This window comes from Chiloscyllium punctatum, chromosome 6 (genome assembly GCF_047496795.1).
Source record: "Chiloscyllium punctatum isolate Juve2018m chromosome 6, sChiPun1.3, whole genome shotgun sequence".
Classification (NCBI taxonomy): Eukaryota; Metazoa; Chordata; class Chondrichthyes; order Orectolobiformes; family Hemiscylliidae; genus Chiloscyllium; species Chiloscyllium punctatum.
Genome location: NC_092744.1, coordinates 29,544,827 through 29,660,611, shown reverse-complemented (window position 1 = coordinate 29,660,611; position 115,785 = coordinate 29,544,827). Strand labels below are relative to the sequence as shown.

General features: G+C 40.6%; 2 protein-coding genes across 3 annotated transcripts; one reads left to right on the top strand and one right to left on the bottom strand.

The window, feature by feature from the left end:
* Nucleotides 1–21,391: 21,391 nt before the first annotated feature.
* On the bottom strand, nucleotides 21,392–25,985 carry LOC140478820 (uncharacterized). 2 transcript variants are annotated; one of them, XM_072572232.1, is made up of 2 exons: nucleotides 25,812–25,985; nucleotides 21,392–22,495 (listed from the first exon to the last, which is right to left on the bottom strand). In XM_072572232.1, the coding sequence occupies exon 2, from the start codon at nucleotides 22,488–22,490 to the stop codon at nucleotides 21,474–21,476; it is 1,017 nt and encodes a 338-aa protein (XP_072428333.1). In that variant the 5' UTR covers nucleotides 22,491–22,495; nucleotides 25,812–25,985; the 3' UTR covers nucleotides 21,392–21,473. The 2 variants fall into 2 exon arrangements, with proteins under 2 accessions (XP_072428333.1, XP_072428331.1); XM_072572230.1 differs by having other exon boundaries at nucleotides 21,392–22,500; nucleotides 25,812–25,984.
* A 4,442-nt stretch (nucleotides 25,986–30,427) lies between these two features.
* On the top strand, nucleotides 30,428–104,205 carry LOC140478819 (very long-chain specific acyl-CoA dehydrogenase, mitochondrial-like). Its single transcript, XM_072572229.1, has 19 exons — nucleotides 30,428–30,846; nucleotides 32,465–32,531; nucleotides 35,697–35,769; nucleotides 52,604–52,668; nucleotides 53,366–53,500; nucleotides 60,124–60,268; nucleotides 65,135–65,258; nucleotides 66,451–66,576; nucleotides 69,719–69,917; nucleotides 73,830–73,934; nucleotides 77,790–77,876; nucleotides 82,777–82,839; nucleotides 83,183–83,284; nucleotides 85,127–85,224; nucleotides 87,458–87,530; nucleotides 89,122–89,194; nucleotides 97,939–98,011; nucleotides 101,328–101,403; nucleotides 103,897–104,205. The coding sequence occupies exons 1-19, from the start codon at nucleotides 30,764–30,766 to the stop codon at nucleotides 104,032–104,034; spliced, it is 1,905 nt and encodes a 634-aa protein (XP_072428330.1). The 5' UTR covers nucleotides 30,428–30,763; the 3' UTR covers nucleotides 104,035–104,205.
* Nucleotides 104,206–115,785: the final 11,580 nt, after the last annotated feature.

Sequence of the window (115,785 nt, the reverse complement as noted above, 5' to 3'; positions counted from 1 at the left end):
GAGAATTAACCATTTAGATTCAGAACTGGTTTGACAGTTCATGGTGGTAGAGGTTTGCTTTTTAGACTGGAGGCTTACTACCAGCGATGTGCCACAAGGATTGGTGCTGGATCCATGGCTTTTCATCATTTATATAAATGATTTGGATATGAACATAGTAAGTTTGCAGATGACATCAAAATTGGAAGTGTAGTGGACAGCAAAAAAGGTTACCTCAGAGTACAACAGGATCTTGATCAGATGGGACAATGGGCCAAGGAGTGACAGATGGAGTTTAATTTAAATGAATGTAAGGTGCTGCATTTGGAAAGGCAAATCAAGGCAGGACTTATACACTTAATGGTAAGGTCCTGGGGAGTGTTGCTGAGCAAAGAGACTTTGGAGTACAGGTTCATAGTTCCTTGAAAGTGGAGTCACAGGTAGACAGGATAGTGAAGAAAGCATTTGATATGCTTGCCTTTATTGGTCAGTATATTGAGTATAGGAGTTGAGAGGTCATGTTGCGGCTGTACAGGGAATTGACTAGGTCACCTTTGGAACATTGCATGCAGTTCTGGTCTCCCTGCTATAGAAAAGATGTTGTGAAACTTGGAAGGGTTCAGAAAAGATTTCCAAGGATGTTGCCGGGTTTGGAGGATTTGAGTTATAGGGAGCAGCTGAATAGGCTAGGGCCATTTTCCATGGAGTCTCAGAGGCTGAGTGGTGATCTAATAGAGGTTTATAAAATCATGAGGGGCATGAATAGGCTAAATAGCCAAGGTCCTTTCCCTGGGATGGGGGAATCCAAAACTAGGGGGCATAGGTTTAGGGTGAGAAGGGAAAAATTTTAAAAAGACCTAAGGGGCAACTTTTTCGTGCAGAAGGTGATGCTGTTATGAAATAAGCTGCCAGATGAAGTTGTAGAGGCTGGTACAATTACAATATTTAAAAGGCATCTGAATGAATATATGAATATGAAGGGTTTAGAGGGATATGGTGGCTAATGGGACTAGGTTAATTCAGGATATCTAGTTGACATGGATGAGTTGGACTGAAGGGTCTGTTTCCATGCTGTACATCTCTATGATTCTATAAAAGCGGGCATCTGGTGGAAATGTATAAAGTTCTAACAAGACCAAAAAGACAAGATGCAAAGAGGATGTTTTTCCTCTTGGGGACTCTAGAATCAGCAGACGCAGTCTCAAGATACAGTATCGACCACTTAGGGCTGAGATGACAAAATAGTTCTTCACTCAATGGAAGAACATTGAGATCTCATTGTACCCTGAGATAGCCTTTTACACTGTCCACTACACTTCCAATTTTGGTATCATCTACAAAATACCCATTTTCTGGATTAGTGGTGCTGGAAGAGCACAGCAGTTCAGGCAGCATCCAAGTAGCTTCGAAATCGACGTTTCAGGCAAAAGCCCTTCATCAGGAATAAAGGCAGTGAGCCTGAAGCGTGGAGAGATAAGCTAGAGGAGGGTGGGGGTGGGGAGAAAGTAGCATAGAGTACAATGGGTGAGTGGGGGAGGGGATGAAGGTGATAGGTCAGGGAGGAGAGGGTGGAGTGGATAGGTGGAAAAGGAGATAGGCAGGTAGGACAAGTCCGGAGAAGTCATGGGGACAGTGCTGAGCTGGAAGGTTAGAATTAGGGTGAGGTGGGGCAAGGGGAAATGAGGAAACTGTTGAAGTCCATATTGATGCCCTGGGGTTGAAGTGTTCCAAGGCGGAAGAGGAGGCGTTCTTCCTCCAGGCATCTGGTGGTGAGGGAGCGGCGGTGAAGGAGGCCCAGGACTTCCATGTCCTCGGCAGAGTGGGAGGGGGAGTTGAAATGTTGGGCCACGGGGCGGTGTGGTTGATTGGTGCGGGTGTCCCGGAGATGTTCCCTAAAGCGCTCTGCTAGGAGGCGCCCAGTCTCCCCAATGTAGAGGAGACCGCATCAGGAGCAACGGGTACAATAAATGATATTAGTGGATGTGCAAGTAAAACTTTGATGGATGTGGAATGCTCCTTTAGGGCCTTGGATAGAGGTGAGGGAGGAGGTGTGGGCGCAGGTTTTACAGTTCCTGCGGTGGCAGGGGAAAGTGCCAGGATTGGAGGGTGGGTTGTAGGGGGGCGTGGACCTGACCAGGTAGTCACGGAGGGAACGGTCTTTGCGGAAGGCGGAAAGGGATGGGGAGGGAACACAAAACTACCCATACCTCCTATGATCATCCCAAATCATATGGTGAACCCATGGAATTCCCGATCACAGAAGGCTGTAGAAACCAAGTTGCTGAATGTAGTCAAAAAGGAGATAGTTTATCATGTTTAAAATGACATTAAGAGGTATGAGAGAAAATGAGAATTTGGCATTGAGATATAGGATCAACCATGATCATGCTGAATGGTAGGGCAGGCTGAGGGGCTGAGTGGCCTATTTCTACTCCTAGATTCTGTGTTTTTATTTTTCTATCGATGAGCCTTTTTGGGACATGTATGCTGTAGTAGAGATTGAGTGAGTATGAGGAAGCAGAAAGAATATGATGGCACTTAACCTGGCACAACAGAAACCCCATTGGCCTTCTTCCTGCATGATTGGGTGTTCCTTTGGATGAATGAAACCACACTGATGTGAATGGCATCCTGAGACTAGGCTTTGAGGGTTTAGGGTCAAGATTAGAGTGATGCTGGAAAAATACAGCAGCTCAGGCAGCATCCAAGGAGCAGGAAATATCGATGCTTCAGGCAAAAGTCCTTCATCAGAAATGTGAGGGTCTAGTGTCATGGGCTTTTCTGCTAATCCGTTGGAAAAGGATATGTCTGCACCAGCCCATCCACCATTTCTAAGTCCCTACCCTCAAAGAAGGGCACTAATATCACCTAATCTGCTATATCTGGGGCAAGTGTCACTGACCATGCAATGCAGCTCTTCACTGTCAGTGCTTGACCAAGGGTATGCAATGGCCTATTATAACGCTAGAAGGGATTCTATAATAAACCAAAATATCTTGGCAATAGTGAATATTTCTGGCTACAGCTAGTGGGTGAATGAGGCTAATGTTTGATGAGAGTTGCACTAGAGGGGCCTGGTAGGTAGTTAGAGTTTGGGAGTGTGAGAAAACTCGCTAGTCATAGCAGACAGAAACCTTTTATAAATCTTGATGAAAATGACACTTTCCTAAAATATGGAAAGATTCAGGTCTATTCCACCCTATTTCTCTGTAAAGTGTCTAACAGGAAATGCTGCCTGGTCTTCAAACTGTGGAGTATGTTATTGGAGATGTAACTATAATATTATATTGCCCAAAGCTGCTTCCCTTAAGAAGGTTTATCCTTAGTTAAATTAGTGTGAAGAAGATGGAAAAAAGTATTTGCAAATTTTTGTATTGAGATTAAAAAAAAACAGCAGGGCAATTTACCTTGACAGTCAATGTGACAGAGACTGAATGGACTTTCTTGATAAAGTCAGCGTAGCTGCTTCTCCAACAGTCATTGTTAAAACAGTAAAACTACTACTTTTATTTAATTTTAATCCAAGTTGAAGTGTGTTCTAGGTGTAAATTGGCTTCAAGCAAGTGATCCCCTACTTCCAATAGTATGAGAGTGTTAATAAATTGCAAAAACAGCATTGTTTGATTGGAGTGGGGGTGGTGGGGCTGTTTCTGCTTACTGAACAAATGTTATGTCCTCGGTCAAGGTTACCTTCCACTTCAAATCTTATCTGAACTTGTTTTGGTACTGTGGCCCTGAACAGGATAAACATAAATTCAACCAATTTGCCAAACTTGAGTATCATATGTTTGCTGACTTTAGATCAAAGTTAATAGTGAAGTTCACGATGGTATGTGTCAAGGTCTGGTGGTTTACACAAACAAACTAACAAGTAACATAATTTTTTCATGATGATATATCAAAAAATCAAGTATTTTATTTTGTGTTAATGAAATGGTTCATTTCTGCCGTATGTTGGGACTAGTTTTAACTAAATTTATTAAGTCATTTTCTAATGTACTCCCTTAAGTTGACTTATCAATGCTGAGAAAGTAGAATGCAATCAGCTTTCAGAGAATTACAGAGTTTCCTCCATATTCCCAAGTGAAAACAAGCAACGCACATGTGGAGGATTGAGGATGAATAAATAGAAGGCCCCCTGCCTAAATTATTTTCCTAAAGTTCATGAATCAAAGTTTCTTCTCCTCCTTGAATTGTAAAAGGTTAGTGTGCAGGTACACAAGTAACTAGGAAAGTGAACAGAATTTTGTAGTGTTTTGCAAAGGGAATTGAATGCAAGAATAAGAAGGTTATGTTTCAGTTATACAGGACATAAATGATATCATTTATTATTTAATGAAGCGAGTGGTGTTGGATCTGCCATGATCCCATTGATGAGTGGAGCAGGCTTTAGGGGCTGAAGGGCCTACTTCTGTTCCTATTTCTAATGTAAGGGGTGGGTTGTTCTTATGAGGAAATAATGAGCTTTCTCCAAACTTCCAAAAGAAAAGAAATTCTCATTCTGAGATCCTTTACATTTAAACAGTATCCCCTAGGTATAGTCTCTCTCAAAAGGGGAAACATTCTTTCAGCATCCACTCTATCAAATCTCCTCAGGATCATAGAAACATGGAACATAGGAGCAGGAGTAAGCCATTTGGCCCTTCAAGCCTGCTTCACCATTCTGTATGATCATCACTGATCATCTAACTCAATACCTTGTTCCTACTTCTTTCCACATCCTTTGACCTCTTTTAGCCATAAGAACTTTAATCAAATCTTTCCTGAAAGCATTTCATATTTTGGCCTTAACCACTTTCTGTGGCAGAGAATTCCACAGGTTTAACATTCTCTGAGTGAAGAAATTTCTCACAATTTCAGTCCTAAATGGTCTATCCCATATCATTAGACTATGACCCCTGGTTCTGGCCTCCTTAGTCACTATGAACTTCCTTTCTGTGTTTACACTGTCTAGTCCTGTTAGAATTTTATTACTTTGTTTTGTAAACACCAATGCACATAATCCTAAACAATTCACTTTCTTTTCGTATGTCAGTCCTGTAAACCCTGGAACCAGCCTGACGAACTCCCTCCATAACAAAAACATCCTTCCTCAGACCAAAACTGCACACAATACTCCAAGTGCAGTCTCACAAAGGCTCTGTACAATTTTAGCAAGACATCTCTGCTCCTACTCCAAACCTCTTGCAATGAGAACCAACGTACTAACTACCTTTTACTGCATACTGCACCTGCATGATCACTTTCAGCAACTGATGTACAAAGACACACAGGTCTTGTTGCCCGCCCCCTTTCCCAATCTATCTCCATTCAAGTAATAATCTGTCTTTCCGTTTTTGCTACCAAACTGGATAGCTTCACATTTTTAAATAATATATTTTTATTGAGAAAAAATAGATATTTTAATATTACAACATGTACAAAACAATGCAATTCAAAACAGTACAAAAAAATCCCCAAATAATAAAAAAAATCCCCAACCCACCTGCATATACAAATGTATAAACATATATAGAAAAATATAGAATTTAAAAAAACCCAAACTAGCTACTTAACTAAATAAATAACCAACAACAAACAAATGAATAGTAATAACTCAGACCAGCCAAACAAAATGCTCATACATTCACAGCTCCTCCTCCTTGGATATTGGACTCGTGAAACACAATCGTTATGGCTATATAAAAGCCCTTGTTAACGTGGAAGATAAATCTGTGTCAAAGTATTCCAAAAAGGGCTGCTATGTCTTATAAAAATTCTCAGTTTTGTGGTGTAGTATATTTGTGAGAAAATCCAGGGGAATATGCTCCATAGCAATCTTCCGCCAACCCAACAGGCCTGGGGTTTTTTCGGATATCCAACCTAGCAAGATATTCTTTCTCACAGAATGTGAGAATATTGAAAAGTTTTTTCTTATGCACATCTGCAGGAAATGCAGTGGGTAGGCCCAAAAAGAGAGATATAGGGTCCTTCCCCATCCTTACACCCAAAATCCTCTCCATTGCTCCCGTCACAGCACTCCAATATGTTTGAAGCCTATTGCAAGACCAAAGACAACGGGTAAGAATGCCTGTGCAGACCTTGTACTTGGGACATGCCGAAGATACCCCTGGTTTAAATTTTGACAAACGGCCTGGAGTCAAGTGGACTCTGGGGAGAATCTTCAACTGTAAAGCATGGGTCCTATTGCAAATTGATATCTTCCTTGTATTCTCCCAAATATCCTCCCATGCCTCTGAGGAAACTTTAATATCCAGCTCTCTTTCCCACAACTTGCAGGGTTGATCAGACTCATTTGAGGGGGCACCCCCCAATTGATGATATAAAGTACTGACAGAGAGTGTACTCTTAGCCCTTAGCACCCTCCTCACTATGTTGGATTTGTAGAGATCAATCAAAAGTGTGGTCTTTTTTGGAATAAAATCCCTAACTTGAAAAAAACGATACAGGTCTGTATTAGATAACTCATACTTCTGTACTAACTGAACAAAGGACATCATTACATCTCCCTCAAATAAATCGCCCATGCAAGACACACCTCCAGCTGCCCAACATTTAAATCCTGAATCTATCATAGCCGGTTGAAAATTCGACATACCCACTAAAGGTGTAAACAAAGATGTTTTGCCAATATTGCCTTCCCTCTGCCGAATTGCCCTGCATGCTTTAACAGTATTGATGACTATTGGGTTATGGCAATATTCCCTAACTGTCCTCATCTTGTCCAAAAACAGCAAACTTGTAAGGGGGCACCTTGCCTGGGAGACTTCGATATCTAGCCATATCTAATCACTCACATAGGTCAAAAGCGAGCTTAATTGGTAATTTTTAATGTCTGGAAGGTCCAGTCCTCCCTAGTCTGTGAGGCAACTGCAGTTTGGCTGATTTAATGAGGGGCCGCTTATGATGCCAAATAAAGGAACTGAACCAGCCGTTCAGCCTCTTGAGAGTTTGTTTATTGAAAATCAGGGGGAGCATCCGTATAGGGTATCGCAAATGAAGGAGAATATTCATCTTAATAAGCGCTATCCGACCCAACCACGAGACTGGAAGTGCTTCCCATCTTTGAAGATCTTGTTTAATTTTTTCAAATAATTGAGTAAAATTGGCTTTAAACAGCCAATCCAGAACTGGAGTAATGAATATGCCCAAATATACAAAACCCCCCTGTGACCACCTAAATGGGAATCTATCGTCGCCCTCAAGAGCTAGCTCCCTCGTAAGACTACCCTTATGCTTAGCCTCTGATTTTGCAAAATTAATCTTGTACCCCGAAAAAGCGCCAAACGTGTGAATGCATTGTATCAGATGAGGCACTGAAGCTGCTGAATTTGTCAAAACAATTAGGACATTGTCTGCGTACAACGATATCTTATGTAATTTTGACTCCACTTCTGGAGCTGATATATCGGGATCCCCACGAATGGCCTCCGTCAATGGTTCAATCACCAACATAAAAAGCAATGCTGAAAGGCAACAGCTCTGTCGGCTACCCCTAAAAATACTAAAATTGCTTGATCGTATCCTGTTGGTAATGACCGCCACAAGAGGGCCACCATAGAGAACCTTTACCCATCTAATGAAGACTTCATCCAAACCAAACCGCTCCAAGGTATAGAAAAGGTACAGCCACTGAACTCGGTCAAATGCCTTCTCTGCCTCTAAAGAAATCACCAATCCCTGTATTGACTGCTGTTGGCATTCTTGAATTACATTAAGCAGCCTCCTAACGTTATTGGAGGATCTGCGACCCTTTATGAAGCCCGTCTGATCCTCTTTAATAATAGCGGGTAACACAGTCTCCAGCCTTAACGCGAGAGTTTAGAGAGGATTTTAAAGTCCACATTTAAGAGCGAGATGGGCCTGTGTGAAGCACAGTCTTCCAGGTCCTTCCCTTTTTAAGGATAAGTGAAATATTGGCCTCTCTCAGAGATGGCGGGAGACAATCGTGACTGTATGAATCATTAAACATATTGAGCATTGGGCCTGACAGTATACGTATAAATTCCTTATAGAATTCACTGGGAAGTCCATCAGGACCGGGCGCCTTTCCACTCTGAAGCTGCCTCACAGCTTCCTGCACTTCTTGCTCTGATAATGGGGCATTGAGAAAGGGCTGTTGTTCGGGAGTCACACCTGGGAGTTTCAGATCTCTAAAAAAGGATTCCATTTTGGCCTGTGCCTCCTCACAATCTTCAGATTAGTATAATTTAGAGTAAAATCTCTGGAATGCCACACTAATCTTTTTAGAATCACATGTTAGGTTCCCAGACCCCTCCCTAATTGCCATAATGGTTTGTGGGGCACTCCTCTTTCTGACAAGATGTGCTAACTATTTGTCTGGCTTGTCATCATGCTCGCATAACCTTTGCTTTGCAAAAGCCAGCTCCTTCTTTGCCATCTGCGTGAGCATGGAATTTAATGCAGACTGCAGTGCCGTAATCCTCTGTAGTTTGACCAACGAAGGTCTGTCAAAAAAGGCCTTCTCAGCTGCCTTCAACCGTGCCTCAAGGAGACGTTGCTGCTCACCCTTCTGCCGCTTCCTACTGGTGGAATATGAGATAACTAACCCCCTAGCATAGGCTTTGGCAGTTTCCCAGAGAATGGATAAGCTATCAACCGAGCCTATGTTGATGCCTAGGAAAGCCTGAAATTCCCTAGAGAAATATTCCACAAACTTACTATCCATGCGGATAAAGGGATCCATTCGCCAATACCTTGAACCCACCATAACGTCCTTAATCTTAACCATAAGGTACACTGGAGCATGATCAGAGATGGTAATATTACCAATCGTACAAGATGTCACCAGAACCAGGGTTACCACAAGGGTCAGAAAAAAATCAATCATCCTGTGACATCTGTGCGGATTGGAGAAAAACGTAAAATCCCTACCTGTAGGGTGGAGATGTCTCTAGACGTCCACAAACCCTAACTCCCCACACAGACCCACTACCTGTTTAGTTTATACAGAGGGTATCAAGGGACCTTTGGGAAACCTGTCTACTGTGGGATCCATGAGACTGTTAAAATCTCCCCCTATAATGAAGTGCCAGGACTCAAGACTTATCAGTTTAGAAAAAGCATCTACCAAAGATTTACGGGAATGAGCTGGGGGGACAATAAACATTTAAAACACCATATTCTTCCCCATTTATCAAAGCTTTAAGAATTACAGACCTCCTGTGTGTGTCTTTAACACATTCCAACAATTTAAATGGGAGATTTTTCCGAACCAATATAGCCACTCCCCTACTTCTGGTATTAAATGATGAAAAATAAACTAGGTCAAAGCCAGTCTGCTGTAATTTCAAATGCTCCTTGTCATCCAAATGTGTCTCCTGTAACAAAGCAATATCCACCTTCTCCTTTCTAAGACTCAAGAGTACCTTCTTCCTCTTAATTGGTGAGTGACTTCCCTTGATATTCCAGGTACACCACTGAATCAAATCATTAGCCATAATCTTCTGCAATAACATTTAAATTCCAGAGAGGAGGAACCCGAACCACAAACTGCTGAGCCTTAGTGTCATATGATCCACCAAATATAAAAACTACATAAACTAAAACCACTACATTTAAGAAATCTACAAAATTATTAAGAATAAAAAACAACAAAAATCAACATATAAAGTGCCAACAGGGCAACTACCAGAGGGGGCAACTACCCATCCCAAATTGCCCATAAATAGGCATCTAACCATCCCAACCACCCTCACTTCTCCCACCTAGAGCCGCACCGCAAACACAAGCTGAAAAGAATAAACACCCCATAGAATATCAATATGAATAAAAAACATTCCTTTAAAAAAAGGGGAAATAAATACCCCACCCATCCTTTGGTATATCCTAACTTATAAATTGAAAATGTACATCTTAACCACTGCCAGACATAGTTTAAACCAAATTATTATCAATAGAGGAAAAGAAAAGAAAAATAAAGCTCCAACCGGATTTCCTCCGTCTCTTTTACAGAATGATAAACACAAACGCAAGCAACACTATTTATACATACTACAATTGTTCAAATTCGGTTAGTTTGTCCACAAGGTCTCTTGGCTTCTTCGATGAGTCAAAGAGATGTATAGATCCATCTAAGTTGAACAGAAGCATTGCTGGATATCTCAGGGAATACTGAATTCCAAGCTCCCTCAGTCTCCTCTTGACACCGTCGTAAGATTTTCGTTTCTGGATCAACGCCGCTGAGATGTCCTGAAAAAGCATCATTTTAGAGCCCTCGTAAATTAGGGCCTTTGGATCCTCTGGTAAAAACAATGACTGCAGAACCTTTGGATCCTCTGGAAGCCTCCATGACTCTCTCCTTATCCCGGTAATAATGGAACCATACCAGGAGAGGTTGAGGACATTGACCCAGACCCGATCTCCGCACTGTGACCCGGTGAGTCCTCTCTATCTTCAATGCTCTCATGCCAGCCTCCAAGTCAAGGAATTTCGGAAGCCAATCCTCAACAAATTCCGCAGGCCGCTCACCTTCTTTCCCCTCAGGCAGACCGATGATCCGAATGTTTTTTCTCCTGCCCCTGTTCTCAAGATCATCGAATTGGTCGTGCAAATTACGAACCTGCGTCTTCAGGGCTTGGATCTCTTCCTTGGATGAACTGGCATCAGCTTCCACCACAGTGACTCTATGCTCCACCTCATCCACCCTCTTCTCCAGGTCTCCCAGCTGTTGCTCATGCTTCTGCAGCATGAGAGAGATTTGAGCCAGCTTCTCTTCAATCTGTTTCCCCAGCATCTCATGAGATTTTGAGAGCAGGTTCACCACGTGCTGAAGAGTAATCGACTCCAAGGCTGTTGCAGGCTGAACTGCGGACCAGCCCTCGAATGCTCCTCCTCTCTTTTTTTGGCAACTCTGGACAGTTGAAAACACAGGTAAGTTAATTTTTAGAAGTTTCTTGGGACTCCAAGATCTTTCTGGAGTCCCAAGAAATCACAATGACCTGGGTTGGTTGGGTTAAAGGATCATCCTGCTTGTGCTGTGATGCGAAGCTCTGCAGTGCGATCTTCTCAGATCGCTGCCATCTTAGGTCCCCTGGATAACTTCACATTTATTAACATGAAATTAATCTGCCATGCATTTGAACACTTACTCAACTTGTCCAAATCACACTGAAGCTTCTCTGCATCCTTCGCACAGATTACTCTCCCATTTAGCTTTGTATCATCTACCAACTTGAAGATGTTACATTTATTTCCCTCATCTAAATAGTTAATACATATTGTGAATAGCTGTGTTCCAAGCACTGATCCCATAGTACTCTACTAGTCACTGCTTGATCCTTGGAAGAAGGTTTCTTTATTCCTATGGTTTGCTTCCTGCCTTCCACTAGCTCTCTAATCATGCCAGTATATTACCCCCAATCCCATATGCTTTAATTTTACGTACTCATCTCTTCCATGGGACCTGATTGAAAACCATCTGAAAGACCAAGTAAATCACATTCAGTGACCCACCCTTATTAACTCTTATTTACATCTTGAAAACTCTCAAGAGATTTGTCAAGTATAATTTTCCTCTCATAAATCCATGTGGACTGTAGGATCCTGGCACTGTTTTCCTCGCATCTTGTATATTTCACTACGAGCAACTCTTATTCTTCTAATCTCCAATAGAGTTGATAAAGCTCAATGTCTAACCTTTCCTCATATGATCATCTCCTCATCCCCAGCAATCGAGTAAACATTCTCAAGATTATGCCCTTCCTTGAACAAGGCAACCAAAACTGCGCTCAATACTCAAGACATGGTTTCGCCAATGCCCTGTAGCAAAACATCCCTATTTTTATAGAGTTATGGGGACATACAACATGGAAACAGACTCTTTCATCCAGCAAGCTAAACTAGTCCCACCTGCCTGCTCCTGGCCCATATCAGTTCAAATCTTTCCTATCCTTGTATCTATCCAAATGTCTTTTACACATTGTAATTGTACCTGCATTCACCACTTCTTTATTTTATGTTCCACTTGAAATAAATAACAACATTCTGTTTGCCTTCCTTATAACTTGGGACCTCCTATTTATGAGATCTGTGTACAACGATACCCAGATTTCTCTGAACTTTAGAGTTCTTCAATATCTCTCCATTTGAATAATATGCTGCTTTTCCATTCTCCCTGCCAAAGTAGACAAGTTCACATTTTCCTATGTTAAACTCCATCTGTTAAGTTTTTGCCTGCTCACTTAACCTCACCATATCCATTTGCAGACTCCTCGTGGTCTCTTTAAAATGTACTTTTCCATTTATCTTTGTGTCATCAGCAAATTCTGCAAACATATATTAGGCTCCTTCATCCAAAAGATTGATATAGATGGATGTCTGAGGTCAAGTTTCTGAAAGATCCACTTTGGTTGTCCCCAGCTCAGTAAGTATATGCAATATGTGCTGATTCACTGGCATGACAAAGGTAAGTAGGTAAGTGTGAATACATCTCATTCAGCAGGTCCAGTTAGTTCGGAATGGATGATTAGGCATAACGGATCAATGCTAGATTTGTAACGAATTTGTATATGGGCTCATTATTTAATAGCAGTGGGCTCTCTTCAGCTAATGTTGTTCTAAAGGGATAGGATACATTAGAACTGATCGTCAAATGAACTGCTGTGGCACAATAGAAGTGGACACTAGAGGGCCATGGTTAATATGTGTTAATATCCTAGACGGGATACTCTTTGATCTTGTTTCTTTGATCCCAACAGGCATCACTTGACTCTGCAAACAAAGACTGCCTTCTAGCTCTGGGACCTTTGATTCCTCTCAAAAAAAAGTTTTTTTTAACTATTTGGTTATATTGTGTTTTCAAATTGCATTATTTTATACATGTCCTGGTCTGCAAACTGTACATATTGCTCATGCTTATCCTTAATTTAAATACAATGTAGCACAGTGGTTGCAAAAGTTGCCAAACAAGTTGCAGTCAATGAATCATACGGTTGAGAAAACAGAATCCGATTCATAAAGTCCTCTCTTCTAATCAGAGTTTGTAGCATCCCTAATGGCGTAAACAGTTGTGCCACTTTAACCAGATTATCATCCAGTGAATATTGTCCAGAAATGGAAACACTGGGTATAAATAACACACTGCATGTATGACAACTCTGGTTTTGATGTCACAGATTTTCCAGAATGTTGACAGGCATGGGAAAAAAAAAATCCAAAACTAAATTAAAAAAAACTCTTGGAAGTTACTAATCTTGATCATTTTCATCCCATCAAATGGACAGATGCATTTCATTGAAGAAGCAAATTACTGCAGACCCGGGAATCTGTGCTGAAAACAACAAGTGCTAGAGATCACAGTGGGTCAGGCAGCATCCATAGAAAGAAAGCAAGCTAACGTTTCCAGAAATTGTTGAATGGAAGTGATTTGCATTGTATCTGGCAGAGTGTACTAAAGGTGCAATAGAAATCAAAAATGCAATATATTTAATTTACATAATCAAAGTGGTAACACAGATCCATGGAATGAAACTCTTCAGTGTCAAGTGTCACACTTGGGCCAACTGAAGATGATGCAGTGTCAAGTCCCAACAATTGTTTTCAATCCTCCAGGCCTGGGATATTTAAATACTTTGAAGGTATTGGAGTTCGCTCTGTGCACATGAACAAAGAAAGATGAGACCAATAGACAATTGCCCATCCAAAATAAAAAAGCCAGAGACTGCTTATGTTAAAGGTCAACTTTTGCAAACCACCAGTGGAAAAATGGGGAAAGAAGACATTTGCAAAGCTTTCAAGAAGAAGGTAGATGTTGCTGTTGTGGCTAAGGGGATCAACAAGTATGGGGAAAGAGTAGGATTAGCATATTGAGCTCGATGATAAGCCATGATCATATTGAATGGCAGAGCAGGCTTGAGGGATCAAATCGCCTACTCCTGGTCCTGTCTTCTATGTTTCTATGCACTGTTCACTTTCACCAGAATTGTTGTCAAAATATCAGGTAGAGGCCAGAAAGAAAGCTATCATACATGTAGCAAACTTTGTTTCATGATGTTGAAGTTCCAGCAGCCATTAACCAAAATAGCAATTCAATTAAATTAAAAACAAGTTATAATTTGCTCGCTAAGCACAGACTGATGTACATATCAAATCATTTCACATAGATCGCATCATCAACAAAATTAGTTCTGGTTTCAGTCATAGACCTTGTAAAACGTATTGTTAATATGTATTTTCTGTTTAAAGAGTGAACTAAAATGCACATTACTTGAAAGATTATGGATGCTTTTGCTATTGTCTTGAAGGTTAACTGCACTATTAAAACTGTATTATTTAAGCTGGTGACTTTTTTGCTTTAATTCTTATCACATGTATGAATGCCACAAAGAATTGGTGTTGAGTTAAAAAGTAGTTCCAAGTAACTTCACAGAGCAGAGATTAGACCAGACAGTAGATGATTTCAGAGAATTGGTCTAAGGTCCATGCAAAAAATAAGATTTAGAGAACATTTTTAAAAAAAGGAAGCAAGCAAAGTAGCAAGGTGAAAAGTGTTATGAAGGAAGTTCCAGTGAGCAAAGTCAAGGCAACAGAAAGCAATATCAAAACCAAATAAGGCCAACAAAAAAGCCCAGCAAATCAGTGAAACAGGAGGAGGTTGTGGATTTTGGGAATATTATTTTAGAAGAATCCATTGGGTAAATTCTGTAAATTTCTGTATGACGGCAGCATCCGAACGCAATCAGTGATAGTTGATCTTGTATAAAAATCAATTTCATGATATTTTGCCTTATAATGTCATAACAATACATCTGGCCTTTGTAAAAGGTGACCCTGTTGTCTCAGGGATCAAAGCCCAAAAATAAAAGAACAAAAGCAAAATCTTGAAGTCGTTAACGATAGGACAGAGGCACTGTTTTGAATAATTTCAGGACAAATAATAGATAACTTTTACTTCTCAAAGGGTTCTAAAATTTGAAACTCTGCTTCAGAAGACAGTGGAGATGTGATCATTGACTGTTTTTATGAGAGAGTAGGTAGATCCTTGTTAGGCAGGAAAAACAATGGTTAGCAGGGCTAGATGGGAATGTGGAATTTGAAACACAAACTGATCAACCATGATCTTATTGAATGGTAGAGCAGGCTTGAGGAATTGTATGACCTACTGTTCTTTCTTCAAATGTTAAGAAATATAATTAGTATTTAAAAAGGGAACTAGTAAATAAGCTAATAAATGTTAAATGATTATCAATGGACAGAATGTAATTAAGACATAGAACATAGAACATAGAACATAGAACAATACAGCGCAGTACAGGCCCTTCGGCCCTCGATGTTGCGCCGATCAAAGCCCACCTAACCTACACTAACCCACTATCCTCCATATACCTATCCAAAGCCCGCTTAAATACCCATAAAGAGGGAGAGTCCACTACTGCTACTGGTAGGGCATTCCATGATCCTACGACTCGCTGAGTGAAGAACCTACCCCTAACATCAGTCCTATATCTACCCCCCCTTAATTTAAAGCTATGCCCCCTTGTAATAGCTGACTCCATATGTGGAAAAAGGTTCTCACTGTCAACCCTATCTAACCCCCTAATCATCTTGTACACCTCTATCAAATCACCCCTAAACCTTCATTTCTCCAAAGAAAACAACCCCAAGTGCCTCAGCCTTTCCTCATAGGATCTTCCTACCATACCAGGCAACATCCTGGTAAACTTCCTCTGCACCCGTTCCAGTGCCTCCACATCCTTCCTATAGTATGGCGACCAAAACTGCACATAATATTCCAGATGCGGCCGCACCAGAGTCTTATACAACTGCAGCATGACCTCAGGACTCCGGAACTCAATTCCTCTACCAATAAAAGCCAGTACGCTATAAGCCTTCTTCACTGCACTATTTACCTGGGTGGCAACTTTCAGAGATCTGTGTACATGGACACCAAGATCCCTCTGCTCTTCCACACTACCAAGTAGTCTACCATTAGCCCAGTAATCCATCTTTTTATTACTCTTACCAAAGTGAATCACTTCACACTTAGCTACATTGAACTCCATTTGCCACCTTTCTGCCCAGCTCTGCAGCTTCTCTATATCCCGCTGTAACCTGTCATATCCTTCCTCACTGTCTACAACTCCTCCGACTTTCGTATCATCCGCAAACTTGCTCACCCAACCTTCTAACCCTTCCTCCAGGTCATTTATAAAAATGACAAACAGCAATGGTCCCAAAACAGATCCTTGCGGAACACGACTAGTGACAGCACTCCAAGATGAACCTTTGCCATCAACTACTACCCTCTGTCTTCTTCCAGAGAGCAAATTCCTAATCCAAACCTCCAACTCACCCTCAATGCCATATCTCTGTATTTTCTGCAGTAGCCTACCATGGGGGACCTTATCAAACGCCTTACTAAAATCCATATATACCACATCTACCGCTTTCCCCTCATCTACCTCCTTCGTCACCTTCTCAAAGAATTCAATAAGGTTTGTGAGGCACGACCTGCCCTTCACAAAACCATGCTGACTATCCTTGATCACATCATTCTTATCCAGATGTGCATAAATCCTATCCCTTACAATTCTCTCTAAGACTTTGCCCACAACAGAAGTGAGACTCACTGGCCTATAGTTACTAGGATTATCCCTACTCCCCTTCTTGAACAAGGGAACCACGTTTGCTAGCCTCCAGTCCTCTGGCACTACTCCTGAAGACAAAGAGGACACAAAAATCAAGGCCAATGGCTCTGCAATCTCCTCCCTTGCTTCCCAGAGAATCCTAGGATAAATGCAATCAGGCCCAGGGGACTTATCTATTTTCACCCTTGCCAGAATTTCCAACACCTCTTCTCTACATATCTCAAAGCCATCCATTCTACTTATTCGTGCCTCAGTATTCATATCGACAACAATGTCCTGTTCCTGAGTGAATACTGACGAAAAGTATTCATTCAGCGCCTCCCCAATCTCTTCAGCCTCCACACGCAACTTCCCATTACTATCCTTGATTGGACCTATTCCTTCCCTAGTCATTCTTTTATTCCTAACATACCTATAGAAAGCCTTAGGGTTTTCCCTAATCCTACCAACTAAGGACCTTTCATGTCCCCTCCTTGCTGCTCTTAGCTCTCTCTTCAGGTCCTTCCGGGCTACCTTATAACTCTCAACCGCCCCTATTGAACCTTCACGCCTCATCTTTACAAAGGCCGCCCTCTTCCATTTAACAAGGGATTCCAACTCCTTATTAAACCACGGCTCCCTCACACGACCCTTTCCTCCCTGCCTGATAGGTACGTACTTATCAAGGACACTCAATAGTTGCTCCTTGAACAAGTTCCACATATCAATTACGCTCTTGCCTTGGAATCTACTTTTCCAATCCACACATCCTAAGTCATGCCTCAACGCATCATAATTTCCCTGCCCCCAGCTATAACTCTTGCCCTGTAGTACACACTCATCCCTCTCCATCACTAGACTAAAAATCACCGAATTGTGGTCACTGTCCCCAAAGTGCTCACCTACCTCTAGTTCTAATACCTGGCCTGGTTCGTTACCCAGAACCAAATCCAGTATGGCCTCACCTCTTGTTGGCTTATCTACATATTGTGTCAGGAAACTCTCCTGCACACATTGCACAAACACTGACCCATCTAACGAACTTGAGCTATAGCTTTCCCAATCAATATCAGGAAAGTTAAAGTCTCCCATAACAATCACCCTATTACTGTCACTCTTCTCCTGAATCATCTTCGCAATCCTTTCTTCAACGATTCTAGGACTATTCGGAGGCCTGTAAAAGACTCCTAACAGGGTGACCTCACCTCTCCTATTCCTAACCTCAACCCAAACTACCTCAGATGGCAAATCTTCATCCATCTTCCTTTCCACCGCTGTAATACTATCTTTGACAAGCAAAGCCACACCCCCCCCTCTTTTACCCCCACCTCTGACCCTACTAAAACATTTAAACCCTGGAACCTGCAACAGCCAATCCTGTCCCTGATCTAGCCATGTCTCCGTAATAGCCACAACATCGAAGTCCCAGGTACCAACCCACGCTGCGAGTTCAATAGATATCAAACCTGAAGTAAACCATTGGCTCATTGAGTCTGCTTCACTTTTAATGAGGACATGGCAGATCTCATAATGCTCAATTTCGCTTCATTTCTGTCTTAACTGGTTTTACCCTTTTCCTAAGATTATGTCCCCTGGTCTTAGAAACTCCCACAAAGGGAATCAACCTCGCAGAATTTATTCTGTCAACCTCCCTAATAATCTTATATCTTTGAATATGTTTGCCTTTCAAACTTCAAAAGTCTAATGATTCCAAACCCAGCCAACTCAATTTCTTCTGAAGAAAATCCCTCCATACTAAGGATCAACCAAGTGAACCATATCTCAATTGCTGACAGCTGGTTTGTGACACAGAGTCATGTCAACAATGTGGGTTCAATTCCAGCACCAGCTGAGGTTACCATGAAAGATTCTACTTCCCAACCTTTGGGTGATCCAAGGTGGAGGATGCAAAAAATTGTGGCTGTAAGAGCTGTTCCTTTTTTAAGGTATTTTAGGTTTTGGAGGTGATTTCCTTGAATTCTCGGAGGTGCAATTACTGTTTTATAAGCTGTTGCATTGTATTGACTCTTTGGGAGAGCAAAGATCAAAACAACGGCAGTTTAAAACGGATGAAGACAGACAAAGTACAATGACCACATGGTCAGAGAAAGAAAATGACACTGCTGTCTGACACAGAAGTGAATCTGCACAGTTACTGCATTTGCTGTTTGAGTTCAAGTATATCTGGAGAGTGGAGTGAGTCCAGGAAAAATGAACAAACAGCAAAATTCACAGCTGACCATGCATGAACCTGTTTGGGAGAGTTCACAGCACAGGAGCAGAAAGGTGTATAGTTTTTAAGTGTAATCTTACTGTAAATCTATAATATTGAATAGAGTAGGTTCTTTCTTGATTATATGTTTTATTGAGATCTGTCTCTTGATTAAATTTTTAAAATATGAAGCATAAGTTCTACGTTAGCCTAGAGCAGTATTTTTTAGAGCAATAAGATGTGCTATTTTGTGGGTCTATAAATTGTGAAGGAACAAAGATGGCGTTTAGTAAAGTGATGTCCTCTTCCTGTCAGATTGGGAGTTTAAGGAGTGTTTCCATGTTACTGATGATTATGCCTGCAGGAAGTGTCTTTGGTTGCGAATCTTGTCATATCGCACGGATCAGTTGGAATGGCAGTTACAGGCAAAAAAGAACTTGCAGGACTTAGGAGGTGTGGTGGATTGCAGTTATAGGAAGGGAGAAAAGCCCCAGATACAATCAGGTAAATGGGTTAACTCCAGGAAAGTTAGCAAAGGGAGGCAGGAGTCGCATGTGGCTATCCCCATCTCAAACATATGTGCTGATTTGGAAAATATAGGGGGTGATGGACTCTGAGGGGAATGTAATACTTACAGCCACATTTCTGTTACAGAAACAGGCTGTAATGTAATGAGTGGTACATCAAGTTCCAAGTGATCGATCAAAGGAGGTGTGGTGACCCTCTTGAATGGGAGAGCAGCCCTTTGGTCTAGTAAGATTGTGGTAGCTTTACCTTTTAGTTTTATCTTTTCTTAGATACAAGAACCAAACCAGTTCACAGAATTCTACTTGTTTTCCAACATGTGGTTTGTATAGTTTGGTCTTTTTGTATACCATTCCTTTTGAAATAAAGGCCAGCATTCCAAAGGCCTTTCGTAATAGCTGCTGAACTTGGATGCAAGCTTTTTACGGTTTATGCATGAGAACTCCCAAATTCCTCTGTTTTGCAGTTTCCTGCAGTCTCTTTGCATTTAAATAATTTTTAACACTTCCTGCCAACGTGCACAAACATACATTTTCTCACTTTATACTCTATTTGCAATGTTCTTTCTTCCTGCTCTCTTAATCTGTCTACCTCCCACTCTTTATGTCATCCTGACCACTTGCTGTCCATTTAATATTTATTGCTAGTTTACCCTTGAAGATTCATTTTCTCCCTTTCTTTTGGTCACCTCTAGTTTTTTAAAAAAATAAGTCTCAATCTTCCTACGACTGATCTTGGCAGGTTGTATTTTTTCCTTTCAATTTGCTGCACTCGCTGGTTAACCATAGTTGGTTTATTGCCCTCCTAGAATCCTTTTTCCTCACTGGGATATATCATTGTTGTGAATAATGAAGTATTTTTCTTAAATGTTTGCCTTGTTCCTCGACTGTCATTTCTGCAGGATTCCAGGGCACCCCATCTAAATCGACATTCACTCCTTTGTAACTATTCTTATTTAATTTTAATACAGTTGTTTCTGATTCAAGTTTCTCACTTTAGTCTATATAGTATATCATATCTCAAGTCAATAGCCAATCCTGTTATAAAATAAATACATGTTAGATAATTAGCATGAATTATTTTGTGTTGTTTTTGTTTTATTCCATTGTGATGATCCATTATTCATTTCATTCAGGCCCAAATGAAGCACACACCAAAATCCCTTGAAAACATGGCCCACTTAACAGGTACGCCTGTGATTTTTTGTCTAGTAAAAGTCGCATGAATTTAAGTTTTACACATTACTTCTCCTCACCCATTGTCTTGTTCTCAATTATATTGGTGATGCATACATGTGATAGATATTTAGTTAGGATGGATTAGTTCTTCTACATTCACATTGGCTTCCAACATAGTAATTCATTTTGTTTTGTTTAATTCATTCAAGGCCATACCAGGTAAGAATGGCAATTTTGTTCCTTAAAATGCATCAGGGAATCAGATAGTTTTTCCAACTATCACCAATGATTGTCAGATTTTTATTGGATTCAAATGTCACCATCTTCCATTACAGGATTTGAATCCAAGTCTCCAGAATATTACCAGGTCTCTGGATTTGTCGTGCAGCAATAATACAACTAGGTCATCACCTCCTCTATAGTCCAACTCTCAACGGATATTAATGTCACCATTTAGCCCACTTGAAGAATTTTAAGTATCCGTTCTGATTTTCTAAGTGGCATGGGAGAAACATTTGAGTAGTGTGCATAGTTTTATAACGATGGGGTTCACCATTTCCACATACATTATGAATAGAGAGAACCTTCCCCAATTATAAATGCCAATACTTTATTAAACTCTTGCCATGTCATCCAACTTTATATACCACCTGGATAAAGAGCCAGTAGATGTGCAACTTATAGGGTTTCAATAATGCTGTAATGTTGCAGACCCACTGGTAGAGCGCATATGTTGGTCAAGTGACCTGCTCCCTCTCAATCCAAATCCTATGCATAATGCTTTAACGAAAAAGATTATGTGTACATTAGTTGTGTAATCATCAAACATGGAACTTATTGGCCTAGAATTTGTCAGCTGCCACCAGCTCATTTATAAACATATTATTCTAAAATTTGATGCCACAGCAAAATGGGAAGAAAAGTCTTTATTTTTATTTATTTGAAATGATTCATACAAGCACCAAGTACAACGTGACTCAGAAGGCAATTACTTTAACACATTAACTCCACTTCAGTCAGTGCTGTGATCTGTTTCTCCCTGACTATTTCAGGTTTTGCACATACTGTTGAATCAAGTGAGAACATTTTTTCAGAATTCATTGTTAGCCAGTTCCACAGATACATCAGCTCACAGTTACAAACCCATGGATTCAGTGAGACATCTAAACCTTGTTGCCATTTGGTCCCGATGTGCAAAAGTTTATCAAACACTCCTGGAGGAAGTGACTCTAATTTGTTGTTTGAAAGATCCATTGTATCTAGCTTCAGTAGTTTATTAAACAGCCCTACTGGGATCTTTCCAATTTGATTAGCATTAAGAAACAAATATTCCAAATTGAGCAAATGGTCAAAGGTACCAGGAAGAACACTGCGCAACTGGTTATCACCCAGATTTAACCTCTTCAGTTTAGACATTTTGTTAAATAAATCAATGGATAAATGTTCAAGTTTATTACTGGAAAGATCAAGTGTTATCAGATTAGTCAGGTTTTGAAATGAATTGGGAGGTAATGATTTCAACATATTGTTCGATAAATCCAATGATTCAAGACTATGAAGATGATAAAACCATAATGGATTTACAGTTTGCAATTTGTTTCCAAGTAATACCAATGTGGTTAAATTAAAAGAGGTGCTAAATAATTCTGGTGCAATTGTAGTCAGCAAATTGTTGGTTAAATCCAAGATTCTCAGCTGATGAAGGCCTTTTAGTGCACCTGAAGAGATGTTTGTCAATCTGTTGTTTGAGAGATGAAGCTCTTCAAGTTGGTGAAATCCAAGAAAATCCTTTTCTTCTATGATGCCAACGTTGGTGAATTCTAGCGATATTCTTGTTGCATTGGGCGGAATGTTTTCTGGTACTTCATAAAGAGATTCAATTGAGACACAAATCACAGCTGTGGTATTGTTAGAGAAATAGCAAGTACATTGATTAGGGCAAATGGCCATAGATGATGAAAAGCAAATGTAGCTCAGGAATAGCGCTGCAGTAATCTTCATGGCATCCATTTGATCTAAACTTTGTGAGAAGCATGAAAATAACAATATTACTTGTGGCTAAGTTACAACAGTTACATCAACAACAAATTTATATTTTTAAATATGGGAAGGTTCTAATGAGTGTCTTAAAATAAAGTTTGACACCATGCCACACAAGGAAATATTAGCTCAGATAACCAGAATTTGATGAGCACAGTTTCCCCATAGTTCTGCGCAGGTGGAAGAGCTTTCAGAGATAGGGAGATATAAAGTACTAGACAGATTTATGACTGAAATGAAAAATTATAAATTAAGATATTACTTGACTGGAACGTAGAAGATACGAGCAGGGCCACCCTTTGAGCCTGTTCCACCATTCAGTATGATCATGGTTGATCATCGAGTTCAATAAACTATTCCACTCCCCTCATATTTCTTAGTTATAAGAGCTATATTTACCTCCTTTTTGAAAACATATAATGTTTTGGCTTTGACCAATTTCTGTGGTAGTGAATTCAACAAGATCACTATACTCTGGATAAATATCTCCTCATCTCAGTCCTAAAAGGTTTACCCCTTGTCCTCAAACAATGTCCCCTTGTTCTCGTGTCTCTCACCATCAGGAACACCTTTCCTTCATCTAACCTGTCTGGCCTTGTCAGAATTTTATATGTTTCTATGAGAATCTCCTTGCCCCACCCCCATTTATCTAAACTTCAGTGAATACAATCCTAACCAACTCAATCTTCCCTATGTCACTCCTGCCATCCCAGGAACCAATTTGGTAAACTTCCAGTGCACTCCTTCAGTAGCAAGAACATCCTTCCTCAGAAAAGGAGACCAAAATGGAGCACAACATTCCAGGTGTGGCCTCACCAATCCCCCGTCTAATTGCAACAAAACATGCTTGTTCCTGCACTCAAATCCTCATGGTACAAAGGCCAACAAATAGTTTGCCTTCTTTATTGCCGGTTGCACCTGCATGCTTACTTTCAGTGACTGGTGCACAAAGTCATCAAGGTCACATTGTAGTTCAGAGATCACAGGGCTGATAGAAGAATGGGTGAAAGTGAGGACTGCAGATGCTGGAGATTAGAGTAGAAAGTGTGGTGCTGGAAAAGCACAGCAGCTCAGGCAGCATCTGAGGAGCAGGAAAATTGACATTGCGGGCAAAAGCACTTAATCAGGAGTGAGGCTGGGAGTCTCGGAGGTGGAGAGATAAATGAGAGGAGGTTGGGGCTGGGGAAAGGTAGCTGAGAGAGAAGTGGGACTACCTGTGAGTTAAGGGCTTTTGATGGCATTGATCACATTATGGGTGATAATGGAACAGGAAAATCTGATGTACAAAGTGTATCAATAAGGGTTTCAGAGCAAATAAATTTAGACATCGGTATGGTCAGTGCTGTTACAGAGGTGACTTGGAGGTGCCAGTGTTGGATTGGGATGGACAAAGTGGAAAATCACACAACACCAGGTTATAGTCCAACAGGTTTATTTGGAAGCACTAGCTTTTGGAGTGTTGCTCCTTCATCAGGTGGTTGTGAGCGGTACTCTGAAAGTTAGTGCTTCCAAACAAACCTGTTGGACTATAACCTGGTGTTGTGTGACTTTTAACTTTGTTATAAAGGTGAAAATAAATGCAATTAGTGTTGGACAATTTGAGATTGAAAGGCTTATCTTGAGATCAGACATGACAGCTAGCTTGTGAACGGACTCGTTTCATTTCAGACTGTTGCGATGGAGTCAGTTGTTAAGAAACAGCACTTAGAATTGGATTGAAAACAATGACTTCAGTCTTTTCAATATTCAATTGAAAGAAACTTTGATTCAACCACCATAGAGCTGATAGTATAATTAAACATGATGGCAAAGGATTTTCACATTTAAGTTCATTTTCTCCACAAAATGTCTCTGTTGAAACAAAACGTACAAATAATATGATTAGTGGAAAATGGTTGAAAAATGCATTGATCTTGCTGTTATTCCTGTATTGGAATTCAGACATTGTGATGCTCTAGGACCCTTTCAATTAGTTGTTTAATCACGTGAAGTCCCATTCTGGGGAGGTCACTTGGCATATATACACTGAGCATAATTGGATAAGTAAGAATCAAGGCTAGAGTGTTTGGGTCAAAATAGCTTGCATAGAAAATCAGGATTATTGTGAAATGTGCAAACTGATCTTTGTGTCCAGATTTCTGATCTGTGTTCTTGTGCGTTGCACCTTGTTGTTAGGAATGGAACATTTAAAAGTAACACATTACAGCATTTTACTTAAGCTTAGCCATATAGCATTTTACACACAAATCAGTGTGTAGTTTGTTCCCAATAAAGTATCAATTTCAGTGTTCTATCTAATCTGTTATCAGATCATAATGTTTAGTTGTTTGTTCAGATTTCCATGATTGTTTGTAGAACTGAACCCTTCCATAGGATCCTAACATCTGTGACAGTGAGCTGAATGATCAATGGAAACATTACCTTTGCATAAATAGCAATGTTGCAAAAATCTTAGAGAGAAGGAGAGTGAAAAAATAAATTTGCTTGGCAAGGAGAACACCCAGAACAGGCCCGCAGTAGGAAAGAGGGACAAATGGTTACCACAAGACTCTAGAAATCAGTCTCAGCAGTCTAATAACTGGGCTCAGTATACTCCACTAAACAGAAGGAACAACTTACATTACTTCAGACTAATCATGGTCAGAAACTAGGACATTAAACAGAGGTTTACTAAATGGTGTATAACCTTGTACATTATAATATTTGATGTGTTAATTATAAGATATCACACCTCTGCTATTTCTGCATGTTAATATAGTTATTTTACCGAGAAAATGTCCAATGTTTGTGTTAACTGTTACAAAAACCCATAAGCACAATTTCCAGTTTTTGCATTCGGAAGCCAGTTCATTCATAATAACAGAATGATAGTTCTCTACAGTAGACCACCCAGCAAAATGTTGCTTAACAAAAACATAGAATTTTCTCAGCACTCAAGCTGCTGTGTTTGACTCAGGGAGGAAGCGAGCAGTTGGTCTTTTTAACAGTTACACTCCAACAGAATGTGGCAGCTGTAATTTATTGCTTTGGTACCGTACATTTAAGAAGTAACATTTCAGCAAAGATCAATCACTGTTTCCACTTAGTATTAAATATCTGGTGATTAATTTGAATCTTTATAAGATGCTTCAGTAACTGGATGGGATAAAAACATATTGCGAGATAAAGCAAAACCTATTTGTACAGATGGCAAAATAACTATTCATCCAAACATCTGAGTAGATTGCCTGGAAGTAAAGAGAAAGCAAGGCTGGTGAAAACATAAACATAAAACTCTTAGCATATTCCTACCTTATTGTTGATCTGATTCTGAAGTAAATTTGTTCTGTCAGCTTTGTGAGAGGCAATTAACTTGGAGAAGTATTTTATCAGGTTCTATAGCCAGTCTTTTTTTTGCCAAAACAAGCAACCGTCCTCCTGTTCCTGTCAAAAGGATGTGGGGGTGGAATGCTGGAACTGGCGAACTTTGAAGAGATGTTACACAATCATTGGAACAAAGGAATTTCGTTGAGGTCTGTGCCATTTTGGTCAATGGCACTTTCATGCAATATTAGTTAGCCGAGAAATAACTACTTTGTACAGAACATGCAGAACTCTTCTGAAGTGTGTGCTATTTCTTCATTTTAATTCTGTTGATCTGATAAAATGATATTGCATCAAGAACTCTAAAACTTAAAGGAACTGGCAGCAATATCTAAAAGTTAGTAAACCTGTAACCTGGCCTGCTGATAAGACTGTAATTATCACTGATCATTACGTTAGAATTTCAATATGTCTATTTCTTTCTCAGTTAAGACAAGGTCGCTTTGTCACAGAAATTTGAGGGTGCATACATGAGGATCAGTGGTCGGCACAACATCGTGGGCTGAAGGGCCTGTTCTGTGCTGTACTGTTCTATGTTCTATGACTCAGTGAGAATTGTGGAGAATACAGGAACAATTTTTTGAAATATTCTAACAATAATCTGTGAATATTGATAAAGAAACAGAGGCTAGTGCATTGGTAATTGGCTTAATGGTTAGCACTACTACCTCACAGCACCACGGACTCGGGTTTGATTCTACCTTAAGGCGGAAGTCTGTGTGGAGTTTGTGCATTTTCCCCATTTTCTCTGGTTTCCTCCCACAGCCCAAAGATGTGCAGGTGAGGTGGATGGGCCATGCTAAATTGCCCAAAGTGTCCAGGAATGTGCAGGCTAGTTGACTGAGTCTTGGGAAATGCAGGGCTATAGGGTCTGGATGGGGTGCTCTTCAGAGAGTCAATGTGGACTCGATGGGCTGAATAGCCTGCTTCATAGGAATTCTATGAATATGAACATGAGTTACTTATTCAGACTTGCACCTCCCAAATAGGTGCAATCTCACAACAGCACAGAATTTTGTTTTTAATAGACAAACATTTTGGTTTCTAACTTAGAAAGTGATACTGCTTAATTATCTTAGAATCTTGCTTTAGTTAGAAGCTAAATTGGTTTTAATTAATTTTGTTTTCTCGTGACACTGCTGATTTATAGATAATTAAGAGCTATGACTTCCATCTTAAGATCTCCTTTTTCCCAATGAATCTTGAAAATCTCTCTTCGGTTTGCCGGACATTCTTTGCACAGTTCAAAACACAAAAATGCAGGATAACATACCAAAAGCCCTCGCAGACATCCAAACCTGTCCCAGCTCCCAGGGGATCATCTGTCAGGAATTGCACATTTTTATATCTTTCACAGAAGTTGGTGTCACCAGTTGGCTCAGCATTTATTGTCCATCCCTAACTGCACTGGAGAAGATGGTAGTAAGCTGGCTTCTTGAACTGCTGCAGTCCATTTGATGCAGTAATAGTGGTTGCCAATAGTCTGAGAGGACTGTAAGACTGCTCTCTCATTAGAGACAGAGAGATAGCTGGTTGTACGTTTAACCTGAGAATCACCATGCCTCGGGGCAGGGTGAGTTTGAAAAGACAGATTCCTTATGGTGACCTCAGCTGGTGTAAGAATTGAACCCGCACTATTGGTGTCACTCTGTATTGTTAACCTGCTGTCCAGCCAATCTCGCCTGCATTTTGTGTTTATGCATCCAGAGTACTGCTAGAGAGGCAAGTCCAGGATTTTGACTCATTGACACTGAAAAAAAAGTGATATCATTTTAAGTCAGAATGATATGAGGTTTGGAGGGAAACTTACTGGTAGTGATCTTCCCATATAACTGCTGCCCTAGGTTTGGAGAGGTCAGGGGTTAAGACCTCAAATATCAACCTCCACCAACATGTAGCGTAAAGCGTTTGCTAATATCTTTAAGAATAATTACTGAGCATATGTCAAAGGTGTTATGACATAGTGATGTCAGATCACATTGAATTGGAACCTCAGTCTTAGGTCACCATGCCTTCTGTACAGTTATATTAAATAAAGTCTGAAAATATTCACTTACCTTTGAGTAGAACTGATCTTACAACATGGTAGAAAAAGAACTGGAGGCAAGCACCAAGGAGTGTCGGAAGTGAGACCCAGTGACAGTACAGTGCTAATGGTGAAAGCTGAGGCCAGCCCGGCCATAGGACCATAGAAGTGGCGATAAACTTGAAGAGTGAGCCCAGTGGAAGTGAACTGCTGTGTGTAAAGGAATTCAAGATCCATCTAAGCACTAAACTGTAGAGAAAGGAAGCCTGAACAAGGCTGACGAAATGTGAGAAATGCCACAGCAGGGAATATGACATGCCGCAAAAAAATCAGTTGGTCACAGTGTATAGTAAGTTACCGCAGACTGGGAATCTTTTCAGTGAGGGGAAGCCATACAAGAGAGGAAATCTATGCAACACCAAAAAAGGGTAGGAATACAAAAAAGGGGTTTTGATAACCATAGCCCACATAGCAAAGATAAATGATCATGGATAAAACTTTAAATTTATCATTCTTTCCATGCACAGGCTCCTGACGATTCTGTGTATTCAATAAACTGATGCCGACAGTTTAACATATATTACATTGTTTCAGGCTTCAATCTAAAAATCCCAGGCTAAGATTGGGTCATTGTATTACTGTATGTGACTGGTAGCATTGCTAATACCCTTTTCATCAGCCAAGGTATAAAAGAAGAAACTGTACGTATGATGATTTAACATATGCTTTGGCTCCTATTTTAGTTTAAGAAGTATCCTGATTATATGTCAAAGTTTAATTGTTTAACCAGTACAATTATTAATTCCACTTCTGACATGCAGGAGTTTCTTCAACAGTTTTTTGTTTTCATTTCAGCTTTCCATTATCTGGGTTTTTCTAAGCTAAAATCAACCTCTGACGTTTCTAAACCCAAAAGCAGGCTCATATCTTTCAATGTTTTCTCTCTCTTGTTGTACATGCCCAAAATTCCTATAGGAAGGATGCTACAACATACACAGAAACAAAAAAAACTCCAGAACGTTGGCATTAAATCAAAGTGGAGAAACACAGATTTAGGGTTTTTGTCAGAAAATCCTTTTCTAAATCAATATTATTCAGATGGACTTCATCTTAGAGTTTTGAAAGACATGGCTGGTAAGTTAGTAGATGAATTGGTGTTGAATAGATATCCTGGATTTGGCAAAGGTTCCTGTTCAATGAAAAATTTTAAAAAAAGGACTCCTTACATGAATGGAGTGAGCAGAAACAGAAAACTATCAACCTTGATATTTGTCATGGGGAAGGTATTACAATCGATTATTAAAGAGGTTTAGCTGCATACTTAGGGAAAACTCAAAGTAATTGGAAAAAGTTTTTAAAAAGGAAATAATTTAAAAACCAATTTATGAGACTTAATTCAAGAAGTAACATGTAATGTGGTTAACAGGATAGATATATTTGGATTTCCAGAGGGCATTTGATGAGTCATAAAACCTTAAATACACAGGTACGTCACATTTTCAAGAAAGTTAATGGGATGCTCTCCTTTAGAATAGATATCCATTATTGTCACGTGTCCTCCAGTACAGAAGTATAGGTGTATAGTCAAAAGTTTTTACAATGGCTGCCTCTAGTGGCAGGTAAAGAATTTAAGATCGACATTACATTGCAGCAGCATAGTAAGCATGTGGTCTAACCACCTGCATCAGGCCTCAGTCCAACTACAGTTCCATACTGTTCTAAGCCTTCAGTCCACTCCGCCAGACACTCAGCTGCATCAAGGTAAGCTGCGTTGCTCCAGAACTTGTTTTTCCTCTCACGGATCTTCAGGACATGTTTCCCCTCATGTTGCTCTGGGACACACGTCCCCTTGTGCTGCTCCAACTCCAACGTAAAAGTAGAAGGGTTATTCTCCAGATATATGGTTCACTGGTAAGATTACATTTCCGTAACTGTATGGCTCTGGTGTTATATAAGGAAGAAGGTAAGTGCATTGGAAGTGGTTCAAAGGAAGTTTACTAGAATGATAGCTGGATTGATGCCTTATGAGGATGAATTGGATTGGACAGGCTGGTTTTGTTTCCATTTGAGTTTAGAAGAAGGACAAGTGACTTGATTGAACTGTATGAAATCCTGAATGACCTTGTCAAGGGGTTGTGGAAAGAATTTCCTTGTGATCCAGAACAAGGAAACATTTTTAAAATTAAAATTAGGAATGGCTCTGTTGGGACAGAGACACAGAGAAATGTTTTCTCTCAGAAGTTTGTGCAACTTCAGAACTCTCTGTCTCAAAGTTGAGTCATTGAATATTTTAGAAGTGGATAGATTCATATTATACAGGAAGGCCAAAGGTTATCAGGGTAGGTCAGAATGTGAAATTCTAAACACAAACAAATTAGCAATGATCTTATTGAATGGTAGAACAGTCTGGAGGGGTAGAATGCTGTTCCTATTTCATATTTTCATTAGTTGATTGGGCTTCAAATGAGGGCATGGCAGACAGAAATCTGTGAAGAATTAACGAACTAAATGAACTGAGGGTTGAGGAGCTGGAAGCATTTCAACACCAGCCTGCCCGGGAATCAAGGACAGCAAATCCTCAAATGTTCCACTGGCAAACTTGAATCACTTTTCACCCAAAATTGTCACGGCTGGCGTCACAGAACAGTTGCCCTGGAGACGAGGCTCCCTCGCCGTTTAAAAGAGGGTGCGGAGAACAGCAGCGGCCTGCACCGTCTCTCCGATGAGACGAGGCTAACTTGGGGCCGTGAGGCTGCATTGCAGAGGCGCCGTGCTGCGGATGGCGGTGTTGGGCAGCGAGGGCTGAACGCGTTGCCTCCTTCTAAGTTTCTGGTTTCAGAGACCAGACCTTACGATGCTCTTCCGCCTGGTGCTGCGGAGTTGCGCCCGCCGAACGCCCATCATGCACTCGCGGGCTCCTAATCCCATTGCCAAGAGGTGAGCATTGCTCAATCCGAGGATATACAGGCCTCCCACCCACCGGTATCACTGAGACTCATTCATGGACTTCAAATTGTCCAGAGGGAACCAATCCCGCCCAGTCATTTTCAGATTGCAATCAAGTGGTGGATCATAAGATGTTGTTGATGGGACAGAACCACATATACAAGTTTGTTGATGGCACAAAGATCAAAAGCATTGTAAGCAAGGTAGATGGAAGTCTAACATTACAAGGGAGTTAGATGAGGGGCTTCTCCTGATCTCCCAACATAACTAATCAAAAGACAGACAGAAGATTTACCCCAGCCTTTATTCACGGGAGATCCACCTTCTCTTCCCTTTGTTACTTTTACTGGTTAATATAAGCCAAGTCAGCTCGTTCCGCTTCCCAGCATTTACCCAGCTGCGGTTTTTATACTTTTCAATAATCTAACTCCCTTCTGAAATGTTCAATTGATTTTGCTTCCACCGCAATCTGGGACAGTGCATTGCAGATCCGAACTCACTCTGTCTGAACCAAGTTTCTTCTTCCCAATATCCCAATTCCAATTGCCTCAAATAAGCGCCCGCTGCTCCTTAAATCTTCCAATAGTGGAAGCAGCTTCTCTCAAGCCACTTTGCCCCTTCATGATTTTGAATAGTTCTACCATCTTTAGGGAGTACAGTCCAAACTTCTTCATTCTATGCACATAATTGCAGTTTCTCACCAAGTAAATGAATCATCATATTAGTGATTTTTTTTAGACTCTGTCTAATGTTTTCACATTCCTGCCAAAATGTAGTGCCCGGAACTGGACACTGTTCCAGGAGAGGGCAAACAATTGTTTTTATCTGAAGGGAGGGAAAGCCTTCAAATAGCAGAGATGCATTTAAGAGCAAGCTAGATCAGATTTGAGGGAGCAGGGAATAGAAAATTATAATGAAAGCATGAAGCGAAGTAGGGTAGGGGTGCTTTTGTGGAGTAGATCAGATGGACTGATAGCATCATTATTGAAATTGGCTTATATTAACCAGTAAAAGTAACAAAGGGAAGAGAAGGTGGATCTCCCGTGAATAAAGGCTGGGGTAAATCTTCTGTCTGTCTTTTGATTAGTTATGTTGGGAGATCAGGAGAAGCCCCTCATCTAACTCCCTTGTAATGTTAGACTTCCATCTACCTTGCTTACAATGCTTTTGATCTTTGTGCCATCAACAAACTTGTATATGTGGTTCTGTCCCATCAACAACATCATACATATACACAATATAGAGTTGAGGATCCAACATGGATCGATGAGAGATACTATTAATTCAATCCACCTACTTAAAGTATCCACTATCATTCTGTTTGTCTCCTGTTGCTCAGCCAGCTTCCTAAACAGGTCAAAAAATTCACCTCAATTTCATAAGCTTCAATCTAAGATGGATTCATCTAAAACAAGTTGATTTTACAAACCCAATTCATAGGGATGTTATTCACAGGCTGCTTTAAAATCAGTTCATATTTGGTATTGAAATGTTAAAATATGCCTGTAAAAATGATATAGCACATTATTTTCTGAGTTGTCTGACACTGTTTAAGTAATACTAATGGTTTTCTAATATTCTGTACATGTCACATTCCTATCTCCAATAGATGTTTACTAGGAGTATTTATTCCCACTTTGCAGTTTAATGCCCACTTTGCAAGTAAAGGAAAAAAGGTGAGCCAAACTGTTGAAATGCTTTTGTATGATACTCATATTATTTTTAAAGTAAGAATTTAAATAATAGCTGAAGTACCACTTTTGAGCTTTTGAGCCTGCAAGCCTGCTCCACAATTCAACAAGATCGCATATGAACTTCTGTCTCACCTCCATCTGCCTTTATTTTCCTTTGTGCCCCAAATTCTATCAGCTTCTGTCTTGGATTTGATGAATGACTGACCATTCTGAATACTCTGGGTCAGAGAATTCCAAAAATTTGAATTCTTTGAATGAAGATTTTTTTTTTCCTGGCCTCAATCAAGAATCATAGAATCCCTACAATGTGGAAACAGGCCATTTGGCCCATCAAGTCCACACTGACCCTCCAAAGAGCATCCCACCCAGACCCACCCTCTACCCTATCCCTCTAGTCCTGCATTTCTCATGGCTAATCCACCTAACCTACACATTCCTGGACACAAGGACAATTTAGCATGGCCAATCTGTCTAATGTCATATCTTTAGACTATGAGAGGAAACCGGAGGAATCCCATGCAGGCACAGGGAGCATGTGTAAATTTCACACAGACAGTCAGTCGAGATGGAATCAACTTGGGTCCCTGGCACTGTGAGACAGAAGTGCTAACTACTGAGCCACCATGCTGCCCACCATGTGGTTAGCACTCATACCTACATTGTGATTTCTCATTTTGTCTTAAAAGCCTCTTCAAAACTATGCATTTGGCCATTCAAATTTTTAGTCCTCCACAGCATTTGGTTTTAATTGGCCATTTAAAATGTTAAATGAACTACCTAAATGTAAGTTGTTGAATGCCAGTAATAATGCAAGAATTCAAATGGATTATATATTTCCAGCGAAAATGTATTAACCATTACTTGTGTGTAACTCTTGTATGTCACCAGTGATATTAAAAATAGCCTTCTGTACAAGATGGTGTGTATTTTTTAAATTGCTATAACCTTTGGCAAGTTGTATTCTGAATCAGCAGGATCCCCTCGTTTTTATGGTAGTATTGATGACTGCAGAATATTCCCAATTTTTGCAAAGAGAATCAGCAGTTAGTCAAATATGATGCTATATTGAAAAAATGTTTCAGCTAATCCACAACTGTGTCATTTTGAATGTTTTTATTCCTGACACCAGCTATTAATATTGCATTTGAGAGAGATTTCCAATTGTTGCTATTTCAGAAGCAAGCTGTTTTCATTGGGAATACTTTGAGAGCAACCAAAATCTATTTTATTTGCTTCTGTTCTTGCCAGGTCAAAGAGGAGACATTGGTCACAGCTGAAATTGAAATGTCTGATCTGCAATAAAATAGGGAATGTTCCATCTTAGAGTCACAGAGTCATAGAGGTGTCTAGCACAGAAACAGACCCTTCAGTCCAACTCATCTATGCTGACCAGCTATCCTAAATTAATGTAGTCCCATTTGCCAACACTTGGCCAGTATCCCTCCAAACCCTTCCTATTCATACACCCTTCCAGATGCTTTTTAAATGTTGTAATTGTACCAGCCTCCACCTTATTGCACTGTCTAGGCTACTTCTGAATGTGCCAAGGATGGCACAGTTGTGATTGGCAAATTGATGTGCAGAGTCACAAGTGTGACCTCGGCTGACAGCAGTGGCTACTGGAACCATCAATGTATCACATACAGGAGCCAGGTGCTGCACCAGCCCTAGCCCCAGCCCTCCCAGTACATGCTCACAGCTGCCATGCCAAGCACAGATGCACCTTCTTGGCTGTCGACAATAACAGACTGGGACCTTTACAGGTCTCGGCCCCAATTATTGAATTCAGATGTACTTTGTTGTCTCCTGGGCCGTAATTGAATGGCTGCAGTGCACCATATTGTCTTTACCACGCCTCCCTACTCTGTATCATCCATGGGAAGTTCTCAATGTGGAAGTTTTTTTGGAGTGTTAACTGTTTCCATTGAAACTGCTTCTGTGTGAAATACTAAAATGAATAATTTGGTGGCTCATCAGATGCTGCTGTATTTTATTAAATGCATATTGTAGAAGTTTATTACAGTTAACTCTGATCCTGATTACTTCAGCACATCTGAAGTACAGTTGTCTGAAAAAATTGCAGTCTTATCCCCCATCTGATCTGGAGCAGTAATGTTATCTCCCATTTGATTGGTATTAGTAACCCTGACACATAATTAGCTTTATTCATAATCTTTGTGTCCATCCATCATCTATTCCATTTTTTTCTCAATTCACAGAATTAGATATGCAAGTCTGATAATGGGAGAATGGCATTGTAAATTATTTCATGTGTTTAATACTGAAGATAAAGTTGATGAACTTAACTATTTTTGTTTTAATTCATATTTATCTTTTATTATATTCAATTACATTTTCCTTTCAAAAGCATAAATTAATTTCTCTGAAAAATAGTAACAAATAATAAGCTTTTTGTGCAAAATGTTGGGAACTGAAATCTTTCCACTTAGACCATTGGGAAGACAATTCTCTGGATGTGAGCTTCCCAAAATGGGGGTCGGGACCCAAAATAGGATTGAAAGTTGAAATTTGGAACAGGTGTGCTCCCAAGGCAGCAGTGGACTATGTGACACTCTGTGCCTCCCCACCCCTGCCACCCCAGCTTTCTTGCTTCCATCTTTGCTCACATAGGTCTGCTTCCTGCCTACTCTCACAGCTATACAGTAACTTGGGATCACAGTGGGAAAACTTTGGGAAGCATTGCTGTAAGATGCTTTGAGGGAGAACTGCTGTGAGATGCCAATTGAGGCCTAATTCAGAGCAATCCTTGTGTGTTTTTCTTATAAAAACTGAGTTGAGACTAGCAGATCGCATTTTATATGAGACCTCTGGAGCCCATAATCAAAGCCCAAAATCACATCCTTTCAGCAAAGTTTTAAATGGAACCCTGGTTCCAAAAGTGAAAATGTTTAACATACTTCAGTTTGCCCTCAGAACTGCAAAGTATGAAATAGTAAACCGTAATGATAATTCACAAATTGTAGTGCAAATAAAATCATTGGAATCACATTGAAATGATTCTAGGTCTGAAAAATAATGCAGTTCTATATTTAATTTTCTATATACTGTACTGATGTTTTTGTGAAGTGCTGTGTGAGCTCTGGGAATTTTAATTAAATAACATGGTTTTGTTTGTTCCATTTGTAGGAATCAGTTTCTTTTGGTGTGAACATTTTCCAGGGCAGAATCAGCACTGAACAAGTTTTTCCCTATCCATCAGGTGAACAGGTTTAGTGTAATGGAAAAGAGAGTGTGCTAATTAATTCTTTTTTATAAGTTTAAAATGTATGGCTCATATGTATGCTCTGAAAATCACCACTTCAGTAGTTTGAAATGCAAGGAGGCAGAGATGATGGAAGAAGTGCTAAACCGAGCATTGTTCCAAGTTTGAAATTCATTAAGGTAGAATGTGAGGGGATGAAGCTGAGGGCTTTTCTAAGGACAAAGCATTCACAGTCAAAGAGGAGAAAGTCAGAAGATATTGTAAAAATATGGGGAGGGGTGAGACTCAAGGAAAAGAGTTGGTAAAACTTGCAAATCTTCACAATGCAGCTGAAAGTCTTTGAGGTAAGGTGTGCCACTTTTGCTAATGAAAAAGACTGAGAGTGTTTATGTGACAGCAAATGGCACTGAGAGTATTTTTATAGGTGAGGTGAGAACAATGGTCAGAGAGGTCTGGATATTTTGGGATTGCTGGTAGATTGCTAGTACCATGGTAGTTAGCACTGCTGCTTCATAGTGGAGGAGACCAAAGTTCAATTTCAGCCTTGGCCAACTGTCAGTATGGAGTTTACTTGTTCTCCTTGTGTCAGTGTGGGTTTTCTCTGAGTGCTCTGGTTTCCTCGTACAGTCCAAAGGTGTACAGATAAGGTGGATTGGCCATGCTAAATTGCCCATAGTGTCCAGGCATATGCAGTCTAAGTGGAATAGCCATGGGAAATTAAGGGTGATGGGGTGGGTCTGGATGGGATGCTTTTCAGAGAGTTGGTGTAGACTCAGTGGGCCACTTGGCCTGCTTCCACACTGTAAAAATGATCCATCACTTAATGTTTGACTCTTTCTTTTGACTTAGCTTATTTATTTGAAAATGATAGTTTAAAAATCTTTCCATTCGTTTTATGAGGCAGTTGACTTTGGCAGAAAAAGCAGCAAAGCAGAGTATTAGTTCAGGCAAACTGCTGAATGATATTGTACAAAAGGACCTGGGTGTCCTTCTACATGAATCACAAAATGTCAGCATGCAACACCAAAAAGTAATTAGCAAGGGAACTGGAATGTTATTATTGCAAAGTGAATGAAAGAGAAAAGTAGGGGCATTTTGGTAACACCACACATGGAGTACTGTACATAGCTTTGGTTAGTGAAAGGATATAAATGCATTTGAAACAATTGAAAGAAGATTCATATGACTTGTATCTATGATGGTGGGGAGGGTTTCTTATGAGGAAAGGTTGGACAGGCTGAGCATTGGAGTTTAGAAGAATAACAGGTGATTTTCTTGAAATGTATGTGATCCTGAGGAGCTTGACAAGGCGGATGCCAAGACAGTCCTTGCGGATTCCTCTCATAGTTAAAATCTAGAACTAGGAGGTGCAGTTTACAAGTAAAGGACCTCATTAAAGCTGGAGGTGAGGAGAAATTTCATCTGCTCAGAAGATCATTAGTAATTGGAAATTTGGAACTTAACATTTGCAGGTTGCTTCATTCAACATACTAAACTGACTAAGATTTTTGATCAAGAAGGGAGTTATGGAGGTTAGGTTGGGAAATGACATTATGGTCATATTAGATCAGTTACAATCTTAGTGACTAGTTGGGTAGTTTTGAGAGCCTGAATAACCTACCCCTGTTCATTTATTTTTTATGTTGTTTTGTTCCTTCTGCTTTCAAATAGCCCTGTTATATTCTGATCGATAGAAGTAGATAGAACTGGTAGTCAAAGCTCTTCCAATCATTTTTTTTCTCCAAAAATTTACTTCATTCATAAAAAAATTGTAAAAATACATTCCTGGAAGATCAACAAAGTTTCGGATAGAACAACCAGCATCTCTTGCCAGGTTGATGATCCTCCAGCAGTAGTTAATGTTTGTCTTTGAATGTCTCCCTGGGAACAGCTTGTGAATCCCAGACTCTAGAACACAGAGTCATGCATCAAGATGCTGCTTAGGCTGAACCTCAACAAAAAGCACTCTACCACTTTCCAGACCTTCTTTGTAAAGGCACATTCTAGAAAGAGGCAGGAGACTGTCTCTTCATCACCACAGGCACCTCGAGGGCAGATCTTTTCTGATGAAACTCTAAATTTGATCATGTGTATATGTACATATAAAAGTTATAGAGTACTCAGCTATGCCAAGCTTTTGTAGCAACATGCAGTTAGAGTCATGCAGTCATACTGCACGGAAATAGATCATTCGGTCCAACTTGTCCATGCTGACCAGATATTCTAAATTAATCTCCTCCCATTTTCCAGCATTTGGCCCATATCCTTCTAAATCCTTCCTATTCATGTACCTATCCAAATGTCTTTTAAATGTTGTAATTGTACCAATTTCCAGCACCTCTGGTAACTTATTCCATACACACACCACCCTCTGCGTGAAAAAGTAGTCTCTCAGGTCCCTTTTAAATCTTGCCCCTCTCACCTTAAACCTATGCACTCTAGTTTGGATTCCCTGACCTTGGGAAAAAGGCATTGGCTATTCACTCTAACCATACACCTCATAATTTTATCAACCTCTATAAGTTAGGAATTTCTATTAGGGAGATTGACCATGCTAAATTGCCCTTAGTGTCCGGGGCTTTTGCATGCATTTTGTAGTGTGGAGCTTTAGATAGTGATGATAGTAGAAGCTTAAAACGTCTTTCCACACAAACCTGATAAGGAATCTCTCTAGCTCTTAGTGCTTGACATTCACTTCAGGCAGCATCATGATATATAACTGTGTGTTCAAGATTTTGTGTTTTACAGGGAGACATTCAAAGACAAACATTAACTACTGCTGGTGGACCATCACCTTGGTGAAAGATGTTGTTTAATCTGACTGAAACCATGTTGATCTTCCAGAAATGTAATTTTACAACATGGTGATAGCTTTGGCAAGGCGATAAATCAACTGATTTAGCTGCAATATGCATGCACTTTCTTTGTCCATCTTGTCCTGGAGTGGGTCTTAAACTCTGAGCTTCTGCTCCAGGGGCAGAGGAACTACCCACTGTGCCATAAAACCTGCTTCTTTATGTCAGCAGCCTACAATAACCTGTCACCTGTGTTTTTGAATGCTTTCACTCTCACTCACTTTTATAATTGCTTGTTTGCTCAGTAGCTCCAGTAGTTTTGAACCTGAGGTCTGTAAGAGAGTGACAGGAAGACATAGTTATGTGATTTCTGTGGAGTACAGCCAGCTTTTTGCAGCTGTCAATAGTGATCTGTGAGACAGAAACCACTACTCTGCATAAGTTGCTGTGCAAAGAAAAGCTTGATGGCTGCAGATTTCACAAACACTAACAACTTGCACTGTAGGCATTTTATGTGCAATGGTTGTTCTGATATACTGTTATCACAAAAGGGCAATATCCTAATGTCTTGCAAGGCACCAACAACTCAGCTTTCTCCTGCAAACATGATTTTTCTTCCGCTTATTTAAAGGTTTTAGTTTTTCAAAAAAGGGATACTTACTCTGAACTTTGTAGAAATATTACAGTTGTGTCAAAAAATCTTTGTTACAGCAGGTATAAAATTGAGGACTATCTGCAAGAATAAATAAATGCAAGGGAATCAAGATTCATGGGGAAAGGGAGGGAAAATGAACGTGAGAAATGTTGACTCAGCCATGATCCTATTGAATGGTGGAGCAGACTTGAAGAGCTGAATGGCCTATGCCTGTTCTGATTTCCAATGGTATTATGGTCTTATGCCTGTGGCATTGTCAAACACTCTCATGATAAGCAATACTGCCTCTGTATCAAAGCTCTGTCGGAACTTATTCTTGTTCGTATTTATAATATTGCTAATTTAGGTGTTTTTAATTCTCTTGTTCATCCTTTTCACCTCAGTTATATTACCCTTTAGTTTTTCAATCTAGCACTTAAGCTGCACTATTGGACAGAAAATGCCTAAAGATGTATAAAGTTTCTCGTACTCAGACTGAGGTCCAATCTATACACCACGGACTTTTGGTACATCTTTCCCTGTGTAAAATAAGTGATCTCCTCCAACCTTAATAAAAGCAAAACCCAGCAGATCTGAAGAAAAAAAACCTGAAGTGCTAGAAATATTCAGCAGATCTGGCAGGTCTGCTTTGAAGAAGATGTAAAACCTCAACTCACTTCCTCAGTCCCCAGATGTGGTCAGACCAGTATTTCAGTTTGTTAGATTAAAGTGCAGTCTGAACATAACCCTCTGCATGTGCTGCTTTCTGAGACTTACTGCAGATGTCTTCAACTTCTACAGGTTCCTGAAATAGATGATTGTTGAACAGAATTGAATTTGGTAGTTTTTTTTTCTATTCCTTAGTAACTTGTAATTAAGCCTGGCAGTCATAGCATTCTGATGTTGCACTCAATTTATTATGGAACAAACATCCCCTTTGTTAAATATAAAATAAAACCAGGAAGTGCTGGGAAAACCCAGCAGGTCTGGCAGCAACTGTGGAGAGAGGAACAGAACTAAAGTTTTGAGTCTGATATGACTCATTTCATTTCAAATATATGCTTCAAGAATTTGCATTGTAAAGTGAACTTTGTTGATGCATCAGATTTTGTTTGTATTTTAGAAGTTAAATCAGGTACATTTATCCCTTTTCTCAAATTACAACTAAATGGTTCAGAGTTTGCATCCTACTGATAAATACAGGGGCATTGATCTCTATGCTGCAGCTAATTCTACTTTTTTTTAAACTTGATTTTTGATGAACTTTGATCAGTGGTGCATGTTCCAGAGGTCCAAGAGTTTAAACACAGAGAGATCATATTTTATGAGCCATTGAAGATTTGTACAATTGACTTGTTGCGAGGCAAGTCAACAGCACCTCAAAGCAGATCAAGTGCAGCTAAAATGAAAGCTATTACTTTGGCCTCTGGGGATCTGAAACAAACACAGAAAATTCTGGTGAAATCAATAGGTCTGGCATTATCTGTGGAGAGAAAAACAGAGTTAACGTTCGAGTCCAACAACCCTTTTTCAGTTTTAAATTAAGAAGAAACATATCGGATTTGATACCTCTGTTTCTCTCTCCACAGATGCTGCCAAATGCAACTAGTTTGGAACTAAGTGATTCAAACAGCCAAATTTCTAATTAAGTCCATCTGTAATATTTCATTTGTTGATAAGATGATTAACTGACCTTGCACACATTGTACAAAATATCAATGACTGTGTTTCCACTGCTTAACATTCAGTGCTTTATTTTTAAAGTTTAATAATTAAATCTGCAATAATGTTTTTGAACGGATTGGTTAAATATGTACGGATGACGGAGGAGGAATTCCATCAGTAAACACTAGCAAAGAGGTTTGGTTTTTTTTTGCTCTTATTCTGTAACTGCATCGTCTGTCATTAGGAAAAGAAGTTAGTGTGAAAATGCCATTTTTAAAGATACAACTATTGACTGTGTCCGTATCTGAAATATCAATTCCTATGTTTCATGAAACATCTTTGACTATGATATATCATATTGTTCATGGTCTCTGCCTTCACTTCCAATGTTTCTAACACATCTATCCACTTGTAAATTTATTGAAATTCATTCACATAGAACAGCTAAATAATGCCATGGGCTGCTACCTGCCTGGCCCTTGTGGGATTCTTCATTGGTATAATTGAAGATCACTGTGGGCCAGTGATCATAGCACATGGGGGTGCTGCCTAACCCCCTGAAATTGTATTACACAAACAAATTTATCCCTAAAATTCTCCAATACTCTCCTTATCAGCCTGCCATCCTTCACTCTGCTTCAACCTCAACTCATCCACAACACAACACTCAAATCATTTCCCTCACTGAATTTTGCTGTCATCCCCATTTCACTGATTTAGATAGATAAATAGATAATTGGTCAATTGAAATATCATCCCAGCAATATAATTGTAATATATGACTCAGTTACTGACCATTACTAAAATAAAATTAAGAATAACATATTGTATGTATTCTTAATTTAAAAAATAAGTGGCAAGATGGTTCAGTGGTTAGCAGTGCTACATCACAGTAGCAGAAACCTGGGTTTGATTCCATCCTCAGGTGACTGTCTGTGTGGAGTTGCATGTTCTCCCTGTACTTAGGTGGGTTTCCTCCAGGTACTCCATTTTCCTCCCATAGTCCAAAGATGTGCAGGTTCGGTGGATTGGCCATGGGAAGTGTAGGGTCACAGGGATACAATTGGGTCTGGGTGGGATTGCTTTTCAGAGGGTTAGTATGGACTTGATGAGCCAAATAGCCTGTTTCTACACTGTAGCAATTCTATGATTCTATATAGCACAGTAAAAGGATTCACAATTATGATTATTTTAGCATATTGTTACTTACTGTTAATAATTGCTGAATGCAGGTGATCTTCCTTTAAAGAATAAACATTAAAGATCATCTGCAATCTGCATTTTGCATTTACGTTCAAAGATGAAACTATTCCTGAGGAGGGATGTACTTGAAATAGGGGGGGATGTTATGAAGGTTCACCAGATTGAGCCCTGTGATGGCAGGACTGTCTTGTGAGGCGAGCTTGAGGATTATAGGCCTGTACTATGTAGCCTTTAGAAGAATGAGAGGTGTTCTCTTTAATTTGGAGATGCCTGTGTTGGACTGGGGTGTACAAAGTTAAAAATCACACAACACCAGGTGATAGTCCAACAGGTTTATTTGGAAATACTAGCTTTCGGAGCTCTGCTCCTTCATCAGGTGGTGATTTTTAACATTGTTCTCCTTAAAGCAGACAAATTCTTAAAGGATTCAACATGGTGGATTCAGGGAGGATGGGTGGAATCCTGCTTTTTCTTTCAGACTAGGTGTGGAGGCAGTAAAGTTGGCGATCTTTCCCCTCGGGGAGGAAGATTTGCTTATGTGATTATATTCTTCTCAGTATTTTGCATTTTAGTGGTCTGGTCAAACAGCAACTTTTATGGGCAGGAAGTTCTGGTCTCCCTACTCCCACCCCATTCTCCTGGAACTTCTGGGCTTCAACTTCCGGGCACCATATTTAAAAAACAATTGGACAACACTTCAATGTTTGCAACTCAGGAGAATCACTCAACCTTTGCTGATCATCCCAATGTATCACTGGAGATGCCAGGAACTAGACAAAAAGCAGAACCATGCCTCTGCATAGGTTCTGCTCAAGACTGTTCAGGAGGGAAGGGATGGCAACAGGAGGCAATATTGATTGACAAAATGTAACCTGGGCAGAGGCGGCTGCAGAGGTAAGCGTTTGTAAGTGGCTCGAGAAAGCCTGACTCCAGTGTTGGAAGAGGATAAGTGATCTGCTGCCGACCAGCAGGGTAAGTACAACTCTGTACTCAATGCCTCTTACCTCTATGGGTATATAAGATAGCATTGTAAACTTGTCACTGCAGAGGATTGTCACAGATTGTGTGCCAGGCATTTCTATCAGATGCTCCATGTGCAATCAATTCCTATCCCTTTATTGTAGCCACCAATGTTGCACTGCATGAACTGCAGTGACACTGCCTCTCACACATCTGTCTCGGTACACATTTAAGTGCAAAAGGAGCTCTAACACTTAGAAGCCCACACATCACCAGCTTATTGAGTTTTCCTTATAACTAACAGAATCATTTTCTTTACAAGGTGGTAGCGGAGTAGGTGGCTGAGTCTGGGGCTTATCTGCTTCTATCTGCTTTTTTTCTCTTTTTCTTCTTCTTTAGCACTTTTCCTATTCTTTTTCATACTTTATCTCTCTTTGTTTCCTTTCCTTTTATGTCTGCAGAGTGGTGGGTGAAGGCGGAGACTTCTGGTGGCAGCAACAGCTACAGCATTACCAGAACAAGCCTGATACAGTTCCGGCCCTGCCCAGGATCTCCCATCAATCGAGGAGCAGGTCCTGGGCTGACTCCCCTGGCCATGACCTGCAGGCTAGGTCAAGGCTCCAGGTCTGCAGCTAGGCCGGGATGCCTGAAGGAGGAGAAGTGGCAGTCTCAGCACAGTGTGACAGTCTCCCAGTGTGGCAATGTTGTCCCATCATGGAGTCTTATCCCAGTGTAGAGAGAGGTCTCATCACTGTGTGTAGATCTATTTCACCTTCGGCTTCCAGGCATTCCAGAGGCATGGCAGACGGTTTCATCCAGGAGTGGGATGTCGGCCTGGCACTGACGTCTCCTTCAGCAGAGGCTTCCGGTCAATATTCCAGTGACCTGGTGGTACTGTCCCGGAATGGTGGTCTTGTCCCAGCTGTGTCTTCAAGACATTCCATTGCTCCTTGATTGGTTTCTCTGAGCCTAGAAGCCATTAACTGAACTATGATGAACTTTGTCTTAATTTTACTTTTTAAAAATTATTATATGACTTCTATCATCGATGTAGGTGCTGTGGTGGGGCGATTTATAAAATCTTTCACTGTATTTTTCATGTAAAAGTACATGTGGCAATAAATTTCTCTTCTCTTCTATATACGTAATGTGCCAGTGTTGGACTAGAGTGGACAATGTTAAAAAACACACATCATCTGGTTATAGTCCAACAGGTTTGTTTGGAAGCACTAGCTTTCAAAGCGCTGCTCCTTCATCAGGGAGCTTTGGAAGAGAGTCATAAGACACTGAATGTATAGCAAAATGTTACAGTGTCATGCAACTGAAATAATACGTTGAATAAACCTAGCTTGCTGTTAAGTCTTTCATTTTTTAGAATGGTTTGCAGTTTTTGGGATTAGATGACCCTGTAATCTTTTGCTATAAATTCTGTATCTTATGATCCTCATCCAAAGCTGCCTGATGAAGAATCAGTGCTCTGAAAGGTAATACTTCTAAATAAACCTGTTGAATTATAACCTGGTGTTGTGTGATTTTTAATTCTATAGACACAACTAATAACATTTTACAAAAGGTTTACATGGCACAAGGCTACCTCCACCACAAAATTTGGGTTCAGGATGTATATCTCAAAGTAATCTTAAGCACACATATCAGATACTGCTTTATTGATTTGTAGTAACTATAGTTCTCTGGTGACCTTGAAGCCCTTTTCAATGAAAATCTCTTAGCTCCTAACTTTCTCTACACCTCATTTCTCTTCCAAGCGACAAATATAGACCCTCACAGTCTAGGAGCATGATACATATCAATTCAGGCATAGCATTCATAAACAAAACACATCCCAGGAATAGCTGTAAACCAGGGAGTGGAAGGTGCAAGGAATTTCATGAAATTTCAATCACTAGGGAAATGAAATGTAACAAACTGATGGAGTTGCAGGCTGACAAGTTTTGGATGTAGATGGAGTGACATGATAAAGGAGAATCTGTGAATTGTAGAATCCCTACAGTGTGGATGGAAGTCATTTGGCCCATTGAATCTACACTGACCCTCTGAAGAGCATCTGACACCCCCCAAGCCTGTCACTGTAACCCCACATTTACATGGCTAACACATTTAGCCTATATATACGTGGACACTATGGGGCAATTTAGTAAGGCCAGTCCACCTAACATGCATGTCTTTGGTCTGTGGGAAGAATCTGGAGCAGCCAGCGGAAACCCATGCAGACACATGAAGAATGTGCAAACTCGACACGGGACAGTCACGCAAGGCTGGAACCAAACCTGGGTGCCTGATGCTGTAACACAGCAATGCTAATCAGGGACCCACTATGCCACCCCAAATGAGTTATCTCAGCTCGCCACTTTACATATGTCGCTGTGAATGTGCTTGGATTTCCAGAAGGCATTTGGTAAGGTACCATTTCAAAATTTATTTTGGAAAACCATAGCTCATGATTACAGAGCAGCATGGATTTAAATTGGCAGGCTGGCAGATAAAAGAGAGTACCTGTCAATGGGTCTTTCCCAGATTGGTAGGATGTGATGAACAAAGTCCATCTGTGCTCAGGCCTCAACATTTTACAATTTACGTCAATGACTTAGGTAAAGAGAATGAAAAGATGATAGCTAAATTTGCAAATAACACAATGATAGGGAGGGAAGTATGTTGTGAAGAAGGCATAAGGTGTTTGCAGATGGATATAGCTAGATTAAGTGAAAGGGCAAAAATCTGGCAGATGGAGTGACGTGTGAATTTAACATGTGAAATTATTCACTTTGGCAGGAAGAATAAAAAAAAGCAGAGCATTACTTAAACAGAGAATGACTGGAATTCTGAGGCACAGAGCAAGTTCGGTGTTTTAGCCTGACAGCGTGAGTCACATAATGTTAGAATCCAGATACATCACATAATCAAGAAGGTTAATGATGCTATCCTTTAAAATGAGAGGAAATTAATATAAAACTAAAGATGTTGTGCTTCAGTTATAAAAGACATGGCAAGGCCACGTCCAGAATACTTTATGCAGTTTTGGTCTCATAAAGAAGGATCTAAATGTTTTGGAGAATATATTGTAGAATCCCTACAGTGTGGATGGAAGTCATTTGGCCCATTGAGTCTACACTGACCCTCTGAAAAGCATCCGACACCCCCCAAGCCTGTCCCTGTAACCCCCATTTACATGGCTAACCCATTTAGCCGACATATACCTGGACACTATGGGGCAATGTAGTATACTAGATAGATAGTTAATCTGCCAGTTTTCTTATGAAGATAGGTTGAACAGGCTGCAGTTGTTTCTACTTGAGTACAAAAGAGTGTATGGTGACTTGATTGAAATATAAGAAGATCCTGAATAGCCTTGAAGATGTGGATGTGAAAAGGACGTTTCCTCTGGCTTCTTAGTCTGAAACCAAGGGCATTGTTAGAGGTGGCCCTGTTAGAACAGTGATGGAGATAATTCTTTCCCTTAGCTTCACACAGTTATACAGTACAGAAACAGACCCTTTGGTCCAACTCATCCATGCCAACCAGATACCCTAAATTAATGTAGTCCCATTTGCCAATGTTTGGCCCATAACCCTGTAAACCTTTTCTATTCATGTAACCATCCAGACATTTTTGAAACGTTGTAATGTACCAGTTCCAGAGATTTGTGTGACTTTGGAACCTCCTGCCTCAGAATGCAGAAGAAGGAGATCATGGATCATTTTAAGGTCGACATTGATAGATTCCTGTAAGGCAGGGGGATCGAATCAAAGGTTATTGGGAGTTGACGTGAAGGTGGAATTTGAGAAGCAAAGAGGTCAGCCATGATCTTATTGAATGGTGGAGCAGGTTCCAGGAGTCAATTGACTTCTATCTGCTCTATTTAAAAAAAAAGATTTTCTTTGCAAAATTCGAAAGTTGCAGAAACATTAAAATATAGCATTATAACATCAAAAACAACAATAAACCAACTACTATACTACTCCACAAAAGAAATCAAAACTACACGTATTACAAATCAATAAATAAATAAATAATGTCACTCAGTGTAACAAGACCATAGCTCTCAACCTTCAAGAGCATCAATTATTAAACCCACATTCATTCGAAATTCTTCAATTAGTGGCTTTAGGTTTATCAGACTAAGCCATCATACCAAGACAAAAAGCCCTAATCAAAGTGGCAGACAGATCTGCTTCCAAGTAATTCAGAAAGGGCTGCCACGTCTTGTAAAAGTTGTCCGTTTTCTGGTGCACCATATTTGTAAGGAAGTCTAAAGGAATGTATTCTATAATTAATTTATGCCACTTCGATAGACCCAGGGGGTTCTCAGACACCGAACACATCAGAATGTTCTCCCTCGCACAAAAAGTGGGAATGTTAAAAAGCTTTTTCCCATGAACATCTACGTGAGGTAAATTTGGCAGACCCAGGAGCAAAGAGACTGGGTCCACCTTGACTTTGGTCACCAAGACTCTCTCTATTACTCCTATCACAGCGCTCCAATACATACGCGAGCCTGTGGCAGGGCCACAGAAAATGGGTAGTCATATTTACTTTATATTTGGGACATATTGAAGATGCTCCCTGCTTAAATTTCACAAGATGATCTGTGGCCAGGTGAGCGCTATGAAGAATATTTAACTGCATAGCATGGGTCCTATTAAATATTGAAATCCTCTTCACATCACAAATGTCCTTCCATGTTTGTGAAGTAATCTCAACTCCTAACTCTCTCTCCCAGACCTCACCCAAGGAACCTCCCTCCCACAAATAATAAAGAGTAATCACTGAAAGAGTGCTCCTAGCCTGAAGCACCCTCTTTTCCATATCAGATCTACAACACTCAGTCAAAAGCGCAGTCTCCTTTCAGATAAAATCTCTAATCTGAAAGAAACGGAAGAGGTCTTGACTTGACAATTCATATTTCCAAGTTATTTGATCAAACAACATTATTGTTTCATCCCCAAACAGATAACCCAAACAAGAGACTCCCCTATCCGCCCAAAGTTTAAACCCAGTAACCATTGTCCTTGGCTGGAAACCCGGCATGCCAACTATGGGTGTAAGAAAAGATGTTTTAGACACAATACCCTCCATCTGCCTCATTGATCTCCGTGCTTTGACAATGTTAGTACCTACTGGATTACGGCAATGATTTGCAACTGTCCTCATTTTGTCTAAAAGCAACAGGTTGATAAGAGGACACTTGGTCTGGGAGGCTTCAATGTCCAACCATGTCAACGCTGAGTCCCCACAAGCCCGGTCACTTAGAAAAGATAGGTGGGAGCTCAGTTGATAACCGACTAATGTCCAGGAGGCCCATTCCCTACAATCCCTGAGGCAGTTGCAATTTTGCAAGCTTAATAAGGGACCACTTATAACGCCAGAAAAAAGAACTGAACCAGCCATTCAATTTCCAAAATGTTTTCCTAGGAAAGAACAAAGGGAGTATCTGTAAAGGGTATAATAAACAAGGAAGAACATTCATTTTGATAAGAACGACTCGACCCCAACCAAGATATTGGAACCCCCCCCCCACTCCCCCCAATCCATGAAGGTCTTGTTTAATCTTGTCAAACAAATGAACAAAGTTAGCCTTGAATAACTGATCAAAGCTAGGGGTAACAGAGAGACCCAAGTAAAGAAAACCTCCCTGCGCCCACTTAAAGGGAAACCCACCTTCCACGCCAGGTATTCCCCTAAGAACCCCCATAGGCATAGCCACTAACTTTGAAAAATTGATCTTGCAACCTGAGAAAGAACCAAATGAATTAGTACACTGTATCAAACAGGGCACTGAGACTACTGGGTTCGAGAGAAAAATGAGAATATCATCCGAATATAGTATAATCTTATGCACCTTCGACCCCACCTTTGGGGCAGCTATATTAGTGTCCCCATGAATGGCCTCCGCCAACGGCTCAATCACCAATGTGAAAAGCAAAGGTGAAAGGGGACAGCCTTGCTGATTGCCCTGGCCAATGTTAAAATGATCAGATCTTATACCATTGGTGAGAACCGCCGCCAGAGGATCACTATAAAGAAATCTGCTCCTATTTAATGTGTTTTTATGTTGTATAAACTTCTGCAAAAATCTTCAACGCAGGCTAATAATTCAAGGCAGAGGAAATGGCTGAGATCTCTGGAACTCAGAGGACCTCTGTAGATCAGCCCCCTGCTGACTCTAGTGCAGGTGATGAGGCTCTGGATTGGTCATTAAGGAGCTGACAGAGATGCACAGGCAAGCAGGGGAATATCAGGCAGAGGTGTCAGAGATCATGTGCAGATTAGAACCAAGCATTGTGGAGTCTTCCTAAATCCCAGGAGTTAACAAAATGAGCATTGATGCTGCAGGAAATGAAACTGGAGTGTTAATAATATGAAGTGATCAGATGGCATAATAATTAAACAGGTATTTAGCATTGATCTTAACAATAGAGAATACAAACAACATTCCAGATTTAGCAACAAATCAAGAACTGGAAGGGAGTCAGGAACTCCTGAAGATCACAATCATGAAGAAAGTGTGCAGAGCAAATTGTTGGAGCTGTGGGCTGACTCTATTGGATTTGTGGATGGTAGTGGGCAATTAAACAACTCATTAGAGGGTCAGGTTCCCCAACTATCCCCATCCTCAGTGAGGTGTTCCAAACCGTTACAACACTGACATCGACCTGACAATGGGAAAATTGCCCAGGTATGTCCTATCCACAAAAAACAGGTCAAATCCAATCCGGCCAATTACTGGCCCATCAGTCTACTCTCAATTGTCTGTAAACTGAAGGAGTGTGTCATCAACCATTACAATTAAGCAGCACCTGCTCAGCTATAGTCCGTTCAGTGATGCCCAGTTTGGGTTCTGCCAGGACCACTGAGCTTCTGACCTTATTACAAACATGGACAAAAGAGCTGAAATCCAGAGGTGAGGTGAGAGTGACAGCCCTTGACATCATGGCTGCATTCGACTAAGTGTGGTATCAAGGAACCCTGGCAAAATGGAATCAATGGGTTTCAGGGAAAACTTTCCACTGGTTTGAGTCATACCTGGCACATAGGAAGATAGTTTTAGTTGTTGGAGGTCTGTCATCTCAGCTCCAGGACATCTCCGCAGGTGTTCCTCGGGATAGTGTCATAGGACCAATCATGTTTAGCAGCTCTATCAATTACTTTCCCTCCATCATAAGATGAGAAATGTAAATGTTCACTGATGATTGCATGATGTTCAGAACCATTCATGACTTCTCAGATACTGAAGCAGTCCATGTTCAAATACAACAAGATCTGGACAATATCCAGGCTTGGGCTGACAAGCGGCAAGTAATATTTACACAACACAAATGCAATGCAATGACCATCTCAAATAAGAGATAATTTGTCCCTTGACATTAATGATGACATTAACATCATTGATTCTCCCACGATCAACATCCTTGGGTTACCATTGACCGGAAACTCAACTGGACTTGTCATGTAAACACAGTGGCTACAAGAGCAGGTCAAAGGCTTGGAAAACTGCGGCAAATAACTCACCTCCCTACTCCCCAAAGCCTGTCCACCACCAACAAGACACAAGTTAGGAGTGTAACAGAATACTTTCCATCTACCCAGATAGATGCAGCTCCAACAAGACTCAAGAATCTTGACACCATTCAGGACAAAGCAGTCTGCTTGATTAGCACAACATCTATAAGCATCCATCACTCTATCACTGACTCTCAGTAGCAGCAGTGTGTATTATTTGCAAGATGTACTGCAGAAATTCATCAAAATCCTTGGACAGCATCTCCTTACCCACGACCACTTCCATCTAGAAGGACAAGGGCAGCAGATATTTGGGAACACCATCACCTGGAAGTACCCCTCCAAGTCCTGACTTGGAAGTATTATCACTGTGTAAAAGTCCTGACATTCCCTCCTTAAAGGTATTGTGGGTTAACCTACAGCATGTAGACTGCAGCTGTTTAAGACGGCAGCGAACACCATCTTCTCAAGGGCAACAAGGGATGGACAATAAAAATGCTGGTCAGTAACAATGTTTATGTCCCAAAAGTGCCACAAGGATCGGTGCTGGGTCCTCTACTTTTTGTCGTTTACCTAATTGATTTGGATGTGAGCATAAGAGGTACAGTTAGTAAGTTTGCAAAAGACACCAAAATTGGAGGTGTAGTGGACAGTGATGAAGGTTACCTCAGATTACAACAGGATCTTGATCAGATGGGCCAGTGGGCCGAGAAGTGGCAGATGGAGTTTCATTCAGATAAATGCGAGGTGCTGCATTTTGGGAAAGCAAATCTTAGCAGGACTTATATACTTAATGGTAAGGTCCTAGGGAATGTTGCTGAACAAAGAGACCTTGGAGTGCAGGTTCATAGCTCCTTGAAAGTGGAGTCACAGGTAGGTAGGATAGTGAAGAAGGCGTTTGGTATGCTTTCTTTTATTGGTCAGAGTATTGATTAATTCCAGGAGCTGGGAGGTCATGTTGCGGCTGTACAGGACATTGGTTAGGCTACTGTTGGAATATTGTGTGCAATTCTGGTCTCCTTCCTATTGGAAAGATGTTGTGAAACTTGAAGGGTTCAGAAAAGATTTACAAAAATGTTGCCAGGGTTGGAGGATTTGAGCTATAGGGAGAGGCTGAACAGGCTGGGGTGTTTTCCCTGAAGCATCAGAGGCTGAGGGGTGACCTTATGGAGGTTTACAAAATTATGAGGGGCATGGATAGGATAAATAGACAAAGTCTTTTCCCTGAAATCAGGGAGTACAGAATTAGAGGGCATAGGTTTAGGTTTAGAGGGGATATGGGCCGGGTGCTGGCAGATAGGACTAGATCGAGTTGGGATATCTGGTCGGCATGGACAGGTTGGACCAAAGGGTCTGTTTCCATGCTGTACATCTCTATGACTCTATGACTCTATGTTTTCCATTTGAGGTCAACCTACCCTCTGGCCACATTTCAAGCCACTCATGTCTTGGGTGAAGGCCTGCCCAACAGCCAACTTCATATGGCAAGGTCCATTAAGCATGACTGATTTTCCATTTCTATTTGCTTCCATGTGCATGATATTTTCAGGCTTAATCTTTTACTATGCATATGGCAATTATCACAATGTAACTCTTGGTGGCCTTCATTATTTCTTGCAATCCAACTGCACAAACTTGGAAACTACAGCTGTATAATCCCCATGTCTTTAAATTTCACACGCAAAAGTTTCATGGCTGAATAATCCCACCTAAACTCCAGAGAGAGAAGAGAGCTGAAGGTGACATTTTTCTGGGATGCAAGAAGTAATGGTGCAAGAAAACAATACATAGAAAAGGCAAAGCACAGAAAGAGACCATTCAGCCCTTCCTGTATTCAATGACTGTACAAAACAAACTGGAAGCCACTGCTAAAAATGATCTGTTGGTGGTCAGTAATACAAACAATTATAGAATTAGTGCAGTTTAAGAAAACTTCTACATGTTCCAGCTTTTTGAGATGTAGAGAAAATGTGAATATAAGAGGTGTAATTTTGAAATGTGATCTTTATTTGAGAACTCAATTTAAATATGGGTTCAATGTTGTTCTTTCCTGCAGTTCTAAATAGTGAGCAGTCACAGTTTCTAAAGGAGCTAGTGGACCCAGTCTCCAAGTTCTTCCAGGTAAGTAATGTCATGCTGTCTTCCTTCTTTTATCTCAGTTTTGTTACTGTGTACATTAGGATGACTGTTCTGAAGGTTTGTTATAAATGACACTGAGTTCAGATAAAATATTCCGCTTAATTTCACTCATGTTCAGGAATTTCAATGATCACATTTTATTTGATCCTGCTTTAAAGTCTATGAGAAGATTTGTAGCTCGGGTGCTCGTTGTTGCGGTTCTGTTCACTGAGCTGGGAATTTGTGTTGTAGACGTTTCGCCCCCTGTCTCGGTGACATCCTCAGTGCTTGGGAGCTTCCTGTGAAGCGCTTTTGTGTTGTTTCCTCCGGCATTTGTCATGCTGGAGGAAAGATCACAGAAGCGCTTCACAGGAGGCTCCCAAGCACTGAGGATGTCACCTAGACAGGGGACGAAACGTCTGCAACACAAATTCCCAGCTGATCCTGCTTTGTTGCTGTTTGGTTAGGAAAGTAAAACTACATTTTCATTCTTAATCTTATTCTCAAAACTTCTTTTGGAAGTGCACATCTGTAACGGTGGGTAAGGGGATCAGCACTACTGTCCCATTTCCTTAATCGAAAGCCGGTTCACACTTGTTGTCAAGATTCACGCATTTCCCACAGAAAGTATGTCATGAGAAACTGAACAGGAAATTGAGTTTCCTGATGTTGAGTTCTAATTACTGCATTTTTATTCTAGGAGGTCAACAACGCTGCTGAAAATGATAGACTGGAGAAGGTAGAGGATAAGACCATGGAAGGTTTAAAGGAAATGGGAGCTTTTGGTTTGCAGGTTCCTGTTGATCTTGGGGGTTTGGGACTTAAAAATTCTCAGGTAAGGGCCTCAGCTATTTCTGCTCTTCTCTGACGACTAGATTTCAGCAGGAGTTTCTATACCAACATCTAGTTAGAATGTGAGGGATGCTCAAATTAAATCCTTCAATCTCTTATCTTTAACAGGATCAAAGTAAATAAGAATAATGTTGTATTGATCATATGCAATTAACACGCTGTTAATGCATAACTTGAAATTTAGGCTACAAGGATGCATTTTTAAAATTGATTTTGAATTACATTGTCTTTCCATGTTATTGTCAAAGCCTTGAATTTCCTTGTTTGTTCTGGTATGACAGGATGAGGTGTGGGGACCTGTTGTTTTCAGGGTCATTATTTATGGGGCAAGGTCCATTTCACTCCATCATGTGTCAGCTGAGAGGTTCCTGGTCCTGTAACAGGGCTGTTTTCTCCATGCACCCTTCCAATTTAAGTGGGCAAATCAGACGAACATGTTAGGATGGTTTTAAGGTATCAGGATTTGTGTGAGATATTGGGACCCCTCCCTACCCTTCAACTGTGCTCAGTGTAACCTATGGTCAGAAAAATTAGTCATTTCAGCCTGGTTCAGTTGTTGCTCATAAAGGCATCACAATTTTGAAAATCCTTGCTCATATCTCAGATCCACATCCATTTTCTCAAGTGTTTATTTTTGCTTTGGTCAGCTAATGACTTGGATCTTAAATTAATGGAGAGGGGTGCTCTGCACTGCTCTATGTTGGCTCTTAACCTCTGTAAAGATTACAATAGAGTCGCGTGGGTTTATCCCCATGACAGCTTCTCTATATTCTGCCTGGGCTGGGGCAGGAAGAGGGGAAAAAGAAAGCATAAGGGAAAGTAGAAGATTACCTCAAGTGAAGGGATGTGCATCAGTGATCGAGCGACTGAAACTCATCAGGAGGGCTGTCAGTTGAGGAGTTACTAAGGCTGATAGAGCAGGATCACTATCTTCCAGAAGCCCATGTATCTTTTTTTGTTTCTCATTGTTTTCATCATCATATTACTGTTTGCTTGCCCCTAATAACTGTAATGAGTCTGTTAAAAGAAAGTCAAAGAAAAGGAATGTGTATGCATTAGCCCTGCAGAGTAGATGTAGCTCCCAAGTTTAATCACAAGTTAGTTTTTTAATATGCTGTAGCAAATTCACAAACTGGAACACTGAGCTTTCCATTACCAACAGCGCAGATAGAATACCTCCCAGAATGCCATTTGCACGGTGAACAATATAAGATTAAGGCTAAAAATAGCTTGCTCCTTGAAAGGGGTTAACCAATCAGCTATGTTGAATCATAGAAACCTGCCTCCGAAAGAAAGTTCTTCTTCTCATAAAATTCACAGCATCAGGTGAAAGAATGTAATTGACACATTAAAAACAATGAAACATAGAAAATAGGAACAGGAGAAGACCATTTCTGTGTGGGCAGCACAATAGTTCGCTCTGCTGCCTCACAGCATCAGGCGCCCAGTTTGATTCCAGCCTGGGGCATCTGTCTGTGTGGAGATTGCATGTTCTCCCAGCATCTATGTGAGTTTCCTCTGGGTGCTTTGGTTTCCTCCCACAGTCCAAAGATGTGCAGGTTAGATGGATTATTCATGATAAATTGTCTGTAGTGTCTCGGGATGTGCAGGCTAGTTGAACTGCAGGGTTATGAGGATATGATAAGGGGTTGACTGATTGGGATGCTCTTCAGAGGGTTGGTGCAGACTCAATAGGCCAAATGGCCTCCTTCCAGATTGTAGGGATTCAATGATAAGGCATTTGAGCCTGCTCCACCATTCAGTATGATCATGGTTGATCATCCAACTCACTATCCTGTTCTCACTTTGTCCTCAAACCCTTTAACCCCAAGAACTATATCTAACTCCTTCTTGAAGACATTTGATGTCTTGGCCTCAACCATTTTCTGTGGCAGAGAATTCTATGGGATCATCTGTGTACTCTTAGATTGTACAATAATCTTTTAGATGGCACCTTACTGAATGTCTTCTGAAAATCTAAACATATTAGATCTATCAGTTCCCCTTTATTAACTCTGCTTACTGTAGCATCAAAAAACTGTGGAAAGTTTGTTAAATATGATTTCCCATTCACAAAACCATGTTATCTCTGTTTAATTACCAGCCTCATCTTCCAAAGAGTCAACACTTACTTTAGCGACTTTTAAAAATATTTTTCGATAGTTTGCCAGTAGCTCAAGCCAATTCCTTTGGATTGTTGCTGAAAAAAAGAGACTTCTTGCCAAAGCTTTTCATGGGGCACTCATCAGGACAAACACAAGAATGGCAAATTTCAAACAATCACAACAAAATTTCTCCTCATCTCAGCCCTAAATGGCCTAAGTCATATCATTAATCTGTAACTCCTTGTTCTGGACTCCTCAGTCATAGGGAACATTTTGCATTTACCCTATCTAGTCTGGTTAGAATTTTAGATGTGGCTATGAGACCACCCTCCGCATTCTTCAGAATTTCAGTGAAAAATTCTCCCAGCTGGCAGCAGACAGCTGGCTCAGTTTCAAGTGTATGTGGTGGAATCTTCTAGTCCCAGGTGAGCATGGACTTACAGAAAAGTACAGCACAGAACAGGCCCTTAGGCCCACGATGTTGTGCTGAGACTTAATTCTAATGTAAACTATAGCAACTTAACCTACGCACCCCTCAACTCACTGCTATCCATGTGCATGTCCAGCAGTCGCTTAAATGTCCCCAATGACTTCACTTCCACTACCACAGCTGGCAATGCATTCCATGAATTCACAGCTCTCTGCTTAAAGAACCTACCTCTGATGTCTCCTTTATACCTTCCTCCTAATATCTTCAAATTATGACTTCTCGTACCAGTCAATCCTACCCTGGTGAAAAGTCTCTGGCTATTGACTCTATCTATTCCTCTCATTATATTGTACACCTCGATCAGGTCTCCTCTCTTCCTCCTTCTTTCCAGAGAGAAAGGTCTGAGCTTATTCAACCTTTCTGCATAAGGCAAGCCCTCCAGTCCAGGTAGCATCCTCGTAAACCTTCTTTGCACCCTCTCCAAAGCCTCTGTATCTTTCCTATAGTAGGATGACCAGAATTGGACACAATATTCCAAGTGTGGTCTCACCAGGGACTTGTAGAGTTATAAGGGATTGCTTCAAGTTAGGCTTTGGAGAGAAGTATAATACAAAGGTTGCAGATGAAATATGAGAGAACAGTTGAACCCTGAAGAATGTTCAGGTGTATAGGGAGAGGATCAGGGTGTGGCATAAGATAAATTGCTCCTTCAGAGAGTCAGCATAGATACAATGGGCAAAATGGCCTTCAACTGTACTTCTGTGATAACTTGCAAATCCATTTAACAAAAGACAGGTGAGCCTGGTAGTGCCAGAGTAACAAAGGAGCTGTGCCAGATTTTTAAATCTTTTCTACCTTCAAAACAAAATTTGAATTTCTGTGCTGGTCCGTGACCAGGTATGGTTCCAACAACTGTCTGATGAGGTCAGTATGCTCCCTTTAGTTGCTTGTAATAGAGAGAGGTCATATTCTAACAGCTTTCACTTACATAGCTCAAAAACAAAACATCCATTGTTAGATTTTTTTTTGATTCACAACACTCACTGTACAATCCTGAGTGTGCTAATAGCCATGCTAACAACCAGTTTAAGATCATCAAGCTGATATCAAGACTCATTTATTCTTAGTGGAAGTGACATGTGCTCATACACCACGAGTATCTTCTTTGCAAACCAAGGGAACATGTTCAATCCTAGTGTCACTTTTCAGTTGCCCAGGAGTTTGGGGAGACTATAGTCCCATTGTTTTTTCCATGTCAAAGTCTCAGCCAATCAGAGTCATCTTTCCCACCAATGAACATAATCTTCTCCCATAATATAATTTGTTGTGATTGTTTTAAATTTGCCATTCTTGTGTTTGTCCTGATGAGTGCCCCATGAAAAGCTTTGGCAAGAAGTCTCTTTTTTTCAGCAACGATCCAAAGGAATTGGCTTGAGCTACTGGCAAATTATCAAAACATATTTTTAAAAGTCGCTAAAGTAAGTGTTGACCCTTTGGAAGATGAGGCTGGTAATTAAACAGAGATAACATGGTTTTGTGAATAGGAAATCATATTTAACAAACTTTCCAGTTTTTTGATGCTACAGTAAGCAGAGTTAATAAAGGGGAACTGATAGATCTAATATGTTTAAATTTTCAGAAGGCATTCAGTAAGGTGCCATCTAAAAGGTTATTGTACAATCTATGAGTACACAATATTAATTGTGGTGATTGTAATGAAGTCCAAGTGGACCTCATAGAATATGAGTCCCCTGAATGTGGCTGTTCATCAGGTCTAATCAGAGAGCCCTGACTGACATATAAAAAGGGTGAGCGTCAGTGATACTGACACAGTATGAGACAGTACTGTAGCCAATGAGTGTTCCTGTGTAAATAAAATTTGACTTGGTGATGGGATACGGACCTCTGTGGAGTTATTTCATTTTCGTTATGGATTGAGATTGGTTAACACACACTAGACAGAGAGCCAAGATTATTGGGCCTTTATTACCTATATTAACGATGAGGAGGATTGGGCATGTGGGATATATCCAAATTTGCTGAAGGTACAAAAATAAGTGGGTGGGTGTATTATGTTGAGAATATAAGGAATTTGCAAGGGAAATTGGAGAAGTTGAGTGAGTGGAACAGATGAAGTTTAATGTGGGAAAATGTGAGGTCTTGCATATTGGTTGAAAGAATAAAGACAGATTGCTATTTAAATAGGAGAGACTCCAATGAAGTGTAGCCTGTGGGATCTTGGCAGCATGAAACATAAAACATTAGCATGCATTTGCAGCAATTAATTGAGGGCAAATAGAATTTTAGTTTTTATTGCCAGAGGTTGGAGTTTAAAAACGGGGAAGTCATATTACAATTGTACAGTGTGCGTCAGTGTGGATGCACCTGGAGATTGGTTTTGGTCCTGTATTTAAAAAAAATTCAGATACTGGAGACTGTTTGAAGGGTAATTTCTGGAATGAAGGGGTTGACTTTTCAAGAATGGCTAAACAAATTTGTTCTTTATTCATCAGAGTTTAGAAGAATGAGGGGTGATCTTATTGAAATGTGCAAGATTCTAGATATTGAGAAGATATTTCCATTCCTGGGAGAATTACAGAATAAGGGGACACTTAGTTAAAACTGAGATGTGAAGGAATTTCTTCTCCCAGAGGATAGTGAACGTGTCGAACTTTTGTCACAGAAAGTTGACAGCTATGCTGAGCTGACACAAAAGAGTTGAGGCCTAGGGCAAATCAGCTATGATCATGTCAAATGGCAGTGAAGATTGATGGCTGATCCTTCTACCCTGCTCCTCTTAGTTGCATCCTTGTTTAGATTCCCTTCAGTCCAACAAGTCCACAATGACCCTCTAAAGAGTAACCCACCCAGATCCATGCACCTAACACTATGCACAATTTAGCATGGCCAATTCACCTGGCCTGCACATCTTTGGACTGTGGGAGGAAGTCAGAGCACACCCCGACAGACACAGGGTGAATGTGTGAACTCCACACAGTCACCTGAGGCTGGAATCAAACCCAGGTCCCTGCTGCTGTGAGGCAGCAATGCTAACCACTGAGCTACTACGCCATCTTATTTTGTTCAATATTATGTTGGTGAAGGAGGTACTCCTGAGTGCCATTGTTACCTTTCATAGCTTAGAAAAGGTAATTCGCTAGATTCCTTAACTGCAGACCCAAGAAACCATCAGTCCTTAGCCATAGCTTGTCCTTGAGGACAGATCACTAAAGTTTGTTCTCACTGTTTGGTATCTTGTCATTTAGAAGGAACTATCCTGAGGCTCCTTTGGTCCCAATTTGCAATTAAAGACAAGATCAGATTAAGATCATAACAGAGAGGTGCAGGAGTTGGCGATTTAACCCATCGAATGTGTTCCAGAATTCAATAAGACTAAAATAAAACAAAAAACTGCAGATGCTGAATATCTGAAAGAGAAACAGAAATTGCTGGAGGAACTCAACAGGTCTGGCAGCATCTGTGGTCAGAAAGCTAGGTTAATGTTTTGTGTTCAGTGACCCTTGTTTTGTTCATTAGTGCCAAATGATAAAATTTCTTTCTTCAGGTGACTGGACTCAAAATGTTGACTCTGCTTCCTTTCCAGCAGTTTCTGTTTTTGTTTCAGTAAGATTATGGCGAATCCGATTATGACTTTTCTGATTGGTCTCTTGTAAATCAAAAATCTGTCAAACTTGCCCTTGAATATATTCAATGACACTGCCTCCACTGCTTTCTGATGGAGAGAATCCCAAAGACCAATGACTCAACAACAAAATTCCTCATCACCACCATTTAAATGACAGAACTCTTATTTTTAAACTGTCTTTCTGGTCCTTGAAGTGCATAGTCTTATTGTTACAAGAAAACAATTCGGTTGTTCTTTTTGGCTGAAGCAGAAAGAAAATTTATCACTTTACCAACTTGTTGCCTCTTCAGGAAATGAATTGGATATTTACACTCTTGGAATACAATTATTCTTGGTTTTTATTCGATTGCTTGCTGATGAACTGCAAATGTTTATGAATTTTGCATTCTGTTGTGCTTTACCATCCATTTTTCAATTCTACACAGTATGCTAGACTGGTGGAAATCGTTGGTCATCATGACCTTGCAGTGGGCATTACCCTTGGGGCTCATCAATCTATTGGATTTAAAGGAATTTTATTATTTGGCACTGATGAACAGAAGAAGAAATATTTGCCTGACCTTGCATCAGGTGGGTGTGACTTCATTCAGAGCTCCAGGGTATAGGAAATCTACTACTTATGAATAGGCGTTGTGTTTTTATGTTCGCTGGTCAAATGTATACATTACTTATGACATTTGTAGAAATAAATTGGTTGAGGTGATTAACTCAAGTCTGTTCTTCACAAGTGGAGGTTAAGAGGGGGAGGGCTGCCTAGTATTATCACTACTAATCCAGATTTAGTTTTAGGCTTTATTGTCTCGTGTACTCAAGTACAGGAATGCAGGAGCACAGTGAAAACTATACAAAATCATCATTTTCTGGCACCATCTTAGTATACAAAGAACAGGATTAAAAACAGAATCATAAATGAAAGACACAGCCCAAAGGAAAAATACCCAGATTACTCCCCCACCTCTGCCATGAGTCCTTGCCACCTGAGAAACCAGATACAATGTCCACCCTTCAGTCCGCGAACACTCAGGTGCCCCACATACCCGCATGTTGCCATAGAAGGAACGTTACCATCTTTGCCATCAGGTATCTGGGCCCAGCCAAGACCTGGAGCTGCACCACTGCTGGCAGAACTGTGCTACAATTTGTTGGCGCCATCTTGCCTCCAACTAATGTAATTGCTGCATGTACCCACGCTGGGCTCATATGCTATGTCCACCACACCAAAGCTGCTAGTGTACCTCTTTCAGGCTTATGTTGCTGCTGCTGCCACCTTCTGGCAGTGACATTTCAACAAAGGAACCTGCCGCTGCCAACACTACTGGGAAGGGGACTGATGTCACTGGAAAAGGAAAAGAAAAGACATAAAGAAAGAGCAAATATAAAAGGAAGGGAGGGAGGAAAAGAATGGCGGATGGAAGTAGATGAGCTCTGGGCCCAGGACCTGGACACAAAGGCTGCTACTTCGCTAATGCCACCTTGAAACAAAAGGACCCAGGTGTAGTGATGATAACAAGGTCAGCCAGGAGGATCCCATAGAATATGAGTTCCTTGATTGGGGCTGTTAATCTGGTCCATTCAGGGAGCCCTGGCTGTCGGATATAAACAGGAAGGTCAGTCATCCTTTTCACACAGAAATTTGCCTCTGAGGGAGCTCAATGTCAAGGACTCTTCACATGTAAATAGAAAGTGACTTGGTACACTGGCAGATGGAGTACAATGTGGGAAAGTGTGAGATCATGCATTTTGGGAGGAAAAATAGAAGCATGGACCATTTTTTAAGTGGGAAGAAAATTCAGAAGTCTGAAGTGCAAAGTGAATTGCGAGTTCTGGTCTGGGATTCTGTTAAGGTAAACTTGTAGATTGTGTCAGTAGGTAGGAAGGCAAATACAGTGATGGCATTTATTTTGAGAGGGCTTGAATATAAAAGCAGGGATGCACTTCTGAGGTTCTATAAGGCTCTGGTCAGGCCACATTTAGAATATTGTGCATAATTTTGGGCCCCGTATCTCAGGATGGGTGTACTGGCCTTGGAGCGGCTTCAGAGGAGGTTCACGAAAATGCTTCCAGGAATGAAAAGCTTAACATATGAGGAATATTTGAGGACTCTGGGATTATACTTGATGGAGTTTAGAAGGATGAGGGGGGGATCTAATTGAAGCATATGGAATACTGAATTGCATGGACAGAGTGGATGTTGGGAAGATGTTTCCATTGGTCGGAGAGACTAGGACCTGAAAGCATAGCCTTACAGGAAAGGGAAGGCATTTTAGAATGGAGATAAGGAGAAACTTCTGCAGCCAGAGAATGGTGAATCTATGGAAGGACAGGTCATTGACTGTATTTAAGATGAAGATAAGTAGGTTCTCGATTGGCAAGTGGATCAAGTGGGGAGAAAGAGAGAGACTAGGGTTGAGAAACTTATCAGCCATGATTGAATGGTGGAGCAGATTCAATGGGCTGAATGGCCTAACTTCTACTCTATGTCTTATGATCTTATGGGATACTGGCCTCTGTGGAGTTATTCAGTGGTAACAAAAGTAAAACTTGCTCCTGAAGGAATTCACTTGCAACGATTGTTTTAGAGTTGGGTTAAGCATTTCTGGCATCAAGCAGTTTTTTGGGAAGCTTGACTTGTTCAGCTCTGCCATCAAAGACTGGGCCCTGTATTTGGAAAGAATGTGTTGTTTTTCCAGGCAAATGACATTGGAGGAGATGAAAAGCATAGAAGAATTCTCCTGACAGTTTGTGGGTCCGCAGCATTTTGGTTATTAGGACATTTCCTGAGGCATTAGATATTAAAGCTCTGAAGAGGTTGACAGATTTAGATAGGAACATTATGACCCAAGCCTCCTCTAATTCTGAGATACTATCAGTTTTACTGGGGAACTCAGGAATCAGGGGAATCATAACCTGATTTTTGACTAGTTTAAGATGACTAGCAAAGGCATGTGACTTTGAATTAAACCTCAATGATGTCCTGAGAGCTTGGTATGTGGGATTAATGATGCAAAATTGCCTACTAGCTGATGCCAACTGGACTTCAAAGTGATAGTACAACTGGCTTTATCATTGGAAAATGTGGCAAGTTGATTAAATGAGTTTCAGAGTATTCTGTTGGAAGTGGACACTCTTAACTGTCTGACTAAGGTTGGGGAGCAATATTTGAGTGAAGGCAATTGCGTAGTGACAATAAGAACATATCCTGAACAGAGTGACTCTCAGTCAGCCCACAGCAAAACCCTAAAACAAAGCTAAGCCTTGGCCAAATGGTTAAAACTTTCTTCAGGAATGGGCCAGCAAGCAATTAGACTTGCTGTCGGTTTGCGGACTTGAGACAGCAAAACAGTCCCACAGACCTAAATTGAGTAAGAACTTCCATACAGGCATCTAGGAGAGTGCACACTCTGGAAAGTCCACCTATGTCTGTGTTGGAACAGTTGAATTGCGTAGCAACGTCTAAATCAGAACCAACCAAATAAACATCTGGTAAAATGGTTACCCAGTTCTAATGGAGGTCAGTGCTGGTGTGGCAGTTTCAGGAAACACAAAACTAGTTTTTATTAAAATTCACTCTGGAATCCACCCTTTAAATTTGCACAAGACCTCAACTGGACTGAGAACCTATACTGGGAACCTTTACAGATTCAGTGTAAAACTTTGATTCCAATTTCTTTTGAGATGCAGCTGGTTTATTCACTACTGATTGTGGTAAAAGGCTTGGGCCCAGGCTTGATGGGGCAAAATTGGCTGAGAGATTTGCTCAACATTTTTCAATTAGAAAATGACTGCCTGAGTTAAGTCCTAATTAAATACCCGGACATCTTTCAGGAGGGTCTAGGGGCTATCAAAGGAGCAAGACCCCCTTGCATGTTGATCAGAAAGCAATTCCACGATTCTGCCAGGCCTGCTCAGTGCCATTTGTATTACAGGCAAAAGTAGAGGCAGAAATCAAAAGGCTGGAAAGTGAGGGAATCATCAAACCAGTCCAGTTTGTGGAATGGGCAGCACTGGTTGTGTCAGTTGTGAAGCACCCGATAGGTCGGTTCACCTTTGTGGGGAAGTTAAACAAACAGTAATCCACTTTGTGTGCAGCTGGATAAATATGCAATCCATCTCATAGACAACTTGTACGCAAAGTTGGCAGGGTGGTGGAAGAGGTGCTGTCCTTCACGAAGCTGGAATGAGCTATGTGTACCTACAATTCTGAGTAGATGAGGAGTCCCAGAAGTGCACCACAATTACTACCCATAAAGGTTTGTACCAATATACAAGACTGCCGTTTGGGGTATCATCACCTTGTGCTCTTTTCTAGCAGACAACTTTACAAGGGCTACCTCAGGTCATTATTTATCTGGGTGATGCACTAATAAAAGGAGAGACCAATAAGTAGCACTTGGAGAACTTGGATATAGTGCTCAAACATTTCTCCCAGATGGGTGTACGCCTTAGAAGAGAAAAATATGTGTTCCAGGCATCTCACGTGACCTATCTGTGCTTCAGAGTTGACAAGACCAGGATACACCTATGGAAGATAAAGTGGGGGTGATGGAAGGTGCCCGGCTCCCATGTCTGTACCAGAGCTTAGGGCTTTTCTTGGGCTAATGAATTATTATGAAAAGTTCATACATAACCTGACCTCCATCATGCCATTTTTGTATCAACTCTGAAAAAAAGGTCAGCCTTAGAAATGATTGTGCAGCTAAAACAAAGCTCTCAGGGAAGTGAAGAAACAGGTATCATCCTCTAAGGTGTTGGCACACTATGATCTCAAGTGAGATGCCTTCCTGGGGTAGTATTTGGACGCAGAAAGGTCTAGTCCTGCAAATCTGGAACAGCTGGTAGTGATCAGGGAAATCAAAGGGCTGTCACCAGAATTGAAACCTTTTTTTGACCAGGAGAGATGGCATATTATTATTGGGAACAAGAGTGATTGTCCTGAGCAAAATTTGCTGCCAGGTAGTGTTGAACTCCCCTAGGGTTATCCAGGGGTTTCAAAAATGAAGGTATTGTGAAGAAGTTATGTTTCGTGGCCAGGATTGCATGCAACCTGCAAATGGAAAGAAAGAGCTGGGTCTCTTTAATTTGGTGATTCAATAACCTGGTGGTGTTTGTTTTAAACAGCTGGGTTCCTTCCTGAAATGCAAATTAAGAGAAAATTAAGGGAAACATGTAGAGAAAAGAAATCCCCTTTACTTTTCCTCCTCAGTACCAAACTGGCTAAATTTTATGTTTTCAGATTAACCCTTCTGTGAATTTTGTCTGTGAGAGTGTGAGTTTCATGTCATTTGGGGAGAATGTATGTGATTGACTTCGACTAGCAGGGACTGACAAAAGGAAACTCAACACTAAAGGACATTTGGATTTTCGCCAGATCCCAAATAGGTGCCAAACCACAAAAATTCTTTTGTCCTACTTATTCTTTTGATTATCCATTTGTAGGTAAAACAATAGCTGCCTTCTGCCTCACTGAAACAGCGAGTGGGTCTGATGCAGCCTCTATAAAAACAACTGCTGTGGAGAAGGGTGAAAACTACATTCTGAATGGGGGCAAACTCTGGATTAGGTGAGTATCAACTGTATTCTCAAGATTAGGGTTTCAAGTGTAAAATGAATTGACAATTCTCTTGTTTCCTGGATGCACCATGCGGCAGATGTTAAGTCTGGAAAAGTAGTAGTACCTACCAAAATGAATGAAGGAAAATCTTGAAGCAGTCTCCTTCTTCACTAAGCAGTACAGTGGCACAGTAGTTAGCACTGCTGCCTCACAGCACCAGAGACCCGGGTTCAATTACTGCCTCAGGCAACTGTCTGTGTGGAGTTTGTGCATTCTCCCTATGTCTGCATGGTTTCCTCTGGGTGCTCTGGTTTCCTCCCACAGTCCAAAAATGTGCAGGTTGGGTGAATTGGCCATGCTAAATTGCCCGTAGTGTTAGGTGAAGGGGTAAATGTAGGAAAATGGGTCTGGGTGGGTTGCTCTTTGGAGGGTCGGTGTTGACTTGTTGGGCTGAAGGGCCTGTTTCCACACTGTAAGTAATCTAATCTAATCTAAATGCACCAACAATGTAGTTATCAATAGGAAATAAAAACCAAGAGAACTGGGAATGCTGGAAGTCAGAAAAAAGACCCAGAAATTTGCTGGAAAAGCTCAGCAAGTTTGGCAGCATCTGTAGAGAGAAGTCAGTTAACATTTCGGGTCTAGTGATGTTCCTCAGATGCTGCCAGACCTGCCGAGCTTTTCCAGTAATTTTTGTCTTTGTAGCTACTGATAGGCCTGTTGTTGGATAAAACCCACAATGGAGGGTCCTCATTCCATTGCAACAAGCATTTCATTGCACCTTCAGATGGTGTGATCAACTTCACACTATAGAATGTGTTCTGTTTCATTGCTGCTAGAGAGGGAGTGGGGATTACCTTTTAACCTTAACAACAGTGATCCACTGTTAGTTAGTATTGAACCTCTTATGAGGTCCTCTGACACAGGGTTGAAGCTGGGATGGGCACTGTGGGATGTCAGACATGTTTCCGATAGGAAGTCCATTCCAAAGAGAAACATTCAGGTTGCTTAATCTAGCGTGAATTTCATTCTTGTTGTTTTCGGTTATTTTAAGGCTATATATTCATAAAATCCATTTGCCTGACTGACTGTTGCTCCTCATTGAAGGTTTAAGCTGTTGATAACTACATTTTTAAGCAGTGAGAAGAGAACTAATTGCACGGACATTTGGTTCAGTTATTTATTTTTGCATTTCTTTCAGTAATGGGGGCACAGCAGAAATCTTCACTGTGTTTGCAAAAACTACTGTCAAGGACAAACACACTGGAAAGGAGAAGGACAAAATCACTGCATTTATAGTGGAAAGAAAATTTGGAGGAGTGTCTCAGTTAAGTGAAAAAAGTGTTGAGTTTTTTTGTCTCAATTTTCGGGTAAGCATTTTTAAGGAAGTGCCTGTTTGGTGAAGTATCTACTTTTCTTCCAGTTTATTATTATCTCTGTTGTCAGAAATGCTTACAATTATCTCATATTATTAGATCATTTATAGTTTTCCTGAAAGTTTGTGGGAGCTTTTACAATCTGTTTCTCAATCTATTTGTCTATTGGTCTTGGTTTTCCTCCAAATCTTTTCTTAACTTCTATTAGAGATGGGGAGCTGGATATTGTGTCTGTGTCTGTGTGTGTGTGTCTGTGTGTCTGTGTGTGTGTGTGTGTGTGTGTGTGTGTGTGTGGGCTAGCCTTCCTAATCACCAAGCTCACTCGCACAATCGAGAGGGTGAGCAGGTGCCAAAATTGAGAACTTGCCCACTATATATTTATATAATACACATCAATAATTAAGGGTCAGCATAGCTTGTTGGAATCTCAGTTGACCTGAACAATAGTATCCAGATGATAATATAGATGGCTGGGATAGCCAGGCAGGAATGGACAGCCAATTACTTTTAGTTTTTAAAATAGCAGCTGAGGGAGAATGCTATTCAGGGAGTGCCCTTTGTAATAAGGGCAGGCCAGCCAGCAATGCCCATGAGTGAATTAAAAAACATATCAAGGGAAGCCCCTGAGGATAGTGCCCCGTTTCTTTCTTACCCATCTGCTACTACCTGTCAACGGTGTCAAAGGCCTTTGTAAGGTCAAAGAAGGCCATGCAGCTGTTGCTCAGTGAAAATCATGTCCGTTGTGCCCTTCCGTGGCTGAAAGCCACACTGTGATTCCTGGAGAACTTCCTCAGCAACAGGCAGGAGATGGTTGAGAAGGATCTTGGTGATGACTTTTTCACCTTCGACAGCAAGGAGAGTCCCATGTGGTTATCAGACTTGTTCCCTTTTGAAAATGTTCATGACTCTGGCATCTCTGAGCTCTCTCATGATGCTCTCCTCCTTCCAGGTATGCAGATGAGGGCATGTAGCTGCAGCAGGAGCTCTTTGCCTCCACACTGCAAAGCCTCAGCAAGGATACCGCCTGCTCCAGCAGCCTTGTTGTTCTGAAACTGGCAAACGGCCTTCTCTACTTTGTGCAGACTGGGATGTTGCTAGCTCGTGGTGTATAGCATGCTGTGGGATGCGTTCAAGGATGCTTGGATCTACGACAGAACTCTGGTTGAGGAGGTGTCATTTTCACTGTCCAACAGCTGCATAAGAAATGTAGAGTAAGGAGGCTACACCTACCTGTCCTCAACCCAGCCTCTGCATCCCTCTCACTCCAACTACCTAAGGTTGCTCAGGTCCCCAACCAATACCCCATATGTAACTCACTCCAGTATCTCTGCTGTACTCTGTGGATCTGCCTGCAGCTCCAGTAGCAGCCACCATTGAGTTCCTGGCACTTCCAGCTTAGTTGGAGCTGCTGGCCAAACAGATTGGCTGCTACTCCCAAGATTAGGACTTTCTCCCTGCAAAAGCCTACGTAATACTCTGTAGGATATAAATAGGATGCTTTTCTTGGTTGGAGAGTCTAGAACCACTGGACACATTTCAAAAATAAAGGGAATGAGGATAAATTATATATTTCAGATGTCTATGAGGCTTTGGAATTCTCTACAATGGATGACTGTGGAAGCTCCTCCTTTCAGTATGTTTAAGGGTAGAGTTGAAAGATTTCTGATTACCAGTGGTGTAAAAGATTATAGGGATATGGTGAGTGAAAAACATTGACATATTCAATCAGCCATGATCGTGTGAGGCTTTCAAGAGGGCATTGGATGATTATTTGGCCAAAATATATGATCAACTGAAGGGCCTCTTTCTGTCCTATAATATTTCTGTAGTTCTGTGTTGAATGGGGACCAGACTCAACAGGCTGCATGTGTGATGTATTGTATCCTGTTCCTATGTTTAAGGTGCTATATATTGTTGTTTGTTTGAATGGAAGATTTATTAAATGCGTCACTGATCAAAACATCACTGTCTTTTGATTTTTCATTAGTTGTCTTTTCTATAACGGGTGTTAGCAGACATTCAGTCTAAAGTTGGTATGAACAATAATTGCTAGCTATAATTATTGTAACTGCTTTGTCAGTAAATATTCACATTCACAGGATTTTTTTTAGATTTTTTTGAGCTGATTGTGTGGAGATTCTCAGTTTATATTGTATCCTACAAAATAGCTCCTGCTTTTCATTCTCAGCCTGTTTGATACTTAATAGATACTGGTGTGCATTTTTATCTTTGAAGATAATATTTTCCTTCTTCTCTTAGATTGATCTCCCTGTGGCTTTCATTGTTTCCAGTTGAGAGGACAAATGCCTACATATTTCCTTGACTCATAATTGTCATTGTCGGTGTATTTCCTTTCCTGTTAGATTTGTTGGAATTTTCCCTGGCACTCCCCTTGGTAATTGGTGTACCTGATATTGACAACTGCATTGTATAGAGAATTATGGACAAAAACAGCATTCTATCATTCTGTAAAGCAGCATGTGACAATCAGCTTCTGACTATCCCTGCCATTTGGAATGGAAAAAGCAAGAATATTGAATTAACCCAACCCTGCAAAAGTGCAGACATAATCACAAAACAGAATTGACCAAGGTCTTGTACCCTGTTATTTGCTGGCCTTCCAATGGATAGTGTAAAAACAGAGTTTGGGGGAAGGGAATAAAATATCATTTGCATACTTTATCATTCAAAAGTTTAATTGAATCCCTACAATATGGAAACAGGCCAGTTGGCACACTGACTCACCAGAGCGCATCCCACCCCCATAATTCTACATTTCCCATGACTAACCCACCTAACCTGCACACTATGGGCAATTTAACACAGCCAATCCATCTAACCTGCACATCTTTGGTTTGTGGGAGGAAACCCACAAGACTCTGGGAGAATCTGCAAACTCCACACAGACCATCACCCAAGGATGGAATTGAACCCGGGAGGGTCCCTGGGGCAGTAGTGCTGACCACTGAGCCAGCATAATTATTATATGTGGAAGATCCAATCTTCTTTGTGGTCTACTTGGATCTTGCTCACTTCCTGATCCATCAAGATGACACAGGTGCCTCAAGGTATTTTTTCTTTGCTTTGATTCAGTGGTCCTCCTGAAAAGAAGATGGGAATCAAGGCTTCCAACACAGCTGAGGTTTACTTTGACAATGTGAAGGTGCCAGCAGAAAATGTACTAGGTGGAGTTGGCAATGGGTTTAAAGTCGCCATGAACATATTGAACAATGGTCGATTCGGCATGGCTGCTGCCCTTTCAGGGACAATGATTGCTGCTATTTCCAAAGCAGTAAGCAAACATTTGGTTTATGTTACAATTCATTTGTGTGTAAATGTCTTAGATGAGACCCTGGATTTAAACATATGGATCACTGGTACCACAGATACTTACTGATCCTTGACTCCAGCATGGTACCTTTTATTTTGTATGTGATATGCACAGCTCATTGCAGGTAAAATGTGAAAGTTGCCTGTTGCTTTACTCATAGAACTTTTACTACTCAACTGCTTGCAGAGATCAAAATTACCATATAACCTTTTAATAGGGGAATATAGTGATAAAAGAGAACACCAAAGATCAAAAACAGTTTAGAGAGGGGAAGTAACATGATGCTGTTTGTAAGGTTCAAAACTGGACTGGATTTTCAACATTGCCAAAATTGATGCTTGGCAAAATGGATTTCCTAGTAATATAGCTGCACTGAAACTTAAATTTGACTTTTCTTATCTATAACACTTACATGGTGTGCTTAGACTTTGAATCCTGTTTATTAGAGCTGGCTGGATTTTTGGCCTGTCAGTGTGGGTTCAATTCCTACATCAGCCAAGGTTACCACAAAGGATTCTCCTTCTCAACCTCTTCCCCCTTTCCTGAGGCCTCATGACCCCCAGGTTAAACCACTTCTGATTGTCTTTCCTTAATGAGAGAGCAGCCCTCTGCTCCTCTGGATGCTGTCTTCCCCATTTTTAATAAAATGTAGAATAAAATAAATTTTAAGCTTTTGATAAATTAATTTGCAGACCTGTGACCAAATGCAACATATAAAAAGACTTTGCAGAGATTTTGATCTATTCCTGCGTTACAATCGGGAAATAAAGTTAAGGGCATAAAAACATAGTGCCACCATTTCAAACACAAAGGGAGAGATTCTCGTCTTTGACATGAATAGTTTGAGTCAGGGAAGTTCCTAGGAGAAGGTAAGGACTGCAGATCCTGGAGATCAGAGTCAAAAAGTATAGCTCTGGAAAAGCACAGCCAGTGAGGCAGCATCCAAGGAGCAGGAGAGTTGATGATTCAGCATAAGTTTTCACATTCCTGATGAAGAGCTTATGCTCAAAACGTTGGCTCTCCTGCTCTTCGGATGCTGTCTGGCCGGCTGTGCTTTTCCAGCGCCACACTTATTGACTTAGGGAAGTTTCTAGCTCACTGCAACTACTGAGGAGAAAGTGCTCTTTCAAAACCAAATATCACTTTGAGATAGGATTGGAGAGAGGGGGACTGGGATTTGAGAGAGGGGAAGGGTGTGGGGGATTGGAGAGGGGGGAATGGGGAATTGGAGAGAGTTTGATTCGTGAGGTGGGGTGGGGGTGGGATTGGAGGGAGCGGTTGTATGAAGCTGATCAGAAACAGCCACTGCAAGTCTCCAAGGCCTGATACAGACTCACTGGAAGGCCTGCCTTGGTTCTCTGGGTCTTTGTAAGACACTCCGTATGCCATCTCCATACCCCAAGTCATCTCATGACCCTTTCATTTTCGTTCACTCAATGTACACTATATCCAGAGCCAATGGCCTGATAGGAACACTGGCATGTGTAAAAATAATTATAAAATGACACCCATTGATAATTCTGTGAAAAATTGCTATTTCTTGAACCCTATAGAATTATCAATCAAACAGACTATTAAAGTATCAATAATAGAAGCTAGGTATTTCATTATTTCTTTCTTCTATGCAAATTATCGCTAAGACATTTAAAGAGATTCCATAAAGAACAACATATTAATAATGACAAAATGTCAAACAAGCAAAGTCATCAAGTCAGTTCAGCAGCCTTCCACTCTCATTAATCTTTTATAAGTCTGGGATCTCAGTCAAGCCTTATTATGTATAATATGTATAGGGTAAAGTGCTTTGACATTGGAATGGGGGCATGGAGGTGTTATGGGGAGTAGGTGGGTGTATGAGTTAGGTTGGAAACACAATGAGAGTAAGATTGCTTGAACTTAGTTTACCCAAGGTCTCCAAATCCAGACCATAGTTCGTGACTATAATCATGGACAAACTGTCTTGCTCCATGAATAATGTGGGATTTAAGTGTATTTATATCAGTAATGGAGTCAGCCAGGTTCAGCATTTTCAGAAATAATATCTTTTTATTTCATATGAAAATATAATTATTGATTATCAGTGCAACTCTTCCAGTTCAATATATTGTTCCTAAGAAATGGTACGTATTTTAGATAAATCTTTTCCACAGTATAGTATACGGTTCTGAAAGTTCTTGCATACAGAATCATAAAGTCGCAGAACCCTTGAGGATTTCACTTATCATCCAACCAATCAGACAATGACAAAGACTCCTTTATGTAGTTTTCTGTCAGACAAGCTTTTAATAATGCTAATGTGTTATTCCCTACAGTAAGCTTTGGTTTTCTGCAATAACATCCATTCCCAACACTTCCCTACAGCCACGATGGCACCTTCCTGTGCTGTCACAGAAGGTGTAAAGCTTGCATGTTTGCCTCCTCCTTTCTCACTATGCAAGGCCCAGACAAACCTTCCAGGTGAAACAGTGATTTATTTGCACATCATTTAATCTAGTTTACTGTATTCGGTGCTGACATTGTGGTCTCTTCTACACTGTGGAGATGAAACACAGACATGGTGACCGTTTTGGGGAATATTTCTACTCCATTTGTAAAAATGACCATGAACTTCCAGTTACCTGCCACTTCAACTCACCATTGTGTTCTCATATCAATGTCTGAGGCCTACTGCAGTGCTCCAGTGAAGCTCAGTGCAAGTTGGAGGACCAACACCTCATCCTCTACCTTGGTAACTTACAGCCCTCAGGACTCAACATTAATTTTAATGATTCCATGTTTATTACATACCCCACACCCCAGGTGAATGGGTTGCTCTCAGCACAACTGACCCATTTTTAACTATTCACACTTCCCAATAGCAGATATTCAGCATTTATTTCCCTCCTGACTTATCAGCAATCCCTTTAGTTTATCTTGTCTCTCTTTCTCATGCTCTCTTGCTCTCTCTCACTCTCTCTTGATCTTTCTCTTGCTGTCCCTCTTTCTCTGGGCACCTTCTCCACCTATTTAACTCACTCATTTCTCTCACCCCCTGTTATCAGCATAAATACCACCACTTCTCAGCTGCTTTCAGTTCTGATGAAGAGTCATAGTGGTTTACAGCATGGAAACAGGCCCTTCAGCCAAACTTGTCCATACTGTCCAGATTTCATAATTGATCTAGTCCCATTCGCTTGTGTTTTGTCCCTATCCCCCCTATTGCTACTCCGTCCTTGTACCTGTCCAAATGTTTCTTAAATAACAAAATTGTGCTCTTCTCCACAACTACCTCTGGCAGCCCATTCCAGACATCACCCTCTGGGTGAAAAAGTTGTCCCACTATATCTCTCCCCCTTGCCTTATACTCATGTCCTCTAGTCTTAGACTCCCCTACCAAAGGGGAAAAGCTGTTGGTGATCTACCTTATCAATGCCTCTCATGATTTTATAGGCCTCTATAAGGTTAACCCTTGGTCTTCTCTAGGGAAACAAGTCCCAGCCTATCCAGCCTCTTCTTACAGCTCAAACAGAAATTAGTCACTGGACCTGAAGTAATAATTTTGTTTTTTTCCTGTCCGCAAACTCTTCTGAGGTTCTCCAGCACTTGGTTTTTGTTACAGCACCATCAGTTTGCTCAATGTCACTTCCCTCATGATTGCAATATTGCTAGGCTCCTCTCTCCCTGCCACCTCTTCATTTGTATTAATTACTGGAATGATTTTTTTTCTATTTTCTGCATTAAACAAAAGCTGAAAAACAGTAGAATCATCAGGTTTGATTTGAACTGAACTAGAACAATAAACTCCACTTGCAACGTTCTGTTTCTTTTTAACTTCAGTGTTTATCATTGTTTATCCAATACCCTTTATCTTATCTTTTGTAACTGTTTTAATAGATTGACCATGCTACTAATCGAACACAATTTGGCAGCAAGATTCACACATATGGCCTCATTCAAGAGAAAATTGCTACTATGGCTATGTTACAGTATGTAACTGAGGTATGATATTTCTCTCGCCAGTTCCTAGATTGCATACAAATGAGTCATCCAGACAGGAAAGTCTCACATTTAATCACCAATTCTATTGAATTAGCAGATCTCAATTGGAATAGCAACAGTCACACCTGGTGTTAAAATCAGAAGGTTGAAGCACATTTTCTCTTGCTATTTAGAGATTTTATCCTGAAAAATGTTGCAAATGTAATGGGAACAAAGGAATAACTTGACAGAGAAGAAGACCCATCTCGTTTGCTGTCTACCATCCTGGTAGCTACTTAACATGATAATGAAGTAGCTAATTAATTATCATAATTAATCTCTGTTAGCTAGTTTGGAAATGACTCAAAAGAAAGAACAAGTCAAATTTCCATGCTGCAGAGCTTTCAAAACCGTAAGTCATTTGTTCTCCCAAGCAAGCAACACATAGATAAGTCATTGTATCAAATTAGTCATAGTAAATGCCAAATTAGCATGTTCTGAAAGAATCAGTCTAGTTTTCATTTAAATTAATCAACTCTAGTACTATCACCTATCTAGGGAACCTGCTGTCTAAGTTCATCATTCACTCATTAAAATACCATTTGCTCAAATTAATTTTTAATGTGGTCCTTTGAAGTAGGTGGTATTCAGTGCCTCTACTTGAAAAAGGTGGAACAGTTTTCCATGGTTCACACTATGTCGTTCCTTTGGAGTTATAAAAAGAACAGTCATATCATTGCTCAGTTTTTCTTCAGAGACAATGCTTTATTTACACAATTGTTCCACATAATCCAATCCATTCTGATTGCTGTCTCCAATATCTGCAAAGTCCCTTTCATACTCTGGTGACCAGACTGGTACACAATACAGACGACATGTTTATGTCTGTTTCCAAGGGTGTCATTGTAGACTTGAAACATCAACTGTTTCTCTCTCCACAGATGCTGCCAGAGCTGCAGAGTTACTCTGGGTTTGTTTCAGAATACGTAGGATATTTCTGGTACATGACATGATTTTGTTTTTGCTGTCACCAAATAGCTTCAACTATTGTCAGTGAGGATCCCAGATCTTCGAGGAGAAAGTGAGGACTGCAGATGCTGGAGATCAGAGCTGAAAATGTGTTTCTGGAAAAGCGCAGCAGGTCAGGCAGCATCCAAGGAACAGGAGAATCGGCGTTTCGGGCATCAGCCCCTCATTCCTGAAGAAGGGCTGATGCCCGAAACGTCGATTCTCCTGTTCCTTGGATGCTGCCTGACCTGCTGCGCTTTTCCAGAAACACATTTTCAGCAGAGGATCCCAGATCTGTCTATTTACCACATTGTAACAACTCAGGAAACCCAGCTAAAAAGCAACATCATTCATTGTTGAACACAAAAATCAAGGCGGTTCTCATCCCTGGGTCTGCCTTAATCTTTTTAAAACTTAAATTAACAAGACATTACCTAACCAATCTGTTCAGTGATGTTATTGTACACGTCTGGAGTAGGTGGGACTTGAACCCAGGTTTCTTGGTTTAGGAGGTAGAGACACTACCTCAGCAACACAGCAGGTCCTATAATCTGCTTTATAAAGGACTCAGGTGATGAATTCTAGCTGGATAGGCTATTGCTTGTTACCATGGGAGCTCATACTCAATAAGCTCCACAGGGTTAGAGTCACAGAGATGTTCAGCACTGAAACAGACCCTTCGGTCCAACTCGTCCATGCTGACCAGATATTGTAAGTTAATCTTGAAACAAAAACAGAAATTGCTGGAAATTTTCAGCAGGGCTGGCAGCATCTGTGGAGAGAAATCAAAGTTAACATTTCGGATCTGGTGACCCTTTCTCAGAAATTAATCCACTCCCATTTGCCCGCATTTGGCCCTTATCCTATTAAACCCTTCCTATTCATTTACGCATCTAGCTGCCTTTTAAATGTTGTAACTGTCCCAGACTCCAACACCTCCTCTGGCAGCTCATTCCATATATACACCACCCTCTGCATGAAAACATTGCCCTTGAGGCCCCTTTTAAATATTTTCCCTCTCATTTTAAACATCTAGTTTTGGACTCCACAACAATGGGAAATTGTTGGCTATTCACCCTATCCTTGTCCATCAAGAGTTTACAAACTTCTATAAGGTCATCCCTCAGCCTGGAATGCTCCAGGAAAATAGCCCTAGCCTATTCAGCCTCTCCTTATAGTGCAAATCTTCCAACCCTAGCAACATTGTGTAAATAATTTCGGAACTCTTCCAAATTTAACAACATCTTACCTGTAGCATGGAGACCAGAACTGAATGCAGTATTCCAAATGTGGCTTCACCAATGTCCTGTTCCGCTGCAACATGACCTCCCAACTGCTATACTCAATGCACTGACCAATAAAGGCAAGCATACCAACACTTTCTTCACGCATGATCTATTTTCTTTCCCTTTCCTTCTATTTCCTTATTGGACATTTTTGTCCTTGTGATTTTCTCTCCACTGAATTTGATCTTCTATCTATTTGCTCAATACACATGAATATTCAAATGTTGCTACAGCTCACTGTGTTTAGATGTGGCATTACGGTATTCATTAGCTTTATATCATTTGCAAATTTAGCTGCTGGTTCTAAGACTATGAGATCTAGAACCTATGTGAGAACATTAAATAAATTATAGCAATAGTAAACAGTAATATTATGGCAGATTAATGATAATCCATATGCTATGAATTTTATAAGACAATGCTGAAAATTTGCAGGAGGAAAGGAAAATGCTGAAAATACTCAGTTACTCAGGCAAATTCCGTGGAGACAGGAGAAGTCAACAACTGAGGACCACCAATTAGTGGCCCTGCAGTTCTTTTTGCTCATTAGTAATTGTGTTAGATGCAGGCAATGCAACTATAAAACAACAGAGTTCAGGAAGGACTCCAGGGCAAAAGGAAGATGAGGGGAGCAATTGGGCTTGTGGGATGGGATCTTGGACAGGGAGGCAGGGGAACCAGAGATGAAGGGATGATTCTTTGTGACATGTCCCGTCCAAATGTCAGGCTTCTTAATCAGGCATTGAATGCCTTTGAATGTTTGATCCTATCCCTAACTCCTTGTTTTCCAGGTTTTCCACATTGGGGGTAGGCATGGGGGAAGTGGGTGGAGCATTAAATCCTCCCTATTATTTGTGAAGCGGTTTGAAATCCAAATGAATCCAATCCCTTTATCACACCTTCAAAGCAAGCTAAACTTGATTGGAAGACCTCCTCCATTTTCTTAATCCTTTTATTATTTCCTTAAAAATGCTGAGATGCATCTTATCTGGCCTAGGATTAATTTACCTTCCGATTACACAACAATTTGATTTGCTGGGATTAAATTATAGATTGTAATAACTTCCTTGTGAAGCAGCCTTTGGTTCCCTTTGAAGATCATAAAAGTTACCAGATGTCTCCTTAGTAATTTCAGACATTTGCCACTTTTTGTTGTTATTGTGCATGTTGGTAGTCTGCTCTACTGTAAAGGTGCTTTGCAAAACACATTTCATTTGGAATAAATTTAAAAAGCTAGATAAATCAAGAACCACACATTCTTGTATGCAGGAGAAAAGTTGTTTAACAATTGTGATCTCTATAATATCACACCACCAAGCCGCTAAGAACCTTAGCAAACTTATGTGTCAGGATGCATTGCTTTTTTGTGTCAGATATCAATTTGGTCCTTGTATCTTTTGTCTCCAGTTGTATAGCATTCTAGAGGAGATTTGAATTCAACCCACTGAATTAATTTGATTTTAAAATAGTTTTCTTTTTCTTTTGAGAGTATCGAGTCAACTCTAAGTACATAAGTAAAAGGACTAAATATGAAATAATCATAACATAATGCTTTTACTAAAGCTCATGTATATTTCTACAGTCGATGGCTTATATAGTCAGTGCTAATATGGATGCAGGAGCAAGTGAATTCCAGATTGAAGCTGCAATTAGCAAGATCTTTGCTTCAGTGAGTATTGGCGGAAGGAACTGCTGTTGTGATTGGATCAAGTTGCAAACTGTTATTACCATCTCCCTAGTAACAGAACTTACTTATTTGCTTGATTGAATCTGAACTACAATGAATCTCCAGCAATGTTACAAGAGCAGAAGATGATGCAATAAAGTAGTAAATGTTTTGTGTCTTTAGTTTTCAGTACAGTGGGTTTCTTGGCCACATCACTGGGAAGTGAAAAGGGTCAATCAAGAACCAGAAATGTTCTTAATGGAAAAGAGAAGTTAGCTAAACGGCATTCTGGAAGTCAGAGGAGGAGCAGGATACTCTTACTGTTTTGCAGTGTGATATCATGTGAAAAAACAATTCAAAAAATCTAAACAAGAAAGATGATTTGCTGATTGTGCTGAAGACTTGTGCTCCAGACTTATACTCTAGCTGCACCACTTAGAGTAGTTGTTCCAGCACAGCTACAATGCTGCCATCTACCCAACAATTTGAAAAACCACCCAGATGAATTTCTGGCAATATAGTACATGGCAAAGTGAAATCTGACCTGTTACCATCTCATCATTCTCCTCTCATCATTAGCAAAGTGACAGAAGCTGTTAGGAACTTATTGATCAATAACATGTTTCATCAGTAACATCAATAACTTATGTTTGCCAGAATGACTCCCTTCAGACCTTAAATACAGATGTTGCCTGATGATTGCACTGTTGTATTTCCAACTCTGCAGACACTGAAGCATACAGTGCCTGTGCGCAACAAGACCGAGAAAATATTTAGACTTAGTCTAAGTGAAAGCAACTTTTGTGTACCTAAGTGTCAGGCAATGATGATCTCTAACAGGAGTGGCACGGTGGCTCAGTGGTTAGCTCTGCTACCTTACAGTGCTCGGGACCTGGGTTCAATTCCTGGCTTGGGCAGCTGCCTGTGTGGAGTTTGCATGTTCTCCCTGTGTCTGTGTGGGTTTCCTCTGGGTGCTCCAGTTTCCTCCCACAGTCTAAAGATGGGCAGGTCAGGTGAATTGGCCATGCTAAATTGTCTGTAGTGTTAGGTGGATTAGTCATAGGGGAATGGGTGGGTTGTTCTTTGGAGGGTTGGTGTGAGCTTGTTGGGCAGAATGGCCTGTTTCCACACTGTAGGAAATCTAGGCATCTTTCTTTGAAATCTGATTGGATATTATCACTGAATTCCCCATCATTAATTTAATGAGAGTCACTGTTGACTGTCATTCTAAAAGATGATCCATCCAGACAATTTAGCGACAAAGCAGGTCAGAGACTGAGAATTTTACGTTGGGTGACTTACCTGTTGACTGTCAGTGGCATCTACCATATACAAGCAAAGTTAGGAGGGGCATGGCATAATCTCCATTTGTCCAGATGTGGCTCCCCCAACTCTCAAGAAGCATGTCACCATCTAGTACAAAGGATTTCACTTGATCAGCACCATATCCACCAATTTAAACATTCATCACCTTCACCAGTACTGAGTGGCAGGAGCGTTCCTTATGATATACAAGATCCCCTTCAGAAACCAGTCAAGTTCCCCTTCACTGGCACCTTACAAATCAGCAACTTTTACTATGTGGGAGGAAAAAGACTCAAATGTATTGGAACACCACTACCTTCAAGTTCCTCTTCAAGCCACACACCATCCTGATGTGGAACTATATTGTGATTCCTTCTCTGACTCTTTCAACTCTCTCTTGAATAGCAATGTGGGTGTACCTGCAGCAAATGCACCACAAGATTCAAGATGATAGCTCAACAGCTTCTTCTCAAGGGCAATTAGGGATAATCAGTAACATTGTCATTTCCAATGGGATTCACCCACCAAGAACAAATAAAAAGTGGTAATCTTTGTAATGAAAAGTCCATCCCTAATTAAACTTGAGAAGGTAATGATGCAATGCCTTCTTGAACTGTTGTAGATCAGTTGGTGGAAGTATACCTACAGTGCTCTAAGAAATGGCGTTCCAGGATTTTGATCCGGTGATAGTGAGGGAATGGCAATTCAGTTCCAAGTTAGGATGCTGTGTATCAAGAGGGGATTGAGCAGTTTGTAGTGTTCCCATGTGTTTGCAGCCCTAGTTCTTCTAGAGTCATAGAGCCATAGAGATTTACAGCATGAAAACAGACCCTTCGGTCCAACTCATCCATACCAACCAGATACCTCAATCCAATCTAGCCCCATTTGCCAGCACTTGGGCCATATCCCTCCAAACCCTTCCTATTCATATACCCACCCAGATGCCTTTTAAATGCTGCAATTGTACCAGCCTCCATCATTTCCTCTGGCAGCTCATTCCTTACACGCACCATCCTCTGAGTGAAAAAATTGCCCCTTAAGTCCCTTTTATATCTTTTCCCTTTCACCCTGAATCTATGTCCTCTAATTCTGGACTCCCCACCCCAGGGAAAATACCTTGTCTGTTTATCCTATCCATGGCCCTCATGACCTTATAAGCATCTATAAGGCCACCCCTCAGCCTCCAACACTCCAGGGAAAACAGCTCCAGCCTATTCAGACTCTCTCTTTGGCTCAAATCCTCCAACCCTGGTAACATCCTTGTAAATCTTTTCTGTACAGTTTCATGTTTCACAACATCCTTCTGATAGGAATGAGACCAGAATTGCACACAGTATTCCAAACGTGGCCTTACTAATGTCGTCTACAGCCACAACATGATCTCCCAACTCCTATACTCAGTTCTCTGACCAATAAAGGAAAGCATACCAAATGCCTTCTTCACTATTCTATCCATCTACGACTCTACTTTCAAGGCACTTTGAACATACACTCCAAGGTCTCGTTGTTCAGCAACACTCCCAGGGACTTTACCATTAAGTACATAAGTCTTGCTCTGATTTGCGTTGCTTTCCCAAAATGCAGCACCTCACATTTATCTAAATTAAATTCCATCTGCCACTCATCAGCCCATTGGCCTATCTGATCAAGATCCCATTGTAATCTGAGGTAACCTTCTTTGCTATCCATTACACTTCCAATTTTAGTGTCAACTCAAACTTACTAAATATACCTCTTATGCTCACATCCAAATCATTTATGTAAATGACTAAAAGTAGTGGACCCAGCATTGATCCTTGTGGCACACAACTGGTAACAGGCCTCCAGTTCGAAAAGCAACCCTCCACCACCACCCTCTGTCTTCTATCTTTGAGCCAGTTCTGTATCCAAATGGCTAGTTCTCCCTCTATTCCATGAGATCTAACATTGCTAATCTGTCTCCAATGAGGAACCTTGTTGAACGCCTTCCTGAAGTCCATATAGATCACATCCATCACTCTGCCCTCATCAATCCTCTTTGTTACTTCTTCAAAAAACTCAATTAAGTTCGTGAGACATGATTTCCCAAGCACAAAGCCATGTTGACTATCCCTAATCAGTCCTTGCCTTTCCAAATACATGTAAATCCTGTCCCTTAGGATTCCTTCCAACAACTTGCCCAGTACAGATGTCAAGCTCTCTGGTCTATAGTTCCCTGGCTTTTCCTTACCACCTTTCTTAAATAGTGACACCATGTTAGTCAACCTCCAGTCTTTCAGTACCTCACCTGTGACTATCGATGATACAAATAGCTCAGCAAGGGGCCCAGTAATTATTTCCATAGCTTCCCACAGAGTTCTAAGGTGGGTCTAATCAGGTCCACGTTCATGCATTTCAAGAGATCCAGCACTTCCTCCTCTGTAATATGGCCATTTTTCAAGATGTCACCATTTATTTCCCCACTTTCTGTATCTTCCATGTCCTTCTTCACAGTAAACACTGATGCAAAATTCCTGTTTAATATCTCCCCATCTCTTGCAGCTCTACACATAGACTGCCTTGCTGATCTTTGAGGGGCGTTATTCTCTCCATAGTTACCCTTTTGTCCTCAATGTATTTGTAAAAACCCTTTGGATTGTCCTTAACCCTATTTGCCAAAGCTAGCTCATGTCTCCTTTTTGCCCTCCTGATTTCCCTCTTAAGTTTACTCCTACTGCCTTTATACTCTTCTAAGGATTCACTCGATCTCTCCCGTCTATGCCCGTCACATGCTTTCTTCTTTTCCTTAACCAAAACCTCAATTTCTGTCGTCATCCAGCATTTGCTACACCTACCAGCCTTTCCTTTAACCCTAACAGGAATATACTGTCTCTGAACTCTTGTTATCTCACAGAGATTGATTTGGAAGGTGCTGTTGAAGGAGCGTTGAAATGTTGCTACATCTTATGGATACTTACAACAGCTAGCACTATGTGTCAGAGATGGAGGAGGTGATTGTTTAAGTTGCTGGTTGAGATGCTGATGAAGTATCCTGTCTAATTATGAGCTCTTTGGTGTTGTTGAAGATGCACTTAGTCAGGTCAATAGAGGGTATTCAATGAGGTAAAAGCCTCCTCTAGCTTATCTCTCCACGCTTCAGGCTCATTGCCTTTATTCCTGATGAAGGGCTTTTGCCCGAAACGTCGATTTCGAAGCTACTTGGATGCTGCCTGAACTGCTGTGCTCTTCCAGCACCACTAATCCAGAGGGTATTCAATCACAATCCTTGTGCTTTATATACAGTGGATATATTTTGGGAATCTGCAAAATGAGTCATTTGCCAGAGAATCCCTGGCACTATGAGGCAACAGTGCTAACCACTGAGCCATCTTGCAGATATTCCAGATCCTCTGTACTATTTCTCTGGTTCATTCTTATAACCCCTTAATTCAGATGAATACAAGCCCTTATTAAATTGAAGGAAGTTCTGTGCAGAAGGGAATGGCAGGAAACATGGGAAGAAATTATTTCAAATGTAATACTTAATGAATTAAACTACTAAATACTTAAAGCAAATGATCATTGAAAAAAACTGTACTGCACAAATATTGTGTGTGCTTTGTTTTCATGTTCTCTACAGGAAGCTGCCTGGTATGTGACAGATGAATGTATCCAAATTCTAGGAGGCATGGGATATATGCAGGTAGTGTAGATGATGATCATGGTTCTAGATGACTCCAAGACCTACTGCATTTGTATATGCTGAATGGAATGTAGGAATGTACTGTAAAGGGCGTGATTTTCTTTTCTATTTTTGTGGAGGAGCTGTAGATGTTTTTTGGATTTATATGAGGAAACAATGACCTTAGTTGCAGAATTAACAATACTGTGAATGTTTGTTCCTGTTTTGCTTTCTGCAGGATGCTCATTAGTATACAAAAGATCTACAATTTGAAATTTACAGATGTAAATAGTATGCATATGTTATCCTTACCTAGTATGCAATTACTTTTTGTGCCTGGATTTACCTATTTATGTTCCTGTAGGAAGCAGGTATAGAGAGAGTGATGAGAGATTTGCGCATCTTCCGTATTTTTGAGGGAACCAATGACATTCTCCGATTGTTTATTGCATTAACTGGTATTCAAGTAAGTTGAAACTGCTTATATAATATAGTAATAGTATATCAAGCAACATACCTACGTACTCAATACAAAATATTGTATTATGTCTTGTTTAATTATAGGGTATTAATGGTAAAATACGGTTTAGGTCTCCTGACTGTAAATGTAGAATAATCAGAGATTGTGATCCCAGCACAGGAGAAATGGCATTGCTTTTGATATGACCATCATCTCACCTACATTGTGGAAACAGGCCCTTTAGCCTAACAAGTCCAAACTAACCCACCCAGTCCAATTCCCCTCTGACTAATGCACCGAATACTATGGGCATTTTAGCATGGCCAATCCACCTGACCTGCACATCTTTGTGACTGTGGGAGGAAACCCACACAGACAGTTGCCAAGGCTGGAATTGAACCTGGGACCCTGGTGCTGTGAGGCAACGGTGCTAACCACTGAGCCACTGTGCAGCCCCAGTATGAGGTGTCTTTGCCAATCACACTTTCTCTCTCTTCTCATTCTATATGATACAAACAGAAAGTGTGTTTGAACATGCCTTTAAACATATTCCATTTGTAAGAAGGGAGAGAAGTTGTGGCTAGAAAAGTTACTTCTTAAAAATCAACATTACAAAAGAGAGCAAATAGGGCTTTACAACTGCCTATTGAAGCAGAGAGATTTATAGCAATGGGGAAAAAAATGTTAAACTCACTCAAAACATTCTGAAACAATTCCTTCCAAATATACTTGTTTCCCTCTGGACCCGAAAATCTTATTTTAATTCATTTATTCCTTTGCTGGAAGCGTAAGTATAAAAACAAAGCTCTGATTGTACATTTCTGCTGCAAAGTTGACGAAGCTGACTCCAAAAACGACCTAGTACAATGTACATGGATCTCTTGTCCATCGGTCCCTGTTTTCTCAGTGCCATTGTTGTTCCACAGCACTATAAGGTGCACAAGGGCAACTTGGTGTATGTTGGTCTTGATTTTCTTTCCTAAACACAATCCTTTATTGTCATTGGTTGCAGAACCAAGATCAGAAGCCTACCAAATAATGGAATATTATATAGGTGTAAACTTGACTGTTCTTCTGCATTGTAGATTTGTTTCTCGTATTATGTTTCCCTTAATGTGGGAGTTGCCATTAACAATCCTTTATACTATACCCTGATAGTCAGGGTGATCCAGTTTTGAGTTTTCTGCAAACATGCTGTTTATGAGCTAAATATCTCCTTATTCAGAATCATTGAAAGGAAATCTAGCACTTATCTGTTCGGTCTTTTGTGATTAATGTAGTAGCAAGATGTGTTGGTGCCTTAATACACTGTGCCTTGAATACAGGGTCAAATCCACAAGTTGAGCTCCCAGTTGTCATTGAAAGTAATTGTGGAATACTTTGGGTGGTAAATATGATTGCTGCCAATGATTTACCATATAATTAGCTCTTGATTTCAAAATGTGCTGTCAGCTACAAAAAGAATTTTAACCTACTTGGAAAGTATATGAACTGTTTGAGGCAACCTAAGCTGCATTTCCTGCTGAAGGAGAATTAGAGAGCAAAGCACCACTGCTCAAACATTTTCAATTCATGACTGCCTTTTACAAAGTAATATTTCCAAAAATCTTAGACTTTGATCCATTTTCCATATTTTCAACAAATGTTTATGATGATCCAAAATCTCAGATCTGAAGACGATGGGAAGTTATTTTTTAACATGTAACACATTTTTATTTCAATGTATATTCTTCTTTGATCAAGTAAGCAAGCAATGTGAGCAGAATGTTGATGACCTGCATTAGTGAATTCTAAATGGAATGTACTTCACTGATTTTTTTCAAATGTTTCTAAATACTAATGTAACAGAAAAGTGGAGAGTACTTTAAAAGACTGCAGTCGGTCATGAAGAATCCGTTCAGCAATCCTGGAATACTAATGGAGCAAATCTTCAAAAGAGCTAACCGGTATTGTGAGTTCTGTTGGAGTAACCCAATAATTAGGAGAGTTTAGAACCCCAACTAAGAAATGCAAAATTGAACTTTTGAACCCAGTTGGCATTTGCCTTTAGTTGTCTGAAACTAATTTTTCACGATATGATCGGGTTATTCGATGGGGTAAAATTAGATGGTGTATGTTTTAGGTAACCGATCAGATGCTGCCAATTGTCCACATAATAGTGAAGTTTAAAATCTAGTCATGTATTTTGTCAATAGCAAGAAAGCTATATGAACAGCTAACATGGAGGCAAAATACATTTGAGCTGCACATATGGCCAGTGCATTATCTGGTATCAGATCCTTCACATACATTATTTTTATGTACAAAATATTGCCTTTCAGCTCAACAATTAAATGTACTCAAAACCTGAATACTGCCACTCCCAATATGAGAACCTATTCCTGGACCTTCCTTACACACTATGATAGAAGAGTAAACTTGGTTTCTTTCACCTCTAGCTCCACTCTCTCTCTTTGTCCCTCTCTCTTGCAGTATTCTTCTCTCTGTTTGATAATAGTACCTTGCTCAATGCTCTTCCAATTATCTTTCTTATTTCTCCCAAACAGTAGGTATGTCAGCCTTCATAATATTCATCATCCAGCATCTCTGCTTCAAAAAATGTTACCCTTTTATTTCTTTTGAAATTGACATACTGCAAACTTTCTTTCTGTACCTCAAAATACTGAGATGTCTTATCTTCACTTATTTTCTCATATCTCCTGCAGACTCAAGTGTTAAGGAGGATTCAGTGATCATAAGGCCATTAGCTTAAAAGAAAGGACAGGCATTTCATTTCATACAAGATGAGATATATAGATATCAGTGTCAACTGCTGTAGTTTCTAATGAGAATGTATTCACATTAATTGCAGCTGGATCTGTGTATGTGTTTGTGCATCTATTTCTACTCATTGGTGTAAAAATGTAATTAGTAATCATTCACTCACATTTTACATTGTATGGTGACTGCATGACTCACTGTCAGTTCCTCATTTTCTTCAGCAGGGGTCACCATTTGCTGGCTGTTTGATGTTTTGTAGTAGTGATATTTATATACAATTCTCCTGCAGCTTGTGGGATAGCTGTTTGAATTAGCTTGTTGTTAATAAATAAATTTTGTAAGGACAGGTTTGTCAACTATTATTTTTTTTAAATTCCAGAAGTTTTTAAATAGTACAACAGCCCACACTTAGAAATAAGTAACCTTTGTGATTACAATGTGACTATTTTTGATAAATCTGCAATTTGTTGCTTGAGTTTGTCATTGGAAAGAACTACTCTATATACTCATATTTTGGGTTTCTGGCTTCCTGCCACTATGAGGAAATTCAAGCTACAGAATTAAACCTTCCATCAGATTGAAACTTATTGGCAAAAAGCATTTTAGTTGAAATATCTCAGTTACTACAGTTACTAGCCAGTGTCTGCACATTAGTAAAACTGAGGATTTTAAGCTCCACTTGTGTTAGAAGCAACTGATAAACTAGGTTCTGATGAAATGATATATCAGAAATGGAGGGCGGAATAAAAGCAGGAGGATATCTGTTGTGGTTTATAATGACTGCTGTCTGATTTCTCCATTCAACTGTTTAGTGCAACTGCCTTGTAAATGAAATAGAATTATTTTGTGAACAAATGACAGAAGTTCTCAAGAATTAACTATTTTTTCCTGGATACAGTTAGAAAAAATGTATGTAAATAGTCTTTTCTAAGCTATATTTTTGCAGTAATTACAGGTACACAGTCCTTTATCCAAAATCCTCAGGGCTGGTTGTTGTTCAGAATTTGGAATTTTTTGGATTTCGGAATAAATGATATTTTCACAAAAAACTTACCTAATAGCAGAAGCATGTGTGTGTAGTATGAGCACTGAGGCATAATTGATGCCTACCAGTGCAGGGCCACGCTGCCACGTCATATCTGAGTGACGTGGTTTGTGTGGGTGTGGAGTTGGGTCACCTGTTTGCACGCCAAAATGCCGCTCCACACTCCACAAAAAAACTTCAGTTTTCTGAGTTTTTTGGTTTTCAGAATTTTGGATAAATGATTGTGTACCTGTACTTACAGGTTAATTTTCCTTGACAGTGATCATGGAGTAAGGAAATGAAAAATATGGATTACCCTGTTACTTTTAGCATGAGGTAGTTATCTTTTTTTCTTGGATGTTGATGTGTTTTCTTTTCTCATCTGTATTTCACAGGAAACTGGGCATGTCCTCTGGTCTATCATTAAAGAATGTAACACATCCTGATCTAGCGGCGAGTGGCGATTTGGTATTGATTTCTAATACTACAATATTCCTTCATGTGACTGTCAAGACTGGGGAGATTTCACTATGCAGACTAATTCTTGGAGCAGCCTGTACTGAAATCCTTTCATGCTGGTCATTGGGATAATTCATTGTGTGACAGGGCCTCCTGATAGACTAAAAACTCTGGAGTTAAACAATTCCTCAGCACTACTCCTGCTGTGATTCCATTATTTTATGGAAGGTGTAATGGAAACTCTTTTCAGAGTGAGGCCAAACTTGAGAAACTTCTTTATTTTTTCACTTTCCTGTATAGTTTCACAATGCAAAGAGAGAAGAAAATGTCCTAATTGTGTTTTTAAATTTAATCATTCCATAAAACTAGGTTCTAGTTTTAAACACTGTGCCGTTTCTAATACAGTGTATAAAAACCTCTCTGCTTCTGACTGCCTTCTCCATTTTTATGACACTTCTTAAAATCTACCTCTTCTAACAAAGTTTCTGGTCACCTGTCCTCATATTTCCATATTTAGCTTGGTGTCAGATACTATTTAGTAATACCCTTAGGCAGCTCTTTGCTAAGTTACATTAAAGGTACTATATAAATGTAATTTGTTCCTGATGTCGATACATGTAGTTCATTCTAGCCAAAGCTATTCAGTTTAATTCTCAGTGGGACTATAGTTAAAAATTCTGACTAAGACTAGTACGTCTCAGATTCTGGGGGAGAGCAGCAGAATCCCTGTTCACTTTTCTAAGCTCATTGATTAGAAATGAAATTTTCACTGATAGCCTATTCAAAGATTCCTACTGTACGAGAGCAGAATCCAGTCTGACCTCAGATGAAGCAAATACACATCAAAGCCAAACAGAATGAAACCAGAATGAATTTTAATGACACAGGTTGCTTTTCATTCTCAAAATTAACCCTTCTATGTCCTGCATTGAAATTTCATAAATGAGAAACGTCCTAGCCAACCTATTGATCAAACACTCTTGCTTATGTCTTTCAGTCATTTCTCCAGACCTACATTTTCAGTTTTCTTAGGGATTAATTTCACATTTATTTTCATTTCTTCAAAAAACAACCGGCTGCTATATATAAAATAGCTTTTGGAAATACAGGCCGACTGCCGTACTTGTGGAATTGTTTTCTGCGGTTTCACTACAGCCCGAACATATTATAGGGAGCATTCCGGAATCAGGGACCAGAAAGCTGCCGGGAGCTGCAGGAAATTTCCCATTGAAATGAATGGGTTCGCTCCCATCCGCAGTTAGGTCTGGGAATGTATCCCCCTCGGGTATGGGGGCAGACTACTGTAGGCATGAAATAAGGAAATTAATTCATGCAGACAGGAATTCGATATAAATGCTTAATATGTCCCCACCAAATGAAAGCTGGTTGAAAATTTGAGTTCAAGCATTTGAAATGATAAAAAGCAGATAATATAGACATTTCATGGTGTCAAGCAATCTGTAACAAGTGTGTGCTATGTCTGACCTAACCTGGTTGTTCTGATTTTGGCTCTGTCAGGTTGGGAATGCTGTGTTTCCCAGGACTGAGTTCTGTCCCATTCAAAAGGTTTCAAACTAATAACGGGCTTTATGTTTCACAGGTGGCAAAAACTGTTGAGCACTTTGGAACCTCCATTGAAGATCTTTTATTGAAATACAGGAAGGAAATAATAAGTACGTAGGAAAAAATAAGGATGAAGCAAAAATAAGTAAATTATCATGGAGCATGTAATGGAATACAAGGTTATCGTCTATATGAGGCGTATCATTGGCTTTGTTATTGTGGAAAATAGTTCACAGACGTGTGGATGCAATGTGAGTTGATCATTATTACAGATACACTGCTCCATTCCCTGACTGGTAGCAGCAGGACCCTCCTTGCTAGGTGATAAAATCGTTTAGCATTTCTGGCAGCTTCTTACTGTGCTTCGTTAAGGATAATCCAGCTCCACGTCTCTCAGCTGACCAGTCTGCATTTGCAATGTCTGTCCGGCATTTTCTGTTTCTAATTTGGTAAAGTCATCCAGCCTTTTTGAGGGAGGAGGTGGTTGAGCCACACGTTTCTAAGCATTTCGTTCACTTCACTCCCACATAGTTAGAAACTTCCTTGTCAAAATATGTGCTTCCAAACAGAAGTAAGTGACTGTGTTGAACTTATTAAATTAAAAAAACGGTAGCAAACCATGTGGAAAAGTAAATCTGGAAAGTTACTTCAAACTAATCCACAAAGGGTGAATTAGGTCAAATGAGAGAACTGATGGTAATACATTGTTTATCAGTAAAGTGATTAACATACAGAACAGTAGAGGGTAAAGTGATTTTTAAAAAGCAATTGGATACCTGGTGGTGGGTCTGAGACAAGAAAGTAAATAATTTTATGCAACTTGATTTATTTTGTGATCCACCATTTGTGCACTGATTTTAAAATGATTCCCTTGTTACATGACACCTTTTCCAATTGGGGGAAGTTGAAGTTAATGTTAACTTCATGAAGCAGCTACTGTATTTCATCAATTTTGGAGATGCCGGTGATGGATTGGGGTGTACAAAGTTAAAAATCACACAACAACAGGTTATTCTCCTGCTCCTCAGATGCTGCCTGGCCTCTTGTGTTTTTCTAGCACCACATTTTTCAACACCAGGCTATAGTCTAACAGTTTAATTGGAAGCACACTAGCTTTTGGAGCGTCATCCTTCATCAGGTGATAGTGGAGGACTCAATCCTAAAACTCAGAATTTATAGCAAAAATTTACAGTGTGATGTAATTGAAATTATACATTGAAAAATACCTTGATTGTCTGCTGAGTCTTTCATCTGTTTGAATATCATGATAGTTTCACTTCTTTCATGTGTAAATCACAAAATCTTTTTTTAAAAATAGTTGCATTCCCAGGTTAGCTGTAAATATTGTCTTGCTATCACCCATTGTTACAGCTAACCTGAGAATGCAACCTTTATAAAAAAAGGTTTAGTGATTTTCACATGAAAGAAGTGAAACTATCATGGTATTTGAACAGATGAAAGACTCAACAGACAATCAAGGTATTTTTCAATGTATAATTTCAGTTACATCACACTGTAAATTTTTGCTATAAATTCTGTGTTTTAGGATTGAGTCCTCCACTATCACCTGATGAAGAAGCGATGCTCCGAAAGCTAGTGTGCTTCCAATTAAACCTGTTGGACTATAACCTGGTGTTGTGTGATTTTTAACTTCATATTTCATCAAGATTTTCCGACTGATGCCTTGTAGTTCCTAGATTTACGTTAAATCCACTGGAATAGTACGTACTGGATGGGAATGCTGCTTTATAGATGATTGTGCAACCTGACTGGAAAATACATGGAGCTGAATTTTATCAGTAATCAGCCAAGTGTCAAGTTTATGGAGTTTCATGGAGGGTTTCTCTCAGTGAAAAATGCAAACACGTATTTTTACAGTTTACCTCATTTAAGGATATACCACACCTCCATGATGCAACTTACATTTTCCAGCAATGGAAGTACCCATCACTACTGGAAACTTCCAGGATACCCAGTGCTGGAGCCATGTTTACTTCCCAGCCATGGATCAGGTTAACAGCTGCAAACCAAGAATTATGTGTGCAGTTGCAGTACGGGAAAAACTGCCTCAGAGATCGCCAGTAGTGGCACTTTGGAGCCTCACTTTACTGACAGGCACCTGGAGGTTCTGGTGGATAGAGGTGATGAAGAAGAATGTCACCCTCTTTTCTCCAGACTGTCAGAAAAGGCCTTGGCACCATGGTATCTGCAGATGCTACCAGAGTCACTGCAGTGTCGATGAACTGGAGGAACACTCACTAATTATTGAACAAGGTTACTAACCTTATGCATTTGATGAGAGTATGTGCCAGCATCTTCTCTCTACTAGTTAACACTCTATCTCTACCGCTGTACTAATTTCTCACCAAGAAGTCATGGTCTATCACTCTCATTATTGCATGCAATGTTTTCTTACACCCACTCACATGCATCCAAAGCTCCCACCCTACTAACTCTGGACACATAACTACTGATTGGGAATGATCAGCCATGATCATATTGAATGGCGGTGCAGGCTCGAAGGGCTGAATGGCCTACTCCTGCATCTATTGTCTATTGTCTATTGTCTATTGTTCCTCCACCAGAGCTCACTGCTGGGCCAACCACTGCCATCTCTCTTCGTCCTTCTCTGAGTCCGGTCTGTAGTTTCCTGGCTTTTTCTTACAACTTTTCTTAAATAATGGCACCACATTAGCCAACCTCCAGGCTTCTGGCACCTCACCCATGGCTGTCAAAGATACAAATATCTCAGCATGAGATCCAGCAATCTCTTCCTCCACTTCTACAGAACTCTGGGCAATACCTGATCAGGTGCTGGAGATTTATCTACCTTTATGTATTTTAAGACCTCCAGCATCACCTCTTCTTTACAATGGACACTTTTCAAGATATCATCATTTATTTCCCCAGGTTCCCTAATTTTCATGTCCTCAACCGAAAATAGTGATCTCACCCAACTCCTGCAGTTCCACATATAGTTAGCCTTATTGCTCTTTCTTGGGCCCTACTCTCCCTCTATTAGTTTTTTGCCCTCAATGTATTTGTAAAATCTCTTTGGATTCTCCTTAACCCTATTTGCTAAAGCTATCTCATGTCCCCTTTATTCCTTCCAGATTTCCCCCTTAAGTATACTTGTACTGTCATTCTCCTCCTCCAAGTTGTCATTCCCTGACTTATATTTTCTTGACCACAGCCTCAATTTCCCAAGTCATCCAGCATTCCCTACACCCGCCAGCCTTACTGTTCACAAAACAGGAACATAGTGTCTCATTTTTAAACACCTCTCACTTTCCAACTGTCCCTTTACCTGCAAACAGCATTCCCCAATCAACTTTTGAAAGTTCCTGTCTAATACTATCAAAATTGGCCTTAGTCCAATTTAGAACCTTAACTTTTGGATCAGGTCTATCCTTTTCCATAACTATTTTAATACTTATAGAATTATGATCACTTGCCCCAAAGTGCTCCATCACTTGTCCTCCCTTATTTCCTAAGAGAAGGTCAAGTTTTATTCCTTCTCAAATATGTACAACCACCTGTTAAATAAGCATTTTTTGATGTACACATTCTAACAAAGTCCTTTCCATCTAAGCCGTTAACAAGAGTCATAGAGATGGTACAGCACAGAAACAGACCCATTGGTCCAACTCGTTCATACCAACCAGATATCCTAACCTAATCTGGTCCCATTTGCCAGCACTTGGCCCATATCCCTCGAAACCCTTCCTATTCATATACCATCCAGATGCCTTTAAAATGCTGTAATTGTACCAGCCTCCAGCACTTCATCTGGCAGCTCATTCCATATACTCACCACCCTCTGCATGAAATATTTGCCCCTTAGGTCCCCTTTATATCTTTCGCCTCTAATCCTAAACCTATGCCCTCTAATTCTGGACTCCCCCACCCCAGGAAAAAAACTTGTCTATTTATCCTGTCCATGCCCTTCATGATTTCATAAACCTTCATAAGGTTCTGCCCCCTCAGCCTCTGATGCTCCAGGGAAAACAGCCCCAGCCTATTCAGCATCTCCCTATAGCTCAAACCCTCCAACCCTGGCAATATCCTTGTAAATCTTTTCTGAACCCTTTCAAGTTTCACAACATCCTTCTAATAGGAAGGAGACCAGAATCGCACACAATATTCCAAACGTGGCCTAACCAATGTCTGTACACTTGTAACATGACCTGCCAATGCCTAAACTCAATGGTCTGACCAATGAAGGAAAGCATACCAAACATCTTCTTCACTATCCTATCTACCTGCGACTCTACTTTCAAAGAACTATGAACGTGCACTCCAAGATCTCTTTGTTCAGCAATACTCTGTCGGACCTTACTATCAAGTGTCTAAGTCCTGCTTTGATTGGTATTCCAAAATGGAGTACCTCACATTTATCTAAATTAAATTCCATCTGCCACTCATCAGTCTATTGGCCCATCTGATCAATATCCCATTCTTTGCTGTCCACTACACCTCCATTATGACATTCCAAATCTGGGTTTGGAAAATTAAAATCCCCTACCATTACAACTCTATTATTCTTACAGATATCTGAAATCTCCTTACATATTTGCTTCTCAGTTCCCACCGACTATTCGGGGGCTTTCATACAATCCCAATAAGGTGGTCATCCCTTTCTTATTTCATGGTTCCACCCATATAACATCACTGAACTTTCTCTCAGGAATATCTTTATGAAATAAAACTGTAATGTTTTCCTTAACCAAAAACACCATACCCCCTCCTCTCTTACCCCACCTTTCTATTCCTCCTATACCATTTATACCCAGGAACATGAAGCTACTAGTCCTGTCCATCCATGGGCCATGTTTCTGTAATAACTATGATACTCCGGTCCCATGTTCCCAACCTTGCCATGAATTCATCTGCCATACGTGCTGTGTGCCATGAAGAGTGCAGTCCCTCTTCATGGGAGGATAAGCTACAGATCCCTGAGAGGAATCATCAGCAAGGCTGATACCTGCACCCTCCACCAGCTCAGTTACTGAAACCTCAGTGGTCATGTCACCTAGATTTAGACTTGGGAGCACATTCTGGTGAGTCTTATCACTGACGTGTGTCTGCAGAAGGCCAGAAAAGAAATGTCCCAGGTCACTGGTGCTCAGAGACTACTCACCTGCCTATCCCCAGGCAGGAGAGGACCTCATGTCAGCCATTTGTAACTTAACTGCACAAGAAGATTAAGGGACAGCAGGCAGGTTTATCAGAACAACTCAGCAAGCACTCTAAAGTTGGAGGAGTCCATCAGTGCCTTCTGTGCTGTGCTGCCTGGTTGTCTCCGTGAACAGGAGACCAGGTGCAGCACACTCAATAACAGCTGGATGTTTGCACAGACTGGCACTCCATCACTGCACCCAATCATGCTCAGCACCATCAGCAAGCTGACAGGATGATGAGGGACCTTGATCTCACTCCGGATGCCTCTTCTCCATCAGAAAATCAGTGGTGAACCCGGTCAAAGAAGGAACCACTTACAGGATCTCCAGAAGTCTTCTCTCAGGAAGACTTCCTCCAAAATACCCGGCCACTCCACCTTCACGTTGCCTACAGTCCAACATCTGATGGGAGTTTAACCCAAAGAGGGTGAGTCTGCACCTGGGTTGGTCACTCTCAGCATATTGAAGCCCTTCAGCTACGAGCAACCCCTCAGATCGCTAGCTGCCCCAAAACTCCAAGAGCAAGAAGCTGGACTATAGGGAGGTTGCAGTATAGGAACTCCGGCTGCAAAAGCACAAGGCTGCACCTAGATGTAGTGGGATGCAAAGGAAAAAGTCAACATTTTGAGCATGAATCTAGCACGTGTGAAACTTCATTGTAAGTAAATTATCATATTTGTAAATAGTTGATCACTTTTCATCCATTCTTAGCACTACATGATGTTCTAACCCTGTCTGAAGAGTAGCTTTCCCTTCCATCATGCCTATGGAATACAACAACATGTCCACTCCTTTGACTGATCATTGCTGACAAGCATGACAAGCTACCTGGCTTTGTGTCTGCACAAAGAGACAAGACAAGACAAGGGTACTGTGAAGTTGTAAGTTCTGAATGATGTAGCAATGCGCAGAAGGCTGAGCAGAGATGTGGTGAGCATTTAAGTAGGTGCAAAGTGATTGAAACAAAGAGCCCTAAGGTGCACTCTGCTCCAGTCTATAAATGTATGCTTGTCCCTGTGCCTAAAGTAGCCCAGCAGCAACAGTACAAGGCAAGGTGTTGGTCACTGCAAAGTGCAGTGTTGAAGTGAATACTCTTTTTTTTAACTGTGTCAGGGATGCGCCATGTTGCAATGGTGAAGCTGGTGCATTTCTGATGTCAAACTCCATGGAGCACAGATGATGGCTACCCAAGAGGTGTACCCTGAGATATTGGGAACTACTGGTCCAGAGAGAGACCTGAAGTGGGAGAATAGCAAACTGCATATAAATGAAAACCAAAAGAACTGTGGATGCTATAAATGAGAAACAAAAACAGAAATTGCTGGAAAAGCTCAGCAGGTCTGGCAGCGTCTGTGGAGAGAAATCAGAGTTAATGTTTCGTGTCGCGTGACCCTTCCTCAGAATTGAAGGATATAAATGAGATGAGATTAGGTACTAATAAAATATACACAGATCTAAATAGGCCTCTCGGCACTCACTAGTGAGACTTCTGTCTTTCAGCTCAAGCCTTGGGTTGAAAATTGGATTTTGTTTTCTGAACATGGAAAATATAGTTTATACGATCTCACCATATTTTCCCAACTGACTTGCCATTGCGTGTGCAGTTTAGGGGCTCGGAAAATTCAGGCCATGACATCTGTTCAAAGAGCTCAGACCACAGATTTTAATTTGGAACATAAATTGGGCACATGGAGAGGTGGAAAATCTTCTTGACATGGTTAATGTGGGACCTGGGCAATTTTTGCCTCCGGGTCAGATGTGAATATGAATGATCGTACTATCTACTCAATCACAACAGTGAATGGGAAGCCCCACCCATCTTCACTGTACAATATGAGGTCGACCACCTCAGGACCTACGCTTAAAGAAAGACTGCACCTTTTAAAGATAGGTTTCATTCTCTGTTGCCATATCTTGGGAATTTCAGAAAGCCTTTCCATTCGCTTGGCTCTCCAAATGCACAATTCACAGTTCAAGTTAAAATTGGGGTCTTAGATATTCAAGCATTCCAAAAGTAAACATTGTAAAGTGGCTATGTTCTGATCTGACCATTAGAGGGAGAAGTTTGGTGATGGTTTAACCTAAGGGTCACCATGCATTTGAATGTGGTTGTTCAGTCAAATTTCACAATCCAAAAAAATCAAATGAGAGAACAAAAAATGGGCAATTATGGTTACATCTCCTAAACTAGGTAAAAACAATGACTGCAGATGCTGGAAACTAGATTTTGGATTAGAGTGGTGCTGGAAAAGCACAGCGGTTCAGGCAGCATCCGAGGAGCAGTAAAATTGATGTTTCAGGCAAAAGCCCTTCATCAGGAATACAGGCAGAGCGCCTGAAGGGTGGAGAGATAAATGAGAGGTGGGTGGGGAGAAAGTAGCATAGAGTACAGTAGGTGGGTGGGGGAGGGGATGAATGTGATAGGTCAGGGAGGAGGGTGGAGTGGGATAGGTCAGGGAGGAGGGTGGAGTGAGATAGCAGAACATACCAGATGGCTTCCTTCTTTAGAGACCACAATTTCCCTTCCCACGTGGTTAAAGATGCCCTCCAACACATCTCGTCCACATCCCGCACCTCCGTCCTCAGACCCCACCCCTCCAACCGTAACCAGGACAGAACGCCCCTGGTGCTCACCTTCTACCCTACCAACCTTCGCATAAACCAAATCATTTGCCAACATTTCCGCCAACTCTAAACGGACCCCACCACCAGGGATGTATTTCCCTCCCCACCCCTTTCCGCCTTCCGCAAAGACCGTTCCCTCCGTGACTACCTGGTCAGGTCCACGCCTCCCCCTACAACCCACCCTCCCATCCTGGCACCTTCCCCTGCCACCACAGGAATTGCAAAACCTGCACCCACACTCCTCCCTCACCTCCATCTAAGGCCCTAAAGAGGCCTTCCACATCCATCAAAGTTTTACCTGCACATCCACCAATATCATTTATTGTATCCGGTGCTCCCGATGCAGTCTCTTCTACACTGGAGCGCTTTAGGGAACATCTCTGGGACACCCGCACCAATCAACCACACTGCCCTGTGGCCCAACATTTCAACTCCCCCCTCCCACTCTGCCAAGGACATGGAGGTCCTGGGCCTCCTTCACCGCCGCTCCCTCACCACCTGATGCCTGGAGGAAGAACACCTCATCTTCCGCCTCGAACACTTCAACCCCAGGGCATCAATGTGGACTTCAACAGTTTCCTCATTTCCCCTCCCCCCACCTCACCCCAGTTCCAAACTTCCAGCTCAGCACTGTCCCCGTGACTTATCCTAACTGCCTATCTTCTTTTCCACCTATTCACCCCAACCTCCTCCCTGACCTATCACCTTCATCCCTTCCTCCACTCACCTATTGTACTCTGTGCTACTTTCTCCCCACCCTCACCTTCCTCTCATTTATCTCTCCACCCTTCAGGCACTCTGCCTGTATTCCTGATGAAGGGCTTTTGCCCAAAACGTCGATTTTACTGCTGCCTGAACTGCTGTGCTTTTCCAGCACCATATCTGCTAAACTGCAATACGGTTGCCTCTTAGCTGCCCTCTAGATAATTAGAGATAGCAATAATTTTTTGCCTGGTCAGTGGTACCCACATCACATGAACCAATAAAAAAAAATTGCATGCTGAAGTTATTGTTGTCATTGGTTGCATTCTTGATAACTTGTTTTTCAGATCAGCAGTTTTTATTGAAGAAAGTTGCTGATGCAGCAATTGATATTTATGCCATGACTGTGGTCATCTCCAGGTAAACTCCTGAAATATAATTTGATTTTGTCGTAGAATAATGCACTTAAATATACTTAAATAGTCATGATTTGGAGATGCCGGTGTTGGATTGGGGTGTACAAAGTTAAAAATCACACAACACGAGGTTATAGTCCAACAGATTTGATTGGAAGAACTAGCTTTCAGAGTGCTGCTTCTTCATCACAACTACCTGATGAAGGAACAGCACTCTGAAAGCTAGTGCTTCCAATTAAACCTGTTGGAATATAACCTGTGTTGTGTGATTTTATACTTAAATAGACCATTTCATCACTTGCCAAATAATGTCCATGTTGCTCATCATAAAACATGATCTCCCTTGGTGTAAAATACTTTAATTATTCAGGGTATAAATGAACATGCTATATTATTAATCCAACTAATTATTTGGTTTCACATAAGTTAAGTATCACTGACAAAAGACCCATTTTATTGAAGCTTTTCAACATGCACTCATCAGGACAAATAAAAGAAAAACAGCATTTATACTGTAGGAAAGAAGAGTACTGATTGCTTTGTCAAAATCTAGCCTTTTCTTCAGCAATGTCCAGAGTTGTTTTGTGGGAAGTCTTCAGTCAAACCTTTGCTTTGTTGATTCCACCTTAACTACTTGGATGGCTAGAAAATGTTTAACACAATTCGGGACTCCTCAGATACTGAAGCATTCCATGTCCAAATGTAGCAAGATCTGGACAATATTCAGGTTTGGTTTGCCAAGTGGCAAGTACCAGGCAATGGCCATGTCCACCAAGGGAGAATCTAATGTTTGCCCCTTGATATTCAGTAGCATCACCATCACTGAAATCCCCCATTATCAACATCCTGGGGGTTACCATTGACCACAAACTGAACTGGGTTCGTGGTAAAGGTACAATGGCTACACGAGCAGGTTGAAGGCTAGGAATCTTGCAGGGAGTAGCCTACCTTCTGGGCAAATGTAACCTACCTCCTAGCCAACCTCTTGAGGACAAGTAGGAATGGGCAATAAATTTGGAGTCAGTGACGCCCACAACCCTTGAGTGAATAAAACAAAAGTTTAAAAATAACATTTTGCAGCTCTGAATGTTTTGACTGTCAGATATGGGAAATTAGTAGGAGAAGGTAATTTAAAAATTGGGCTGTGCAGCAAGTCCAAGCTGACCATATGACCATAAGATATATGACCAGAAATAGGCCATTCAGCCCAGTAGATCTGTTCCACGATTTGATCATGGCTGACATGTTTCTCAACCACATTATCCTGCCTTTCCCCTTTAACCATTGATCCCCTTAATAAGCAAGAACCTATCTATTTCTGTCTTAAATATACTTAATAACATGACCTTCACTGCCCTCTGTGGCAATGAGTTCCATAGAGTCACCACCCTCTACCTGAAGAAATTCCTTCTCATCTCAGCTCTAAAGGCTTGTCCCTCTGAGGCTGTGCTCCTGGGTGCTAGTCTCTCCTACTAGTGGAAACATCTTCTCCATGTCCACTCTATGCAGGCCTGTCAGTATGCTGTAAGTTTCAATCAGATTCCCCCACCCCCACCTCATACCGTGGGCAGCATGGTGGCATAGTGGTTAGCACTGCTGCCTCATAGCGCCAGAGACCTGGGTTCAATTCCCACCTCAGGTGACTGACTGTGGGGAGTTTGCACATTCTCCCTGTGTCTGCGTGGGTTTCCTTACTGTAAGTAATCTAATCTAGTCATACTTATAAACTCCATTGAGTACAGACCCAGAATCCTTAACCACTCCTCATATGACAAACACCTGAGATCATTCCTGTAAACCTCCTCCGGACTCCTTCCAATGCCAGGACACCATTCCTTAGATGAGAGGCCCAAAACTGTTCACAATATTCCAAATGCAATCTGACCAGAGCATCAGACAGCAGATGACCTCAAAATGGATCTCAACAGATTCCGAATCAATCTCCGTATTATTCCAATACATACCAATTCAAAACAGTAAGATGCAGAGAGATTCCTGTTCAACTACATGAAAAGAATGTTTCAGCTTCTATTATCACCCTTGTATTCTGGGTCATGGCAAATAAATAACAGTTTCATAGTCACCATTACTTAATGGTTCACTTTAAATTCCAAATTTATTGATTGTGTTCATATTCCACCAGTTGCTGGGGCGGGATTTACCCCAAAGCATTAGCTTGGGCCTCTAAGATAGGTGATGGCCTAGGTGTTATCACTAGACTATTAATTCGGAGATGAAAACGTGTTGCTGGAAAAGCTCAGCAGGTCAGGCAGCATCCAAGGAGCAGGAGAATCGATGTTTCGGGCATGAGCCCTTCTTCAGGAGACCAGGTAATGTTCTGGGGACCTAGGTTTGAATTTGGTGGAATTTCAATTCAATAACAATCTGGAAATAAGAGTGTAGTGATGACCATGAAACTAATGTTGATTGTCAGGAAAAATTCCCTCTGATTTACCAGTGCCCTTTGGGGAATGAACTCGGCTATCCTTACCTGGTCTGGCCTACATGTGACTCCAGGCCCAGAGCAACATATTGACTCTTAACTGCTCTCCAGGTAGTTAAAGATGGGCAATAAATGTTGGTTCAGCTAGTGACACCCACATTCCATGATTGAATAAAAATAGTTATTTGCCCAGTGATATTACCATTGTGCTACCTTCTCTCCACATACAGAAATCACAAAAAACTTTTTAAAAAGTAAGAATTAAAAAGGCTATTGAAACATTTACCAATTATGTGGGCTGAAGTGGAATGAGATAACAGTTAGTAGAGTTTTATAAATCTCTGTTCAGAACCTATTCAAAAGGCCGTGTGATAGTTGCACAAAAGGTTCATCAGAATGATACCTTTATGGAAAGGTGATGATGTGGAGGAGCTGGTGTTGGATTGGAGTGGACAAAGTTAAACATCACAGAACACCAGGTAATAGTCCAACAGGTACATTGGGAAGCACTAGCTTTTGGAGCGCTGCTCCTTCTTCAACCACCTGATGAAGCAGCTAGTGCTTCCCAATATACCTGTTGGACCATAACCTGGTGTTGTGTAATTTGTAACTTTGTGTAAAGGGTTATCTTCTATTTCTTTGACTGTAAGTATTATCCAACTGTTGTTTCAGATGTATTAGAGCACTTGATGGAGTAGTTGAAGACTTTATTCCTCTGGTGCAACAGACTTGATATGTTTTATTGCCTAATCCTGTTCCTTTATTCCTAGGTAAAGATTTGTGATAAACTAAAATTCCTTAAATCTATATCATAGTTTAGACAGAATCATTTTGTTGATTTATAATGAAATCTATTCACTCTTCTCTTGTAATCTAGGGCATCCCGTGCTCTCAACAAAGAGCTCCCATCAGCTCAACATGAGAAGGTCCTCTGTGAAACGTGGTGCCTTGAGGTATGATTCCTGTGCAATTTTTCTCTGATGGAAACTCAGTTTTACCAAATGTTTGATGCTCTTTTTTTCTAGCAGGGTTTGCAATTAAGCGGGAGAAATTTACCTGGCCCACAATTGCTAAGAGTGTGTGTCAAATACATATACGTGTGACCGATGACCTTTTTTACTTTCATGATCAACATTTGATTGGAACCAATAAGCTGCTAGCATTACACATGGAACTCTTTGACATCTTGTTGAGTGGGTTGAGAATCGTATTGCACATCACTAACAGCCTTTAAAGGGAAGTTACAGGCAGCTTAAAATTCTATCGTGAATTCAAAATGACTCATGTAGTTGATACATTGTTAAATGTTAAGTATTTGAGGGTTATATGGGAGAATAATGATCATCCAGCAAAGAGTGATTGTGGGTCAAGGCAGAATATGGATCAGGGGTTCTCCAGTCAAGTATGTGGTTAAGAGATGACTGAACAGATCGATACAAGGAATATTGTGTGGATCAAGAGTCACCAGGATTAAAAACAAAATTCTGCTTTCTCCCCAAAAATACTGACAGATCTGTTGAGTTTTGCTAGCAATCTCTGATTTGGTTTCAGACCTCCTTTCAGATATCTGCTGTTCTTTGTTTTATTACATTGTGCTGGTGACTGACTGAAATATAGGAAATGTCCCGACCAGGATATGAAATAACAATCCTCAACCTCCTGAATTATCCCCTAGAAATGAGTGCAGATCAGTTTAAAGTTTAGGATTGCTGTTCTGCTGGTTATTAAGTAACAATTGCATTGTACTTTTCTATTAAACCAACAAGTTTGTTTGGTAAAAGCAAGGACTGCAGATGCTGAAAACCAGAGTCTAGATTAGAGTGGTGCTGGAAAAGCACATCAGGTCAGGCAGCATCCGAGGACCAGGAAAAGCGACGTTTCGGGCAAAAGCCCTTCATCAGGAATAGAGGCAGGGTGCCTGCAGTGGAGAGATGAATGAGAGGGGGGTGGGGGTGGGGAGAAAGTAGCATAGAGGAGCAAGTTTATTTGTCAGCCTTTATCATTATTGCTGGAAATACCCTTTTGTATACACACAGTGACCTGAAGGTGTCAGTCTTGGTTCAGTGACAGCACACTTTGTTTCTGAACACACAGAGAATACTGGAGAAACTCAGTGTGTCTGGCAATACCTGTGGAGAAAGAAACCGCATGATGATTTAGGGTCTGATATGGCTCTTTTTCAGTTTTTCTTCTTGAGTTCTGAAGAGGAATCTCACTGAACTTGAAACATTATTTTTCCACAGATGCTGCCAGATCTGCTGAGTTTCTCAAACATTCTGTATTTGTTTTAGATTTGCAACATTCTATTTGTTTCTGAGTAAGAGACTCATGAGCTTTGACCTTTCCCCAGACGTTTGAGTGCATGATCTATGCTGATATTTAAAACAGTGCTGAAGCAATTTTGCACTTTCCGTGGTCAGCATTCACATGATCTGTGAAATGAAGGGTCTACCTACCCTCTTGGATGAATTTGAAAGATCTCATGAAACTACTTTTTAGAGAAGAGCAGTTTAGTTCTCCGAGATCAGCATCAAATAAGCATTACTCAAGCATATTGTTGCTAATTCTTCTTATTTCTGGGACCATTGTGTATGTGATTTGGTGGTTGCATTTCCCTATATAATGATGATCACAACTTCATTTGGAAAGGTCATGGATAGGTTCAAGGTACAAATGAAGATCATTGAAATGAGGCTGGTGAGGTTTAGACACGTGCTGGATATCCTCAGGCCAATCAGCATTTGATTACAGCAGGTTTTGCAAAGAGTGACAGCAAACCCTTCGTTTTGTTAATTTATAATGAAATCTATTCACTCTTGTAAGAAATCGTAGGGAAAGCAATCATTATGAAAAGCGATCAGGAGTCACACGACACCAAGTTATAGTCCAACAGGTTTATATGAAATCAGAAGCTTTCGGAGCGCAGCTCCTTCATCAGGTGAAGGAGCTTGATGAAACAGCAATACTCCGAAAGCCTGGGATTCCGCAGGAGTCTAACAGCATCAGCCAGACAACTGACTCCACAATGTCAACTTATAAGTTTATTAGTTTTGGAAAACCTTTCAACTACTAGCAAGTAGATGATTATGCAATCAATATAAAATTAATTTTAATTATCATTCCTTTTGTTATGCTACTGTCAATTTAAAAGGTTAGAAATCATACAACACCAGGTTATAGTCCAAAAGGTTTATTTGAAATCACAAGCTTCTTTGTCAGGTGACTTTAAAAAATGTTTTCTTAAGCAAAGTACCATAAATTATTCCATCAGACATGAAAAAATTCAATATTATTCTTCAAACTTGGAGGGCTTTATAACTTGTACATTTGTACAAGGATTCAATGTTACAACAGATGTGGAGATTTGCTGTGCCCATACTGGTTTACTTTAATGCTATTTAGAAAAAGTATACAGCATTTTAACAAACTTTCTATCTTTATGTCAGGCATTTGCTCGTATAACCAACAATCTGAATGCACTGAAGTCTGAGTCCAGCATGCAGGTCATCAGCAACATGAAGACAATATCAAAAGAGCTTGTGACCAAAGGAGGAGTTGTAGCAAATCACCCACTTGGATTCTAAACATTGAGTCTTTGGTGGACATCTTTTTTTTAAGCAGTTATGTTTTTGGTGCACCTTACAATAAATGCGTGTTGAGCCCTCTGGAACAAGATCCATATATGTTGTGAACATCAGTCAAATAGAAATTGAAATGTTTTTCTTTGCAAATTTAGCCTCAAAGCCAGTCTTCAATCTTCAGGTCCATCGTTGTTTTTCAAGAATATGGATTTCTTTTTCCCTTTTCTGACATTCGTATCCTCTTTAAGATTGTGGTAAAACGTAGTCTGTGATTAATCAGTTACTGACTTTATTTTCCTGGAGAATCATGAAGCCAAATGATAATGATTAAGGCTTTTGAAATTGTGATAATGCCAGTTCACTTTTAAGAATTTCTGCAAATTTGATCCTTGAAGTTTCACATTTGTCCACAATGAGATTTTTGCTGTCAGAGCATGAGGATGACTGACATTATGAGTAATATAGTGAAGTTAAATGTCAGCAATATTCTGGGCTTTAATTAGTGCATGAAGCGTACCTTAACAGCCTTTGATGCAGTCTGAGCCTCCTGAGTATACTATAGAGCCATCTTTATACAGTGGAGCATTAACATACTGTTAAAGAAACAATAAGCATGTTTTGACAAGTTCAGCAGCCTCATGATCAGGAGGTTCACAAACACATTTAATGAGGCCCAAGGGAATATGGCAGTGATGTTCTGAAAGGAGTATTCTACCTACTGATTTACTTTTACCTAATATGTCAGGAATTTCTGTTTCAGAATTTTATGACACTATTTAGTGTTTCACATAGTAAAACAAGTATTGGTGGAAAGCTCTTCCAATGAGTGACCACAGCCACTTTGTTGACAGTACCCATTAAATCATAATGGCATACTATTTGCTGTAAATTGAACTTGTGCAAGGAGACTAAAGGGTTGGTTCTTTAGACTGTGGCCTTCTCCTTCCCACTATCATTATTCTAATCTGCTCTTTAGCGGGAGGAAGAGCAAACTGCAGGCTTCAACTAGGGATTGGTATTAAATGCTGGCCCAGCCAATGATGTCCACATAAATTAATTAAGAAAAAGCAGATCGGAAATCTGTGATGTATCAACCTGTGGCCTATACAATAACAACAGGTGTGCCAAGTAGAAAAAGGATTTGTGGCCTGAAGAAATCCAAACAGGAGAACAGAGCCATTGGCCTTTCTCAGATCCATTTCATTCCTGATTGAAGTTTTGGTTGAGCAAATGACTGGTGATGCCTGAGAGTTGAAATTGCCTGAAAATCATGCTGCCTAGATGTGGGCTGCTTACTCAGCTCTCACCCTAAATTAAAATAATTTTGAATTTAGCTCATTTTAAGTTTTTCTTTCTAATTTGAATTTACAGTACCAAGTGAGTAATATTATCTTTATCGAAACCTAACAACCAAAGTCTACCCTCCATAACTGAAAGAGATTTTATTTCATTTTTCCTCTATAGACAAAAAGATTATAAATTAAACAATGTACAGTACCAGATATTGGATAAATAATATGTATTATATAAGAGGGGAGTGTCGAGTCATTATTGTAAATCATTTGGGAAAGAATATGAACCCTGTTCCTGACTAAGTGTTGGCCTTGGCCTTGGCTCAGTGATTACACAATTATTGAGTAAGTGGGTCATACATTCTAAAAGGTTGTGAATGAGGAGCTTTTGTGGTGCAGAGCTAGAGTCCCTACTCCTAGACTAAGAAGTCTGGGTGCAAGTCCCTCAGTAGCTCTAGAAGACTGTAATAATATCTCTAGACCGGTTGATGTGATAAATTTTAAAAAGTTAAGTTTATACTGTTGCAATGAATGTTGTACTCTACTATTGGGGGTGATGTCTTTCAGCAGTGATATTAAATCAAGGCCCTGTCTGTCTTTTTAACTGGTGATAAAAGACATATTGCCAATATTTGGAGAGGAGTAAGGAAGTTCTCTTGGTGTATTGACCAACATTTCTTTGAATAACATCTTGAACAGATTATCTGGTAATTTATTTAATTGGTTTTGGTGAAATCTTGCCCTGGTTGTCAGGTTGCCTTGCATTACAACAGTGGTGACACTTTGAAAGTTCAGTGACTGTGAATAACTTTGGGATATTCTGAAGTTATGGCAGACATTGCAATGTCATAAGTTGTTTTGTTATTGCAATCTGAGGAGCATGAATTTATGAGCTAGATTTTAATAATTAACTAGGTACAATTTAATGAATATTTGGTTGAAAAGGGAAGACTAGTCATTTATCTGATAGTGGGACACAAGCACAGATGGAAATGACTTATTGCCTACCACTGCTGAAATTCTGTTTTGAAATGTAGTGGAACAGCATCAGTATTAGGTACAGTGATGGAAAAACTTGTGTTGACTTGAAATATCAGCCTCCTGTATAGCGTGATCTTATTGTTTGTCTGCTCCGTGTGTGTTTTTCTGATGCCCACTTTTTGCTAACACCTGTCCTAGCTCAGGAAGAAAACATTAAATCAGAATCACGTGGTGAATCTCATTTTGATTGAAACCTTTTTTTAGAAACATGGGTACTGTTAAAATACAATGTTTTTACAAAATTTGTTAAAAGAGTTGGAGTGAAAATTAAGAGAAAGTATAATGAAAATTAACTCCCCATGTGTGATGTCTTTTATTCTGAATTGGAAATTGATGTTAACTTCCTTGGAAATTCCTTTGTCTGTTCCCTCTGGATCCAGTTTATTTTAGATATTGTTTACAATTTGCTGTCAATGGCACCTCCTGGCAGGTATCTTGTGTTTGAATACATAACTTTATTAATTTTCCTAGTTAACACAATTTGAGTAAATAATACTGGCAGAGTCAGATGTAATTAACTTCAGGCAGTGGTCCTGTGAGGGATATGGTACATACCTACCTATCATGGAGAGCACATAGAGTATATAAATACTATTCATGGATGATATATATCAGATTAGTTGCAAAATTGACATCTCTGATTGGATGCTGCCTGACCTGCTGCGATTTTCTAGCAACACATTTTCAGCTCCGATCTCCAGCATCTGCAGTCCTCACTTTCTCCATCTCTGATTAAGCCAAAGTTTTGAGAGGAAGTGGTGGATGCAAGTACAGTTACAACATTTAGAATACATTTGGACAGATACATAGAGTCATAGAGTCAGAGATGTACAGCATGGAAGCAGACCCTTCAGTCCAACTTGTCCATGCCAACCAGGTATCCCAACCCAATCTAGTCCCACGTGCCAGCACCTGGCCCATATCCTTCCAAACCTTTCCTATTCATATACCCATCCAAATGCCTTTTAAATGTTGCAACTGTACCAGCCTCCACCACTTTCTCTGCCAGCTCATTCCATACACGTACCACCCTCTGCATGGAAAAGTTGCCCCTTAGGTCTTTTTTATATCTTTCCCCTCTCACCCTAAACCTATGCCCTTTAGTTCTAGACTCCCCCACTCCAGGGAAAAGATGTTGTCTATTTACCCTATCTATGCCCTCGTGATTTTATAAACCTCTATAAGGTCACCCCTCGGCCTCTGATGCTCCAGGGAAAACAGCCCCAACCTATCCAACCTCTCCCTTTGGCTCAAATCCTCCAGCCCTGGCAACATCCTTGTAAATCTTTTCTGAACTCTTTCAAGTTTCACAACATCTTTCTGATAGGAAGGAGACCAGAATTGCACACAATATTCCAACAGTGGTCTAACCAATGTCCTGTACAGCCACAACATGACCTCCCAATTCCTGTAATCAATACTCTGACCAATAAAGGAAAGCATATCAAACGCCTTCTTCACTATCCTATCTGCCTGCGATTCCACTTTCAAGGAGCTATGAACCTGCACTCCAAGGTCTCTTTGTTCAGCAACACTCCCCAGGACCTTACCATTAAGTGTATAAGACCTACTAAGATTTGCTTTTTCAAAATGCAGCACCTCGCATTTATCTGAATTAAACTCCGTCTGTCACTTCTCAGCCATTGGCCTGCCTGATCAAGATCCCATTTTAATCTGACGTGACCTTCTTCGCTGTCCACTACACCTCCAATTTTAGTGTCATCTGCAAACTTACTACCTCTACCTCTTATGCTCACATCCAAATCATTTATATAGATGATGAAAAGTGGTGGACCCAGGATTGATCCTTTTGGCACTCCACTGGTCACAGGCCTCCAGTCTGAAAAACAACCCTCTACCACCACGCTGTGTTTTCTACTTTTAAGCCAGTTCTATATTCAAAATGGCTAGTTCTCCCTGTATTCCATGAGATCTAATCTTGCTAACCAGTCTCCCATGGAGAACCATGTTGATCACCTTACTGAAGTCCATGTAGATAACACCTACCGCTCTGCCCTCATCAATCCTCTTTGTTATTTCTTCAAAAAACTCAATCAAGTTTCTGAGACATGATTTTCCATGCACAAATACGTGAATAGGAAAGGTTTGACATGAGTCAAATGCAGACAAATGGAACCAGTTTAGTTTGGAAAACTTGATTGGCATGGACAAGTTGGACCAAAGGGTCTGTTTCTGGGCTGAATGACTCTATGACTCTATTGTCCATTCACAATACCTCTCCAGAGGTAGTGTTGAGCTGTCCTTTTGAATTCTATTGCTATACATTAATAATCTAGATGAGGGTATTGAGCACATTGTTACTGTATTTGTAGATAACATGAACATAGGTGGAGGGACAGCTCATCTTGAGGAGACATGGGAGCTGCAGAAGGACTTGGACTGGCTAGAAGAGTGGGCATATAAGTGGCAGATAAGATACACTGTGGGAATATAGGCATAGAATATTTTCTAAATGGGAAAAGGCTTCAGAAACCTGAAGCAAAAAGAGATTTTGAGCACCTAGTTCAGGATTCTCTTAAGCTTAACATGCACTGTTAAGATGACAAATGCAATGTTAGCATTCATTTTGAGTGGACTAGAATATAAGAGCAGGGATGTACAACTTACATGGAATAAAGCTCTTTCAAAACCACATTTGGAATCCTGTATCTAAGGAAGGAAAGATGTGCTGGCATTGGTGGGAGTCCAGAGAAGGTTTACAAAAATGATCCCAGGATGAAAGGCTTGTCATATCAAGAGTGTTATGGATCGGTACTTGATGGAATTTAGGAGAATGAACAGGGATCTGATTGAAACTCAGGGAATATTGACAGGCCTGGACAGAGTGGACATGGAGAAGGTATTTACACTAGGAGGAGAGACTAAGACCCTGTGGCACAGCCTCAGAGTGAAGGGATAACCTTTTAGAACTTAGGAGAAATCGCTTCTTCCAGAGGGTGGTAAATCTTTGGAATTCATTGCCACAGAAGGGCATAGAGGCCAAGCCATTTAATGTATTTAAGACAGAGATAGATAGGTTCTTAATTAGTAATGGGATCAAATGTTGAAGGACGAAGCAGAAAAATGGTATTGAGGAACATCAGCCATGATCAAATGGTGGACCAGATTCAATGGGCCAAATGGCCTAACTCTGTTTCTTATCATATGATTTTATGGACTGTTATGTACACCCACAGTACTTCTAAGGAGCAAGTTCTAGGATTTTGAGTCAGCAACAATGAAGGAATGATGATATCGTTCCAATTCAGGATGGTGAAAGGCTTGGAGGGAATCTTGCAGGCACTATTGATCTCATAAATTGGTTGCCCTTGTCTTTCTGGGTGGTAGAACTCATGGTTTTGGAAGTTACTGCCTAAGGACTCTCAGTGAGTTAATGTAGTGCATTTTGTAGAAGTTATAAAACATTATATCGTTATGCAATGAAAATGGAGGGAGTGAATGTTGAAGCTGTTAATTGGAGTGCCAATTAAATGGCTGCTTTGTCTTAGATGTTGAGATCATTGTGTATTGTTGGAGCCGTACTCTTCCGGGAAAGTGGAAAGTATTCCATTACATTTCTGACTTGTGTTTTTTAGGTAGCAGACAGGCTTTGTAGAGTCAGGAAGTGATTTATGCTGCAGAAATCCCAACTTGTAGTCACAATATTTGGTGCAGGTGCAGTTCAGTTTCAGGTTAATGGTAATCCCCCAGGATATTCTATGGTTCTATAGCTCTATGTTGATAGTGGTAGATTCAGTGATGATGAAGCCATTGACCATCAAATGATAATGGTTGGACTCGCTCTTATTGGAATGGTTGTTGCCTGGTACTTGTGGGACATAAATGTTTCTGCTGGTTGTAAGCCCATGCCTGAATGTTGTCCAGATCTTCAGCATTTGGACATGGGCTGCTTCAGTATCTTGAGGAGTTGTGAATGATGCTGAATATTGTATGATAATGAGCTAATATCCCCAGGTCCGACCTTGTGATAGAGGGATGATCTATAAGAAACAGCTCAAAATAGTTGGGTCTGGGACATAATCCTGAGAACTTCTATACCAATGTCCCGTGGTTGATCCTTGTTTTTAAATCTAATCATGGCCCTGCCCTGTTGTAATCGGCTCAAGTCTCAATACTCTTTGGTGATCTTTATGTGTCTGATACTGGCTGGATCCCTCATGGATCAGTGCTGGGACCATTGTTTTCCATAATTTAAATTCATATTCTGATTTTAGAATTAAATTACACTCTGTCTCATTAGTGGACAACACTGAAGTTGCTCTGCTGCTGACACACATTAATTTATTCTTGCCATTGTTTAGCTCAGCTCCTGAGGCCTGTTTGGAGCTGGTCATACTTGCTCAATACTTGCACTGATCACAGGTTCAAGAAGAAGATGGTGACATTGCCCATGTACAGGGAGACTTTGACCTGAGTTCCACCAATAGTCATCTCTCTTATGATTGCTCATGTCCTATTTGACTCTGCAAAAGGCTCAATGCTGCACATAGTTATGGCAGGGGAAAAGAGATAGCCATGCTTGACTCCAGCCTTGGATCCAAAAGCTTTTTGATTTCCATCGGCTGAAATTGTGGCTGAACTACTTGTGTAAATCATGTGCATCAAATTCCATGTCCCTCCCCAAACCACATTTTGGAGAGAGCATTCCATTATGTAGCTATGTGAAATTCTGTCAAAGCCTTCTCCTGAACCACATTGTTGAACTGATGTCCAATTCCCTGTCTTCCACGGGCATCATATTCCTGAGTAGTGGGAGGTATCAAACAGTTTGTGCTATGTACAATCAGTGTGGATGACCAACACTGGTTAGAACTTTTCTCCAAAAACAGAAACGTGAAGAATGGGTTCATATTGCAAGTTGGATGGAGAGAGAATTACACACGCACACAAAGGATTCACTCATGTCCTTGTTTCTTCAGTGTGTTAGTTGTTTGTCCTGTTCTGCTGAGCCAACAGGTGCTTGAAACACAAAAGGTTGGTTTACCACATGAATCTCTCTTTCCAACTGCTTAGTGACTGAAATAATGTCATGGCTAGTTCTTTCCAGTTGCCTCCTTACATGGCACATTACTTTCCTAGCCAAAGTATCAGTGGCCAATTAATTACATCTAATGATTTATCTCCTCCGAAGTAAATATCATAATAGTTGTTTGGATGCTGCCTTAATGGAACAAGAAAGCACCCTATTCAGTTTCCTTTGAGGCCATTGTTCTTGGTCTGCAGCATGCAGATTGGTTGCCTCATTTCAATGCTTCTGTAAAGCCTAGTTATGAAAATGCGTAACCATAATGACTGTGGTTTCAAGTCACTGTATGGAGCTTTGGTCTTTTAAAAAATTAATTAGTGGCTTCCAGCCTGCATTTTTCTGATTAAAGCACAGTCCATAATGATGAACCTAGTACTTACAATTAACTGTGCCTACCAACAATTGCAGTATTCCCTCCCCAACTCCATTTTGTCCCCTTCCTTTCTCATCACCATTCCCTTACTTTGGGTGTGTTGATGGTAGCCAAAAGGTGGAATGGCCAGTGTTGAACTAGGGTGGACAAAGTTAAAAATCACACCAGGCTATAGTCCAATAGGTTTATTTGAAAGTGCAAGCTTTCGGAATGCTGTTCCTTCGTCAGGTAGCTAGTGGGGCAGGATCATAGGACACAGAATGTACAGTAAAAGAGCAAAGTGTCATACAACTGATATGAGGAGTTGAGCAAACTTAGATTGTTCTAAGTCTTTAATCTCTTAGAATGGGGATGCAGGTCCCGATCGATTAACATGTAAATCTCAGAATTTCTTTCATTGTCAATGCATTGCCCCTGAGGGGTTTTGTGTGTTAATCAATTCAGAACTGCAAGCAATTCAGTGCTGGCCTGTCCTCTACACCAATCCCCCCTTGAGTTAAAATCCCAGCCAGGCTCAGTCTTCTCTGCACTGTTCCCTGTGCTTGATAGAATCTGGAATTTCTTCTATGCTGCTTCTACTCCATCATCATGACTTTACCAGAAATATGGGAAAGACTGCAAAGCATTAACCTTTCAGTCAAGCTGCATGTGCAGCTGAGTAGCAGACTTAAAAATATGATACAGATCTGAAAAGATAATTGATCCATGGGAACATTCAAAATGCAGAGGTAAAAGGTATATTATCTCCTAAGAAGTGCTCTACCACAAGGCAGGTCCAACCAGAGCATTGCAATAATTTTATATGTAGAATATTTCAAAGGTATTGGGATTTTAAACTGATGGCATATCGGTTTTAATTATTCATTTGAATTGTGCATTTAATAATTAATTAGATCAGTCTTTTTGGGACAATGATTTTAAATCAATAAATGTAGCACAGCAGATGACTATAGGTCTCCGAGAATGTTCATGGAAGTTTGTTTATATTGTGGGATTTTACACAGAAGTGCAGGCAAGCAATGGTGGTCAGGGCCTCGATAGTTAGAGGCACAGACAGACATTTCTGTGGCCACAAGCAAGACTTCAGGATGGTGTGTTGCCTCCCAGGTGCCAGGGTCAAGGATATATCCAAGCGTGCTCAGGAGACACTGAAGGGGTAGGGTGAACAGTCAGAAGTCATAGTACACACTGGTACCAATGACACATGCAGGAAGAGTGACGAGGTACTGTAAGGCGAGTTCAGTGAGCTGGGCTGTAGGTTGAAAAGCAGGATGTCCAGGGTTGTAATCTCGGGATTACTCTCCATGCCACATGGCAGTGTGACAAGGAAGAAGAAGATAGTACAGCCTAACACATGGCCAACAAGTTAGTGTGGGGGACAGGGTTTCAGATATTTAGATCATTGGGATCTCTTCCAAGGCAGGTGGGACCTGTGCAAAATGGATGGGTTCCATCTTAACGGGAGGGACACCAACACTTTGGCAGGGAGGTTTGCTGATGTAACTCAGGTGGATTTAAACTATTAGGCGGGGGTGGGAACCAAAGCAGCAGGTCAGAAAGTGAGCAGAAAGTCAAGGTTAATAGGAATTAATAAATAAGGATGAAGAGTGTGGAAAGTATAGTGCCGAAGAAAATATTAAAAGGGAAATTTATACCAGTACAACTTAAAAACCTTGTCCCTGAATGCACACAGAATTAGGAATAAAGTTGATGAGCTGACAGCACAAAAAGAGACAAATGGGTACAGCCTATTGGGGATTACTGTAATGTGGTTACAGCATGATCAGGACTGGAAGTACAATGTCCAAAGGTACTCAATATTCTAAAAGGACAGAGAAAAAGGAACAGGAAGTGAAGTAGTTTAATTAGTTAAGGAAGATATCAAGGTTGTATTAAGAATTGTCATTTGTACGAGGGACCAAAGTGTTAGTGTGGGTGGAAATAGGAAGCAAGGATAGAAACTCCTGGGTAGGCGTAATTTACTGGACTCTGAACAGTACTTCTGAAGTAGGCCAAAGTATAATCGAGCAAATAATTAGGAAGAAGGGCACCAAGGTAATTATGGGTGATTTGAACATGCATATTGATTGGATTCATCAACTTGGCAAGAGTAGTCTTGAAAGAAGGTTCATAAGCTTTTTGAGGGATTATTTCTTCGAGCCACATGTTATGGTGCCAACCCGAGAACTGGCTACTTTAGATTTAGTATTATGTAACGAGGAACAATTGGTAAATGGTCTTGTAGTTAAGGATACTCTTGGAAGGAGTGACTACAACATGCTAGAGTTTCAAATTCAGATTGAAAGAGTAAAGTCTGTGTTGCAAATAAGAGTTTTAGTGTTAGGCAAAGGTCATTTGGGGCGGTACGGTGGCTCAGTGGTTAGCACTGCTGCCTCACAGCATCAGGGTCCCAGGTTCAATTCCAGCCTTGGGTGACTGTCTGTGTGGAGTTTGCACATTCTCCCTGTGTCTGCGTGGGTTTCCTCCGAGTGCTCTGGTTTCCTCCTACAGTCCAAAGACGTGCAGGTCAGGTGAATTGGCCATGCTAAATTGCCCATAGTGTTAGGTGCATTAGTCAGAGGGAAATGGGATTGGGTGGGTTGCTCTTTGGAGGGTCGGTGTGGACTTGTTGGGCCTGTTTCCACACTGTAGGGAATCAAATCTAATCTAATTATATAGGCGTGAGGAAGGAGTTGGACCATGTGGATTGGGCAAAAAAATTAAAGGTAGGGCAGTTGAAGAACAGTGGCAAATGCTTATGGAAATGCAAAATACCTCTCAGTTAAAGCATATTCCTGGGAGGAAGAGTAATTGTAAAAAGGTAAAAATAAAATCATTCCTGACTTAACAAGGAAGTCATGGAGAACATAAAGGCAAAAACTTGGCCATGTCATACTACAAAAGTTAGTGCACTCTGGATGATTGGGAGAAATTTAAATATTAGCAAAGAGCTACTACAAACAAAATCTAAAAGCCATGGTGATCCACAAAAGGAAACTCAGAGAAAATATAAACAGTGACACCAAAAGCTCCTATTAGTATATAAAAAGGAATAGAATAGTGAAAGTAAATATTGGCTCTTTCGAGGGTGAAAATGTTGAGGTAATATTGGGAAACTCAGAAATGGCAGAGGTACTAAACCAATATTTTGTCTCTATTCTCACAGTGGAAGATGATAACTTCATCAAAAAAAAACTGCAGTTACTACAGAAGAACTTGGTGAAATCATTGTAACTAGGGGAAAGGTATTAAGTAAACTGATGAGCTTAAAGGCAGATAAGTCCCTGGGCTTGATGTCCTCTGTCCTAGGGCATTAAAGGATGTGGCAGCAGAGATATGGATGATGGTTAGTTATGATTTTTCAAAATTCCCTGGATTCTGGAAAGGTATTAGCAAATTAGAAGCATGTTAATGTGACATTCTTATTTGAACAAGGAGAAAGGCAAGAAGTGTGAAACCATAGACCAGTTAGTTTGACCTCTGCAGTGGGGAAGTTGCTGGAGTCAATCATAAAGAAGGAGATAACTGAATTGTGGAAAAACACAGCACAATTCACCAGTGTCAGGATTGTTTCATGAAGGGCAAGTCATGCTTGACAAATTTGCTGGAGTTCTGGAGTTCTTTGGGGATGTAACCAGCAAGGTAGATAATGGGAATCTGGTCAATGTGGATATATCTAGACTTCCAGAAGGCATTTGACAAGATGCCACATAAAAGACTGATCCCAGGGGCTCTGGGTAGAATATTGGCTTGAATAGAGGACTGACTGACAGAAAGTAGAGGGTTGGACTAAATGGGTCCTTTAGTAAATAGAGAACAGTGATTAGTTTCGTGTCACAGGGTTCCATTTTTAGACCTCAACTATTTACAATCTACATAAATGACCTGCAAGCAGGAACAAAGCATAACATAGCAAATTTTGCAGATGACACTTAAATAGTGGGAAAGAAGACAATGATGAGACGGTATTGGAGTTTACAGATGGATATTGATAGGCTAGG

What these genes read in the sequence shown, in the direction of transcription:
- LOC140478820 (XM_072572232.1), bottom strand. Translation starts at nt 22,490, where the DNA reads ATGGATGCCATGAAGATTACTGCAGCGCTATTCCTGAGCTACATTTGC.
- LOC140478819 (XM_072572229.1), top strand. Translation starts at nt 30,764, where the DNA reads ATGCTCTTCCGCCTGGTGCTGCGGAGTTGCGCCCGCCGAACGCCCATC. An exon ending in TTGCAAGTAAAGGAAAAAAG is followed by an intron (nt 32,532 to 35,696) that starts GTGAGCCAAACT and finishes TTCCATTTGTAG; the next exon opens with GAATCAGTTTCTTTTGGTGT. An exon ending in GTGAAACGTGGTGCCTTGAG is followed by an intron (nt 101,404 to 103,896) that starts GTATGATTCCTG and finishes TCTTTATGTCAG; the next exon opens with GCATTTGCTCGTATAACCAA.